This window comes from Pseudophryne corroboree, chromosome 4 (assembly GCF_028390025.1).
Source record: "Pseudophryne corroboree isolate aPseCor3 chromosome 4, aPseCor3.hap2, whole genome shotgun sequence".
NCBI lineage: Eukaryota > Metazoa > Chordata > Amphibia > Anura > Myobatrachidae > Pseudophryne > Pseudophryne corroboree.
The window spans coordinates 931317850-931462028 of NC_086447.1; the positions used below are offsets into that span (position 1 = coordinate 931317850).

The 144179-nt window shown below is 47.9% G+C and overlaps 1 long non-coding RNA gene across 1 annotated transcript; it reads right to left on the reverse strand.

Annotated features, from left to right (window-relative positions):
• Positions 1-31672: 31672 nt before the first annotated feature.
• Positions 31673-114619, reverse strand: LOC134911909 (uncharacterized). Its single transcript, XR_010176958.1, has 3 exons — positions 114128-114619; positions 112349-112502; positions 31673-31867 (listed from the first exon to the last, which is right to left on the reverse strand). It is a non-coding gene; the product is annotated as an uncharacterized LOC134911909 (long non-coding RNA).
• Between the last annotated feature and the right edge of the window lie 29560 nt (positions 114620-144179).

Consider the following 144179-nt stretch of genomic DNA (forward strand, 5'->3'; position numbering starts at 1 on the left):
AGACATTCTTACCTCTCAAGTTCCTGTCCAAGCTGTCGCTGCGCTCCAGGTCCGGTTGCTATCAGCGTTGTCTGCGTCCACTGCGCAGTGTGACAGACCTGCTTCCGTTCCTGAGGTCACCCGGAGCCGCTGTCCCCGCAGCTATACAGCATCATCAGCCCATCATCTCTGACTCGCAGTCTCAGCTACCCACGGCTTCCATGCCACCGCCATTGCTTCTAGGCCGCAGCCACATGTGATACAAACACAGTTTCCCTCTTAAAATAAACATGGGTGCTGCCATGTTTGGTCTGGTCACCTGATCCTTCTGAGCCTGTCCTGAGCATCCTGCTGTCCAGCTGATTGCCCCAGCCAATCCCTGCACACTGGCTGCTATAAGAATGCTGGCAAAGAACTGCTTAATCACCAGTGCTATGATTGTCATACCCTGTATGGTTGTTTGCTCTCAGCTGCATCCAGGTTACCTTGCTCCAGGAGATTCCATTCTGCCCTGAGACCTGAGTTCCATCCAGCTTGCAGCTCTGCCTGGCTCCATCGATACTCATCTCCATCGGTGTTCCGAGATCAATACTCATCTCCATTGGTGTTCCGCCATCGATCTCTAGCTCCATCGGTGTTCCGTCATCGATCTCCTGCTCCATCGGTGTTCCGCCATCGATCTCTAGCTACATTGGTGCTCCGCCACCAAAATCCAGTTTCGTTGGCGATCCACCATCGATGCTCCACATCATCAGTATCCTTCCTATCTCCAGCGGCCAGTAACCTTGTGCTAGTTTCCACCTGAGTCTGCTGTTGTGTGCTCACCTATATTGGGACTTCATCAGTGGTTCACACTGCATCTGTTATTACATCTTGCCATCGATGTTACACCTGCTACAGCGTTGCCTCTGACTCTAAGCATATGTTACTACATTTTCTGTGATACCAATTACTAAGTCTATTACCAACTGCCGCCATTTCTACCATCACCTGCGTGTTGAATAAAAGACTTACTTTATTATACCTTCTTCTCCATTCTGGTCACGCTTTTGGGCCTATGCTCAAGTGATACCACATCCTGGTATATGTCTAAGAACTTTATTAAAGCTCCCAGGTTTACATTCCAGTCAGCCCCTACACCGAAGACCTCCACTGGTCAGAGTCAGATCTCAGGCGTGACACTAACTGAGAAAGTAAACCAAGATGTAGAGAATTTTTTACTGCTTTATGTCTCTCTTCCTCACAGGATGAATGGCCTAAGCTCTTGCCCTGGGCAGAATTCATTCAAAATAATTGTTACTATACCACTACAAATTCTACGTCTTTCGTAACAGTTTATAGACTTCATCCTCTAGTCCAGGCATTCCCAACCACGGTCCTCAAGGCACACTAACAGTGCAGGTTTTAGGGATATCCAGGCTTCAGCACAGGTGACTTAGGCCCTCATTCCGAGTTGATCACTAGCTGCTTTTGTTCGCAGCGCGGCGATTAGGTGAAAAAGCCGCACTTCTGTGCATGCGTATGGTGCGCAGTGCGCACGCGCGACGTACTTTCACAAAAACCGATGCAGTTTCACACAAGGTCTAGCGATGCATTTCAGTCGCACTGCTGACCACTGAATGATTGACAGGAAGTGGGTGTTTCTGGGTGGTAACTGACCGTTTTCGGGGAGTGTTTGAAAAAACGCAGGCGTGTCGGATAAAAACGCAGGAGTGGCTGGGGAAACGTAGGCGTGGCTGACCGAACCCAGGGCGTGTTTGTAACGTCAAAACAGGAACTAAACTGTCTGAAGTGATCGCAAGCTAGGAGTAGGTCTGGAGCTACTCAGAAACTGCTTGAAAATATTTTACAGCAGAACTGCGAACCTTTCGATCGCACTTCTGCTAAGCTAAGATACACTCCCAGAGGGCGGCGGCTTAGCGTTTGCACTGCTGCTAAAAGCAGCTAGCGAGCGATCAACTAGGAATGAGGGCCTTAATTAGTAGCTCAGTTATTTTGATTTAACCATCTGTGCTGAAGCCTGGATATCACTAAAACCTGCAATGTTGGTGTGCCTTGAGGACCGTGGTTGGGAATGCCTGCTCTAGTCCCTGAATGTCAACTTTTGCCTGCATATGATTTTCCTTCAGCTACAGTAAGTCTCCGCTTCAACATTTTGCCAAGATTTGGAAAGAAGTCCATTCCTCTTTGGTAAAGTCTTCTGCAAGATATGAAGTCTCCGTAGATCATAGACAACAGGCAGTTTCAAAACTGGGAATCAAGTGTGGTTGTCAACCTGTAACCTAAGTGAGTTCCTTCTATGAAGTTCGCACCTCGCTTCTGTTATGATTCTGTTGGTGCATGTATTTCCTCTGTTCAGAAAACACCTGGTGTCAGCTGACTAACTATTCAGTATGCACCTGGTGTCAGCTGACATTAACAATCCATCAGTGTCTTCCTGTGTTTTCTGTTCCTTAAGCTCTCTGTGTACATGCAGCTCTGCAGGTGCACAGAGTTTGTAATTAGAGTTTACACCCCCAGCCTGGCTTTTTTCATTGGTTAGTGTGGCTGTTATAAACCAGCCAGCTTAGTTCTCCAACGCCGGTTACATTATTGTTATTGTAACGACACAGCCGACGCTTTGTGTCGCACAGTGGTAAAAGACACGCAATTACTTCCCTAGCCCTGGTCCAATCCCATGGACTACACTCATTGCCAATCTGTATTTGGCTATATACTAGGCAATATTGTATTATATTGTATGATATTATTGTTACAGTGTACAGTTATGTGTATCTGCTATATTTGGAAAATGTAGGTTATTTAGTTATACTGTGTGCAATGTAACTGTTAACAGGATAAATGGAGGCCAGAGTTGTTTAATATAGTTAAGTCAGTCCATTGTAATTTAAGTCCCCTAGCTGCACAATCAGATGGGTGTAAAATGAGCAGGTTAAACAGTAAACAGGTTATGTATGGGCCTGCAGATAATCTGATCATGTACACCCCATTGTGTACAGGAACCCAGACACCTCGTCTCCACTCCTCTGTGACACCCTAACTGACCTGCTTGTGTGAGGATAGATGGGGGGTGGGAAGTGACCTCGACTGAGGGACAGAGAGACTGTGAGCTGGGGTAAGGGTAGAATGTTGCAGGTGACTGGCTAAGAAGTAATGTTCTGTCAGGAGTTCCAAGAGGGAATCATCGTGTAGAATTGGATTACAGAAGTGTGCTGAACTGTGTTATAACCGATTCTGTCAATAAACCACGGTTGGTTTTTCATCTACCACCAAGCTTGAGTGATTTGGAACCCGATGTCTTCACAATTATTATTATTATTTTCCTGCCAGAACTATCTGAATTACCTGGTGTGTTTAGTCCAAGCTCCTGTTCATGCTGAAAGCCTGGTCTGCCGGTTCATGTCATCCAGCAACTCCTGCCTTTGCCAGTTTGTGTTTCCAGGACTACCTTAGCTAAGTATTACGGACTGTCACTAACACTCCCAGCCTGGCTTTTTGCCTGCATGCATTTCGGATTAATTGTGCAAATCCTGCAATCTGAGTTCTGTGGATTATAACTCTGGATTCTTGTTCAACTATTTCATTACTTTGCTGCAAATCTCATATTGGATAACCATTTACACTCTGCTCATGTTGAACCTTGGATTGTTACTGTGATTCCTCTGCTATACATTATCACACCACTGCTTCAATAAAGTACTTAGTATTCTCTCACATCTGTGGACATTCATTACCTGCAACAGTGATTGTGATACATTCTGGTCCTGTATTCAAGCCCTGGCTCATAGCTGTGTAACTACTCATCTGCTGTTTATCATCAGTGTTAAAGTATGGTGCTACACATTCTAGTCTTAAGGTAGAGTCCACAGTCTGCTAAACATTACATCCTCCCGGTGGCGCAACTGTGGGAGGCAATGGAGTCGGCTTCCGCCGGGCTCCTTACCTGCAGGGGGCACTTCTCCTCCATTGCCTCCCACTGCCCAACAATCCATCGCCGCATCTGACTGGATGGAGGAGCTGTGCCAGTGTCGTGACACGGCAGCAGCAGCTGCCTACTCGTATCCACAGAGACGAGCTGGCAGCTGGCTGCAGCTAGGGGAGCTCCGGCCCACAGCTGCTCACAGGCACTTCCAATAGAGCTGGCCGGCTGAAGGACTCTCTTCCTCCGTCCTGCTGATAGCAACAGGTAGGCACTAGCACCACCTGCCTCAAGTTGCTGCACTGTGTGTGTGTGTGTGTGTGTGTGTGTGTGTGTGTGTGTGTGTGGGGGTAAGTGTGTGTGTGTAAGTGAAAGGCATGTGAGTGTGTAAGTGAAAGAGGTGTGTATGTGTGTAAGTGAAAGAGGCATGTGTAAGTGAAAGGCATGTGAGTGTGAAAGTGGCATGTGTGTATAAGTGAAAGAGGCATGTGAGTGTGTAAGTGGAAGAGAGTGTGTGTAAGTGAAAGAGGCATGTGTGTGTGTGTGTGTGTGTGTGTGTGTGTGTGTGTGTGAGTGAAAGGCATGTGAGTGTGTAAGTGAAAGAGGTGTCTCTGTGTGTTTGTGTAAGTGAGAGGCATGTGTGTGTAAGTGAAACAAGCGTTTGTGTGTGTAAGTGAAAGAGGCATGTGTGTATGTGTCTAAGTGAAAGAGGTGTGTGTGTTTTGAGTGAAAGAGGCATGTGAGTGTGCAAGGAAAAAAGGCGTGTGTGTAAGTGGAAGAGGTGTGTGTGTGTGTGTATATCTATACTACTATTGTGAAAGACACCTAAGTACGCTGCTACTGTTCACCCTGAGTACCAGATATCTACATATAGCGTATATATATATATATATATATAAATATCCAGGATAATCCTGCACTCTCATCACATCAGAAACAGCTTGGTGGGTGCTTCCAATAGACCATCGTCTGGTTCACTAGTATAACGAAAGTTCCACTCGGTGGAGGGTGCACTCTCACTAATAAAAGTACAGCCCAGGGGAGAAGGATGGCTCCAGGTGATCTAACCCTATGTTCTGCTTGATTGCCCTGGCTGCTGTATCATATTACAAGCACTAGGATGAGCAGGCATTGGCCACTTGCTATATTTATCTGAGTCCACGGATGATTATCCGGAAAGACCTGGATTGCGCTCGCAGGCAGCCCCTTCTTCTTCTTCTTTTGACAATGAGGACTGTCTATAATGATGACAAATTTATTATGTATTCACGAATCATATGAGCCAATTTACCTGATGCATTGCCGGTCTTGAAAAAGGTTCGTTATCGAACCGAAACGTCGCCTACAAGGCTACTGATGACAACAATAAATAATTTATATTAAGCTATTAAGCTCTGTGGACCGACTTTCATTAGTGAGAGTGCACTCTCCACCGAGTGGAACTTTCGTTTTACATATACATAAATTAGAGATGTGCACCGGAAATTTTTCGGGTTTTGTGTTTTGGTTTTGGATTCGGTTCCGCCGCCGTGTTTTGGATTCGGACGCGTTTTGGCAAAACCTCCCTGAAATTTTTTTTGGCAGATTCGGGTGTGTTTTGGATTCGGGTGTTTATTTACAAAAAGCCCTCAAAAACAGCTTAAATCATAGAATTTGGGGGTCATTCCCATAGTATTATTAACCTCAATAACCATAATTTCCACTCATTTACAGTCTATCCTAACACCTCACAATATTATTTTTAGTCCTAAAATTTGCACCGAAGTCGCTGGATGGCTAAGCTAAGCGACCCAAGTGGCCGACACAAACACCTGGCCCATCTAGGAGTGGCACTGCAGTGTCAGACAGGATGGCAGATTTAAAAAATAGTCACCAAACAGCACATGATGCAAAGAAAAAAAGAGGTGCACCAAGGTCGCTGTGTGACTAAGCTAAGCGACCCAAGTGGCCGACACAAACACCTGGCCCATATAGGAGTGGCACTGCAGTGTCAGACAGGATGGCAGATTAAAAAAAAATAGTCCCCAAATAGCACATGATGCAAAGAAAAAAAGAGGTGCACCAAGGTAGCTGTGTGACTAAGCTAAGCGACCCAAGTGGCCGACACAAACACCTGGCCCATCTAGGAGTGGCACTGCAGTGTCAGACAGGATGGAACTTCAAAAAATAGTCCCCAAACAGCACATGATGCAAAGAAAAAAAGAGGTGCAATGAGGTAGCTGTGTGACTAAGCTAAGCGACCCAAGTGGCCGACACAAACACCTGGCCCATCTAGGAGTGGCACTGCAGTGTCAGACAGGATGGCAGATTTAAAAAAATAGTCCCCATACAGCACATGATGCAAAGAAAAAAAGAGGTGCACCAAGGTCGCTGTGTGACTAAGCTAAGCGACCCAAGTGGCCGACACAAACACCTGGCCCATCTAGGAGTGTCACTGCAGTGTCAGACAGGATGGCAGATTTAAAAAAAAGTTCCCAAACAGCACATGATGCAAAGAAAAAAAGAGGTGCACCAAGGTCGCTGTGTGACTAAGCTAAGCAACCCAAGTGGCGGACGCAAACACCTTGCCCATCTAGCAGTGTCACTGCAGTGTCAGACAGGATGCCAGATTAAAAAAAATAGTCCCCAAACAGCACATGATGCAAAGAAAAAAAGAGGTGCACCAAGGTCGCTGTGTGACTAAGCTAAGCGACCCAAGTGGCGGACACAAACACCTGGCCCATCTAGGAGTGTCACTGCAGTGTCAGACAGGATGGCAGATTTAAAAAAAATAGTCCCCAAACAGCACATGATGCAAAGAAAAAAAGAGGTGCACCAAGGTCGCTGTGTGACTAAGCTAAGCGACCCAAGTGGCCGACACAAACATCTGGCCCATCTAGGAGTGGCACTGCAGTGTCAGACAGGATGGCAGATTTAAAAAATAGTCCCCAAACAGCACATGATGCAAAGAAAAAAAGAGGTGCAATGAGGTAGCTGTGTGACTAAGTTAAGCGACCCAAGTGGCCGACACAAACACCTGGCCCATCTAGGAGTGGCACTGTAGTTTCAGACAGGATGGCAGATTTAAAAAAAATAGTCCCCAAACAGCACATGATGCAAAGAAAAAAAGAGGTGCAATGAGGTAGCTGTGTGACTAAGCTAAGCGAACCACGTGGCCGACAAAAACAACTGGCCCATCTAGGAGTGTCACTGCAGTGTCAGACAGGATGGCACATCAAAAAATAGTCCCCAAACAGTACATGATGCAAAGAAAAAAAGAGGTGCAATGAGGTAGCTGTGTGACTAAGCTAAGTGACCCAAGTGGCCGACACAAACACCTGGCCCATCTAGGAGTGGCACTGCAGTGTCAGACAGGATGGCAGATTTAAAAAAATAATCCCCAAACAGCACATGATGCAAAGAAAAAAAGAGGTGCAATGAGGCAGCTGTGTGACTAAGCACTGCATAGTACTGCGCACTACTAAAATGCACCAGAGGTATGGATGGATAGTATACTTGATGACACAGAGGTAGAGCAGCGGACTACTGTACAGTACTGCTAGATAAATACTAGTGGTCAGCAAAATTATGCACTGTCCTCCTACTATATATACTGCGCACAACTAAAATGCACCACAGATATGGATGGATAGTATACTTGACGACACAGAGGTAGGTAGAGCAGTGGCCTACTGTACCGTACTGCTATATATTATATACTGGTGGTCAGCAAAAGTATGCACTGTCCTCCTACTATATATACTGTGCACAACTCAAATGCACCACAGGTATGGATGGATAGTATACTTGACGACACAGAGGTAGGTAGAGCAGTGGCCTACTGTACCGTACTGCTATATATTATATACTGGTGGTCAGCAAAATTCTGCACTGTCCTCCTACTATATATACTGCGCACAACTAAAATGCACCACAGGTATGGATGGATAGTATACTTGACGACACAGAGGTAGGTAGAGCAGTGGCCTTCTGTACCGTACTGCTATATATTATATACTGGTGGTCAGCAAAATTCTGCACTGTCCTCCTACTATATATACTGCGCACAACTAAAATGCACCACAGGTATGGATGGATAGCATACTTGACGACATAGAGGTAGGTAGAGCAGTGGACTACTGTACCGTACTGATACAATACTGGTGGTCACTGGTCAGCAAAATTCTGCACTGTCCTCCTACTATATACTACAATGCAGCACAGATATGGAGCGTTTTTCAGGCAGAGAACGTATAATACTGGTGGTCACTGGTCAGCAAAATGCTGCACTGTCCACCTACTATATAATACTGGTGGTCACTGGTCAGCAAAATTCTGCACTGTCCTCCTACTATATACTACAATGCAGCACAGATATGGAGCATTTTTCTGGCAGAGAACGTAGATATTTTCAGCATACTGAGCACAGATATTTGCAAGCACACTGAGCACAGATATTTGCAGCACACTGAGCACAGATATTTGCAGCACACTGAGCACAGATATTTGCAGCACACTGAACACAACTGAGAGAACGCTGCACTTCCTCTCCCTATCATCTCTAATGCACGAGTGAAAATGGCGGCGACGCGCGGCTCCTTATTTAGAATACGAATCTCGCGTGAATACGACAGCGGGATGATGACGTTCGGGCGCGCTCGGGTTAACCGAGCAAGGCGGGAAGATCCGAGGCTGCCTCGGACCCGTGTAAAATGGGTGAAGTTCAGGGGGGTTCGGATTCCGAGGAACCGAACCCGCTCATCTCTAATATAAATATATATATATATATATATATATATACACTATATATATATATATATATATATATATATATATATATATATATATATATATATATATAGATTGCTGTATGCCCGGCACTCACTCTTAACGGTTATAGGTGCTACGGTGCCCTCCTGGAGGCAAATACCTCTGGATACTGGTAAGGAAAAAAGGCGGCACTCAAGCAGGCGTCTTAAACAGGTAACCTCGTGGTCAGTTTATTCCGACATGTTTCGGGGTAATCACCCCGTTCTCAGTATATAGTGTGCTGCAAATATCTGTGCTCAGTGTGCTTGCAAATATCTGTGCTCAGTGTGCTGAAAATATCTACGTTCTCTGCCTGAAAAACGCTCCATATCTGTGCTCAGTGTGCTGCAAATATCTGTGCTCAGTGTGCTTTATTGTGGGGACTGGGGACCACCAGTATTATATAGTAGGAGGACAGTGCAGAGTTTTGCTGACCTGTGACCACCAGTATTATACGTTCTCTGCCTGAAAAACGCTCCATATCTGTGCTGCATTGCAGTATATAGTAGAGATGTGCACCGGAAATTTTTCGGGTTTTGGTTTTGGGTTCGGTTCCGTGGCCGTGTTTTGGGTTCGAACGCGTTTTGGCAAAACCTCACCGAATTTTTTTTGTCGGATTCGAGTGTGTTTTGGATTCGGGTGTTTTTTTCAAAAAACCCTAAAAAACAGCTTAAATCATAGAATTTGGGGGTCATTTTGATCCCAAAGTATTATTAACCTCAATAACCATAATTTCCACTCACTTTCAGTCTATTCTGAACACCTCACACCTCACAATATTATTTTTAGTCCTAAAATTTGCACCGAGGTCGCTGGGTGACTAAGCTCAGCGACCCAAGTGGCCGACACAAACACCTGGCCCATCTAGGAGTGGCACTGTAGTGTCACGCAGGATGGCCCTTCCAAAAAACACTCCCCAAACAGCACATGACGCAAAGAAAAAAAGAGGCGCAATGAGGTAGCTGTGTGACTAAGCTCAGCGACCAAGGTGGCCGACACAAACACCTGGCCCATCTAGGAGTGGCACTGCAGTGTCACGCAGGATGGCCCTTCCAAAAAACACTCCCCAAACAGCACATGACGCAAAGAAAAAAAGAGGCGCAATGAGGTAGCTGTGTGAGTAAGCTAAGCGACCCTAGTGGCCGACACAAACACCTGGCCCATCTAGGAGTGGCACTGCAGTGTCAGGCCGGATGGCCCTTCCAAAAAATACTCCCCAAACAGCACATGACGCAAAGAAGAAAAAAAAGAGGCGCAATGAGGTAGCTGTGTGACTAAGATAAGTGACCCTAGTGGCCGACACAAACACCTGGCCCATCTAGGAGTGGCACTGCAGTATCACGCAGGATGGCCCTTCCAAAAAACACTCCCCAAACAGCACATGACGCAAAGAAAAATGAAAGAAAAAAGAGGTGCAAGATGGAATTGTCCTTGGGCCCTCCCACCCACCCTTATGTTGTATAAACAGGACATGCACACTTTAACCAACCCATCATTTCAGTGACAGGGTCTGCCACACGACTGTGACTGAAATGACGGGTTGGTTTGGACCCCCACCAAAAAAGAAGCAATTAATCTCTCCTTGCACAAACTGGCTCTACAGAGGCAAGATGTCCACCTCATCATCATCCTCCGATTCATCACCGTGTACATCCCCCTCCTCACAGATTATCAATTCGTCCCCACTGGAATCCACCATCACAGCTCCCTGTGTACTTTGTGGAGGCAATTGCTGCTGGTGAATGTCTCCATGGAGGAATTGATTATAATTCATTTTAATGAACATCATCTTCTCCACATTTTCTGGAAGTAACCTCGTACGCCGATTGCTGACAAGGTGAGCGGCACTAAACACTCTTTCGGAGTACACACTTGTGGGAGGGCAACTTAGGTAGAATAAAGCCAGTTTGTGCAAGGGCCTCCAAATTGCCTCTTTTTCCTGCCAGTATACGTACGGACTGTCTGACGTGCCTACTTGGATGCGGTCACTCATATAATCCTCCACCATTCTTTCAATGGTGAGAGAATCATATGCAGTGACAGTAGACGACATGTCTGTAATCGTTGTCAGGTCCTTCAGTCCGGATCAGATGTCAGCATCAGCAGTCGCTCCAGACTGCCCTGCATCACCGCCACCGGGTGGGCTCGGAATTCTGAGCCTTTTCCTCGCACCCCCAGTTGCGGGAGAATGTGAAGGAGGAGATGTTGACAGGTCGCGTTCCGCTTGACTTGACAATTTTCTCACCAGCAGTTCTTTGAACCCCTGCAGACTTGTGTCTGCCGGAAAGAGAGATACAACGTAGGTTTTAAATCTAGGATCGAGCACGGTGGCCAAAATTTAGTGCTCTGATTTCAACAGATTGACCACCCGTGAATCCTTGTTAAGCGAATTAAGGGCTCCATCCACAAGTCCCACATGCCTAGCGGAATCGCTCAGTGTTAGCTCCTCCTTCAATGTCTCCAGCTTCTTCTGCAAAAGCCTGATGAGGGGAATGACCTGACTCAGGCTGGCAGTGTCTGAACTGACTTCACGTGTGGCAAGTTCAAAAGGTTGCAGAACCTTGCACAACGTTGAAATCATTCTCCACTGCGCTTGAGACAGGTGCATTCCACCTCCTATATCGTGGTCAGTTGTATAGGCTTGAATGGCCTTTTGCTGCTCCTCCAACCTCTGAAGCATATAGAGGGTTGAATTCCACCTCGTTACCACTTCTTGCTTCAGATGATGGCAGGGCAAGTTCAGGCGTTTTTGGTGTTGCTCCAGTCTTCTGTAGGTGGTGCCTGTACGCCGAAAGTGTCCCGCAATTCTTCTGGCCACCGACAGCATCTCTTGCACGCCCCTCTCGTTTTTTAAATAATTCTGCACCACCAAATTCAAGGTATGTGCAAAACATGGGACGTGCTGGAATTTGCCCATATTTAATGCACACACAATATTGCTGGCGTTGTCCGATGCCACAAATCCACAGGAGAGTCCAATTGGGGTAAGCCATTCTGCGATGATCTTCCTCAGTTGCCGTAAGAGGTTTTCAGCTGTGTGCGTATTCTGGAAAGCGGTGATACAAAGCGTAGCCTGCCTAGGAAAGAGTTGGCGTTTGCGAGATGCTGCTACTAGTGCCGCCGCTGCTGTTCTTGCGGCGGGAGTCAATACATCTACCCAGTGGGCTGTCACAGTCATATAGTCCTGAGTCTGCCCTGCTCCACTTGTCCACATGTCCGTGGTTAAGTGGACATTGGGTACAACTGCATTTTTTAGGACACTGGTGAGTCTTTTTCTGAGGTCTGTGTACATTTTCGGTATCGCCTGCCTAGAGAAATGGAACCTAGATGGTATTTGGTACCGGGGACACAGTACCTCAAACAAGTCTATAGTTGGCTCTGCAGTAATGATGGATACCGGAACCACGTTTCTCACCGCCCAGGATGCCAAGGCCTCAGTTATCCGCTTTGCAGCAGGATGACTGCTGTGATATTTCATCTTCCTCGCAAAGGACTGTTGGACAGTCATTTGCTTGGTGGAAGTAGTAAAAGTGGTCTTACGACTTCCCCTCTGGGATGACCATCAACTCCCAGCAGCAACAACAGAAGCGCCAGCAGCAGTAGGCGTTACACTCAAGGATGCATCGGAGGAATCCCAGGCAGGAGAGGACTCGTCAGAATTGCCAGTGACATGGCCTGCAGGACTATTGGCATTCCTGGGGAAGGAGGAAATTGACACTGAGGGAGTTGGTGGGGTGGTTTGCGTGAGCTTGGTTACAAGAGGAAGGGATTTACTGGTCAGTGGACTGCTTCCGCTGTCGCCCAAAGTTTTTGAACTTGTCACTGACTTATGATGAATGCGCTGCAGGTGACGTATAAGGGAGGATGTTCCGAGGTGGTTAACGTCCTTACCCCTACTTATTACAGCTTGACAAAGGCAACACACGGCTTGACACCTGTTGTCCGCATTTCTGTTGAAATACTTCCACACCGAAGAGCTGATTTTTTTGGTATTTTCACTAGGCATGTCAATGGCCATATTCCTCCCACGGACAACAGGTGTCTCCCCGGGTGCCTGACTTAAACAAACCACCTCACCATCAGAATCCTCCTTGTCAATTTCCTCCCCAGCGCCAGCAACACCCATATCCTCCTCATCCTGGTGTACTTCAACACTGACATCTTCAATCTGACTATCAGGAACTGGACTGCGGGTGCTCCTTCCAGCACTTGCAGGGGGCGTGCAAATGGTGGAAGGCGCATGCTCTTCACGTCCAGTGTTGGGAAGGTCAGGCATCGCAACCGACACAATTGGACACTCCTTGTGGATTTGTGATTTCGAAGAACGCACAGTTCTTTGCTGTGCTTTTGCCAGCTTAAGTCTTTTCATTTTTCTAGCGAGAGGCTGAGTGCTTCCATCCTCATGTGAAGCTGAATCACTAGCCATGAACATAGGCCAGGGCCTCAGCCGTTCCTTGCCACTCCGTGTGGTAAATGGCATATTGGCAAGTTTACGCTTCTCCTCCGACAATTTTATTTTAGATTTTTGAGTCCTTTTTTTACTGATATTTTGTGTTTTGGATTTTACATGCTCTGTACTATGACATTGGGCATCGGCCTTGGCAGACGACGTTGATGGAATTTCATCGTCTCGGCCATGACTAGTGGCAGCAGCTTCAGCACGAGGTGGAAGTGGATCTTGATCTTTCCCTATTTTTGGAACCTCAACATTTTTGTTCTCCATATTTTAATAGGCACAACTAAAAGGCACCTCAGGTAAACAATGGAGATGGATGGATACTAGTATACTTATGGATGACGAGTGACTGACGACACAGAGGTAGCTACAGCCGTGGACTACCGTACTGCGTCTGCTAGTATAGAGATGATAATGATATAAAAAATATATATATATCACTACTGCAGGTATATATAATATAATGACGGACCTGCTGGACACTATCAGCAGACTCCTAAACTACTAGTATGAAGAAGATAGAAAAAAAAACCCCACCACAGGTAGGTATACAATTATGGACGAGCACTGACGACACAGAGGTAGCTACAGCCGTGGACTACCGTACTGCGTCTGCTAGTATAGAGATGATAATGATATAAAAAATATATATATATCACTACTGCAGGTATATATAATATAATGACGGACCTGCTGGACACTATCAGCAGACTCCTAAACTACTAGTATGAAGAAGATAGAAAAAAAAACCCCACCACAGGTAGGTATACAATTATGGACGAGCACTGACGACACAGAGGTAGCTACAGCCGTGGACTACCGTACTGCGTCTGCTAGTATAGAGATGATAATGATATAAAAAATATATATATATCACTACTGCAGGTATATATAATATAATGACGGACCTGCTGGACACTGTCAGCAGACTCCTAAACTACTAGTATGAAGAAGATAGAAAAAAAAAACCCACCACAGGTAGGTATACAATTATGGACGAGCACTGACGACACAGAGGTAGCCACAGCCGTGGACTACCGTACTGCGTCTGCTAATATAGAGATGATAAAGATGATAGAGATGAACAAAAAAAATATAACACTACTGCAGGTTAATATTTATATAATATAATGAATGACGGACCTGCTGGACACTGTCAGCAGAATGCATTTATAGAATAAAAAAAAAAACACCACAGGAGTGTTTAACTTTTTCAGGCAGACAATATACTGGTGGTCACTGGTCAGTCACACTGGCAGCAAAAGTGTGCACTGTACTCCTGCTATAACTGCACCCCAGTCTCCCCCACAATTCAGCTGTGTGAGCAGTGAGCACTCAGCACAGTCAGATATACATATAGATGATATTATCATGCAGCACACTGAGGCTGAGCACAGATATGGTATGTGACTGTGTATCGTTTTTTTTCAGGCAGAGAACGGATTATATTAAATAATAAATAAAATTGGTGGTGGTCAGTCACTAGTAACTATCAGCAAAACTCTGCACTCTGAGTACTCCTAATGCTCCCCAAAATTACTAAGTAATCAACTCAAGTGTCTCTATCTATTCTAACGGAGAGGACGCCAGCCACGTCCTCTCCCTATCAATCTCAATGCACGTGTGCAAATGGCGGCTCCTTATATAGAATCCGAGTCTCGCGATAGAATACGAGCCTCGCGAGAATCCGACAGCGGGATGATGACGTTCGGGCGCGCTCGGGTTAGCCGAGCAAGGCGGGAAGATCCGAGTCTGCCTCGGACCCGTGTAAAAAGGCTGAAGTTCGGGGGGGGTTCGGATTCCGAGGAACCGAACCCGCTCATCTCTAGTATATAGTAGGAGGACAGTGCAGAATTTTGCTGACCAGTGACCACCAGTATTATATCAGTACGGTACAGTAGTCCACTGCTCTACCTACCTCTGTGTCGTCAAGTATACTATCCATCCATACCTGTGGTGCATTTTAGTTGTGCGCAGTATATATAGTAGGAGGACAGTGCATAATTTTGCTGACCACCAGTATATAATATATAGCAGTACGGTACAGTAGGCCACTGCTCTACCTACCTCTCTGTAAGGATGTGCCCTGTGGGCACATCTGTGTTGTCCCTAGTTGGGGACAGCGCTGGGGCAGCTTGTCTGTCCCCAGCGCTGGGTGCGTGGCGGCGGCGGCGGCGGCGGGTGTCCGGTGCAGGGATTACCCTTTTCCCTGCACCGGACCCCAGGCTGGAGGGTTTGAATGTTGGCGCCCTCCGGGAGCCAATCGCGGCTCCCGGAGCGGCGGCCAATCAGGAAAAGACGCGGCGAGCCAATCAGCGCTCGCCGCGTCATAGGCCCCGCCCCCGGCGTCTGACGTCAGACGCCGGGCGGGAGCCGTTCGGACAGGAGGCCGCGCCGAAGAGCGGCGAAGAGGAGGAGCCCGCGCGCAGGAGGAAGAAGAAGAGGATCGCGTGGCTGAAGGGAAGACACGGCCGGGAGCAGCGGAGGAGGTCGTCGGCGCGCCGGAGCGCAGAAGAGGATCCGGCGCCGAGGAGAAGACGACGACCGCGGGGAGAGGAGGTCCTGAGGCCGCGGAAGAGGCCAGAAGACGTCGGCCTGCAGAAAGAAGATGTCCAGCGGCGGCTGGACGCAGGGAAGAGACGGAGGCGCCGCTGGCCAGGACGGGTCAGCGGCAGAAGACGGTGGAGGCCCCCAGGTTAGGTAAGGCCTCAGTGAGGCTATCCTCCCCCTCCCCTTTTCCTCCCTCGACCACCAGGGACGGGCATTAGGCCCGAGGACACAATTCAGGCGCTAGGCCTGGGCGCAGTTAGGAGTTTGGGCCCCCAATATTTGATGAGGTGGTTTGGGCATTAGGCCCAAGCCACCCCACTCATGCGGCACCAGTTAGGCGGGCACTAGGCCCGGGGAACAATCTAGGCACTAGGCCTGTGGCTAATAGAGGGCGTTAGGCCCTAGGGTATTTGTGGCCAAATCAGGGATACGATAAGGTGACCCTGGGCACAAGGCCCAGGTCACCCAACGGGCGGCAAGTAGGCGGGCGCTAGGCCCGTGGGCAAAGTCAGGCCTCCGGCCTGTGGGCAGTTAGGGGGCGCTAGGCCCAGCGAAGCAGTGTTTCCCTGAGGTGAGTAAAGGTGGTACTGGGCGCTAGGCTCAGGCCACCCTGAGAGTACGGTAGGTGGGTGAGCTGTGCGGTCCCCACTACTGGGTGTTCTGGGTCGGGTAGATAAAGGGACAGCACCGTTTTATGTTGTAACTCCGATAGTGTGTTATATGTTGTTACCGTGCAGGGCAAAGTGTATGTGTTGTGTAAGTTGTGCATAGTTGTGTTGCACCACACCCACAGAGCTAGTTTGAGGGCTCCGCTGTTGTAGATAGTATAGGGTGTGACACTAGGTCAGAGTTAGGCCCTGCACGGCTGTTTCTCTTTGCCTCCTTACAGGGACCTGTAAGTGGAGAAGATCGGAGTGCAAGACTTGTGACGGTGAGTAGCATCCGTGTACGTCTGTCCCTTGTTTGTCCCCGAGCGCCGGAGTTAGGATTGCTCACGGACGTGAGAATCCCTTTCATCACACTACGTGCGAAAGCGCGAGTGTGTGAAAGCTGGGTAGCTGAGGCTTTGTGCCGGTGATGACCATTCACCCAGCCGGTGAAGGTCGCAGCCACCCCTGGGGTATCCCCTGTTCCAGCGGAAGAAGGGTCGATACACCCTTTAATGTAAACCCTTCTCTCCTCAGCTAGGTCGTCGGTCAGCTCCGAGAGGGAATCGCCGTGTCCGGATCCGACTGAAGAATTCCAGGTCCGTTGAAGGTTCCGGTACCTGAAGGTGAGAGAGAGCGGCGCCTGGTGAGTACCGCGTCTACACCTGCACGGCAGCAGGCACCACCACATGCACTCGCAGGCCCCGCACCGCACCTCTCACATCTCTGTCGTCAAGTATACTATCCATCCATACCTGTGGTGCATTTTAGTTGTGTGCAGTATATATAGTAGGAGGACAGTGCATAATTTTGCTGACCACCAGTATATATCTAGCAGTACGGTACAGTAGTCCGCTGCTCTACCTCTGTGTCGTCAAGTATACTATCCATCCATACCTGTGGTGCATTTTAGTTGTGCGCAGTACTATACAGTGTTTAGTCACACAGCTACCTCATTGCACCTCTTTTTTTCTTTGCATCATGTGCTATTTGGGGACTATTTTTTTAAATCTGCCATCCTGTCTGACACTGCAGTGCCACTCCTAGATGGGCCAGGTGTTTGTGTCGGCCCCTTGGGTCGCTTAGCTTAGTCACACAGCTACCTCATTGCACCTCTTTTTTTCTTGCATCATGTGCTGTTTGGGGACTATTTTTTTTAAATCTGCCATCCTGTCTGACACTGCAGTGACACTCCTAGATGGGCCAGGTGTTTGTGTCGGCCACTTGGGTCGCTTAGCTAAGTCACACAGCGACCTTGGTGCACCTCTTTTTTTCTTTGCATCATGTGCTGTTTGGGGACAATTTTTTTGAAGTGCCATCCTGTCTGACACTGCAGTGACACTCACAGATGGGCCAGGTGTTTGTGACGGCCACTTGGGTCGCTTAGCTTAGTCACACAGCTACCTCAATGCACCTCTTTTTTTCTTTGCATCATGTGCTGTTTGGGGACTATTTTTTAAAATCTGCCATCCTGTGTGACACTGCAGTGCCACTCCTAGATGGGCCAGGTGTTTGTGTCGGCCACTTGGGTCGCATAGCTTAGCCATCCAGCGACCTCGGTGCAAATTGTAGGACTAAAAATAATATTGTGAGGTGTGAGGTGTTCAGAATAGACTGTAAATGAGTGCAAATTATGGTTATTGAGGTTAGTAATACTATGGGATCAAAATGACCCCCAAATTCTATGATTTAAGCTGTTTTTGAGGGTTTTTGTAAAAAAACACCCGAATCCAAAACACACCCGAATCCGACAAAAAATTTTCAGGGAGGTTTTGCCAAAACGCGTCCGAATCCAAAACACGGCCGCGGAACCGAATCCAAAACCAAAACACAAAACACAAAAAATTTCCGGTGCACAGCTCTAATTTATATACACTGTATACACCTGAGCCACAGGTGGGGAAGGATATGCTTATATATATATATATATATATATACAGGGGTGGGGGTGGGGGGGAACCAACATTTATTCATGCCTCCGGGCGACTGGGGCGAACTTACGCAACTACATCCTGCTACACCTCGCTCAAGACACTTCAGTATTCCACAGTCAAGTCTGGTTAGCCATTTCTGTGCCACTCTGCATCTGCTTGCACCTCCAGCATTTATCCTCTTCTCGTAATTAACCTGCCAAACATTCATAGGATCCTTTCCGGTGAAACCAATTATCAATCCCATGATATATAAACAAAAGTTGCCTCCCTTCCTACGTATTCCAAACTCTTTTCACATATCCCTTCTGATACCAATGATTCTGAATCAGTTCCAATCAACCCTTCCAAAAACTCCTAAAGTTCAGACCCAATGAACCATGGAATTTGAAATAGAAAAAATCCTGGATTTTCGCAGTCATTATGGTGTCTCCAGCACCTTATTGATTGGACCATAACAAAGATCATGGATCAACTTCACTGATGTTCATGCTCCTCATCTGATTCAAGCATTTCATTCCAAGTACCTTCACAAAGCAAAGAAGTGTCCTGAGGCCACTTCTAGAAGGGGGGTACTGTTACAGCACCCCCTTGAAAAACCCCAGCCACAGATCCCATTACTTACCATTCACTTACCATTAGAGATGAGCGGGTTCGGTTTCTCTGAATCCGAACCCGCCAGAACTTCATGTTTTTTTTCACGGGTCCGAGCGACTCGGATCTTCCCGCCTTGCTCGGTTAACCCGAGCGCGCCCGAACGTCATCATGACGCTGTCGGATTCTCGCGAGGCTCGGATTCTATCGCGAGACTCGGATTCTATATAAGGAGCCGCGCGTCGCCGCCATTTTCACACGTGCATTGAGATTGATAGGGAGAGGACGTGGCTGGCGTCCTCTCCATTTAGATTAGAAGAGACTGAGAGAGATTTACTGGAGCTGACTAGGAGGAGTACTGTTACTGTAGAAGTGTAGAGACTGAGTGGAGAGAGTTTACTAGTGAGGACAGTGCAGTTTACTTTATAATCCGTTCTCTGCCTGAAAAAAGCGATACACAGCACACAGTGACTCAGTCACATACCATATCTGTGTGCACTGCTCAGGCTCAGGCCAGTGTGCTGCATCATCTATTATCTATATATAATATTATATATATCTGTCTGACTGCTCAGCTCACACAGCTTATAATTGTGGGGGAGACTGGGGAGCACTACTGCAGTGCCAGTTATAGGTTATAGCAGGAGCCAGGAGTACATAATATATTATATAGTGAGTGACCACCAGACACACAGTGCAGTTTATTTAATATATCCGTTCTCTGCCTGAAAAAAGCGATACACACAGTGACTCAGTCAGTCACATACCATATCTGTGTGCACTGCTCAGGCTCAGGCCAGTGTGCTGCATCATCTATATATATTATATATCTGTCTGACTGCTCAGCTCACACAGCTTATAATTGTGGGGGAGACTGGGGAGCACTACTGCAGTGCCAGTTATAGGTTATAGCAGGAGCCAGGAGTACATATTATATTAAAATTAAACAGTGCACACTTTTGCTGCAGGAGTGCCACTGCCAGTGTGACTGACCAGTGACCTGACCACACTGACCACCAGTATAGTTAGTAGTATACTTATATTGTGATTGCCTGAAAAAGTTAAACACTCGTCGTGTGACTTCACTTGTGTGTTTTTTTTTTTTTATTCTATAAAAATAAAACTCATTCTGCTGACAGACAGTGTCCAGCAGGTCCGTCATTATATAATATATAATATATACCTGTCCGGCTGCAGTAGTGATATATATATATTTTTTATATCATTTATCATCCAGTCGCAGCAGACACAGTACGGTAGTTCACGGCTGTGGCTACCTCTGTGTCTCTGCACTCGGCAGGCAGTCCGTCCATAATTGTAATACCACCTAACCGTGGATTTTTTTCATTCTTCTTTATACATACATAGTTACATAGACATCTTCTCTTTATCAACCAGTCTATATTAGCTTCAGACACAGTACAGTACGGTAGTTCACGGCTGTGGCTACCTCTGTGTCTGCACTCGGCAGGCAGTCCGTCCATAATTGTATACCACCTAACCGTGGTTTTTTTTCATTCTTCTTTATACATACATAGTTACATAGACATCTTCTCTTTATCAACCAGTCTATATTAGCTGCAGACACAGTACAGTACGGTAGTTCACGGCTGTGGCTACCTCTGTGTCTGCACTCGGCAGGCAGTCCGTCCATAATTGTATACCACCTAACCGTGGTTTTTTTTCATTCTTCTTTATACATACATAGTTACATAGACATCTTCTCTTTATCAACCAGTCTATATTAGCTGCAGACACAGTACAGTACGGTAGTTCACGGCTGTGGCTACCTCTGTGTCTGCACTCGGCAGGCAGTCCGTCCATAATTGTATACCACCTAACCGTGGATTTTTTTCAGTCTTCTTTATACATACATAGTTACATAGACATCTTCTCTTTATCAACCAGTCTATATTAGCTGCAGACACAGTACAGTACGGTAGTTCACGGCTGTGGCTACCTCTGTGTCTGCAGTCGGCAGGCAGTCCATAATTGTATACTAGTATCCATCTCCATTGTTTACCTGAGGTGCCTTTTAGTTGTGCCTATTAAAATATGGAGAACAAAAATGTTGAGGTTCCAAAATTAGGGAAAGATCAAGATCCACTTCCACCTCGTGCTGAAGCTGCTGCCACTAGTCATGGCCGAGACGATGAAATGCCAGCAACGTCGTCTGCCAAGGCCGATGCCCAATGTCATAGTACAGAGCATGTCAAATCCAAAACACCAAATATCAGAAAAAAAAGGACTCCAAAACCTAAAATAAAATTGTCGGAGGAGAAGCGTAAACTTGCCAATATGCCATTTACCACACGGAGTGGCAAGGAACGGCTGAGGCCCTGGCCTATGTTCATGGCTAGTGGTTCAGCTTCACATGAGGATGGAAGCACTCAGCCTCTCGCTAGAAAAATGAAAAGACTCAAGCTGGCAAAAGCAGCACAGCAAAGAACTGTGCATTCTTCGAAATCCCAAATCCACAAGGAGAGTCCAATTGTGTCGGTTGCGATGCCTGACCTTCCCAACACTGGACGTGAAGAGCATGCGCCTTCCACCATTTGCACGCCCCCTGCAAGTGCTGGAAGGAGCACCCGCAGTCCAGTTCCTGATAGTCAGATTGAAGATGTCAGTGTTGAAGTACACCAGGATGAGGAGGATATGGGTGTTGCTGGCGCTGGGGAGGAAATTGACCAGGAGGATTCTGATGGTGAGGTGGTTTGTTTAAGTCAGGCACCCGGGGAGACACCTGTTGTCCGTGGGAGGAATATGGCCGTTGACATGCCAGGTGAAAATACCAAAAAAATCAGCTCTTCGGTGTGGAGGTATTTCACCAGAAATGCGGACAACAGGTGTCAAGCCGTGTGTTCCCTTTGTCAAGCTGTAATAAGTAGGGGTAAGGACGTTAACCACCTCGGAACATCCTCCCTTATACGTCACCTGCAGCGCATTCATAATAAGTCAGTGACAAGTTCAAAAACTTTGGGTGACAGCGGAAGCAGTCCACTGACCAGTAAATCCCTTCCTCTTGTAACCAAGCTCACGCAAACCACCCCACCAACTCCCTCAGTGTCAATTTCCTCCTTCCCCAGGAATGCCAATAGTCCTGCAGGCCATGTCACTGGCAATTCTGACGAGTCATCTCCTGCCTGGGATTCCTCCGATGCATCCTTGCGTGTAACGCCTACTGCTGCTGGCGCTGCTGTTGTTGCCGCTGGGAGTCGATGGTCATCCCAGAGGGGAAGTCGTAAGCCCACTTGTACTACTTCCAGTAAGCAATTGACTGTTCAACAGTCCTTTGCGAGGAAGATGAAATATCACAGCAGTCATCCTACTGCAAAGCGGATAACTGAGGCCTTGACAACTATGTTGGTGTTAGACGTGCGTCCGGTATCCGCCGTTAGTTCACAGGGAACTAGACAATTTATTGAGGCAGTGTGCCCCCGTTACCAAATACCATCTAGGTTCCACTTCTCTAGGCAGGCGATACCGAGAATGTACACGGACGTCAGAAAAAGACTCACCAGTGTCCTAAAAAATGCAGTTGTACCCAATGTCCACTTAACCACGGACATGTGGACAAGTGGAGCAGGGCAGGGTCAGGACTATATGACTGTGACAGCCCACTGGGTAGATGTATGGACTCCCGCCGCAAGAACAGCAGCGGCGGCACCAGTAGCAGCATCTCGCAAACGCCAACTCTTTCCTAGGCAGGCTACGCTTTGTATCACCGCTTTCCAGAATACGCACACAGCTGAAAACCTCTTACGGTAACTGAGGAAGATCATCGCGGAATGGCTTACCCCAATTGGACTCTCCTGTGGATTTGTGGCATCGGACAACGCCAGCAATATTGTGTGTGCATTAAATATGGGCAAATTCCAGCACGTCCCATGTTTTGCACATACCTTGAATTTGATGGTGCAGAATTTTTAAAAAAACGACAGGGGTGTGCAAGAGATGCTGTCGGTGGCCAGAAGAATTGCGGGACACTTTCGGCGTACAGGCACCACGTACAGAAGACTGGAGCACCACCAAAAACTACTGAACCTGCCCTGCCATCATCTGAAGCAAGAAGTGGTAACGAGGTGGAATTCAACCCTCTATATGCTTCAGAGGTTGGAGGAGCAGCAAAAGGCCATTCAAGCCTATACAATTGAGCACGATATAGGAGGTGGAATGCACCTGTCTCAAGTGCAGTGGAGAATGATTTCAACGTTGTGCAAGGTTCTGATGCCCTTTGAACTTGCCACACGTGAAGTCAGTTCAGACACTGCCAGCCTGAGTCAGGTCATTCCCCTCATCAGGCTTTTGCAGAAGAAGCTGGAGGCATTGAAGAAGGAGCTAAAAGGGAGCGATTCCGCTAGGCATGTGGGACTTGTGGATGCAGCCCTTAATTCGCTTAACAAGGATTCACGGGTGGTCAATCTGTTGAAATCAGAGCACTACATTTTGGCCACCGTGCTCGATCCTAGATTTAAAGCCTACCTTGGATCTCTCTTTCCGGCAGACACAAGTCTGCTGGGGTTGAAAGACCTGCTGGTGACAAAATTGTCAAGTCAAGCGGAACGCGACCTGTCAACATCTCCTCCTTCACATTCTCCCGCAACTGGGGGTGCGAGGAAAAGGCTCAGAATTCCGAGCCCACCCGCTGGCGGTGATGCAGGGCAGTCTGGAGCGACTGCTGATGCTGACATCTGGTCCGGACTGAAGGACCTGACAACGATTACGGACATGTCGTCTACTGTCACTGCATATGATTCTCTCAACATTGATAGAATGGTGGAGGATTATATGAGTGACCGCATCCAAGTAGGCACGTCACACAGTCCGTACTTATACTGGCAGGAAAAAGAGGCAATTTGGAGGCCCTTGCACAAACTGGCTTTATTCTACCTAAGTTGCCCTCCCACAAGTGTGTACTCCGAAAGAGTGTTTAGTGCCGCCGCTCACCTTGTCAGCAATCGGCGTACGAGGTTACATCCAGAAAATGTGGAGAAGATGATGTTCATTAAAATGAATTATAATCAATTCCTCCGCGGAGACATTGACCAGCAGCAATTGCCTCCACAAAGTACACAGGGAGCTGAGATGGTGGATTCCAGTGGGGACGAATTGATAATCTGTGAGGAGGGGGATGTACACGGTGATATATCGGAGGGTGAAGATGAGGTGGACATCTTGCCTCTGTAGAGCCAGTTTGTGCAAGGAGAGATTAATTGCTTCTTTTTTGGGGGGGGTCCAAACCAACCCGTCATATCAGTCACAGTCGTGTGGCAGACCCTGTCACTGAAATGATGGGTTGGTTAAAGTGTGCATGTCCTGTTTTGTTTATACAACATAAGGGTGGGTGGGAGGGCCCAAGGACAATTCCATCTTGCACCTCTTTTTTCTTTTCTTTTTCTTTGCATCATGTGCTGATTGGGGAGGGTTTTTTGGAAGGGACATCCTGCGTGACACTGCAGTGCCACTCCTAGATGGGCCCGGTGTTTGTGTCGGCCACTAGGGTCGCTAATCTTACTCACACAGTCAGCTACCTCATTGCGCCTCTTTTTTTCTTTGCGTCATGTGCTGTTTGGGGAGGGTTTTTTGGAAGGGACATCCTGCGTGACACTGCAGTGCCACTCCTAGATGGGCCCGGTGTTTGTGTCGGCCACTAGAGTCGCTAATCTTACTCACACAGCTACCTCATTGCGCCTCTTTTTTTCTTTGCGTCATGTGCTGTTTGGGGAGGGTTTTTTGGAAGGGACATCCTGCGTGACACTGCAGTGCCACTCCTAGATGGGCCCGGTGTTTGTGTCGGCCACTAGGGTCGCTAATCTTACTCACACAGCTACCTCATTGCGCCTCTTTTTTTCTTTGCGTCATGTGCTGTTTGGGGAGGGTTTTTTGGAAGGGACATCCTGCGTGACACTGCAGTGCCACTCCTAGATGGGCCCGGTGTTTGTGTCGGCCACTAGGGTCGCTTATCTTACTCACACAGCGACCTCGGTGCAAATTTTAGGACTAAAAATAATATTGTGAGGTGTGAGGTATTCAGAATAGACTGAAAATGAGTGTAAATTATGTTTTTTGAGGTTAATAATACTTTGGGATCAAAATGACCCCCAAATTCTATGATTTAAGCTGTTTTTTAGTGTTTTTTGAAAAAAACACCCGAATCCAAAACACACCCGAATCCGACAAAAAAAATTTGGTGAGGTTTTGCCAAAACGCGTTCGAACCCAAAACACGGCCGCGGAACCGAACCCAAAACCAAAACACAAAACCCGAAAAATTTCAGGCGCTCATCTCTACTTACCATTCTGGACACTGTCAGGACTTCATTGCAGAGTGCCTGGGGTCTGCTGCTCGCTGTCCACTGCTTGCTCTGTCTCCCTGCTGGTGCCTGCATTCTGGCATCTGCCACACTGAGGATCCCGCCAGCTCTTGAGAATGGGTGCAGCCATGTTTGCTTTGGTCAGTTTACTGCTCATCGTAGCTACATCTGACCAGGATGTGCACTCCTGGCACGGCTAGGTGTGACCCCCACCTAGCCGCTCCAGGCTGCATCTTTTGCCGCCCTATTCACTGTGAATGGGGTGCATGCACATCTAAGGCGCACGTGCCTTAGACGGTCATGCGGTGGCAGCAAACGAGGTGCGAATGTGCCTAGCTCTAGCCACAATGAGCATTTCTACATCTGTATATCTAAGTCTTGTATTCTATCCGTCTCAGTCCATCTCTAGAGTCAAGCCTTGCTGGTCCTAACCGGGTCCTACGTCAAGCTTCATCAGCCTTGCCCGGTTCAGTCACTCCAAGTTCCACAGACCTACAGCATCTTCAGTTATCTATTCCTCCTGCATTTCCTAGAGGTCCACCATACCGCCAGAGTTCCAGTCCATGTGCAGGAACTTCAATAAACCACCTAGCTTCCTGCACACCGCTTCTCCTCCCACTCTAACCCTAGACTCCAGTCCAGGTACACAAACCAGCCCATTGACACATGGGAGGGAGATACGGTGTTGCGATGGGGATCCGAGTGGATCACTCCACCACCTCAGCACTGTGTGCCCAGTGGTCATGTGTATCAGGTCAATCATGCGCAGAAGGCCGGCACCCACTTTCAGTGTTAGGGGATCGCGGGAACTGCTGCTTTTCAGAATTGCTCCAGTAATTAAGAATCCTTAGCCCCAACTCGTAATGAGTATGACACTTAATTATCAGGGGCTAGATGTCCCCCGATGATGTAAAGTGGTCACAGACAGATATGTAAATGAGTTGTCGTTATATATATACACACACACACACACACACACACACTAGTGCATACATTACATACAATAAGCAGACATCCAAAATTGTAAAGAAAAATTAAAATAAACTTACTCATGAAATATTGGAATGGGGCTTAAATCAAGATCCTGATGTTTTATGTCATGATTGTTGAAATTGTGTGTAGTGGTGGTTTGTAATGTACACACCAAGTGAATTTGTACTTAACCCAATCACAAGTCCAGTGGCTTAACCAGGTAGTTTGGTTTATTGAATAAGTGATGGTTCAAGACCCAGGCTCGAGTTCAAGACTATGCCCGTGCTGCACCCCCTCCAGTGGAACGCACTCCCCCACTCCATTAGACTCTCTCCGACCTTGCAAAGCTTCAAACGGGCACTAAAATCCCACCTATTCATCAAAGCGTACCCTCCTGATGCATAACCTAATCCTGAGGCTGCTCCTCCATCCCCCTGCCTCATGCCTTGAACATCTCAGCTTTGCTTACATCCTGCCATCAGGCTACCTCCTGCTTGCTTGCACCTCATGTCATCTGTCTGTCGACCCTTCCCACTAGATTGTTAGCTCTTCAGAGCAGGGCCCTCTTTCCTCTTGCTATCTAAGCCCTCTTCGCGACACATTTCACTCGCAGCTCTCCCCTACTCAGTGACCATCTTTACCCGCTTTTTCTCCTGCTGGTAAAGGCTCATCTCTATCTATGGCCGCCAGCCCCAAGTAGTACGATGATCACTCCCTCACTACTTACATCTTAGCTGTATTATGTATGAGAATTGTGCTGCTCTTTGTTACCTGTGCTCTATTTCTGTTATTTATTTACTGTAATGCTAAGTTTTGTCTCCCTGTACTGTCCTTTGTACTGCAAAACACTTGTGGCGCCTTATAAATAAAGTGTAATAATAATAATAATAATGGTTCCGCCATACTCACTGTTACATAGGTTGAGGGCATGAAGAGGAGCTTGTAGCGGAGCGGGGCTCTGACAGCTGACCAGCCAGTTTATGTCTCCTGGATGCGGGTAGTGGTGCAGGGTACTGCAACAGCAGCATGGAGGGTATAAGGTCACATGTCTCATAGGGCTAAGGGGAAGACATCCATCTCCCACTATATCACTCATACACAGTAACAAGATGGCGCTGTGTATGCACAGTAGTAATACCAGCAGTCATCTTGGTGAGGGAATAAATCATCATTCCCGGAGACGCCATGTTGGAGGCTACATAGTAGCACTCTAGTATTCTAACCCCCCATTTCTACACGCTTCTCAATGTTGTACAAACTCACAGTTCAAGCCTTCACGTAGCAACCTGAAAAAAAGGTGAAGTTAGACACACAAAAAAAACATTAACATATTAGACAACTTTGGTTTGGCCTTCTTGACATCAGCAAGACTTCTCTCACTGACAGCATGAGCTTTGGCAACCGTCTCTGGAATCACAATCTTTTCACAGCTGTTACTGTCACAATTCTTGATACCTTTTGTACTCAACTCCTACATCTTACAAAGTCTTTTTTCCTACTGTGGACTTTCACTCACACCAATCAGATTTTGAATTTTGCTCCGGAATATCATGAGGTACACTGAATGCAATGTTTGCAAATTCCACATCATATCTTTTGGTTGGCTTGCTGATATTGGATCTAGCAGATAATCTTTTCTGTGGTTGAACTTCCACGCTAGTAGTCTCTGGTTCAGATGTATCTACTGGCATGTCCAGTGACACATATTGTACTTGTTCTGTGTATCAAAGTTCAGCTTTTCTGTAATTTGTACTGTCTCTTTAAATACAAAGAGATATCCCTTAATTTTAAAAATTTTCTTATAATTAGATTCCACAATCTGTAGACTTTACTTTCATGGCATTGGCAAAGCATGATTCACTTTACTGATTTTGAATCTTGCTTGCGTCTTCTCTTTTTTCGTATATGGAATAAGCAGTATTTCCAAATGATCTTAGTAGTTTCATACAGGACAACTGTTGGAGAAAGGTAAACTGCTGTGGACTCAGTTTCCACCCAAGACTGCCTCTCTAGGCCTGTATCATTTAGCATACATTTTGTTTCTCCACTAGTATATGGTTTGCTTTTTTCACTAACGCTGCTGTGTTCAGGAGCATAGGCAATGGTCAATTGATGCAATATTCCATATTTTCTCAAGAATTGTTCCACCTCTTGAGATATTCTCCACCATTATCAGGTCTCAGAATCTTGAGTCTGATGCATGTTTGATTCTTTTCAAGTCTCTTTTCTCAATTTTCTTTTTTCCTTTGGATCTCTCTTTTATGTAGTACACGTGTGGCATTCTTTTTAAGTCATCTATAAATTAAACAGACCATACTTCCATTGGACCACACACACATCCGAATGTACTATTTCAAGTGGTGCTGTAGTTCTGCTGTATTTGTTGACTTTGGAAATGGCTGATGACTCAAATATGCAGCTCTCACATACCTGTTTTTTCTGTGTTAGTTACTGACATTCCTGTGACCATCCCATTCTGTAACTTTTGAACATTGTTATATTAAAGAGGTCCAAATCTTCTATGCCAGAATTCCAATGATTGTGATTCATTTGTCATCATTGCCTAGCAGTGCTGTATATCAAGGACATATACTTATTGCTGATGTCTTATGCCTGTAATGATAATTGTCCCACTTATATTTCTCACAATGCACTTGATTTGTTCCCATCTCTTGTACACAAAATACATTTTGGATTGTCATCATTTGATTGCCAAATCCTTTGATTACAAAAGGGCCACACTCAGTTGGTGAACCATCCCTCATTGCAGCTGAAATGCCTTGTGCCTGAAGCAATATTCCAGCAATTCCTTTTGTGGCTATCTATACCACTCAGGGCCAACTGATCTTTACCATCACATTTTTGGCTCTGCACAGGATTCACTTTTCTCTGCTTGCAATTAATAGCTTTGTGCCCTATCTTGTGACTGTTACAAGCCGCTAGTGGTGCGTCTGTGTTACTACACTCCAGCAGCTAGATTCCTGCATGTATCCTGTGTTCAGTCTCAGCTTCTCTATAATTAGTAGTTTGCCTCTGTGTGTCTAGCTGTCCAGCTGCATTGTATCTCCTCATCAGGAGGCTAACTTTTTCTGGCTGTTCTAATTGGGAGTGTCTCCCTTTATATTGACTTCCAGTTCACTCCCAAATCGCTGGTTATAGTTCCTGCTATGTGTGAGAACCTGTCAGCTCAGTGTGTTCCTGAAATCAGTTACCTAATCTTGATCGTGTTCCTGATCAGGTCCAGTCCACCTAGAAATTAGGTTTTGTGTGGACCTTCCACACGGATTATTACCTTTTGCTCTTTTATTGTTTACCATCTTGTGCATTGTTGCATTTATATACAGTTATACTTATTCGCTTATTCCACCCTGTGCATTGTTGCATTTATATGCAGTTATCCTCAGTCGCTTATTCCACCCTGTGCATTGTTGCATTTATATACAGTTATCCTCAATCGCTTATTCCACCCTGTGCATTGTTGCATTTATATACAGTTATCCTCAGTCGCTTATTCCACCCTGTGCATTGTTGCATTCACTTACAGTTAATGTTTAGTCGCTGATTCCATCCTGTGCATTGTTGCACTCACATACACTCTGTTATAAATATCAGTTTGAGAATTGGGCAGGAAGTCTAGGTGGCATCCGGTGAGCATCTCTTCGCACTATGGGGGTCATTCCGACCCAATTGCTCGCTGCAGCGATTGGGTCGGAACTGTGCATGCGCCGGCGCCGCAGTGCACCGGCGCATGGCAGCTTTCATTACCTAGCGATCGCCTCTGAGACAGAGGCAGTTGCTAGGCAGGAGGGGGCTGAATGGCGGTGTTAAGCCGCCATTTAGGGAGAGCGGTCCGGCCAACGCAGGCGTGGCCAGACTGTTGGGGGGGCGGGCCGCGGCAGCTGCATGACGTGTCACGCAGCCGCGGCGGCCAGCGGGAGCGACGAGCAACTCCCGGCCAGCCGCAGGAGCTGCGCTGGCCGGGAGTTACTCCTTAAATACAAAGGCATCGCCTCTGTGCGATGCTTTTGTATTTGTGCGGGGGGCCGGCACTGATATGCGGGGCGGACTAGCCCTGTGCTGGGCGTCTCCCCGCATGTCTGAGTTAACAATCGTAGCTGTGCTAAATTTAGCACAGCTACGATCAACTCAGAATGACCCCCTATACCTTACTCTTGCCCAGCCTCCAATAGCTGCCTTGTCCATCCATAAGACCTGGGGGCATCTTAGTACAGGGTGGATCTAATTCACCCTGGAAAGGCGGCTGCTAAAGGTGAAGCCTAGCTTAGCAGGAGGCTAAAGGACTGCTGGGCATAATTGTATGAGCGCCACCTGGTAGCCCTCGAAACAGTGTAGTCATTGTAACAGTGACAATTACTGTATAATACTTGAACTTTAAGTTTTCTGAATTTTTGACTCATGTCTACCTTTTCCTGTGTCGACCATTGCCATGTTGACCTTTTGACAACAACAATGTTTTGTCCATGTTGACCTATCATCTGGATACCGTGGGTGTTAGGGTTAGGCTGCAAGAAGGGATGGTTAGGGTTAGGCTGCGGGAATGGAAGGTTAGGGTTAGGGGGAGGGTTAGGGTAATTTTGACCAATTTTTGTTCCTACAATATTATTAACCTCAATAACATCAATTTATAGTCATTTCCAGTCAATTTTTATCATGTGCGAAATGCCACCTGCAATCACGAGGAAGGGACTTGCAAACAATTCAAACCCTTTGAACCATTTCGAAGCTCCGATTTGGGACTCTGTTCTACTCGGATGCCCTACATTCGGGTGAGTTTGGATTTCTACACAATCGAATCGTACATATTTTTGCAGATTTGCAAATGGTCCTCTGACCGCAAATCTTATGTGCATGGTCACCCCATGCGCTTGGAGTATATAGATGTTAATGGGATGCAGTTATGTGACTGGCGGTTGGGAGACCGTCAGTCCCTATACCGGTGCCGGGATCCCAGACCGTTGAACAACCCGCCGGTCGTCATGCCAACAGGGACTATTCCCACTCATGGGTGTCCACTCATGAGCCTGTTACGCGGCGAGTGCCGCGAGCCCGCAAGTCACACGAACCCAATGTGTATGTCATTTTCAAACAATGTGTAATGTCACTTTCGCTGGTCACACGAACCCAACCCATATTAATATGTGGGCACATTTCATGCTATACTAGTACACTCATATGTATGTGAAGCAACACATGTTACAATTTGCCTTTTGCAATGCACTTAGTACTGTGATAAAATGCTATAAAGTATCACTTCACTGAATTCCCAAGTGTGGGAGATTACATAAAATATTACGATTTAAGATGGGAATCTAAAAGTAATTAGAAGACAATCGGCTTACAAATTGCCGACGTCAGCTGTTGCTTTCTGTGTCTCTCCACTGTGATATATATCAAAACTTCTCACCATTGTCCCGGATCTTCTTTATCATCCCTTTCATCTTCTGTCTTGTTATATGCAAGAGAATAATATTATGTACTGCTTTCATACAGCCCCTGTGTCACGTAGAGATGCTTCCAATTACACTGGGGCAGGAGACTCTTTAAAGAATGGCTTTTTTATTTTTTATTCTTTTACAGAAGAAAAATTAGACCCTTTTATCTGGCTGCTAACGGTTTCCTTGTTCCTTCTTTCACGTATTTCCTCTCCCCCAGGGATTACGCGCTTTTACACAAATCCACAGGTAAATCTTGTCGTATCTGAGGATAATCAAGAAAAGAAATGATTTATTTCTTTTTTTTTTTTCCATCTAAAGACATTGTTGAGAGTCTGTGTTCACATAAATTAGAGGGGCAGTGCCAGCTGAGACCTGAGTCATTAAGTCGGGGGCTAAAATACCTCCGCTCGGATTCTGCAATTATTAACGTTGCTTGAAAATGACATGCACATACTGTATGGGTCAAGGAGCTTCTTAGAGGGGGTATTTATCAAAGCTTGGCGATCGGAAGAGATAAAGTACCAGCCAATCAGCTCCTAACTGTAACGTTACAGGCTGTGTTTGAAAAATGACAGTTAGTAAATAATTGGTTGATTAAACAGTGCATTATGTGTGTGGTTATAGAAATCACAGTGCTTCTCATTAGGGGTGTACCATTTGTCGGGTTTTGTGTTTTAGTTTTGTATTTTTTATTTTTTTTTAAATCATAAAAACAGCTAAAATCACAGAATTTGGGGGTGTTTTTGTTCCTACGGTATTATTAACCTCAATAACATTCATTTCCACTCATTTCCAGTCTATTCTGAACATCTCACAATATTGTTTTCATCCAGGTAGAGGTAGATGGATGACTAAGCTAAGCGACACAAGTGTGCGGCACAAACACCTGGCACATCTAGGAGCGGCACTGCTGTGGCCGACAGGATGTCCGTTTTATAAACTATGCTCAAAAAATGCTCCAAAGAGCACATAATGCAAAAAAAAAGAGGTGCAAGATGAAATTGTCCTTGGGCCCTCCCACCGACCCTTATGCTGTATATTAAACAGGAAATTTAAAGTTTAACATACCAATCATTTCAACAACAGGGACCGTCACTTGTGGCTGAAATGATTGTTTTGTTTGGACCCCCACAAAACAAGCTGGCAATGGGCCGTGCACAGGAACAATGTTGTTATCTGCATCCGTGTAGCAGAGGTAGTCCCAATATTTAAAAAGGGAATTAAAACTCACCCAGGTAACTATAGACCGGTAAGTTTGACATCTATAGTTGGGAAAATACTGAAAGGTATATTAAAGGACAGCATACTAGAGTACTTGGATACCTCCAAGGTTATTAACAAGAATCAGCATGGTTTTGTGAAGGACAGGTCATGTCAAACTAACTTAATAAGCTTCTACAAGAAAGTGAGCGATAATATTGATCAGGGTAAAGCAGTGGATGTGGTCTTTTGGACTTTTCTAAGGCCTTTGACAAAATCCCACATAAGAGACTAATTTTTTAATTAAGAGAGCTTGGGGTAGGAAACACTATTTGTACTTGGGTGAGTAATTGGCTGTACAACAGGGAACAGTGAGTGGGGATTAATGGGATGTTCTCTGAATGGGCCTCAGTTCTCAGTGGAATACTGTAGGGTTCAGTACTCAGGCCATTGTTGTTTATATTGATTAAAGACCTCAGAGTGGGCCTAGAAAGCACTGTGTCAATTTTCGCAGACGATACTAAACTATGTATAGTAATTAATTCAGGCAAGGTTGTTGAGTCTCTACGGAATGATTTATCTAGACTGGAGGTCTGGGCAGACAAATGGAGAATGAGGTTCAATATAGACAAATGTAAAGTTATGCACTTTGGGACTAAGAACAATCAAGCAGCCTATAAACGAAATGGGGAAAATGTAGGGATAACGGTAGTTGAAAAGGATTTGGGTGTGCTCATTGATAATAGACTTAGTAGCAGTACACAATGTAAAAATGCAGCAACAAAAGCAAATAAGGTGTTAGCATGCATAAAACGGGGAATGGAGACAAGGGATGAGAGTGTAATCCTGCCGCTGTATAAATCATTGGTGTGGCCACACCTGGAATATTGTGTACAGTTCTGGGCACCGCACTATAAAAAATATATCTTGGAACTCGAAAGGGTTCAGAGGCAAGCCACCAAACCGGTTAAGGGGTTATAGGCACTGAATTATAAGGAAAGACTTACAAGGTTAGATATGTTTACACTGGAAAAGAGGCGGCTGAGAGGGGACAATATTAATATTTATAAATACATAAAGGGACAATACAAGGATTTATCAGACAATCTGTTTATCAAACACTACACAGGACACAAGGACACCACCTGAGGTTGGAAGAGAAATTTTTTTATACACAACGGAGGAAAGGGTTCTTCACAGTAAGAGCAGTAAGGATTTGGAATTCTCTGCCAAAGCAGGCAGTAATGGTGGACTTAGTCAATAACTTTACAATTGGATTAGATAAATTCCTAACTGAAAGAAAGATCCAAGGATATAGCATTTAAATTATATAACATTTTATAATACAGGTTGAACTCAATGGACATTTGTCTTTTTTCAACCTCATCAACTATGTAACTATGTAACTATCCGATTCCTCACCCCCATCAGTGTGTACATCCTCCTCCTCACAGAGTATTAATTCATCCCCACTGGAATCCACCATCACAGGTCCCTGTGTACTTTCTGGAGGCAATTGCTGGTAAAGGTCTTCCCGGAGGAATTTATAATTCATTTTGATGAACATCATCTTCTCCACATTTTGTGGAAGTAACCTCGTACGCTGATCGCTGACAAGGTGAGCGGCTGCACTAAACGCTCTTTCTGAGTACACACTGGAGGGGGGGCAACTTAAGTAAAACAAAGCCAGTTTATTGAAGGGCCTCCAAATTGCCTCTTTTTCCTGCCAGTATTGAAACGGACTGTCTGACATGCCTATTAGGATCCTATCACTGAAATAGTCATCAACCATTCTTTCATTGGTGACAGCATCATATGCAGTAACAGTAGACATGATGTCAAAACTTGTTCCTGACTGATCACCGCCAGCGGTTCTCTTTGAAAAATTTAGTTTTTTCCTTGCAGCCTCAGTTGCCGGAGAAAATGAAGAGGTGGATTTTTTTTGTCTTTTGCCCAGGCATGACACTGGGCTCATTCATACCATGGGCAACAACTGTTTCCACTGGAGTCTTAATTAAACAAACCACATCCCCTTCATCAAAATCTTCATCATCAACATTCTCATTAGCGCCAGCTACACCAATATCCTCCTCATCCTGGTGTACTTCTACAGTGACATCCTCAATCTCAATATCAGTAAGTTGATTGGCGCTGCTCCTCCAGAGGGCATGCAAATGGTGGAAGGAGCACTCCTCTTCCCATACAGTATTGGAAAGGTCAGGCTTTTACAACACAACTTCGGACATACATAGACTCTCCTTGGGGATTGGTTCCTGTGCCTTAAGAAGTTTCATTTTTTTTTAACTCTTCTACAGGGAGGAGGACTTACATGATCATTATGAGACACAGAACCACCAGTCATAAACACAGCCTTTCCTTGCCATAAAATATTGCTTCTTTGATTTTACACGACTTCTACGCCATTTGGCATCGGCATTATCAAATGACGATGACGACTTGCATTGTCAATGTCATGACTAGTGGCAGCAGCTTCAGCACTAGCAGTAGGAAGTCTCACCATCCTACTGTCAGTAGGATGCTGGGCGGATAGTGTCAGTAGGATGGTGAGAGGATAGTGTCAGTAGGATGGTGAGAGGATAGTGTGAGCAGGATGGTGAGCGGATAGTGTCAGTAGGATGGTGAGCGGATAGTGTCAGTAGGATGGTGAGAGGATAGTGTCAGTAGGATGGTGAAAGGATAGTGTCAGTAGGATGGTGAGAGAACAGTGTCAGTAGGATGGTGAGTGGATAGTGTCAATAGGTGAGCATATAGTGTCAGTAGGATGGGGAGAGGACAGTGTCAGTAGGATGGTGAGAGGATAGTGTCAGTAGGATGGTGAGCGGATAGTGTCAGTAGGCGAACGGATAGTGTCAGCAGGATGGTGAGCGGACAGTGGCCCTCATTCCGAGTTGATCGCTCGCTAGCTGCTTTTGGCAGCAATGCACACGCTAGGCAGCCGCCCTCTGGGAGTGTATCTTAGCTTAGCAGAATTGCTAACGAAAGGTTAGCAGTTCTGCTATTAAATATTTCCCTGCAGTTTCTGAGGAGCTCCAGACCTACTCCTAGATTGCGATCACTGCAGACTGTCTGGTTCCTGGTGTGACGTCACATACACGCCCTGCGTTCGGCCAGCCACTCCCCCGTTTCCCCAGGCACGCCTGCGTTTTTACCTGACACGCCTGCGATTTTTAGCACACTCCTGGAAAACGCTCAGTTACCACCCAGAAGCACCCACTTCCTGTCAATCATTCAACGATCATCAGAGCGATAGAAAGACGTCGCTCTGACCTGTGTAAAATTGCATAGTCCCATACGGATGCGCAGAACTGCCGGTTTGTAGCCTGATCGCTATTCTGCTAAAAACGGCAGTGAGCTAACAACTCGGAATGACCCCCAGTGTCAGTAGGATGGTCTGCGGATAGTGTCAGTAGGATGGTGAGCGTACAGTGTCAGTAGGATGGTGAGAGTACAGTGTCAGTAGGTGAGCAGATAGTGTCAGTAGGATGGTGAGCGAACTTTGTCAGTAGGATGGTGAGAGGACAGTGTCAGTGGGATGCTGAGAGGACAGTGTCAGTAGGATGGGGAGAGGATAGCGTCAGTAGGATGAGGAGAGGATAGTGTCAGTAGGATAGTGAGAGGACAGTATCAGTAGGATGGTGAGAGGACAGTGTCAGTAGGATGTGAGAGGATAGTGTCAGTAGGATGGTGAGAGGATAGTGTAAATAGGATGGGGAGAGGATAGTGTCAGTAGGATGGTGAGAGGACAGTGTCAGTAGGATGCTGAGAGGACAGTGTCAGTAGGATGGGGAGAGGATAGCGTCAGTAGGATGAGGAGAGGATAGTGTCAGTAGGATGGTGAGACGACAGTGTCAGTAGGATGGTGAGAGGACAGTGTCAGTAGGATGTGAGAGGATAGTGTCAGTAGGATGGTGAGAGGATAGTGTCAGTAGGATGGTGAGAGGATAGTGTCAGTAGGATGGGGAGAGGATATTGTCAGTAGGATGGTGAGAGGACAGTGTCAGTAGGATGCTGAGAGGACAGTGTCAGTAGGATGGGGAGAGGATAATGCCAGTAGGATGGGGAGAGGATAATGTCAGTAGGATGGGGAGAGGATAATGTCAGTAGGATGGGGACAGGGTAGTGTCAGTAGGATGGTGAGAGAACAGTGTCAGTAGGATGGGGTGAAGATAGTGTCAGTAGGATGGGGAGAGGATAGTGTCAGTAGGATGGGGAGAGGACAGTGTCAGTAGGATGGTGAGTGGACAGTGTCAGTAGGATGGTGAGAGGACAGTGTCAGTAGGATGGTGAGTGGTTAGTGTCAGTAGGATGGTGAGCGGTTAGTGTCAGTAGGATGGGGAGAGGATAGTGTCAGTAGGATGGGGAGAGGATAGTGTCAGTAGGATAGTGAGAGGACAGTATCAGTAGGATGGTGAGAGGACAGTGTCAGTAGGATGGGGAGAGGAGAGCGTCAGTAGGATGGTGAGAGGATAGTGTCAGGATAGTGAGAGGACAGCATCAGTAGGATGGTGAGAGGACAGTGTCAGTAGGATGTGAGAGGACAGTGTCAGTAGGATGGGGAGAGGACAGTGTCAGTAGGATGGTGAGAGGACAGTGTCAGTAGGATGGTGAGAGAATAGTGTCAGTAGGATGGGGTGAGGACAGTGTCAGTAGGATGAGGAGAGGACAGTGTCAGTAGGATGGGGAGAGGACAGTGCCAGTAGGATGGGGAGAGGACAGTGTCAGTAGGATGGTGAGAGGATAGTGTCAGTAGGATGGGGAGAGGATAGTGTCAGTAGGATGGGGAGAGGACAGTGTCAGTAGGATAGGGAGAGGACAGTGTCAGTAGGATGGGGAGAGGACAGTGTCAGTAGGATGGGGAGAGGACAGTGTCAGTAGGATGGTGAGAGGATAGTGTAAGTAGGATGGGGAGAGGATAGTGTCAGTAGGATGGTGAGAGGACAGTGTCAGTAGGATGTGAGAGGACAGTGTCAGTAGGATGGGGAGAGGATAGTGTCAGTAGGATGGGGCGAGGACAGTGTCAGTAGGATGAGGAGAGGACAGTGTCAGTAGGATGGTGAGAGAATAGTGTCAGTAGGATGGGGAGAGGACAGTGTCAGTAGGATGGTGAGAGGATAGTGTCGGTAGGATGGTGAGAGGACAGTGTCAGTAGGATGGTGAGAGGATAGTGTCAGTAGGATGGTGAGAGGACAGTGTCAGTAGGATGTGAGAGGATAGTGTCAGTAGGATGGGGAGAGGATAGTGTCAGTAGGATGAGAGAGGACAGTGTCAGTAGGATGGTGAGAGGATAGTGTCAGTAGGATGGGGAGAGGATAATGTCAGTAGGATGGGGAGAGGACAGTGTCAGTAGGATGCTGAGAGGACAGTGTCAGTAGGATGGGGAGAGGATAATGCCAGTAGGATGGGGAGAGAATAATGTCAGTAGGATGGGGAGAGGATAATGTCAGTAGGATGGTGAGAGGACAGTGTCAGTAGGATGGTGAGAGAACAGTGTCAGTCGGATAGGGTGAGGACAGTGTCAGTAAGATGGGGTGAAGATAGTGTCAGTAGGATGGGGAGAGGACAGTGTCAGTAGGATGGTGAGAGGATAGTGTCAGCAGGATGGTGAGAGGATAGTGTCAGTAGGATGGTGAGAGGATAGTGTCAGCAGGATGGTGAGAGGATAGTGTCAGTAGGATGGTGAGAGCACAGTGTCAGTAGGATGGTGAAAGGATAGTGTCAGTAGGATGGTGAGAGGACAGTGTCAGTAGGATGGTGAGAGCACAGTGTCAGTAGGATGGTGAAAGGACAGTGTCAGTAGGATGGTGAGAGGACAGTGTCAGTAGGATGGTGAGAGGATAGTGTCAGCAGGATGGTGAGAGGACAGTGTCAGTAGGATGGGGAGAGGACAGTGTCAGTAGGATGGTGAGAGGATAGTGTCAGTAGGATGGTGAGAGGACAGTGTCAGTAGGATGGGGTGAGGACAGTGTCAGTAGGATGGGGAGAGGACAGTGTCAGTAGGATGGGGAGAGGATAGTGTCAGTAGGATGGTGAGAGGATAGTGTCAGTAAGATGGTGAGAGGATAGTGTCAGCAGGATGGTGAGAGGACAGTGTCAGTAGGATGGGGAGAGGATAGCGTCAGTAGGATGAGGAGAGGATAGTGTCAGTAGGATGGTGAGAGGACAGTGTCAGTAGGATGGTGAGAGGACAGTGTCAGTAGGATGTGGAGAGGACAGTGTCAGTAGGATGAGGAGAGGACAGTGTCAGAGGGATGGTGAGTGTATAGTGTCAGTAGGATGGTGAGATGACAGTGTCAGTAGGATGGTGAGAGGACAGTGTCAGTAGGATGGGGAGAGGATAGTGTCAGTAGGATGGTGAGAGGACAGTGTCAGTAGGATGGGGAGAGGATAGTGTCAGTAGGATGGGGAGAGGATAGTGTCAGTAGGATGGTGAGAGGACAGTGTCAGTAAGATGGTGAGAGGACAGTGTCAGTAGGATGGTGAGAGGACAGTGTCAGTAGGATGTTGTGAGGACAGTGTCAGTAGGATGGTGAGAGGACAGTGTCAGTAGGATGATGAGAGGACAGTGTCAGTAGGATGGGGAGAGGACAGTGTCAGTAGGATGAGGAGAGGACAGTGTCAGTAGGATGGTGAGAGGACAGTATTAGTAGGATGGGGAGAGGACAGTGCCAGTAGGATGGTGAGCGGACAGTGTCAGTAGGATGGTGAGAGGATAGTGTCAGTAGGATGGTGAGCAGATAGTGTAAGTAGGATGGTGAGAGGACAGTGCCAGTAGGATGGTGAGCGGACAGTGTCAGTAGGATGGTGAGAGGACAGTGTCAGTAGGATGGTGAGAGGACAGTGTCAGTAGGATGGTGAGAGCACAGTGTCAGTAGGATGGGGAGTGGATAGTGTCAGTAGGATGGGTAGAGGATAGTGTCAGTAGGATGGGGAGAGGACAGTGCCAGTAGGATGGTGAGCGTATAGTGTCAGTAGGATGGTGAGAGGACAGTGTCAGTAGGTTGGTGAGAGGACAGTGTCAGTAGGATGGGGAGAGGATAGTGTCGGTAGGATGGGGAAAGGACAGTGTCGATAGTATGAGGAGAGGACAGTGTCGATAGGATGGTGAGAGGATAGTGTCGGTAAGATGGTGAGAGGATAGTGTCAGTAGGATGGTGAGAGGATAGTGTCAGTAGGATGGTGAGAGGATAGTGTCAGTAGGATGTGAGAGGACAGTGTCAGTAGGATGGTGAGAGGACAGTGTCAGTAGGATGGGGAGAGGACAGTGTCAGTTGGATGGGGAGAGGATAGTGTCAGTAGGATGAGGAGAGGATAGTGTCAGTAGGATGGGGAGAGGATAGTGTCAGTAGGATGGTGAGAGGACAGTGTCAGTATGATTAGGAGAGGACAGTGTCAGTAGGATGTGAGAGGATAGTGTCAGTAGGATGGTGAGAGGATAGTGTCAGTAGGATGGTGAGAGGACAGTGTCAGTAGGATGCTGAGAGGACAGTGTCAGTAGGATGGGGAGAGGATAGCGTCAGTAGGATGAGGAGAGGATAGTGTCAGTAGGATGGTGAGAGGACAGTGTCAGTAGGATGGTGAGAGAACAGTGTCAGTAGGATGTGAGAGGATAGTGTCAGTAGGATGGTGAGAGGACAGTGTCAGTAGGATGGTGAGAGGATAGTGTCAGTAGGATGGGGAGAGGATATTGTCAGAAGGATGGTGAGAGGACAGTGTCAGTAGGATGCTGAGAGGACAGTGTCAGTAGGATGCTGAGAGGACAGTGTCAGTAGGATGGGGAGAAGATAATGCCAGTAGGATGGGGAGAGGATAATGTCAGTAGGATGGGGAGAGGATAATGTCAGTAGGATGGGGACAGGGTAGTGTCAGTAGGATGGTGAGAGAACAGTGTCAGTAGGATGGGGTGAGTACAGTGTCAGTAAGATGGGGTGAAGATAGTGTCAGTAGGATGGGGAGAGGATAGTGTCAGTAGGATGGGGAGAGGACAGTGTCAGTAGGATGGTGAGTGGACAGTGTCAGTAGGATGGTGAGAGGACAGTGTCAGTAGGATGGTGAGAGGACAGTGTCAGTAGGATGGGGAGAGGATAGTGTCAGTAGGATGGGGAGAGGATAGTGTCAGTAGGATAGTGAGAGGACAGTATCAGTAGGATGGTGAGAGGACAGTGTCAGTAGGATGGGGAGAGGATAGCGTCAGTAGGATGGTGAGAGGATAATGTCAGTAGGATAGTGAGAGGACAGTATCAGTAGGATGGTGAGAGGACAGTGTCAGTAGGATGTGAGAGGACAGTGTCAGTAGGATGGGGAGAGGACAGTGTCAGTAGGATGGGGAGAGGACAGTGTCAGTAGGATGGTGAGAGGATAGTGTAAGTAGGATGGGGAGAGGATAGTGTCAGTAGGATGGTGAGAGGACAGTGTCAGTAGGATGTGAGAGGACAGTGTCAGTAGGATGGGGAGAGGATAGTGTCAGTAGGATGGTGAGAGGACAGTGTCAGTAGGATGGTGAGAGAACAGTGTCAGTAGGATGTGAGAGGATAGTGTCAGTAGGATGGTGAGAGGACAGTGTCAGTAGGATGGTGAGAGGATAGTGTCAGTAGGATGGGGAGAGGATATTGTCAGTAGGATGGTGAGAGGACAGTGTCAGTAGGATGCTGAGAGGACAGTGTCAGTAGGATGCTGAGAGGACAGTGTCAGTAGGATGGGGAGAAGATAATGCCAGTAGGATGGGGAGAAGATAATGCCAGTAGGATGGGGAGAGGATAATGTCAGTAGGATGGGGAGAGGATAATGTCAGTAGGATGGGGACAGGGTAGTGTCAGTAGGATGGTGAGAGAACAGTGTCAGTAGGATGGGGTGAGTACAGTGTCAGTAAGATGGGGTGAAGATAGTGTCAGTAGGATGGGGAGAGGATAGTGTCAGTAGGATGGGGAGAGGACAGTGTCAGTAGGATGGTGAGTGGACAGTGTCAGTAGGATGGTGAGAGGACAGTGTCAGTAGGATGGTGAGAGGACAGTGTCAGTAGGATGGGGAGAGGATAGTGTCAGTAGGATGGGGAGAGGATAGTGTCAGTAGGATAGTGAGAGGACAGTATCAGTAGGATGGTGAGAGGACAGTGTCAGTAGGATGGGGAGAGGATAGCGTCAGTAGGATGGTGAGAGGATAATGTCAGTAGGATAGTGAGAGGACAGTATCAGTAGGATGGTGAGAGGACAGTGTCAGTAGGATGTGAGAGGACAGTGTCAGTAGGATGGGGAGAGGACAGTGTCAGTAGGATGGGGAGAGGACAGTGTCAGTAGGATGGTGAGAGGATAGTGTAAGTAGGATGGGGAGAGGATAGTGTCAGTAGGATGGTGAGAGGACAGTGTCAGTAGGATGTGAGAGGACAGTGTCAGTAGGATGGGGAGAGGATAGTGTCAGTAGAATGGTGAGAGGACAGTGTCAGTAGGATGTGAGAGGATAGTGTAAGTAGGATGGGGAGAGGATAGTGTCAGTAGGATGGTGAGAGGACAGTGTCAGTAGGATGTGAGAGGACAGTGTCAGTAGGATGGGGAGAAGACAGTGTCAGTAGGATGGGGAGAGGACAGTGTCAGTAGGATGGTGAGAGGATAGTGTAAGTAGGATGAGGAAAGGATAGTGTCAGTAGGATGGTGAGAGAATAGTGTCAGTAGTATGGTGAGAGGATAGTGTAAGTAGGATGGTGAGTGGACAGTGTCAGTAGGATGGTGAGAGGATAGTGTCAGTAGGATGGTGAGAGGACAGTGTCAGTAGGATGGTGAGAGGATAGTGTCAGTAGTATGGTGAGAGGATAGTGTAAGTAGGATGGTGAGTGGACAGTGTCAGTAGGATGGTGAGAGGATAGTGTCAGTAGGATGGTGAGAGGACAGTGTCAGTAGGATGGTGAGAGGATAGTGTAAGTAGGATGGGGAGAGGATAGTATCAGTAGGATGGTGAGAGGACAGTATCAGTAGGATGGGGAGAGGATAGCGTCAGTAGGATGAGGAGAGGACAGTGTCAGTAGGATGGGGAGAGGATAGTGTCAGTAGGATTCTGAGAGGACAGTGTCAGTAGGATGGGGAGAGGATAGTGTCAGTAGGATGGTGAGAGGACAGTGTCAGTAGGATGGTGAGAGGACAGTGTCAGTAGGATGTGAGAGGATAGTGTCAGTAGGATGGTGAGAGGACAGTGTCAGTAGGATGGTGAGAGGATAGTGTAAGTAGGATGGGGAGAGGATATTGTCTGTAGGATGGTGAGAGGACAGTGTCAGTAAGATGCTGAGAGGACAGTGTCAGTAGGATGGGGAGAGGATAATGCCAGTAGGATGGGGAGAGGATAATGTCAGTAGGATGGGGAGAGGGTAGTGTCAGTAGGATGGTGAGAGAACAGTGTCAGTAGGATGGGGTGAGTACAGTGTCAGTAAGATCGGGTGAAGATAGTGTCAGTAGGATGGGGAGAGGACAGTGTCAGTAGGATGGTGAGAGGATAGTGTCAGCAGGATGGTGAGAGGATAGTGTCAGCAGGATGGTGAGAGGATAGTGTCAGTAGGATGGTGAGAGGATAGTGTCAGCAGGATGGTGAGAGGATAGTGTCAGTAGGATGGTGAAAGGACAGTGTCAGTAGGATGGTGAGAGGACAGTGTCAGTAGGATGGTGAGAGGACAGTGTCAGCAGGATGGTGAGAGGACAGTGTTAGTAGGATGGTGAGAGTATAGTGTCAGCAGGATGGTGAGAGGATAGTGTCAGTAGGATGGTGAGAGGACAGTGTCAGTAGGATGGGGTGAGGACAGTGTCAGTAGGATGGGGAGAGGACAGTGTCAGTAGGATGGGGAGAGGATAGTGTCAGTAGGATGGTGAGAGGATAGTGTCAGTAAGATGGTGAGAGGATTGTGTCAGCAGGATGGTGAGAGGACAGTGTCAGTAGGATGGTGAGCAGATAGTGTCAGTAAGATGGGGAGAGGATAGTGTCAGTAAGATGGTGAGAGGATAGTGTCAGTAGGATGGTGAGAGGATAGTGTCAGTAGGATGTGGAGAGGACAGTGTCAGTAGGATGAGGAGAGGACAGTGTCAGTAGGATGGTGAGTGTATAGTGTCAGTAGGATAGTGAGATGACAGTGTCAGTAGGATGGTGAGATGACAGTGTCAGTAGGATGGTGAGAGGACAGTGTCAGTAGGATGGGGAGAGGATAGTGTCAGTAGGATGGTGAGAGGACAGTGTCAGTAGGATGGGGAGAGGATAGTGTCAGTAGGATGGGGAGAGGATAGTGTCAGTAGGATGGTGAGAGGACAGTGTCAGTAAGATGGTGAGAGGACAGTGTCAGTAGGATGTTGTGAGGACAGTGTCAGTAGGATGGTGAGAGGACAGTGTCAGTAGGATGATGAGAGGACAGTGTCAGTAGGATGGGGAGAGGACAGTGTCAGTAGGATGAGGAGAGGACAGTGTCAGTAGGATGATGAGAGGACAGTATCAGTAGGATGGGGAGAGGACAGTGCCAGTAGGATGGTGAGCGGACAGTGTCAGTAGGATGGTGAGAGGATAGTGTCAGTAGGATGGTGAGCAGATAGTGTCAGTAGGATGGTGAGAGGACAGTGCCAGTAGGATGGTGAGCGGACAGTGTCATTAGGATGGTGAGAGGACAGTGTCAGTAGGATGGTGAGAGCACAGTGTCAGTAGGATGGGGAGTGGATAGTGTCAGTAGGATGGGTAGAGGATAGTGTCAGTAGGATGGGGAGAGGACAGTGCCAGTAGGATGGTGAGCGTATATTGTCAGTAGGATGGTGAGAGGACAGTGTCAGTAGGTTGGTGAGAGGACAGTGTCAGTAGGATGGGGAGAGGATAGTGTCGGTAGGATGGGGAAAGGACAGTGTCGATAGTATGAGGAGAGGACAGTGTCGATAGGATGGTGAGAGGATAGTGTCGGTAAGATGGTGAGAGGATAGTGTCAGTAGGATGGTGAGAGGACAGTATCAGTAGGATGGTGAGAGGATAGTGTCAGTAGGATGTGAGAGGACAGTGTCAGTAGGATGGTGAGAGGACAGTGTCAGTAGGATGGGGAGAGGACAGTGTCAGTTGGATGGGGAGAGGATAGTGTCAGTAGTATGGTGAGAGGATAGTGTCAGTAGGATGGTGAGAGGACAGTGTCAGTAGGATGGTGAGAGGACAGTGTCAGTAGGATGTGAGAGGATAGTGTCAGTAGGATGGTGAGAGGACAGTATCAGTAGGATGGTGAGAGGATAGTGTCAGTAGGATGGGGAGAGGATATTGTCAGTAGGATGGTGAGAGGACAGTGTCAGTTGGATGGTGAGATGACAGTGTCAGTAGGATGGGGAGAGGATAGTGTCAGTAGGATGGGGAGAGGACAGTGCCAGTAGGATGGTGAGCGTATAGTGTCAGTAGGATGGTGAGAGGACAGTGTCAGTAGGTTGGTGAGAGGACAGTGTAAGTCGGATGATGAGAGGACAGTGTCAGTAGGATGGGGAGAGGACAGTGTCAGTAGGATGATGAGAGGACAGTGTCAGTAGGATGGGGAGAGGACAGTGTCAGTAGGATGAGGAGAGGACAGTGTCAGTAGGATGAGGAGAGGACAGTGTCAGTAGGATGGTGAGAGGACAGTATCAGTAGGATGGGGAGAGGACAGTGCCAGTAGGATGGTGAGCGGACAGTGTCAGTAGGATGGTGAGAGGATAGTGTCAGTAGGATGGTGAGCAGATAGTGTCAGTAGGATGGTGAGCGGACAGTGCCAGTAGGATGGTGAGCGGACAGTGTCAGTAGGATGGTGAGAGGACAGTGTCAGTAGGATGGTGAGAGCACAGTGTCAGTAGGATGGGGAGTGGATAGTGTCAGTAGGATGGGTAGAGGATAGTGTCAGTAGGATGGGGAGAGGACAGTGCCAGTAGGATGGTGAGCGTATAGTGTCAGTAGGATGGTGAGAGGACAGTGTCAGTAGGTTGGTGAGAGGACAGTGTCAGTAGGATGGGGAGAGGATAGTGTCGGTAGGATGGGGAAAGGACAGTGTCGATAGTATGAGGAGAGGACAGTGTCGATAGGATGGTGAGAGGATAGTGTCGGTAAGATGGTGAGAGGATAGTGTCAGTAGGATGGTAAGAGGATAGTTTCAGTAGGATGGGGTGAGGACAGTGTCAGTAGGATGGTGAGAGGATAGTGTAAGTAGGATGGGGAGAGGATAGTGTCAGTAGGATGGTGAGAGGACAGTGTCAGTAGGATGGGGAGTGGATAGTGTCAGTAGGATGGGTAGAGGATAGTGTCAGTAGGATGGGGAGAGGACAGTGCCAGTAGGATGGTGAGCGTATAGTGTCAGTAGGATGGTGAGAGGACAGTGTCAGTAGGTTGGTGAGAGGACAGTGTCAGTAGGATGGGGAGAGGAAAGTGTCGGTAGGATGGGGAAAGGACAGTGTCGATAGTATGAGGAGAGGACAGTGTCGATAGGATGGTGAGAGGATAGTGTCGGTAAGATGGTGAGAGGATAGTGTCAGTAGGATGGTGAGAGGACAGTGTCAGTAGGATGGTGAGAGGATAGAGTCAGTAGGATGTGAGAGGACAGTGTCAGTAGGATGGTGAGAGGACAGTGTCAGTAGGATGGGGAGAGGACAGTGTCAGTTGGATGGGGAGAGGATAGTGTCAGTAGGATGGGGAGAGGATAGTGTCAGTAGGATGGGGAGAGGATAGTGTCAGTAGGATGGTGAGAGGACAGTGTCAGTAGGATGGTGAGAGGACAGTGTCAGTAGGATGTGAGAGGATAGTGTCAGTAGGATGGTGAGAGGACAGTGTCAGTAGGATGGTGAGAGGATAGTGTCAGTAGGATGTGGAGAGGATATTGTCAGTAGGATGGTGAGAGGACAGTGTCAGTAGGATGGTGAGATGACAGTGTCAGTAGGATGGGGAGAGCATAGTGTCAGTAGGATGGGGAGAGGACAGTGTCAGTAGGATGGTGAGTGGACAGTGTCAGTAGGATGGGGAGAGGACAGTGTCAGTAGGATGGTGAGTGGTTAGTGTCAGAAGGATGGTGAGCGGATAGTGTCAGTAGGATGGTGAGAGGATAGTGTCAGTAGGATGGGGAGAGGATAGTGTCAGTAGGATGGTGAGAGGACAGTGTCAGTAGGATGGGGAGAGGACAGTGTCAGTAGGATGGTGAGTGGTTAGTGTCAGTAGGATGAGGAGAGGATAGTGTCAGTAGGATAGTGAGAGGACAGTATCAGTAGGATGGTGAGAGGACAGTGTCAGTAGGATGTGAGAGGACAGTGTCAGTAGGATGGGGAGAGGACAGTGTCAGTAGGATGGGGAGAGGACAGTGTCAGTAGGATGGTGAGAGGACAGTTTCGGTAGGATGGTGAGAGAATAGTGTCAGTAGTATGGTTTGAGGACAGTGTCAGTAGGATGGTGAGAGGATAGTGTCAGTAGGATGGGGTGAGGACAGTGTCAGTAGGATGGTGAGCGGATAGTGTCAGTAGGATGGTGAGAGGATAGTGTCAGTAGGATGGTGAAAGGATAGTGTCAGTAGGATGGTGAGAGAACAGTGTCAGTAGGATGGTGAGTGGATAGTGTCAATAGGTGAGCATATAGTGTCAGTAGGATGGGGAGAGGACAGTGTCAGTAGGATGGTGAGAGGATAGTGTCAGTAGGATGGTGAGCGGATAGTGTCAGTAGGCGAACGGATAGTGTCAGCAGGATGGTGAGCGGACAGTGGCCCTCATTCCGAGTTGATCGCTCGCTAGCTGCTTTTGGCAGCAATGCACACGCTAGGCAGCCGCCCTCTGGGAGTGTATCTTAGCTTAGCAGAATTGCTAACGAAAGGTTAGCAGTTCTGCTATTAAATATTTCCCTGCAGTTTCTGAGGAGCTCCAGACCTACTCCTAGATTGCGATCACTGCAGACTGTCTGGTTCCTGGTGTGACGTCACATACACGCCCTGCGTTCGGCCAGCCACTCCCCCGTTTCCCCAGGCACGCCTGCGTTTTTACCTGACACGCCTGCGATTTTTAGCACACTCCTGGAAAACGCTCAGTTACCACCCAGAAGCACCCACTTCCTGTCAATCATTCAACGATCATCAGAGCGATAGAAAGACGTCGCTCTGACCTGTGTAAAATTGCATAGTCCCATACGGATGCGCAGAACTGCCGGTTTGTAGCCTGATCGCTATTCTGCTAAAAACGGCAGTGAGCTAACAACTCGGAATGACCCCCAGTGTCAGTAGGATGGTCTGCGGATAGTGTCAGTAGGATGGTGAGCGTACAGTGTCAGTAGGATGGTGAGAGTACAGTGTCAGTAGGTGAGCAGATAGTGTCAGTAGGATGGTGAGCGAACTTTGTCAGTAGGATGGTGAGAGGACAGTGTCAGTGGGATGCTGAGAGGACAGTGTCAGTAGGATGGGGAGAGGATAGCGTCAGTAGGATGAGGAGAGGATAGTGTCAGTAGGATAGTGAGAGGACAGTATCAGTAGGATGGTGAGAGGACAGTGTCAGTAGGATGTGAGAGGATAGTGTCAGTAGGATGGTGAGAGGATAGTGTAAATAGGATGGGGAGAGGATAGTGTCAGTAGGATGGTGAGAGGACAGTGTCAGTAGGATGCTGAGAGGACAGTGTCAGTAGGATGGGGAGAGGATAGCGTCAGTAGGATGAGGAGAGGATAGTGTCAGTAGGATGGTGAGACGACAGTGTCAGTAGGATGGTGAGAGGACAGTGTCAGTAGGATGTGAGAGGATAGTGTCAGTAGGATGGTGAGAGGACAGTGTCAGTAGGATGGTGAGAGGATAGTGTCAGTAGGATGGGGAGAGGATATTGTCAGTAGGATGGTGAGAGGACAGTGTCAGTAGGATGCTGAGAGGACAGTGTCAGTAGGATGGGGAGAGGATAATGCCAGTAGGATGGGGAGAGGATAATGTCAGTAGGATGGGGAGAGGATAATGTCAGTAGGATGGGGACAGGGTAGTGTCAGTAGGATGGTGAGAGAACAGTGTCAGTAGGATGGGGTGAAGATAGTGTCAGTAGGATGGGGAGAGGATAGTGTCAGTAGGATGGGGAGAGGACAGTGTCAGTAGGATGGTGAGTGGACAGTGTCAGTAGGATGGTGAGAGGACAGTGTCAGTAGGATGGTGAGTGGTTAGTGTCAGTAGGATGGTGAGCGGTTAGTGTCAGTAGGATGGGGAGAGGATAGTGTCAGTAGGATGGGGAGAGGATAGTGTCAGTAGGATAGTGAGAGGACAGTATCAGTAGGATGGTGAGAGGACAGTGTCAGTAGGATGGGGAGAGGAGAGCGTCAGTAGGATGGTGAGAGGATAGTGTCAGTAGGATAGTGAGAGGACAGCATCAGTAGGATGGTGAGAGGACAGTGTCAGTAGGATGTGAGAGGACAGTGTCAGTAGGATGGGGAGAGGACAGTGTCAGTAGGATGGTGAGAGGACAGTGTCAGTAGGATGGTGAGAGAATAGTGTCAGTAGGATGGGGTGAGGACAGTGTCAGTAGGATGAGGAGAGGACAGTGTCAGTAGGATGGGGAGAGGACAGTGCCAGTAGGATGGGGAGAGGACAGTGTCAGTAGGATGTGAGAGGATAGTGTCAGTAGGATGGGGAGAGGATAGTGTCAGTAGGATGAGAGAGGACAGTGTCAGTAGGATGGTGAGAGGATAGTGTCAGTAGGATGGGGAGAGGATAATGTCAGTAGGATGGGGAGAGGACAGTGTCAGTAGGATGCTGAGAGGACAGTGTCAGTAGGATGGGGAGAGGATAATGCCAGTAGGATGGGGAGAGGATAATGTCAGTAGGATGGGGAGAGGATAATGTCAGTAGGATGGTGAGAGGACAGTGTCAGTAGGATGGTGAGAGAACAGTGTCAGTCGGATAGGGTGAGGACAGTGTCAGTAAGATGGGGTGAAGATAGTGTCAGTAGGATGGGGAGAGGACAGTGTCAGTAGGATGGTGAGAGGATAGTGTCAGCAGGATGGTGAGAGGATAGTGTCAGTAGGATGGTGAGAGGATAGTGTCAGCAGGATGGTGAGAGGATAGTGTCAGTAGGATGGTGAGAGCACAGTGTCAGTAGGATGGTGAAAGGATAGTGTCAGTACGATGGTGAGAGGACAGTGTCAGTAGGATGGTGAGAGCACAGTGTCAGTAGGATGGTGAAAGGACAGTGTCAGTAGGATGGTGAGAGGACAGTGTCAGTAGGATGGTGAGAGGATAGTGTCAGCAGGATGGTGAGAGGACAGTGTCAGTAGGATGGGGAGAGGACAGTGTCAGTAGGATGGTGAGAGGATAGTGTCAGTAGGATGGTGAGAGGACAGTGTCAGTAGGATGGGGTGAGGACAGTGTCAGTAGGATGGGGAGAGGACAGTGTCAGTAGGATGGGGAGAGGATAGTGTCAGTAGGATGGTGAGAGGATAGTGTCAGTAAGATGGTGAGAGGATAGTGTCAGCAGGATGGTGAGAGGACAGTGTCAGTAGGATGGGGAGAGGATAGCGTCAGTAGGATGAGGAGAGGATAGTGTCAGTAGGATGGTGAGAGGACAGTGTCAGTAGGATGGTGAGAGGACAGTGTCAGTAGGATGTGGAGAGGACAGTGTCAGTAGGATGAGGAGAGGACAGTGTCAGAGGGATGGTGAGTGTATAGTGTCAGTAGGATGGTGAGATGACAGTGTCAGTAGGATGGTGAGATGACAGTGTCAGTAGGATGGTGAGAGGACAGTGTCAGTAGGATGGGGAGAGGATAGTGTCAGTAGGATGGTGAGAGGACAGTGTCAGTAGGATGGGGAGAGGATAGTATCAGTAGGATGGGGAGAGGATAGTGTCAGTAGGATGGTGAGAGGACAGTGTCAGTAAGATGGTGAGAGGACAGTGTCAGTAGGATGGTGAGAGGACAGTGTCAGTAGGATGTTGTGAGGACAGTGTCAGTAGGATGGTGAGAGGACAGTGTCAGTAGGATGATGAGAGGACAGTGTCAGTAGGATGGGGAGAGGACAGTGTCAGTAGGATGAGGAGAGGACAGTGTCAGTAGGATGGTGAGAGGACAGTATTAGTAGGATGGGGAGAGGACAGTGCCAGTAGGATGGTGAGCGGACAGTGTCAGTAGGATGGTGAGAGGATAGTGTCAGTAGGATGGTGAGCAGATAGTGTAAGTAGGATGGTGAGAGGACAGTGCCAGTAGGATGGTGAGCGGACAGTGTCAGTAGGATGGTGAGAGGACAGTGTCAGTAGGATGGTGAGAGGACAGTGTCAGTAGGATGGTGAGAGCACAGTGTCAGTAGGATGGGGAGTGGATAGTGTCAGTAGGATGGGTAGAGGATAGTGTCAGTAGGATGGGGAGAGGACAGTGCCAGTAGGATGGTGAGCGTATAGTGTCAGTAGGATGGTGAGAGGACAGTGTCAGTAGGTTGGTGAGAGGACAGTGTCAGTAGGATGGGGAGAGGATAGTGTCGGTAGGATGGGGAAAGGACAGTGTCGATAGTTTGAGGAGAGGACAGTGTCGATAGGATGGTGAGAGGATAGTGTCGGTAAGATGGTGAGAGGATAGTGTCAGTAGGATGGTGAGAGGATAGTGTCAGTAGGATGGTGAGAGGATAGTGTCAGTAGGATGTGAGAGGACAGTGTCAGTAGGATGGTGAGAGGACAGTGTCAGTAGGATGGGGAGAGGACAGTGTCAGTTGGATGGGGAGAGGATAGTGTCAGTAGGATGAGGAGAGGATAGTGTCAGTAGGATGGGGAGAGGATAGTGTCAGTAGGATGGTGAGAGGACAGTGTCAGTATGATTAGGAGAGGACAGTGTCAGTAGGATGTGAGAGGATAGTGTCAGTAGGATGGTGAGAGGATAGTGTCAGTAGGATGGTGAGAGGACAGTGTCAGTAGGATGCTGAGAGGACAGTGTCAGTAGGATTGGGAGAGGATAGCGTCAGTAGGATGAGGAGAGGATAGTGTCAGTAGGATGGTGAGAGGACAGTGTCAGTAGGATGGTGAGAGAACAGTGTCAGTAGGATGTGAGAGGATAGTGTCAGTAGGATGGTGAGAGGACAGTGTCAGTAGGATGGTGAGAGGATAGTGTCAGTAGGATGGGGAGAGGATATTGTCAGAAGGATGGTGAGAGGACAGTGTCAGTAGGATGCTGAGAGGACAGTGTCAGTAGGATGCTGAGAGGACAGTGTCAGTAGGATGGGGAGAAGATAATGCCAGTAGGATGGGGAGAGGATAATGTCAGTAGGATGGGGAGAGGATAATGTCAGTAGGATGGGGACAGGGTAGTGTCAGTAGGATGGTGAGAGAACAGTGTCAGTAGGATGGGGTGAGTACAGTGTCAGTAAGATGGGGTGAAGATAGTGTCAGTAGGATGGGGAGAGGATAGTGTCAGTAGGATGGGGAGAGGACAGTGTCAGTAGGATGGTGAGTGGACAGTGTCAGTAGGATGGTGAGAGGACAGTGTCAGTAGGATGGTGAGAGGACAGTGTCAGTAGGATGGGGAGAGGATAGTGTCAGTAGGATGGGGAGAGGATAGTGTCAGTAGGATAGTGAGAGGACAGTATCAGTAGGATGGTGAGAGGACAGTGTCAGTAGGATGGGGAGAGGATAGCGTCAGTAGGATGGTGAGAGGATAATGTCAGTAGGATAGTGAGAGGACAGTATCAGTAGGATGGTGAGAGGACAGTGTCAGTAGGATGTGAGAGGACAGTGTCAGTAGGATGGGGAGAGGACAGTGTCAGTAGGATGGGGAGAGGACAGTGTCAGTAGGATGGTGAGAGGATAGTGTAAGTAGGATGGGGAGAGGATAGTGTCAGTAGGATGGTGAGAGGACAGTGTCAGTAGGATGTGAGAGGACAGTGTCAGTAGGATGGGGAGAGGATAGTGTCAGTAGGATGGTGAGAGGACAGTGTCAGTAGGATGGTGAGAGAACAGTGTCAGTAGGATGTGAGAGGATAGTGTCAGTAGGATGGTGAGAGGACAGTGTCAGTAGGATGGTGAGAGGATAGTGTCAGTAGGATGGGGAGAGGATATTGTCAGTAGGATGGTGAGAGGACAGTGTCAGTAGGATGCTGAGAGGACAGTGTCAGTAGGATGCTGAGAGGACAGTGTCAGTAGGATGGGGAGAAGATAATGCCAGTAGGATGGGGAGAAGATAATGCCAGTAGGATGGGGAGAGGATAATGTCAGTAGGATGGGGAGAGGATAATGTCAGTAGGATGGGGACAGGGTAGTGTCAGTAGGATGGTGAGAGAACAGTGTCAGTAGGATGGGGTGAGTACAGTGTCAGTAAGATGGGGTGAAGATAGTGTCAGTAGGATGGGGAGAGGATAGTGTCAGTAGGATGGGGAGAGGACAGTGTCAGTAGGATGGTGAGTGGACAGTGTCAGTAGGATGGTGAGAGGACAGTGTCAGTAGGATGGTGAGAGGACAGTGTCAGTAGGATGGGGAGAGGATAGTGTCAGTAGGATGGGGAGAGGATAGTGTCAGTAGGATAGTGAGAGGACAGTATCAGTAGGATGGTGAGAGGACAGTGTCAGTAGGATGGGGAGAGGATAGCGTCAGTAGGATGGTGAGAGGATAATGTCAGTAGGATAGTGAGAGGACAGTATCAGTAGGATGGTGAGAGGACAGTGTCAGTAGGATGTGAGAGGACAGTGTCAGTAGGATGGGGAGAGGACAGTGTCAGTAGGATGGGGAGAGGACAGTGTCAGTAGGATGGTGAGAGGATAGTGTAAGTAGGATGGGGAGAGGATAGTGTCAGTAGGATGGTGAGAGGACAGTGTCAGTAGGATGTGAGAGGACAGTGTCAGTAGGATGGGGAGAGGATAGTGTCAGTAGAATGGTGAGAGGACAGTGTCAGTAGGATGTGAGAGGATAGTGTAAGTAGGATGGGGAGAGGATAGTGTCAGTAGGATGGTGAGAGGACAGTGTCAGTAGGATGTGAGAGGACAGTGTCAGTAGGATGGGGAGAAGACAGTGTCAGTAGGATGGGGAGAGGACAGTGTCAGTAGGATGGTGAGAGGATAGTGTAAGTAGGATGAGGAAAGGATAGTGTCAGTAGGATGGTGAGAGAATAGTGTCAGTAGTATGGTGAGAGGATAGTGTAAGTAGGATGGTGAGTGGACAGTGTCAGTAGGATGGTGAGAGGATAGTGTCAGTAGGATGGTGAGAGGACAGTGTCAGTAGGATGGTGAGAGGATAGTGTCAGTAGTATGGTGAGAGGATAGTGTAAGTAGGATGGTGAGTGGACAGTGTCAGTAGGATGGTGAGAGGATAGTGTCAGTAGGATGGTGAGAGGACAGTGTCAGTAGGATGGTGAGAGGATAGTGTAAGTAGGATGGGGAGAGGATAGTATCAGTAGGATGGTGAGAGGACAGTATCAGTAGGATGGGGAGAGGATAGCGTCAGTAGGATGAGGAGAGGACAGTGTCAGTAGGATGGGGAGAGGATAGTGTCAGTAGGATGCTGAGAGGACAGTGTCAGTAGGATGGGGAGAGGATAGTGTCAGTAGGATGGTGAGAGGACAGTGTCAGTAGGATGGTGAGAGGACAGTGTCAGTAGGATGTGAGAGGATAGTGTCAGTAGGATGGTGAGAGGACAGTGTCAGTAGGATGGTGAGAGGATAGTGTAAGTAGGATGGGGAGAGGATATTGTCTGTAGGATGGTGAGAGGACAGTGTCAGTAAGATGCTGAGAGGACAGTGTCAGTAGGATGGGGAGAGGATAATGCCAGTAGGATGGGGAGAGGATAATGTCAGTAGGATGGGGAGAGGGTAGTGTCAGTAGGATGGTGAGAGAACAGTGTCAGTAGGATGGGGTGAGTACAGTGTCAGTAAGATCGGGTGAAGATAGTGTCAGTAGGATGGGGAGAGGACAGTGTCAGTAGGATGGTGAGAGGATAGTGTCAGCAGGATGGTGAGAGGATAGTGTCAGCAGGATGGTGAGAGGATAGTGTCAGTAGGATGGTGAGAGGATAGTGTCAGCAGGATGGTGAGAGGATAGTGTCAGTAGGATGGTGAAAGGACAGTGTCAGTAGGATGGTGAGAGGACAGTGTCAGTAGGATGGTGAGAGGATAGTGTCAGCAGGATGGTGAGAGGACAGTGTTAGTAGGATGGTGAGAGGATAGTGTCAGCAGGATGGTGAGAGGATAGTGTCAGTAGGATGGTGAGAGGACAGTGTCAGTAGGATGGGGTGAGGACAGTGTCAGTAGGATGGGGAGAGGATAGTGTCAGTAGGATGGGGAGAGGATAGTGTCAGTAGGATGGTGAGAGGATAGTGTCAGTAAGATGGTGAGAGGATTGTGTCAGCAGGATGGTGAGAGGACAGTGTCAGTAGGATGGTGAGCAGATAGTGTCAGTAAGATGGGGAGAGGATAGTGTCAGTAAGATGGTGAGAGGATAGTGTCAGTAGGATGGTGAGAGGATAGTGTCAGTAGGCTGTGGAGAGGACAGTGTCAGTAGGATGAGGAGAGGACAGTGTCAGTAGGATGGTGAGTGTATAGTGTCAGTAGGATAGTGAGATGACAGTGTCAGTAGGATGGTGAGATGACAGTGTCAGTAGGATGGTGAGAGGACAGTGTCAGTAGGATGGGGAGAGGATAGTGTCAGTAGGATGGTGAGAGGACAGTGTCAGTAGGATGGGGAGAGGATAGTGTCAGTAGGATGGGGAGAGGATAGTGTCAGTAGGATGGTGAGAGGACAGTGTCAGTAAGATGGTGAGAGGACAGTGTCAGTAGGATGTTGTGAGGACAGTGTCAGTAGGATGGTGAGAGGACAGTGTCAGTAGGATGATGAGAGGACAGTGTCAGTAGGATGGGGAGAGGACAGTGTCAGTAGGATGAGGAGAGGACAGTGTCAGTAGGATGATGAGAGGACAGTGTCAGTAGGATGGGGAGAGGACAGTGCCAGTAGGATGGTGAGCGGACAGTGTCAGTAGGATGGTGAGAGGATAGTGTCAGTAGGATGGTGAGCAGATAGTGTCAGTAGGATGGTGAGAGGACAGTGCCAGTAGGATGGTGAGCGGACAGTGCCAGTAGGATGGTGAGCGGACAGTGTCAGTAGGATGGTGAGAGCACAGTGTCAGTAGGATGGTGAGAGCACAGTGTCAGTAGGATGGGGAGTGGATAGTGTCAGTAGGATGGGTAGAGGATAGTGTCAGTAGGATGGGGAGAGGACAGTGCCAGTAGGATGGTGAGCGTATAGTGTCAGTAGGATGGTGAGAGGACAGTGTCAGTAGGTTGGTGAGAGGACAGTGTCAGTAGGATGGGGAGAGGATAGTGTCGGTAGGATGGGGAAAGGACAGTGTCGATAGTATGAGGAGAGGACAGTGTCGATAGGATGGTGAGAGGATAGTGTCGGTAAGATGGTGAGAGGATAGTGTCAGTAGGATGGTGAGAGGACAGTATCAGTAGGATGGTGAGAGGATAGTGTCAGTAGGATGTGAGAGGACAGTGTCAGTAGGATGGTGAGAGGACAGTGTCAGTAGGATGGGGAGAGGACAGTGTCAGTTGGATGGGGAGAGGATAGTGTCAGTAGTATGGTGAGAGGATAGTGTCAGTAGGATGGTGAGAGGACAGTGTCAGTAGGATGGTGAGAGGACAGTGTCAGTAGGATGTGAGAGGATAGTGTCAGTAGGATGGTGAGAGGACAGTATCAGTAGGATGGTGAGAGGATAGTGTCAGTAGGATGGGGAGAGGATATTGTCAGTAGGATGGTGAGAGGACAGTGTCAGTTGGATGGTGAGATGACAGTGTCAGTAGGATGGGGAGAGGATAGTGTCAGTAGGATGGGGAGAGGACAGTGCCAGTAGGATGGTGAGCGTATAGTGTCAGTAGGATGGTGAGAGGACAGTGTCAGTAGGTTGGTGAGAGGACAGTGTAAGTCGGATGATGAGAGGACAGTGTCAGTAGGATGGGGAGAGGACAGTGTCAGTAGGATGATGAGAGGACAGTGTCAGTAGGATGGGGAGAGGACAGTGTCAGTAGGATGAGGAGAGGACAGTGTCAGTAGGATGAGGAGAGGACAGTGTCAGTAGGATGGTGAGAGGACAGTATCAGTAGGATGGGGAGAGGACAGTGCCAGTAGGATGGTGAGCGGACAGTGTCAGTAGGATGGTGAGAGGATAGTGTCAGGATGGTGAGCAGATAGTGTCAGTAGGATGGTGAGAGGACAGTGCCAGTAGGATGGTGAGCGGACAGTGTCAGTAGGATGGTGAGAGGACAGTGTCAGTAGGATGGTGAGAGCACAGTGTCAGTAGGATGGGGAGTGGATAGTGTCAGTAGGATGGGTAGAGGATAGTGTCAGTAGGATGGGGAGAGGACAGTGCCAGTAGGATGGTGAGCGTATAGTGTCAGTAGGATGGTGAGAGGACAGTGTCAGTAGGATGGGGAGAGGATAGTGTCGGTAGGATGGGGAAAGGACAGTGTCGATAGTATGAGGAGAGGACAGTGTCGATAGGATGGTGAGAGGATAGTGTCGGTAAGATGGTGAGAGGATAGTGTCAGTAGGATGGTAAGAGGATAGTTTCAGTAGGATGGGGTGAGGACAGTGTCAGTAGGATGGTGAGAGGATAGTGTAAGTAGGATGGGGAGAGGATAGTGTCAGTAGGATGGTGAGAGGACAGTGTCAGTAGGATGGGGAGTGGATAGTGTCAGTAGGATGTGAGAGGACAGTGTCAGTAGGATGGTGAGAGGACAGTGTCAGTAGGATGGGGAGAGGACAGTGTCAGTTGGATGGGGAGAGGATAGTGTCAGTAGGATGGGGAGAGGATAGTGTCAGTAGGATGGGGAGAGGATAGTGTCAGTAGGATGGTGAGAGGACAGTGTCAGTAGGATGGTGAGAGGACAGTGTCAGTAGGATGTGAGAGGATAGTGTCAGTAGGATGGTGAGAGGACAGTGTCAGTAGGATGGTGAGAGGATAGTGTCAGTAGGATGTGGAGAGGATATTGTCAGTAGGATGGTGAGAGGACAGTGTCAGTAGGATGGTGAGATGACAGTGTCAGTAGGATGGGGAGAGGATAGTGTCAGTAGGATGGGGAGAGGACAGTGTCAGTAGGATGGTGAGTGGACAGTGTCAGTAGGATGGGGAGAGGACAGTGTCAGTAGGATGGTGAGTGGTTAGTGTCAGAAGGATGGTGAGCGGATAGTGTCAGTAGGATGGTGAGAGGATAGTGTCAGTAGGATGGGGAGAGGATAGTGTCAGTAGGATGGTGAGAGGACAGTGTCAGTAGGATGGGGAGAGGACAGTGTCAGTAGGATGGTGAGTGGTTAGTGTCAGTAGGATGAGGAGAGGATAGTGTCAGTAGGATAGTGAGAGGACAGTATCAGTAGGATGGTGAGAGGACAGTGTCAGTAGGATGTGAGAGGACAGTGTCAGTAGGATGGGGAGAGGACAGTGTCAGTAGGATGGGGAGAGGACAGTGTCAGTAGGATGGTGAGAGGACAGTTTCGGTAGGATGGTGAGAGAATAGTGTCAGTAGTATGGTTTGAGGACAGTGTCAGTAGGATGGTGAGAGGATAGTGTCAGTAGGATGGGGTGAGGACAGTGTCAGTAGGATGGTGAGAGGATAGTGTAAGTAGGATGGGGAGAGGATAGTGTCAGTAGGATGGTGAGAGGACAGTGTCAGAAGGATGCTGAGAGGACAGTGTCAGTAGGATGGGGAGAGGATAGCGTCAGTAGGATGAGGAGAGGATAGTGTCAGTAGGATGGTGAGAGGACAATGTCAGTAGGATGGTGAGAGGACAGTGTCAGTAGGATGTGAGAGGATAGTGTCAGTAGGATGGTGAGAGGACAGTGTCAGTAGGATGGTGAGAGGACAGTGTAAGTAGGATGGGGAGAGGATATTGTCAGTAGGATGGTGAGAGGACAGTGTCAGTAGGATGCTGAGAGGACAGTGTCAGTAGGATGGGGAGAGGATAATGCCAGTAGGATGGGGAGAGGATAATGTCAGTAGGATGGGGAGAGGATAATGTCAGTAGGATGGGGAGAGGGTAGTGTCAGTAGGATGGTGAGAGAACAGTGTCAGTAGGATGGGGTGAGTACAGTGTCAGTAAGATGGGGTGAAGATAGTGTCAGTAGGATGGGGAGAGGACAGTGTCAGTAGGATGGTGAGAGGATAGTGTCAGCAGGATGGTGAGAGGATAGTGTCAGCAGGATGGTGAGAGGATAGTGTCAGTAGGATGGTGAGAGGATAGTGTCAGCAGGATGGTGAGAGGATAGTGTCAGTAGGATGGTGAAAGGACAGTGTCAGTAGGATGGTGAGAGGATAGTGTCAGTAGGATGGTGAGAGGATAGTGTCAGCAGGATGGTGAGAGGACAGTGTTAGTAGGATGGTGAGAGGATAGTGTCAGCAGGATGGTGAGAGGACAGTGTCAGTAGGATGGTGAGAGGATAGTGTCAGCAGGATGGTAGAGAGGATAGTGTCAGTAGGATGGTGAGAGGACAGTGTCAGTAGGATGGGGTGAGGACAGTGTCAGTAGGATGGGGAGAGGACAGTGTCAGTAGGATGGGGAGAGGATAGTGTCAGTAGGATGGTGAGAGGATAGTGTCAGTAAGATGGTGAGAGGATAGTGTCAGCAGGATGGTGAGAGGACAGTGTCAGTAGGATGGTGAGCAGATAGTGTCAGTAGGATGGGGAGAGGATAGTGTCAGTAAGATGGTGAGAGGATAGTGTCAGTAGGATGGTGAGAGGATAGTGTCAGTAGGCTGTGGAGAGGACAGTGTCAGTAGGATGAGGAGAGGACAGTGTCAGTAGGATGGTGAGTGTATAGTGTCAGTAGGATGTTGTGAGGACAGTGTCAGTAGGATGGTGAGAGGACAGTGTCAGTAGGATGATGAGAGGACAGTGTCAGTAGGATGGGGAGAGGACAGTGTCAGTAGGATGAGGAGAGGACAGTGTCAGTAGGATGGTGAGAGGACAGTATCAGTAGGATGGGGAGAGGACAGTGCCAGTAGGATGGTGAGCGGACAGTGTCAGTAGGATGGTGAGAGGATAGTGTCAGTAGGATGGTGAGCAGATAGTGTCAGTAGGATGGTGAGAGGACAGTGCCAGTAGGATGGTGAGCGGACAGTGTCAGTAGGATGGTGAGAGGACAGTGTCAGTAGGATGGTGAGAGCACAGTGTCAGTAGGATGGGGAGTGGATAGTGTCAGTAGGATGGGTAGAGGATAGTGTCAGTAGGATGGGGAGAGGACAGTGCCAGTAGGATGGTGAGCGTATAGTGTCAGTAGGATGGTGAGAGGACAGTGTCAGTAGGTTGGTGAGAGGACAGTGTCAGTAGGATGGGGAGAGGATAGTGTCGGTAGGATGGGGAAAGGACAGTGTCGATAGTATGAGGAGAGGACAGTGTCGATAGGATGGTGAGAGGATAGTGTCGGTAAGATGGTGAGAGGATAGTGTCAGTAGGATGGTGAGAGGACAGTGTCAGTAGGATGGTGAGAGGATAGTGTCAGTAGGATGTGAGAGGACAGTGTCAGTAGGATGGTGAGAGGACAGTGTCAGTAGGATGGGGAGAGGACAGTGTCAGTTGGATGGGGAGAGGATAGTGTCAGTAGGATGGGGAGAGGATAGTGTCAGTAGGATGGGGAGAGGATAGTGTCAGTAGGATGGGGAGAGGATAGTGTCAGTAGGATGGTGAGAGGACAGTGTCAGTAGGATGGTGAGAGGACAGTGTCAGTAGGATGTGAGAGGATAGTGTCAGTAGGATGGTGAGAGGACAGTGTCAGTAGGATGGTGAGAGGATAGTGTCAGTAGGATGGGGAGAGGATATTGTCAGTAGGATGGTGAGAGGACAGTGTCAGTAGGATGGTGAGATGACAGTGTCAGTAGGATGGGGAGAGGATAGTGTCAGTAGGATGGGGAGAGGACAGTGCCATTAGGATGGTGAGCGTATAGTGTCAGTAGGATGGTGAGAGGACAGTGTCAGTAGGTTGGTGAGAGGACAGTGTCAGTAGGATGATGAGAGGACAGTGTCAGTAGGATGGGGAGAGGACAGTGTCAGTAGGATGATGAGAGGACAGTGTCAGTAGGATGGGGAGAGGACAGTGTCAGTAGGATGAGGAGAGGACAGTGTCAGTAGGATGGTGAGAGGACAGTATCAGTAGGATGGGGAGAGGACAGTGCCAGTAGGATGGTGAGCGGACAGTGTCAGTAGGATGGTGAGAGGATAGTGTCAGTAGGATGGTGAGCAGATAGTGTCAGTAGGATGGTGAGAGGACAGTGCCAGTAGGATGGTGAGCGGACAGTGTCAGTAGGATGGTGAGAAGACAGTGTCAGTAGGATGGTGAGAGCACAGTGTCAGTAGGATGGGGAGTGGATAGTGTCAGTAGGATGGGTAGAGGATAGTGTCAGTAGGATGGGGAGAGGACAGTGCCAGTAGGATGGTGAGCGTATAGTGTCAGTAGGATGGTGAGAGGACAGTGTCAGTAGGTTGGTGAGAGGACAGTGTCAGTAGGATGGGGAGAGGATAGTGTCGGTAGGATGGGGAAAGGACAGTGTCGATAGTATGAGGAGAGGAGAGTGTCGATAGGATGGTGAGAGGATAGTGTCGGTAAGATGGTGAGAGGATAGTGTCAGTAGGATGGTGAGAGGACAGTGTCAGTAGGATGCTGAGAGGATAGTGTCAGTAGGATGGGGAGAGGATAGCGTCAGTAGGATGAGGAGAGGATAGTGTCAGTAGGATGGTGAGAGGACAGTGTCAGTAGGATGGTGAGAGAACAGTGTCAGTAGGATGTGAGAGGATAGTGTCAGTAGGATGGTGAGAGGACAGTGTCAGTAGGATGGTGAGAGGATAGTGTCAGTAGGATGGGGAGAGGATATTGTCAGTAGGATGGTGAGAGGACAGTGTCAGTAGGATGCTGAGAGGACAGTGTCAGTAGGATGGGGAGAAGATAATGCCAGTAGGATGGGGAGAGGATAATGTCAGTAGGATGGGGAGAGGATAATGTCAGTAGGATGGGGACAGGGTAGTGTCAGTAGGATGGTTAGAGAACAGTGTCAGTAGGATGGGGTGAGTACAGTGTCAGTAAGATGGGGTGAAGATAGTGTCAGTAGGATGGGGAGAGGATAGTGTCAGTAGGATGGGGAGAGGACAGTGTCAGTAGGATGGTGAGTGGACAGTGTCAGTAGGATGGTGAGAGGACAGTGTCAGTAGGATGGTGAGAGGACAGTGTCAGTAGGATGGTGAGTGGTTAGTGTCAGTAGGATGGTGAGCGGTTAGTGTCAGTAGGATGGGGAGAGGATAGTGTCAGTAGGATGGGGAGAGGATAGTGTCAGTAGGATAGTGAGAGGACAGTATCAGTAGGATGGTGAGAGGACAGTGTCAGTAGGATGGGGAGAGGATAGCGTCAGTAGGATGGTGAGAGGATAATGTCAGTAGGATAGTGAGAGGACAGTATCAGTAGGATGGTGAGAGGACAGTGTCAGTAGGATGTGAGAGGACAGTGTCAGTAGGATGGGGAGAGGACAGTGTCAGTAGGATGGGGAGAGGACAGTGTCAGTAGGATGGTGAGAGGATAGTGTAAGTAGGATGGGGAGAGGATAGTGTCAGTAGGATGGTGAGAGGACAGTGTCAGTAGGATGTGAGAGGACAGTGTCAGTAGGATGGGGAGAGGATAGTGTCAGTAGAATGGTGAGAGGACAGTGTCAGTAGGATGTGAGAGGATAGTGTAAGTAGGATGGGGAGAGGATAGTGTCAGTAGGATGGTGAGAGGACAGTGTCAGTAGGATGTGAGAGGACAGTGTCAGTAGGATGGGGAGAAGACAGTGTCAGTAGGATGGGGAGAGGACAGTGTCAGTAGGATGGTGAGAGGATAGTGTAAGTAGGATGAGGAAAGGATAGTGTCAGTAGGATGGTGAGAGAATAGTGTCAGTAGTATGGTGAGAGGATAGTGTCAGTAGGATGGTGAGAGGACAGTGTCAGTAGGATGGTGAGAGGATAGTGTCAGTAGTATGGTGAGAGGATAGTGTAAGTAGGATGGTGAGTGGACAGTGTCAGTAGGATGGTTAGAGGATAGTGTCAGTAGGATGGTGAGAGGACAGTGTCAGTAGGATGGTGAGAGGATAGTGTAAGTAGGATGGGGAGAGGATAGTGTCAGTAGGAGAGGACAGTGTCAGTAGGATGCTGAGAGGACAGTGTCAGTAGGATGGGGAGAGGATAGCGTCAGTAGGATGAGGAGAGGACAGTGTCAGTAGGATGGGGAGAGGATAGTGTCAGTAGGATGCTGAGAGGACAGTGTCAGTAGGATGGGGAGAGGATAGTGTCAGTAGGATGGTGAGAGGACAGTGTCAGTAGGATGGTGAGAGGACAGTGTCAGTAGGATGTGAGAGGATAGTGTCAGTAGGATGGTGAGAGGACAGTGTCAGTAGGATGGTGAGAGGATAGTGTAAGTAGGATGGGGAGAGGATATTGTCAGTAGGATGGTGAGAGGACAGTGTCAGTAGGATGCTGAGAGGACAGTGTCAGTAGGATGGGGAGAGGATAATGCCAGTAGGATGGGGAGAGGATAATGTCAGTAGGATGGGGAGAGGGTAGTGTCAGTAGGATGGTGAGAGAACAGTGTCAGTAGGATGGGGTGAGTACAGTGTCAGTAAGATCGGGTGAAGATAGTGTCATTAGGACGGGGAGAGGACAGTGTCAGTAGGATGGTGAGAGGATAGTGTCAGCAGGATGGTGAGAGGATAGTGTCAGCAGGATGGTGAGAGGATAGTGTCAGTAGGATGGTGAGAGGATAGTGTCAGCAGGATGGTGAGAGGATAGTGTCAGTAGGATGGTGAAAGGACAGTGTCAGTAGGATGATGAGAGGACAGTGTCAGTAGGATGGTGAGAGGATAGTTTCAGCAGGATGGTGAGAGGACAGTGTTAGTAGGATGGTGAGAGGATAGTGTCAGCAGGATGGTGAGAGGATAGTGTCAGTAGGATGGTGAGAGGACAGTGTCAGTAGGATGGGGTGAGGACAGTGTCAGGATGGGGAGAGGACAGTGTCAGTAGGATGGGGAGAGGATAGTGTCAGTAGGATGGTGAGAGGATAGTGTCAGTAAGATGGTGAGAGGATAGTGTCAGCAGGATGGTGAGAGGACAGTGTCAGTAGGATGGTGAGCAGATAGTGTCAGTAGGATGGGGAGAGGATAGTGTCAGTAAGATGGTGAGAGGATAGTGTCAGTAGGATGGTGAGAGGATAGTGTCAGTAGGATGTGGAGAGGACAGTGTCAGTAGGATGAGGAGAGGACAGTGTCAGTAGGATGGTGAGTGTATAGTGTCAGTAGGATAGTGAGATGACAGTGTCAGTAGGATGGTGAGATGACAGTGTCAGTAGGATGGTGAGAGGACAGTGTCAGTAGGATGGGGAGAGTATAGTGTCAGTAGGATGGTGAGAGGACAGTGTCAGTAGGATGGGGAGAGGATAGTGTCAGTAGGATGGGGAGAGGATAGTGTCAGTAGGATGGTGAGAGGACAGTGTCAGTAAGATGGTGAGAGGACAGTGTCAGTAGGATGTTGTGAGGACAGTGTCAGTAGGATGGTGAGAGGACAGTGTCAGTAGGATGATGAGAGGACAGTGTCAGTAGGATGGGGAGAGGACAGTGTCAGTAGGATGAGGAGAGGACAGTGTCAGTAGGATGATGAGAGGACAGTATCAGTAGGATGGGGAGAGGACAGTGCCAGTAGGATGGTGAGCGGACAGTGTCAGTAGGATGGTGAGAGGATAGTGTCAGTAGGATGGTGAGCAGATAGTGTCAGTAGGATGGTGAGAGGACAGTGCCAGTAGGATGGTGAGCGGACAGTGTCAGTAGGATGGTGAGAGGACAGTGTCAGTAGGATGGTGAGAGCACAGTGTCAGTAGTATGGGGAGTGGATAGTGTCAGTAGGATGGGTAGAGGATAGTGTCAGTAGGATGGGGAGAGGACAGTGCCAGTAGGATGGTGAGCGTATAGTGTCAGTAGGATGGTGAGAGGACAGTGTCAGTAGGTTGGTGAGAGGACAGTGTCAGTAGGATGGGGAGAGGGTAGTGTCGGTAGGATGGGGAAAGGACAGTGTCGATAGTATGAGGAGAGGACAGTGTCGATAGGATGGTGAGAGGATAGTGTCGGTAAGATGGTGAGAGGATAGTGTCAGTAGGATGGTGAGAGGACAGTGTCAGTAGGATGGTGAGAGGATAGTGTCAGTAGGATGTGAGAGGACAGTGTCAGTAGGATGGTGAGAGGACAGTGTCAGTAGGATGGGGAGAGGACAGTGTCAGTTGGATGGGGAGAGGATAGTGTCAGTAGGATGGGGAGAGGATAGTGTCAGTAGGATGGGGAGAGGATAGTGTCAGTAGGATGGTGAGAGGACAGTGTCAGTAGGATGGTGAGAGGACAGTGTCAGTAGGATGTGAGATGATAGTGTCAGTAGGATGGTGAGAGGACAGTGTCAGTAGGATGGTGAGAGGATAGTGTCAGTAGGATGGGGAGAGGATATTGGCCCTCATTCCGAGTTGTTCGCTCGTTCTTTTTCATCGCATCGCAGTGAAAATCCGCTTAGTACGCATGCGCAAAGTTCGCACTGCGACTGCGCCAAGTAACTTTACTATGAAGAAAGTATTTTTACTCACGGCTTTTTCTTCGCTCCGGCGATCGTAATGTGATTGACAGGAAATGGGTGTTACTGGGCGGAAACACGGCGTTTCAGGGGCGTGTGGCTGAAAACGCTACCGTTTCCGGAAAAAACGCAGGAGTGGCCGGAGAAACGGTGGGAGTGCCTGGGCGAACGCTGGGTGTGTTTGTGACGTCAACCAGGAACGACAAGCACTGAACTGATCGCACAGGCAGAGTAAGTCTGGAGCTACTCTGAAACTGCTAAGTAGTTAGTAATCGCAATATTGCGAAAACATCGGTCGCAATTTTAAGAAGCTAAGATTCACTCCCAGTAGGCGGCGGCTTAGCGTGTGTAACTCTGCTAAATTCGCCTTGCGACCGATCAACTCGGAATGAGGGCCATTGTCAGTAGGATGGTGAGAGGACAGTGTCAGTAGGATGGTGAGATGACAGTGTCAGTAGGATGGGGAGAGGATAGTGTCAGTAGGATGGGGAGAGGACAGTGCCAGTAGGATGGTGAGCGTATAGTGTCAGTAGGATGGTGAGAGGACAGTGTCAGTAGGTTGGTGAGAGGACAGTGTAAGTAGGATGATGAGAGGACAGTGTCAGTGGGATGGGGAGAGGACAGTGTCAGTAGGATGATGAGAGGACAGTGTCAGTAGGATGGGGAGAGGACCGTGTCAGTAGGATGAGGAGAGGACAGTGTCAGTAGGATGAGGAGAGGACAGTGTCAGTAGGATGGTGAGAGGACAGTATCAGTAGGATGGGGAGAGGACAGTGCCAGTAGGATGGTGAGCGGACAGTGTCAGTAGGATGGTGAGAGGATAGTGTCAGTAGGATGGTGAGCAGATAGTGCCAGTAGGATGGTGAGCGGACAGTGCCAGTAGGATGGTGAGCGGACAGTGTCAGTAGGATGGTGAGAGGACAGTGTCAGTAGGATGGTGAGAGCACAGTGTCAGTAGGATGGGGAGTGGATAGTGTCAGTAGGATGGGTAGAGGATAGTGTCAGTAGGATGGGGAGAGGACAGTGCCAGTAGGATGGTGAGCGTATAGTGTCAGTAGGATGGTGAGAGGACAGTGTCAGTAGGTTGGTGAGAGGACAGTGTCAGTAGGATGGGGAGAGGATAGTGTCGGTAGGATGGGGAAAGGACAGTGTCGATATTATGAGGAGAGGACACTGTCGATAGGATGGTGAGAGGATAGTGTCGGTAAGATGGTGAGAGGATAGTGTCAGTAGGATGGTAAGAGGATAGTTTCAGTAGGATGGGGTGAGGACAGTGTCAGTAGGATGGTGAGAGGATAGTGTAAGTAGGATGGGGAGAGGATAGTGTCAGTAGGATGGTGAGAGGACAGTGTCAGTAGGATGGGGAGTGGATAGTGTCAGTAGGATGGGTAGAGGATAGTGTCAGTAGGATGGGGAGAGGACAGTGCCAGTAGGATGGTGAGCGTATAGTGTCAGTAGGATGGTGAGAGGACAGTGTCAGTAGGTTGGTGAGAGGACAGTGTCAGTAGGATGGGGAGAGGATAGTGTCGGTAGGATGGGGAAAGGACAGTGTCGATAGTATGAGGAGAGGACAGTGTCGATAGGAAGGTGAGAGGATAGTGTCGGTAAGATGGTGAGAGGATAGTGTCAGTAGGATGGTGAGAGGACAGTGTCAGTAGGATGGTGAGAGGATAGTGTCAGTAGGATGTGAGAGGACAGTGTCAGTAGGATGGTGAGAGGACAGTGTCAGTAGGATGGGGAGAGGACAGTGTCAGTTGGATGGGGAGAGGATAGTGTCAGTAGGATGGGGAGAGGATAGTGTCAGTAGGATGGGGAGAGGATAGTGTCAGTAGGATGGTGAGAGGACAGTGTCAGTAGGATGGTGAGAGGACAGTGTCAGTAGGATGTGAGAGGATAGTGTCAGTAGGATGGTGAGAGGACAGTGTCAGTAGGATGGTGAGAGGATAGTGTCAGTAGGATGGGGAGAGGATATTGTCAGTAGGATGGTGAGAGGACAGTGTCAGTAGGATGGTGAGATGACAGTGTCAGTAGGATGGGGAGAGGATAGTGTCAGTAGGATGGGGAGAGGACAGTGTCAGTAGGATGGTGAGTGGACAGTGTCAGTAGGATGGGGAGAGGACAGTGTCAGTAGGATGGTGAGTGGTTAGTGTCAGAAGGATGGTGAGCGGATAGTGTCAGTAGGATGGTGAGAGGATAGTGTCAGTAGGATGGGGAGAGGATAGTGTCAGTAGGATGGTGAGAGGACAGTGTCAGTAGGATGGGGAGAGGACAGTGTCAGTAGGATGGTGAGTGGTTAGTGTCAGTAGGATGAGGAGAGGATAGTGTCAGTAGGATAGTGAGAGGACAGTATCAGTAGGATGGTGAGAGGACAATGTCAGTAGGATGTGAGAGGACAGTGTCAGTAGGATGGGGAGAGGACAGTGTCAGTAGGATGGGGAGAGGACAGTGTCAGTAGGATGGTGAGAGGACAGTGTCAGTAGGATGGTGAGAGAATAGTGTCAGTAGTATGGTGAGAGGACAGTGTCAGTAGGATGGTGAGAGGATAGTGTCAGTAGGATGGGGTGAGGACAGTGTCAGTAGGATGGTGAGAGGATAGTGTAAGTAGGATGGGGAGAGGATAGTGTCAGTAGGATGGTGAGAGGACAGTGTCAGTAGGATGCTGAGAGGACAGTGTCAGTAGGATGGGGAGAGGATAGCGTCAGTAGGATGAGGAGAGGATAGTGTCAGTAGGATGGTGAGAGGACAATGTCAGTAGGATGGTGAGAGGACAGTGTCAGTAGGATGTGAGAGGATAGTGTCAGTAGGATGGTGAGAGGACAGTGTCTGTAGGATGGTGAGAGGACAGTGTAAGTAGGATGGGGAGAGGATATTGTCAGTAGGATGGTGAGAGGACAGTGTCAGTAGGATGCTGAGAGGACAGTGTCAGTAGGATGGGGAGAGGATAATGCCAGTAGGATGGGGAGAGGATAATGTCAGTAGGATGGGGAGAGGATAATGTCAGTAGGATGGGGAGAGGGTAGTGTCAGTAGGATGGTGAGAGAACAGTGTCAGTAGGATGGGGTGAGTACAGTGTCAGTAAGATGGGGTGAAGATAGTGTCAGTAGGATGGGGAGAGGACAGTGTCAGTAGGATGGTGAGAGGATAGTGTCAGCAGGATGGTGAGAGGATAGTGTCAGTAGGATGGTGAGAGGATAGTGTCAGCAGGATGGTGAGAGGATAGTGTCAGTAGGATGGTGAAAGGACAGTGTCAGTAGGATGGTGAGAGGATAGTGTCAGCAGGATGGTGAGAGGACAGTGTCAGTAGGATGGTGAGAGGATAGTGTCAGCAGGATGGTGAGAGGACAGTGTCAGTAGGATGGTGAGAGGATAGTGTCAGTAGGATGTGAGAGGACAGTGTCAGTAGGATGGTGAGAGGACAGTGTCAGTAGGATGGGGAGAGGACAGTGTCAGTTGGATGGGGAGAGGATAGTGTCAGTAGGATGGGGAGAGGATAGTGTCAGTAGGATGGGGAGAGGATAGTGTCAGTAGGATGGGGAGAGGATAGTGTCAGTAGGATGGTGAGAGGACAGTGTCAGTAGGATGGTGAGAGGATAGTGTCAGTAGGATGTGAGAGGATAGTGTCAGTAGGATGGTGAGAGGACAGTGTCAGTAGGATGGTGAGAGGATAGTGTCAGTAGGATGGGGAGAGGATATTGTCAGTAGGATGGTGAGAGGACAGTGTCAGTAGGATGGTGAGATGACAGTGTCAGTAGGATGGGGAGAGGATAGTGTCAGTAGGATGGGGAGAGGACAGTGCCAGTAGGATGGTGAGCGTATAGTGTCAGTAGGATGGTGAGAGGACAGTGTCAGTAGGTTGGTGAGAGGACAGTGTCAGTAGGATGATGAGAGGACAGTGTCAGTAGGATGGCGAGAGGACAGTGTCAGTAGGATGATGAGAGGACAGTGTCAGTAGGATGGGGAGAGGACAGTGTCAGTAGGATGAGGAGAGGACAGTGTCAGTAGGATGGTGAGAGGACAGTATCAGTAGGATGGGGAGAGGACAGTGCCAGTAGGACGGTGAGCGGACAGTGTCAGTAGGATGGTGAGAGGATAGTGTCAGTAGGATGGTGAGCAGATAGTGTCAGTAGGATGGTGAGAGGACAGTGCCAGTAGGATGGTGAGCGGACAGTGTCAGTAGGATGGTGAGAGGACAGTGTCAGTAGGATGGTGAGAGCACAGTGTCAGTAGGATGGGGAGTGGATAGTGTCAGTAGGATGGGTAGAGGATAGTGTCAGTAGGATGGGGAGAGAACAGTGCCAGTAGGATGGTGAGCGTATAGTGTCAGTAGGATGGTGAGAGGACAGTGTCAGTAGGTTGGTGAGAGGACAGTGTCAGTAGGATGGGGAGAGGATAGTGTCGGTAGGATGGGGAAAGGACAGTGTCGATAGTATGAGGAGAGGACAGTGTCGATAGGATGGTGAGAGGATAGTGTCGGTAAGATGGTGAGAGGATAGTGTCAGTAGGATGGTGAGAGAACAGTGTCAGTAGGATGGTGAGAGGATAGTATCAGTAGGATGTGAGAGGACAGTGTCAGTAGGATGGTGAGAGGACAGTGTCAGTAGGATGGGGAGAGGATAGTGTCAGTAGGATGGGGAGAGGATAGTGTCAGTAGGATGGGGAGAGGATAGTGTCAGTAGGATGGTGAGAGGACAGTGTCAGTAGGATGGTGAGAGGACAGTGTCAGTAGGATGTGAGAGGATAGTGTCAGTAGGATGGTGAGAGGACAGTGTCAGTAGGATGGTGAGAGGATAGTGTCAGTAGGATGGGGAGAGGATATTGTCAGTAGGATGGTGAGAGGACAGTGTCAGTAGGATGGTGAGATGACAGTGTCAGTAGGATGGGGAGAGGATAGTGTCAGTAGGATGGGGAGAGGACAGTGTCATTAGGATGGTGAGTGGACAGTGTCAGTAGGATGGGGAGAGGACAGTGTCAGTAGGATGGTGAGTGGTTAGTGTCAGAAGGATGGTGAGCGGATAGTGTCAGTAGGATGGGGAGAGGATAGTGTCAGTAGGATGGGGAGAGGATAGTGTCAGTAGGATGGTGAGAGGACAGTGTCAGTAGGATGGGGAGAGGACAGTGTCAGTAGGATGGTGAGTGGTTAGTGTCAGTAGGATGAGGAGAGGATAGTGTCAGTAGGATAGTGAGAGGACAGTATCAGTAGGATGGTGAGAGGACAGTGTCAGTAGGATGTGAGAGGACAGTGTCAGTAGGATGGGGAGAGGACAGTGTCAGTAGGATGGGGAGAGGACAGTGTCAGTAGGATGGTGAGAGGACAGTGTCGGTAGGATGGTGAGAGAATAGTGTCGGTAGTATGGTGAGAGGACAGTGTCAGTAGGATGGTGAGAGGATAGTGTCAGTAGGATGGGGTGAGGACAGTGTCAGTAGGATGGTGAGAGGATAGTGTAAGTGGGACGGGGAGAGGATAGTGTCAGTAGGATGGTGAGAGGACAGTGTCAGTAGGATGCTGAGAGGACAGTGTCAGTAGGATGGGGAGAGGATAGCGTCAGTAGGATGAGGAGAGGATAGTGTCAGTAGAATGGTGAGAGGACAGTGTCAGTAGGATGGTGAGAGGACAGTGTCAGTAGGATGTGAGAGGATAGTGTCAGTAGGATGGTGAGAGGACAGTGTCAGTAGGATGGTGAGAGGACAGTGTAAGTAGGATGGGGAGAGGATATTGTCAGTAGGATGGTGAGAGGACAGTGTCAGTAGGATGCTGAGAGGACAGTGTCAGTAGGATGGGGAGAGGATAATGCCAGTAGGATGGGGAGAGGATAATGTCAGTAGGATGGGGAGAGGATAATGTCAGTAGGATGGGGAGAGGGTAGTGTCAGTAGGATGGTGAGAGAACAGTGTCAGTAGGATGGGATGAGTACAGTGTCAGTAAGATGAGGTGAAGATAGTGTCAGTAGGATGGGGAGAGGACAGTGTCAGTAGGATGGTGAGAGGATAGTGTCAGCAGGATGATGAGAGGATAGTGTCAGCAGGATGGTGAGAGGATAGTGTCAGTAGGATGGTGAGAGGATAGTGTCAGCAAGATGGTGAGAGGATAGTGTCAGTAGGATGGTGAGAGGACAGTGTCAGTAGGATGGTGAGAGGATAGTGTCAGCAGGATGGTGAGAGGATAGTGTCAGCAGGATGGTGAGAGGACAGTGTCAGTAGGATGGTGAGCAGATAGTGTCAGTAGGATGGGGAGAGGATAGTGTCAGTAAGATGGTGAGAGGATAGTGTCAGTAGGATGGTGAGAGGATAGTGTCAGTAGGATGTGGAGAGGACAGTGTCAGTAGGATGAGGAGAGGACAGTGTCAGTAGGATGGTGAGTGTATAGTGTCAGTAGGATGGTGAGATGACAGTGTCAGTAGGATGGTGAGATGACAGTGTCAGTAGGATGGTGAGAGGACAGTGTCAGTAGGATGGGGAGAGGATAGTGTCGGTAGGATGGTGAGAGGACAGTGTCAGTAGGATGGGGAGAGGATAGTGTCAGTAGGATGGGGAGAGGATAGTGTCAGTAGGATGGTGAGAGGACAGTGTCAGTAAGATGGTGAGAGGACAGTGTCAGTAGGATGTTGTGAGGACAGTGTCAGTAGGATGGTGAGAGGACAGTGTCAGTAGGATGATGAGAGGACAGTGTCAGTAGGATGGGGAGAGGACAGTGTCAGTAGGATGAGGAGAGGACAGTGTCAGTAGGATGGTGAGAGGACAGTATCAGTAGGATGGGGAGAGGACAGTGCCAGTAGGATGGTGAGCGGACAGTGTCAGTAGGATGGTGAGAGGATAGTGTCAGTAGGATGGTGAGCAGATAGTGTAAGTAGGATGGTGAGAGGACAGTGCCAGTAGGATGGTGAGCGGACAGTGTCAGTAGGATGGTGAGAGGACAGTGTCAGTAGGATGGTGAGAGCACAGTGTCAGTAGGATGGGGAGTGGATAGTGTCAGTAGGATGGGTAGAGGATAGTGTCAGTAGGATGGGGAGAGGACAGTGCCAGTAGGATGGTGAGCGTATAGTGTCAGTAGGATGGTGAGAGGACAGTGTCAGTAGGTTGGTGAGAGGACAGTGTCAGTAGGATGGGGAGAGGATAGTGTCGGTAGGATGGGGAAAGGACAGTGTCGATAGTATGAGGAGAGGACAGTGTCGATAGGATGGGGAGAGGATAGTGTCGGTAAGATGGTGTGAGGATAGTGTCAGTAGGATGGTGAGAGGACAGTGTCAGTAGGATGGTGAGAGGATAGTGTCAGTAGGATGTGAGAGGACAGTGTCAGTAGGATGGTGAGAGGACAGTGTCAGTAGGATGGGGAGAGGACAGTGTCAGTTGGATGGGGAAAGGATAGTGTCAGTAGGATGGGGAGAGGATAGTGTCAGTAGGATGGGGAGAGGATAGTGTCAGTAGGATGGTGAGAGGACAGTGTCAGTAGGATTGGGAGAGGACACTGTCAGTAGGATGGTGAGATGACAGTGTCAGTAGGATGGGGAGAGGATAGTGTCAGTAGGATGGGGAGAGGACAGTGTCAGTAGGATTGGGAGAGGACAGTGTCAGTAGGATGGTGAGAGGATAGTGTCAGTAGGATGTGAGAGGACAGTGTCAGTAGGATGGTGAGAGGACAGTGTCAGTAGGATGGTGAAAGGACAGTATCAGTAGGATGGGGAGAGGATAGTGTCAGTAGGATGGGGAGAGGACAAGTGTCAGTAGGATGGTGAGCAGATAGTGTCAGTAGGATGGGGAGAGGATAGTGTCAGTAAGATGGTGAGAGGATAGTGTCAGTAGGATGGTGAGAGGATAGTGTCAGTAGGCTGTGGAGAGGACAGTGTCAGTGGGATGAGGAGAGGACAGTGTCAGTAGGATGGTGAGTGTATAGTGTCAGTAGGATGTTGTGAGGACAGTGTCAGTAGGATGGTGAGAGGACAGTGTCAGTAGGATGATGAGAGGACAGTGTCAGTGGGATGGGGAGAGGACAGTGTCAGTAGGATGAGGAGAGTACAGTGTCAGTAGGATGGTGAGAGGACAGTATCAGTAGGATGGGGAGAGGACAGTGCCAGTAGGATGGTGAGCGGACAGTGTCAGTAGGATGGTGAGAGGATAGTGTCAGTAGGATGGTGAGCAGATAGTGTCAGTAGGATGGTGAGAGGACAGTGCCAGTAGGATGGTGAGCGGACAGTGTCAGTAGGATGGTGAGAGGACAGTGTCAGTAGGATGGTGAGAGCACAGTGTCAGTAGGATGGGGAGTGGATAGTGTCAGTAGGATGGGTAGAGGATAGTGTCAGTAGGATGGGGAGAGGACAGTGCCAGTAGGATGGTGAGCGTATAGTGTCAGTAGGATGGTGAGAGGACAGTGTCAGTAGGTTGGTGAGAGGACAGTGTCAGTAGGATGGGGAGAGGATAGTGTCGGTAGGATAGGGAAAGGACAGTGTCGATAGTATGAGGAGAGGACAGTGTCGATAGGATGGTGAGAGGATAGTGTCGGTAAGATGGTGAGAGGATAGTGTCAGTAGGATGGTGAGAGGACAGTGTCAGTAGGATGGTGAGAGGATAGTGTCAGTAGGATGTGAGAGGACAGTGTCAGTAGGATGGTGAGAGGACAGTGTCAGTAGGATGGTGAGAGGACAGTGTCAGTAGGATGTGAGAGGATAGTGTCAGTAGGATGGTGAGAGGACAGTGTCAGTAGGATGGTGAGAGGATAGTGTCAGTAGGATGGGGAGAGGATATTGTCAGTAGGATGGGGAGAGGATAGTGTCAGTAAGATGGTGAGAGGATAGTGTCAGTAGGATGGTGAGAGGATAGTGTCAGTAGGATGTGGAGAGGACAGTGTCAGTAGGATGAGGAGAGGACAGTGTCAGTAGGATGGTGAGTGTATAGTGTCAGTAGGATGGTGAGATGACAGTGTCAGTAGGATGGTGAGATGACAGTGTCAGTAGGATGGTGAGAGGACAGTGTCAGTAGGATGGGGAGAGGATAGTGTCAGTAGGATGGTGAGAGGACAGTGTCAGTAGGATGGGGAGAGGATAGTGTCAGTAGGATGGGGAGAGGATAGTGTCAGTAGGATGGTGAGAGGACAGTGTCAGTAAGATGGTGAGAGGACAGTGTCAGTAGGATGTTGTGAGGACAGTGTCAGTAGGATGGTGAGAGGACAGTGTCAGTAGGATGATGAGAGGACAGTGTCAGTAGGATGGGGAGAGGACAGTGTCAGTAGGATGAGGAGAGGACAGTGTCAGTAGGATGGTGAGAGGACAGTATCAGTAGGATGGGGAGAGGACAGTGCCAGTAGGATGGTGAGCGGACAGTGTCAGTAGGATGGTGAGAGGATAGTGTCAGTAGGATGGTGAGCAGATAGTGTAAGTAGGATGGTGAGAGGACAGTGCCAGTAGGATGGTGAGCGGACAGTGTCAGTAGGATGGTGAGAGGACAGTGTCAGTAGGATGGTGAGAGCACAGTGTCAGTAGGATGGGGAGTGGATAGTGTCAGTAGGATGGGTAGAGGATAGTGTCAGTAGGATGGGGAGAGGACAGTGCCAGTAGGATGGTGAGCGTATAGTGTCAGTAGGATGGTGAGAGGACAGTGTCAGTAGGTTGGTGAGAGGACAGTGTCAGTAGGATGATGAGAGGACAGTGTCAGTAGGATGGGGAGAGGACAGTGTCAGTAGGATGATGAGAGGACAGTGTCAGTAGGATGGTGAGAGGACAGTATCAGTAGGATGGGGAGAGGACAGTATCAGTAGGATGGGGAGAGGACAGTGCCAGTAGGATGGTGAGCGGACAGTGTCAGTAGGATGGTGAGAGGATAGTGTCATTAGGATGGTGAGCAGATAGTGTCAGTAGGATGGTGAGAGGACAGTGCCAGTAGGATGGTGAGCGGACAGTGTCAGTAGGATGGAGAGAGGACAGTGTCAGTAGGATGGTGAGAGGATAGTGTCAGTAGGATGGTGAGAGGACAGTGTCAGTAGGATGGGGAGAGGATAGTGTCAGTAGGATGGGGAGAGGATAGTGTCAGTAGGATGGGGAGAGGATAGTGTCAGTAGGATGGTGAGAGGACAGTGTCAGTAGGATGGTGAGAGGACAGTGTCAGTAGGATGTGAGAGGATAGTGTCAGTAGGATGTGAGAGGATAGTGTCAGTAGGATGGGGAGAGGATAGTGTCAGTAGGATGGGGAGAGGATAGTGTCAGTAGGATGGGGAGAGGACAGTGTCAGTAGGATGGTGAGTGGACAGTGTCAGTAGGATGGGGAGAGGACAGTGTCAGTAGGATGGTGAGTGGACAGTGTCAGTAGGATGGGGAGAGGACAGTGTCAGTAGGATGGTGAGAGGACAGTGTCGGTAGGATGGTGAGAGAATAGTGTCGGTAGTATGGTGAGAGTACAGTGTCAGTAGGATGGTGAGAGGATAGTGTCAGTAGGATGGGGTGAGGACAGTGTCAGTAGGATGGTGAGAGGACAGTGTAAGTAGGATGGGGAGAGGATAGTGTCAGTAGGATGGTGAGAGGACAGTGTCAGTAGGATGGTGAGAGGACAGTGTCAGTAGGATGTGAGAGGATAGTGTCAGTAGGATGGTGAGAGGACAGTGTCAGTAGGATGGTGAGAGGACAGTGTAAGTAGGATGGGGAGAGGATATTGTCAGTAGGATGGTGAGAGGACAGTGTCAGTAGGATGCTGAGAGGACAGTGTCAGTAGGATGGGGAGAGGATAATGCCAGTAGGATGGGGAGAGGATAATGTCAGTAGGATGGGGAGAGGATAATGTCAGTAGGATGGGGAGAGGGTAGTGTCAGCAGGATGGTGAGAGAACAGTGTCAGTAGGATGGGGTGAGTACAGTGTCAGTAAGATGAGGTGAAGATAGTGTCAGTAGGATGGGGAGAGGACAGTGTCAGTAGGATGGTGAGAGGATAGTGTCAGTAGGATGGTGAGAGGATAGTGTCAGCAGGATGGTGAGAGGATAGTGTCAGTAGGATGGTGAGAGGATAGTGTCAGCAGGATGGTGAGAGGATAGTGTCAGTAGGATGGTGAGAGGACAGTGTCAGTAGGATGGTGAGAGGATAGTGTCAGCAGGATGGTGAGAGGATTGTGTCAGCAGGATGGTGAGAGGACAGTGTCAGTAGGATGGTGAGCAGATAGTGTCAGTAGGATGGGGAGAGGATAGTGTCAGTAAGATGGTGAGAGGATAGTGTCAGTAGGATGGTGAGAGGATAGTGTCAGTAGGATGTGGAGAGGACAGTGTCAGTAGGATGAGGAGAGGACAGTGTCAGTAGGATGGTGAGTGTATAGTGTCAGTAGGATGGTGAGATGACAGTGTCAGTAGGATGGTGAGATGACAGTGTCAGTAGGATGGTGAGAGGACAGTGTCAGTAGGATGGGGAGAGGATAGTGTCAGTAGGATGGTGAGAGGACAGTGTCAGTAGGATGGGGAGAGGATAGTGTCAGTAGGATGGGGAGAGGATAGTGTCAGTAGGATGGTGAGAGGACAGTGTCAGTAAGATGGTGAGAGGACAGTGTCAGTAGGATGTTGTGAGGACAGTGTCAGTAGGATGGTGAGAGGACAGTGTCAGTAGGATGATGAGAGGACAGTGTCAGTAGGATGGGGAGAGGACAGTGTCAGTAGGATGAGGAGAGGACAGTGTCAGTAGGATGGTGAGAGGACAGTATCAGTAGGATGGGGAGAGGACAGTGCCAGTAGGATGGTGAGCGGACAGTGTCAGTAGGATGGTGAGAGGATAGTGTCAGTAGGATGGTGAGCAGATAGTGTAAGTAGGATGGTGAGAGGACAGTGCCAGTAGGATGGTGAGCGGACAGTGTCAGTAGGATGGTGAGAGGACAGTGTCAGTAGGATGGTGAGAGCACAGTGTCAGTAGGATGGGGAGTGGATAGTGTCAGTAGGATGGGTAGAGGATAGTGTCAGTAGGATGGGGAGAGGACAGTGCCAGTAGGATGGTGAGCGTATAGTGTCAGTAGGATGGTGAGAGGACAGTGTCAGTAGGTTGGTGAGAGGACAGTGTCAGTAGGATGGGGAGAGGATAGTGTCAGTAGGATGGGGAGAGGATAGTGTCAGTAGGATGGTGAGAGGACAGTGTCCGTAAGATGGTGAGAGGACAGTGTCAGTAGGATGTTGTGAGGACAGTGTCAGTAGGATGGTGAGAGGACAGTGTCAGTAGGATGATGAGAGGACAGTGTCAGTAGGATGGGGAGAGGACAGTGTCAGTAGGATGAGGAGAGGACAGTGTCAGTAGGATGGTGAGAGGACAGTATCAGTAGGATGGGGAGAGGACAGTGCCAGTAGGATGGTGAGCGGACAGTGTCAGTAGGATGGTGAGAGGATAGTGTCAGTAGGATGGTGAGCAGATAGTGTAAGTAGGATGGTGAGAGGACAGTGCCAGTAGGATGGTGAGCGGACAGTGTCAGTAGGATGGTGAGAGGACAGTGTCAGTAGGATGGTGAGAGCACAGTGTCAGTAGGATGGGGAGTGGATAGTGTCAGTAGGATGGGTAGAGGATAGTGTCAGTAGGATGGGGAGAGGACAGTGCCAGTAGGATGGTGAGCGTATAGTGTCAGTAGGATGGTGAGAGGACAGTGTCAGTAGGTTGGTGAGAGGACAGTGTCAGTAGGATGATGAGAGGACAGTGTCAGTAGGATGGGGAGAGGACAGTGTCAGTAGGATGATGAGAGGACAGTGTCGATAGGATGGGGAGAGGACGGTGTCAGTAGGATGAGGAGAGGACAGTGTCAGTAGGATGGTGAGAGGACAGTATCAGTAGGATGGGGAGAGGACAGTATCAGTAGGATGGGGAGAGGACAGTGCCAGTAGGATGGTGAGCGGACAGTGTCAGTAGGATGGTGAGAGGATAGTGTCATTAGGATGGTGAGCAGATAGTGTCAGTAGGATGGTGAGAGGACAGTGCCAGTAGGATGGTGAGCGGACAGTGTCAGTAGGATGGAGAGAGGACAGTGTCAGTAGGATGGTGAGAGGATAGTGTCAGTAGGATGTGAGAGGACAGTGTCAGTAGGATGGTGAGAGGACAGTGTCAGTAGGATGGGGAGAGGATAGTGTCAGTAGGATGGGGAGAGGATAGTGTCAGTAGGATGGGGAGAGGATAGTGTCAGTAGGATGGTGAGAGGACAGTGTCAGTAGGATGGTGAGAGGACAGTGTCAGTAGGATGTGAGAGGATAGTGTCAGTAGGATGTGAGAGGATAGTGTCAGTAGGATGGGGAGAGGATAGTGTCAGTAGGATGGGGAGAGGATAGTGTCAGTAGGATGGGGAGAGGACAGTGTCAGTAGGATGGTGAGTGGACAGTGTCAGTAGGATGGGGAGAGGACAGTGTCAGTAGGATGGTGAGTGGACAGTGTCAGTAGGATGGGGAGAGGACAGTGTCAGTAGGATGGTGAGAGGACAGTGTCGGTAGGATGGTGAGAGAATAGTGTCGGTAGTATGGTGAGAGGACAGTGTCAGTAGGATGGTGAGAGGATAGTGTCAGTAGGATGGGGTGAGGACAGTGTCAGTAGGATGGTGAGAGGATAGTGTAAGTAGGATGGGGAGAGGATAGTGTCAGTAGGATGGTGAGAGGACAGTGTCAGTAGGATGCTGAGAGGACAGTGTCAGTAGGATGGGGAGAGGATAGCGTCAGTAGGATGAGGAGAGGATAGTGTCAGTAGGATGGTGAGAGGACAGTGTCAGTAGGATGGTGAGAGGACAGTGTCAGTAGGATGTGAGAGGATAGTGTCAGTAGGATGGTGAGAGGACAGTGTCAGTAGGATGGTGAGAGGACAGTGTAAGTAGGATGGGGAGAGGATATTGTCAGTAGGATGGTGAGAGGACAGTGTCAGTAGGATGCTGAGAGGACAGTGTCAGTAGGATGGGGAGAGGATAATGCCAGTAGGATGGGGAGAGGATAATGTCAGTAGGATGGGGAGAGGATAATGTCAGTAGGATGGGGAGAGGGTAGTGTCAGCAGGATGGTGAGAGAACAGTGTCAGTAGGATGGGGTGAGTACAGTGTCAGTAAGATGAGGTGAAGATAGTGTCAGTAGGATGGGGAGAGGACAGTGTCAGTAGGATGGTGAGAGGATAGTGTCAGTAGGATGGTGAGAGGATAGTGTCAGCAGGATGGTGAGAGGATAGTGTCAGTAGGATGGTGAGAGGATAGTGTCAGCAGGATGGTGAGAGGATAGTGTCAGTAGGATGGTGAGAGGACAGTGTCAGTAGGATGGTGAGAGGATAGTGTCAGCAGGATGGTGAGAGGATTGTGTCAGCAGGATGGTGAGAGGACAGTGTCAGTAGGATGGTGAGCAGATAGTGTCAGTAGGATGGGGAGAGGATAGTGTCAGTAAGATGGTGAGAGGATAGTGTCAGTAGGATGGTGAGAGGATAGTGTCAGTAGGATGTGGAGAGGACAGTGTCAGTAGGATGAGGAGAGGACAGTGTCAGTAGGATGGTGAGTGTATAGTGTCAGTAGGATGGTGAGATGATAGTGTCAGTAGGATGGTGAGATGACAGTGTCAGTAGGATGGTGAGAGGACAGTGTCAGTAGGATGGTGAGAGGACAGTGTCAGTAGGATGGGGAGAGGATAGTGTCAGTAGGATGGGGAGAGGATAGTGTCAGTAGGATGGTGAGAGGACAGTGTCAGTAAGATGGTGAGAGGACAGTGTCAGTAGGATGTTGTGAGGACAGTGTCAGTAGGATGGTGAGAGGACAGTGTCAGTAGGATGATGAGAGGACAGTGTCAGTAGGATGGGGAGAGGACAGTGTCAGTAGGATGAGGAGAGGACAGTGTCAGTAGGATGGTGAGAGGACAGTATCAGTAGGATGGGGAGAGGACAGTGCCAGTAGGATGGTGAGCGGACAGTGTCAGTAGGATGGTGAGAGGATAGTGTCAGTAGGATGGTGAGCAGATAGTGTAAGTAGGATGGTGAGAGGACAGTGCCAGTAGGATGGTGAGCGGACAGTGTCAGTAGGATGGTGAGAGGACAGTGTCAGTAGGATGGTGAGAGCACAGTGTCAGTAGGATGGGGAGTGGATAGTGTCAGTAGGATGGGTAGAGGATAGTGTCAGTAGGATGGGGAGAGGACAGTGCCAGTAGGATGGTGAGCGTATAGTGTCAGGATGGTGAGAGGACAGTGTCAGTAGGTTGGTGAGAGGACAGTGTCAGTAGGATGATGAGAGGACAGTGTCAGTAGGATGGGGAGAGGACAGTGTCAGTAGGATGATGAGAGGACAGTGTCGATAGGATGGGGAGAGGACAGTGTCAGTAGGATGAGGAGAGGACAGTGTCAGTAGGATGGTGAGAGGACAGTATCAGTAGGATGGGGAGAGGACAGTATCAGTAGGATGGGGAGAGGACAGTGCCAGTAGGATGGTGAGCGGACAGTGTCAGTAGGATGGTGAGAGGATAGTGTCATTAGGATGGTGAGCAGATAGTGTCAGTAGGATGGTGAGAGGACAGTGCCAGTAGGATGGTGAGCGGACAGTGTCAGTAGGATGGAGAGAGGACAGTGTCAGTAGGATGGTGAGAGGATAGTGTCAGTAGGATGTGAGAGGACAGTGTCAGTAGGATGGTGAGAGGACAGTGTCAGTAGGATGGGGAGAGGATAGTGTCAGTAGGATGGGGAGAGGATAGTGTCAGTAGGATGGGGAGAGGATAGTGTCAGTAGGATGGTGAGAGGACAGTGTCAGTAGGATGGTGAGAGGACAGTGTCAGTAGGATGTGAGAGGATAGTGTCAGTAGGATGTGAGAGGATAGTGTCAGTAGGATGGGGAGAGGATAGTGTCAGTAGGATGGGGAGAGGATAGTGTCAGTAGGATGGGGAGAGGACAGTGTCAGTAGGATGGTGAGTGGACAGTGTCAGTAGGATGGGGAGAGGACAGTGTCAGTAGGATGGTGAGTGGACAGTGTCAGTAGGATGGGGAGAGGACAGTGTCAGTAGGATGGTGAGAGGACAGTGTCGGTAGGATGGTGAGAGAATAGTGTCGGTAGTATGGTGAGAGGACAGTGTCAGTAGGATGGTGAGAGGATAGTGTCAGTAGGATGGGGTGAGGACAGTGTCAGTAGGATGGTGAGAGGATAGTGTAAGTAGGATGGGGAGAGGATAGTGTCAGTAGGATGGTGAGAGGACAGTGTCAGTAGGATGCTGAGAGGACAGTGTCAGTAGGATGGGGAGAGGATAGCGTCAGTAGGATGAGGAGAGGATAGTGTCAGTAGGATGGTGAGAGGACAGTGTCAGTAGGATGGTGAGAGGACAGTGTCAGTAGGATGTGAGAGGATAGTGTCAGTAGGATGGTGAGAGGACAGTGTCAGTAGGATGGTGAGAGGACAGTGTAAGTAGGATGGGGAGAGGATATTGTCAGTAGGATGGTGAGAGGACAGTGTCAGTAGGATGCTGAGAGGACAGTGTCAGTAGGATGGGGAGAGGATAATGCCAGTAGGATGGGGAGAGGATAATGTCAGTAGGATGGGGAGAGGATAATGTCAGTAGGATGGGGAGAGGGTAGTGTCAGCAGGATGGTGAGAGAACAGTGTCAGTAGGATGGGGTGAGTACAGTGTCAGTAAGATGAGGTGAAGATAGTGTCAGTAGGATGGGGAGAGGACAGTGTCAGTAGGATGGTGAGAGGATAGTGTCAGTAGGATGGTGAGAGGATAGTGTCAGCAGGATGGTGAGAGGATAGTGTCAGTAGGATGGTGAGAGGATAGTGTCAGCAGGATGGTGAGAGGATAGTGTCAGTAGGATGGTGAGAGGACAGTGTCAGTAGGATGGTGAGAGGATAGTGTCAGCAGGATGGTGAGAGGATTGTGTCAGCAGGATGGTGAGAGGACAGTGTCAGTAGGATGGTGAGCAGATAGTGTCAGTAGGATGGGGAGAGGATAGTGTCAGTAAGATGGTGAGAGGATAGTGTCAGTAGGATGGTGAGAGGATAGTGTCAGTAGGATGTGGAGAGGATAGTGTCAGTAGGATGAGGAGAGGACAGTGTCAGTAGGATGGTGAGTGTATAGTGTCAGTAGGATGGTGAGATGACAGTGTCAGTAGGATGGTGAGAGGACAGTGTCAGTAGGATGGGGAGAGGATAGTGTCAGTAGGATGGTGAGAGGACAGTGTCAGTAGGATGGGGAGAGGATAGTGTCAGTAGGATGGGGAGAGGATAGTGTCAGTAGGATGGTGAGAGGACAGTGTCAGTAAGATGGTGAGAGGACAGTGTCAGTAGGATGTTGTGAGGACAGTGTCAGTAGGATGGTGAGAGGACAGTGTCAGTAGGATGATGAGAGGACAGTGTCAGTAGGATGGGGAGAGGACAGTGTCAGTAGGATGAGGAGAGGACAGTGTCAGTAGGATGGTGAGAGGACAGTATCAGTAGGATGGGGAGAGGACAGTGCCAGTAGGATGGTGAGCGGACAGTGTCAGTAGGATGGTGAGAGGATAGTGTCAGTAGGATGGTGAGCAGATAGTGTAAGTAGGATGGTGAGAGGACAGTGCCAGTAGGATGGTGAGCGGACAGTGTCAGTAGGATGGTGAGAGGACAGTGTCAGTAGGATGGTGAGAGCACAGTGTCAGTAGGATGGGGAGTGTATAGTGTCAGTAGGATGGGTAGAGGATAGTGTCAGTAGGATGGGGAGAGGACAGTGCCAGTAGGATGGTGAGCGTATAGTGTCAGTAGGATGGTGAGAGGACAGTGTCAGTAGGTTGGTGAGAGGACAGTGTCAGTAGGATGGGGAGAGGATAGTGTCGGTAGGATGGGGAAAGGACAGTGTCGATAGTATGAGGAGAGGACAGTGTCGATAGGATGGGGAGAGGATAGTGTCGGTAAGATGGTGAGAGGATAGTGTCAGTAGGATGGTGAGAGGACAGTGTCAGTAGGATGGTGAGAGGATAGTGTCAGTAGGATGTGAGAGGACAGTGTCAGTAGGATGGTGAGAGGACAGTGTCAGTAGGATGGGGAGAGGACAGTGTCAGTTGGATGGGGAGAGGATAGTGTCAGTAGGATGGGGAGAGGATAGTGTCAGTAGGATGGGGAGAGGATAGTGTCAGTAGGATGGTGAGAGGACAGTGTCAGTAGGATTGGGAGAGGACAGTGTCAGTAGGATGGTGAGATGACAGTGTCAGTAGGATGGGGAGAGGATAGTGTCAGTAGGATGGGGAGAGGACAGTGTCAGTAGGATTGGGAGAGGACAGTGTCAGTAGGATGGTGAAAGGACAGTATCAGTAGGATGGGGAGAGGATAGTGTCAGTAGGATGGGGAGAGGACAGTGTCAGTAGGATAGTGAGTGGACAGTGTCAGTAGGATGGGGAGAGGACAGTGTCAGTAGGATGGTGAGTGGTTAGTGTCAGTAGGATGGTGAGCGGTTAGTGTCAGTAGGATGGTGAGACGATAGTGTCAGTAGGATGGTGAGAGGATAGTGTCAGTAGGATGGTGAGAGGACAGTGTCAGTAGGATGGGGAGAGGATAGTGTCAGTAAGATGGTGAAATAACAGTGTCAGTAGGATGGGGTGAGGATAGTGTCAGTAGGATGAGGAGAGGATAGTGTCAGTAGGATGGGGAGAGGATAGTGTCAGTAGGATGGTGAGACGATAGTGTCAGTAGGATGGTGAGAGGATAGTGTCAGTAGGATGGTGAGAGGACAGTGTCAGTAGGATGGGGAGAGGATAGTGTGAGTAGGATGGTGAGATAACAGTGTCAGTAGGATGGGGTGAGGACAGTGTCAGTAGGATGGGGTGAGGATAGTGTCAGTAGGATGAGGAGAGGATAGTGTCAGTAGGATGGGGAGAGGATAGTGTCAGTAGGATGGTGAGAGGATAGTGTCAGTAGGATGGGGTGAGGACAGTATCAGTAGGATGGGGTGAGGATAGTGTCAGTAGGATGGGTAGAGGATAGTGTCAGTAGGATGGGGAGAGGATAGTGTCAGTAAGATGGTGAGAGGATAGTGTCAGTAGGATGGTGAGAGGATAGTGTCAGCAGGATGGTGAGAGGATAGTGTCAGTAGGATGGTGAGAGGACAGTGTCAGTAGGATGGTGAGAGCACAGTGTCAGTAGGATGGGGTGAGGACAGTGTTAGTAGGATGGTGAGCGGATAGTGTCAGTAGGATGGGGAGAGGATAGTGTCAGTAAGATGGGGAGAGGATAGTGTCAGTAAGAAGGTGAGAGGATAGTGTCAGTAGGATGTGGAGAGGACAGTGTCAGTAGGATGAGGAGAGGACAGTGTCAGTAGGATGGTGAGTGTATAGTGTCAATAGGATGGGGAGAGGACAGTGTCAGTAGAATGGGGAGAGGACAGTGTCAGTAGGATGGTGAGATGACAGTGTCAGTAGGATGGCGAGAGGACAGTGTCAGTAGGATAGGGAGAGGACAGTGTCAGTAGGATGAGGAGAGGACAGTGTCAGTAGGATGGTGAGTGGATAGTTTCAGTAGGATGGTGAGAGAATAGTGTCAGTAGGATGGGGAGAGGATAGTGTCAGTAGGATGGTGAATGGACAGTGTCAGTAGGATGGTGAGAGCACAGTCTCAGTAGGATGTTGAGAGGACAGTGTCAGTAGGATGGTGAGAGGACAGTGTCAGTAGGATGATGAGAGGACAGTGTCAGTATGATGGGGAGAGGACAGTGTCAGTAGAATGGGGAGAGGATAGTGTCAGTAGGATGGTGAGTTTGATTTTATTTCCATCATTTACACTTTCAAAAGAACAGAAAACAAAAAATGGTGTCTGCAAAAGTTTGGGCACCCTGCAGAGTTAATAACTTGTACTGCCCCCTTTGGACAGCTGAGACCTGGCAGTGTCATGGATTGTTCTCAATCATCGTCTGGAAAGACCAGGTGATGTCAATCTCAAAGGTTTTAAAAGCCCAGACTCATCTGACCTTGCTCCAACAATCAGCACCATGGGTTCCTCTAAGCAGTTGTGTAGAACACTGAAACTGAGAATAGTTGACGCTCACAATGCAGGAGAAGGCTATAAGAAGATAGCAAAGCGTTATCAGATGCCCATATCCTCTGTTCGGAATGTAATTAAGAAATGGCAGCCATCAGGAACAGTGGAAGTTAAAGCAAGATCTGGAAGACCAAGAAAAAATATCAGAAAGAACAGCTTGCAGGATTGTGAGAAAAGAAAGTCAAAATCCACGTTTGACTGCACGATCCCTCCAGGAAGATCTGGCAGACACTGGAGTTGTGGTACACTATTCCACTATAATGAGATACTTGTACAAATATGGTCTTCATGGAAGAGTCATCAGAAGAAAACCTCTTCTACATCCTCACCACAAAAATCAGCGTTTGACGTTTGCAAATGAACATATAGACAAGCCTGATGCATTTTGGAATAAAGTTCTGTGGACCGATGAGGTTAAAATCGAACTTTTTGGCCGGAATGAGCAAAGGTACGTTTGGAGAAGGAAGGGCACAGAATTTAATGAAAAGAACCTCTGTCCAACTGTTAAGCATGGGGGTGTATCAATCATGCTTTGGGGTTGTATTGCAGCCAGTGGCACAGGGAACATTTCACGAGTAGAAGGAAAAATGGATTCAATAAGATTCCAGCAAATTTTGGACGCTAACTTGATGCCATCTGCTAAAAAGCTGAAGTTAAAGAGAGGCTGGCTTCTACAAATGGATAATGATCCTAAACACACCTCAAAATCCACGTAACACAAAACTTAGTAGATTTACACAAGCTCGAGCGACGTTTTTTCCTCGCTCGAGTGATCGTAGTGTGATTGACAGGAAGTGGGTGTTTCTGGGCGGCAACTTGGCGTTTTCAGGGAGTGTGCTAAAAACCGCAGGCGTGCCAGGAAAAAACGCAGGAGTGGCTGGAGAAACGGGGGAGTGGCTGGCCGAACGCAGGGCGTGTTTGTGACGTCAAACCAGGAACTAAACAGACCGAGGTGATCGCAATCTAGAAGTAGGTCTGGAGCTACTCAGAAACTGCAAGCAATTATTTAGTAGCAGTTCTGCTAATCTTTCGTTCGCTATTCTGCTAAGATACACTCCCAGAGGGTGGCGGCCTAGCGTTTGCAATGCTGCTAAAAGCAGCTAGCGAGCTAACAACTCGAAATGAGGGCCAGTGTCAGGATGTTGAGAGAATAGTGTCAGTAGGTGAGCGGGTAGTGTCAGGTGAGTGGATAGAGTCAGTAGGTAGGTGAGCAGATAGTGTCAGTAGGCAAGTGGATAGTGTCAGTAGGTAAGTGGATAGTGTCAGTAAGTGAGCGGATTGTGTCAGTAGGTGAGCGGATAGAGTCAGTAGGGAGGTGAGCGGTTAGTGTCAGTAGATGAGCGGATAGAGTCAGAAGGTGAGTGGATAGTGTCAGTAGGTAGGTGAGCGGAAAGTGTCCGTAGGTGAGCGGGTAGTGTCAGTAGCTGAGCAGGTAGTGTCAGTAGATGAGCTAATAGTGTCAGTAGGTAGGTGAGCGGATAGTGTCAGTAGGTGAGCGGATAGTGTCAGTAGTTAAGTGGATAGCATCAGTAGGTGAGCGGGTAGTGTCAGTAGGAGAGCGAATAGTGTCAGAAGGTGAGTGGGTTCTGTCAGTAGGTGAGTGGGTAGTGTCAGTAGGATGGTGAGCGGATAGAGTCAGTAGGCAGGTGAGCGGACTCTGTCAGTAGGTGAGTGGGTAGCGTCAGTAGGTAAGTGGATAATGTCAGTAGGTGAGCGGATTGTGTCAGTAGGTGAGCGGATAGAGTCAGTAGGTAGGTGAGCAGGTAGTGTCAGTAGGTGAGCGGTTAGTGTCAGTAGGATGGTGAGCGGGCACTTTCAGTAGGTGAGAGGATAGTGTCAGTAGGTGAGCGGATAGAGTCAGTAGGTAGGTGAGCAGACACTGTCAGTAGGTGAGCATGTAGTGTCAGTAGGTGAGCGGGTAGTGTCAGTAGGTGAGCGGGTAGTGTCAGTAGATGAGCGGATAGTGTCAGGAGGTAAGAGCATAGAGTCAGTAGGTAGGTGAACGGACACTGTCAGTAGGTGAACGGACACTGTCAGTAGGTGAGTGGGTTCTGTCAGTAGGTGAGTGGGTAGTGTCAGTAGGATGGTGAATGGATAGTGTCAGTAGCTGAACAGGTAATGTCAGTAGGTGAGTGGGTGGCGTCAGTAGGTGAGAGGGTAGTGTCAGTAGGTGAGCGGATAGTGTCAGGAGGTGAGAGCATAGAGTCAGTAGGTAGGTGAGCGGACACTGTCAGTAGGTGAGCATGTAGTGTCAGTAGGTGATCGGGTAGTGTCAGTAGGTGAGCGGATAGTATCAGTAGGATGGTGAGCGGGTAGTGTCAGTAGGTGAACAAATAGCGTCAGTAGGTAGGTGAGCGGACACTGTCAGTAGGGGAGCGGCTAGTGTCAGGAGCTGAGCACATAGAGTCAGTAGGTAGGTGAGCCGACACTGTCAGTAGGTGAGTGGGCTCTGTCAGTAGGTGAGTGGGTAGTATCAGTAGGATGGTGAGCGGATAGAGTCAGTAGGTAGGTGAGTGGGTTGTGACAGTAGGTGAGCGGATAGTGTCAGTAGGTAGGTGAGCAGATAGTGTCAGTAGGTAGGTGAGCGGATAGTGTCAGTAGGTAAGTGGATAGTGTCAGTAGGTGAGCGGGTAGTGTCAGGTGAGCAGATAGAGTCAGTAGGTAGGTGAGCAGATAGTGTCAGAAGGCAAGTGGATAGTGTCAGTAGGTAAGTGGATAGTGTCAGTAGGTGTGCGGGTAGTGTCAGTAGGTGAGCGGATAGAGTCAGTAGGTAGGTGAGCGGGTAGTGTCAGTAGATGAGTGAATAGGGTCAGTAGGTGAGCGGATAGTGTCAGTAGGTAGGTGAGCGGGTAGTGTCAGTAGCTGAGCGGGTAGTGTCAGTAGATGAGCTAATAGTGTCAGTAGGTAGGTGAGCGGATAGTGTCAGTAGGTGAGCGGATAGTGTCAGTAGGTAAGTGGATAGCATCAGTAGGTGAGCGGGTAGTGTCAGTAGGTGAGCGAATATTGTCAGTAGGATGGTGAGCGGATACAGTCAGTAGGCAGCTGAGCGGACACTGTCATTAGGTGAGTGGACTCTGTCAGTGAGTGGGTAGCATCAGTAGGTAAGTTGATAGTGTCAGTAGGTGAGCGTATAGTGTCAGTAGGTGAGTGGCTAGTGTCAGCAGGTGAGTGGATAGTGTCAGCAGGTAAGTGGCTAGTGTCAGTAGGTGAGCGGATTGTGTCAGTAGGTGAGCGGATAGAGTCAGTAGGTAGGTGAGTGGGTAGTGTCAGTAGGTGAGCGGATTGTGTCAGTAGGTGAGCGGATAGAGTCAGTAGGTAGGTAAGTGGGTAGTGTCAGTAGGTGAGCAGATAGAGTCAATAGGTGAGCGGATAGTGTCAGTAGGTAGGTAAGTGGGTAGTGTCAGTAGGTGAGTGGGTAGTGTCAGTAGGTGAGTGGATAGAGTCAGTAGGTAGGTGAGCGGGTAGTGTGAATAGGTGAGTGGATAGAGTCAATAGGTAGGTGAACAGGAAGTGTCAGTAGGTAGGTGAGTGGGTAGTGTCAGTAGGTGAGCGGGTAGTGTCAGTAGGTGATCGAGCAGTGTCAGTAGGTGAGCGGATATAGTCGGTAGGTAGGTGAGTTGAATAGTGTCAGTAGGTGAGTGGATTGTGTCAGTAGGTAAGTGGATGGTGTCAGTAGGTAGGTGAGCGGGTAGTGTCAGTAGGTGAGTGGGTAGTGTCAGTAGGTAAGTGGATAGTGTCAGTAGGTAGGTGAGCGGGTAGTGTCAGTAGGTGAGCGGGTAGTGTCAGTATGTGAGCAGCTAGTGTCAGTAGGTAAGCGGATAATGTCAGTAGGTAGGTGAGCGGATAGTGTCAGTAGGTAGGTGAGCGGATAGTGTCAGTAGGTAAGTGGATAGTGTCAGTAGGTAAGTCGATAGTGTCAGTAGGTGAGCGGGTAGTGTCAGGTGAGCAGATAGAGTCAGTAGGTAGGTGAGCAGATAGTGTCAGTAGGCAAGTGGATAGTGTCAGTAGGCAAGAGGATAGTGTCAGTAGGTAAGTGGATAGTGTCAGTAGGTGTGCGGGTAGTGTCAGTAGGTGAGCGGATAGAGTCAGTAGGTAGGTGAGCGGATAGTGTCAGCATATGAGTGAATAGAGTCAGTAGGTGAGCGGATAGTGTCAGTAGGTGAGCGGATAGAGTCAGTAGGTAGGTGAGCAGATAGTGTCAGTAGATGAGTGAATAGAGTCAGTAGGTGAGCGGGTAGTGTCAGTAGATGAGCTAATAGTGTCAGTAGGTAGGTGAGCGGATAGTGTTAGTAGGTGAGCGGATAGTGTCAGTAGGTGAGCGGATAGTGTCAGTAGGTAAGTGGATAGCATCAGTAGGTGAGCGGGTAGTGTCAGTAGGTGAGCGAATAGTGTCAGTAGGATGGTGAGCGGATAGAGTCAGTAGGCAGATGAGCGGACACTGTCATTAGGTGAGCGTACTCTGTCAGTAGGTGAGTGGGTAGCATCAGTAGGTAAGTGGATAGTGTCAGTAGGTGAGCGTATAGTGTCAGTAGGTGAGCTGCTAGTGTCAGTAGGTAAGTGGATAGTGTCAGTAGGTAAGTGGCTAGTGTCAGTAGGTGAGCGGCTAGTGTCAGTAGGTGAGCGGCTAGTGTCAGTAGGTAGGTGAGTGGGTAGTGTCAGTAGGTGAGCGGATTGTGTCAGTAGGTGAGCGGATAGAGTCAGTAGGTAGGTGAGCAGATAGAGTCAATAGGTGAGAGGATAGATTCAGTAGGTGAGTGGATAGAGTCAGTAGGTAGGTGAGCGGGTAGTGTGAATAGGTGAGTGGATAGAGTCAATAGGTAGGTGAGCAGGAAGTGTCAGTAGGTAGGTGAGTGGGTAGTGTCAGTAGGTGAGCGGATAGAGTCAGTAGGTAGTGATAAAGCTAATTATTTATCTTATAACATTCACTATATATTGGTAAGAGACTCAGTACGCAATGGGCGTACGGGGTACCGTAATGGTATGCACTTAGCGTAGCAGACGCTAGGCCGTGATCGAGACGCACGAGCGGCACGTTCGCTCACGGCTTACGCTGGGTATCGAGCACGCTATAGGCGGTCCGAGTACAGTAATGCTACGCTACTAGCGTAGCGGACGCTGTACCCACAAGAGGAACACGAGCGGCGCAGACGCTCACAGGATGGCACACAGTAAATGTATGCGACACACTGAAAGGCTTAGCTTATACTGTAAACCTTGGTCTTGTAATGTTAACACAATGTAACGCTGATTAACCTCTATTACATAAAAGCTGCTTGAGCGATTGAGACGCTCAGAATCCCTCTATACTAGCTAGAGAAACACAGACACCTTGCTGAGGTTCCAACACCTTTACTAACGAGATTTAGCTATGTAAAAAGGGGAAAACAGTTAACAGCTTATACACTACAGCACTAACATAAAACACCTAAACAGAATAACAGAAAATATACAATATACAACAGCGTCTTAATCTTATATAATAACAGTGAGAGAGAGAGTATGGCAAATACAAACAGAGAATAAGTTGGTTACAGAGAAAAACTTACACACTGTAGAATGATCGCTGCGCAGTCCTGGAACCAGCTCTCTAGTTAGTCAATGATGAAAACCGTTGTGGAGAGTAGACTGAGCTGGCCCTGGCTGGCTGTTCTTATATACACTACATACAGTACACTACAAAGGGCCCTACAATCTCATTGCTCATTGGACACAGGAATCTGTCTTCACATTATAACAAAAGGTCATAGGTTGATTCGAACAGGTGGGCTGTGACTATTTCATACTGCTCAGGTGGGAGGGAATCTCAACGATTCCCGCCGCATGGATAATGAACTGCAAATACAGTAAATGTCCATAAACTTCTTATAAACATAACTATTCGCAGGAGCGATTAATCTCTTTCAAACCAACACCGGAATGTTACTAACAATATACTCTACCGTTGCATACTAAACACCACTGCTCAAAACCTGTCTGACCCTTCGTATAATAAAAAGAGGGATCTCTCTGTCCATGAACCAGTTACACTAAACAAACTTACTGATATTATTAAGGGGACCATAACCTATAAAATACACTATTTAGATTAACTATGTAACGATCGAGTCGCCCGCCAGACGCACACAAACTCTACCGTAAATGCGCATACCACGCGCCTGAGTGCACGACCGTGGAGGCGCCGTCACGCAACTGCGAATATGCGCACGCACGGGAGAGAATGTGCACGTGCAGCGGGCAAGCGCATGGGGTTAGTACAAGGCATCATAGGTCGCTATATTTTTCGACTTTGACAGTCCACCCTTTGGCAGTCACCAATAACTGCCACTTCCTAAACAGTTCAAACAGAAAAATATATGTCATTATGTAAATACCTTTTTATGATTGGGTAAAGGGAGGAGAGGAGAAGGTGGGAAAAGTATGACCTAGTGAGACAGTAAAAGCATGTGTGTATGAGATCCATGTTTGAGGGGTCATGTATCATCGTGCCATATATGTTCTAAAATAAGCTTCGAGGTATTGCGAAGTATACATTTGAATCCTTCTTATCCCGTATCAAGGGTCTGTGGATGGGCTGTCAAACTCTACCGAGCTCTTTTCGGCTTTTAGTTGCAACAAATAGGGGAGCACATTTAGTTGATGATACATGAAGGGGGGGAACATGTGAATGCTAATATGTGAGAATCACCTGTCGACTATGTGGGATACTACCTGGAAGTTGTAGAGGTGAAGATAAGAAACAATCGTTTATAAATGCAGTCGTAAACTATGTGAGTTTAAATAAACAGTCGCCGATTGAGGTCTTGTCTGATGTCTTGTCTGATGTACATGTTGTCTGATGTCTCTCGGTGCTTTTGCTGTAAATAGCGAGCAAAAGCTGTTCCAGTGTCCATAAAATTACAGTCTCTAAAGTATTGGGCTTTCGTAAAAAGTTAAAGTCACTAGGGATATTGGGGGTCTGTGACATATTTCATCAATGGTCTGTATAAAAGAGGTTGTCAAATTCTTCTTCCAAGCGGATGTCTTTGTACCTTGGAGGAAAACAAAGGAGAAACGGGTGAAAGAAACGGACCGTGGAATCACATTTTCATCACAACATTGTCTCTATCGTTGGGTCATAAATCAAATTAGTTGTTGTTATTACAGTGTCCTCGCTCCTCAGACTCATCACTCTGGTACTACCTTTACACTTCGTTAAAGTCCGAACGCATTTAAATATCAGACCAACCAATATGACGACTCCCAGAATACACAAGAGAAATTTCCCTACGTCCATTATAATACCTTGGGCCCATTCTCCTAAACCAGAGAACCAATTTCGTGGGTTCAACCATGACACCCAACTGGTCAGCTCATTACCCACAGCAGCGAGTGTGAGATTGTGTTTCCTTCGAAACTCCCACTTCAATTGCAAAATGTCATCCATCTTTTGGTCTATGACCTCGGCCGGGTCCTCAGTGCTGTTTGTAATATACGTGCAGCACTTTACTCCATATTGAGTTGCTAGGGTAACACAATACCCGCCTGTCACTGCTGTGAGGTAATTGAGAATCATCCTATGCTGAACCAGTTCTGTTTTGTAGGCTTGTAACTCTCTCCCAGTGTACCTGAAAGTGTCGTCATACATTTCGGTGATATTGTCTAACAAGTTTGCTAGCGCAGATATATATCTATAATTTATCACTCCTCTGGCGGTACGAGTGATATCTAACGCGAGTAGGAATTGAATCCCGGTGGATTCATGGATCAGATCAGAGGCCGGATGCTCTGTCCTCTCTATCAGGTGCCGTTTAACGACGTGCTCGTAATGAGTGTGAGTATAAGGAGCTTGGGCACCGCGGTGAATGTCTTTCATTTTGATATGGGATACAGTCATTACTTCAGGCAGTACTTTTCCAATGTAACACAATCCCTCTGAGTTTGGGGCAAGCCACTTATACGCCTTTCTCCCGCATATGAAATATGCATCATCGGGGAGAACATATGGGACGGAGTATGACATTACCATGTTACAAATTTTCCATGTGAAATCTCCTAACCCTAACTCTCCCATCTGTCTAGTACACGTATCAGGTTGTACGATATGTGCACAGTATCCTGGTGATACTTCTCCAACTCGCATGGTCCTACTTCCTAGAGTGTACCTATACCGGAAATATTTTCCACTGTTGGCTATCTGGCGTATAAGCTCTGTGTCTATGGGCATTCTATCGGCTCTATATGAAAATGTCATGGTTTGATTACTCCATGACACTTCCCAATTTCCCGGCTTTCGGGGATTGGAAATGTTAAAGCATACTAAGGACTTATCCACATGATATTGGTGGAGCTTCAAACTAGGAGGACTAGAGATATTAAACCTCTTGTACACCGGCCTCCCACCACTTAACTCAAGTACCTCTCCTACAGTTAAAGGGAATGGTACTAGTCCTGATTTGCTATGACCTTGAGGTACTTGAGAGCATACCCAACAGTCTGTCTGGTTTAACACTTTACCCACTAAGGAGTGATAGTCACTCATTGGATGCCGGTCCATGTGGACATTAAAACTGGACTGACATTTCTTGATGCACCCATCCTCAACTATATTGTCACAATGCCTACAGATGCAGTTCTCTTCAGCTAACAATCCTTCACAATTCCTACTATTGTCAATGCTACTAGATCGTTTTCTGATACTCGCCTTTACTTGGTGATTATGTTGCTCTTGGAAAACTACGCCTCCATCCTGGTCATCAGAACCCATTCCAGATCCTTTCTCGACCTCCATGGTACTCTCACCGAAACAGACTGCTCTGGTCAACATCATGGTCAACAGGAAAATCCGGATCACAGTCTCTTGGGGCAAGTCCATCTTACAGGAGGAGAAAGAGAAAATTAAGAAGGGGGGAGGAGAATAGGAGGGAGATGGGAACTGGAGAAAATAACAAAAGGGAAAAAGAATACTGGCTCGACAAACGCCTCCGGTCTTATTATTCTCAGCGCTCAGGTGTCGTCTCAACCTTCCCGGAACAGACACTCTAGTGATACAACCTCTACCGTCTGTTCTTTATCACGGGACCTCTCTGGGTCAGCAACCTTTTTACAATGAGACGAATGGACCCAAGTCTCTCTCTCGGCAACCTTCAATGCTGTCATGCTGGTCAATAAGACTTGATATGGTCCTTCCCATCTGTCAATAAGGCAACCAGAGCGTAGAAAATTCCGTATCCTTACATAATCCCCAGGTTCAATGTCATGACAATTACTGTCTGGCAAATCAGGAATCACCAACTTTAGATTATCATTCTGATTCCTCAATTGCTTACTCATCTTAACCAAATACTTTACAGTTACTTCATTGTTACATTTCAAATCATCCTGGGGGTTAATCATAACATGGGGTTGTCGACCAAACAGAATTTCAAAAGGAGACAGATTAAGAGGGGACCTGGGAGTGGTTCTGATGCTGTATAATGCGATTGGCAAAGCTTCGGGCCACAACAATCCTGTTTCAGCCATTACCTTGCTTAACTTGTTTTTAATAGTGCTGTTTACTCTTTCCACTTTCGCACTCGCCTGGGGGCGGTACGTAGTGTGCAGCTTACTATTAATTCCCATCAACTTACACATTGCTTGAAAAACTTCACCTGTAAAATGGGTACCCCTATCACTCTCAATGATTCTAGGGATACCGTACCTACACACAAATTCCTGCACAATTTTCTTTGCAGTAAACACAGCGGTATTTGTGGCCGCGGGAAATGCTTCAACCCAATTTGAGAACACGTCAATACAAACCAATACATACTTTAAATTTCTACAAGGTGGCAATTGTATGAAATCAATTTGTATTACCTGGAAAGGACCATCTGTAGGAGGGATATGGGATGGCTCTGTTGGTATTGCCTTTCTGATATTCTTCCTCAAGCAGGTGAGACATGTCATCGCTCTTTTACCCGCATGGGAAGAAAATCCTGGGGCGCACCAATAAGCTCTTACCAACTTACACATTCCTTCTTTGCCTAGATGAGTCAGCCCATGTGCCGCTTCCGCTAGACTTGGAAGGTATGCTCTGGGTGCCACTGGCTTACCCTGTCCATCTGTCCAGAGTCCTGAGGACTCCTGGCCATATCCTTTTGACCTCCAAACTGCCTTTTCTTGTGGTGAACACAAATTTTGTATTTCATATAATTTCTGTGTGTTGACAGTATTAAATACCATCAGTTGTGTGCTGTCTGTCTGTATGGGGGTACTGGCTGCTGATTTAGCAGCTTCGTCTGCTCGGCTGTTACCAAGTGATACCGGGTCTTGGCTATATGTGTGAGCTTTACACTTGATAACAGCCACTCTGTCGGGTTCCTGTATCGCTGTTAGAAGTCTTTTGATGTGGGCTGCATGTGCTACAGGTGTGCCAGCTGCCGTCATGAAATTTCTGAGGCGCCATAGGGCCCCGAAATCATGGACTACTCCGAAGGCGTACCTAGAATCTGTGTAGATATTGGCAGACTTGCCTTTAGCCAATTCGCATGCTCTGGTTAGGGCAACCAGTTCAGCAACTTGTGCTGAGTGTGGTGGGCCTAGGGGTTCCGCTTCTATGGTACCTTGGTCATCTACGGCTGCGTATCCAGTACACAAGTCTCCCGAGTCCGTCTGTCTGTGACAACTGCCGTCAGTGTAGAAAGTAAAATCTACATCTTCCAGTGGGTTGTCACTGATGTCAGGCCTTGCCGTGAAATTTTGGGTCAAATATTCCATACAATCATGTGTGTCATTTTCCTTACTAAATCCTCCTTCACCATCACTCTCATCCTCCACCCTTTGTGCCTGTCCAGGCACACCTGGGAGATATGTTGCAGGATTTAATGCGCTGCATCTCCTTATGGTGATGTTTACGGGGGCCATCAACGCCAATTCCCATCTTGTAAACCGCGCTGATGAGACGTGTCTGGTTTGGGCAGAATTCAGTAAAGCTGACACTGCATGTGGTGTATGGATTGTGAGGTTGTGTCCTAGCACTACATCTTTGCTTTTACTTACTAGCAATGCTATTGCTGCAACACTTCGCAAGCATGTGGGGAGGGATCGCGCTACCGTGTCTAGCTGAGCGCTATAGTAGGCTACCGGCCTGCTGGCATCACCATGCTTCTGGGTTAAGACACCTGCCGCGCACCCAGCGCTCTCTGTTCCGTACAGCTCAAAGGGTTTTCCATAATCTGGCATGCCTAATGCTGGTGCCTGCGTTAGGCACTGCTTGAGTCTCTCAAATGCCATCTCAGACTCGTCTGTATGCGAAATCCGATCAGGTTTGTTTGATGAGACCATCTCCTGCAAAGGCAGGGCCAGTATGGAAAAACCTGGGATCCAGTTACGGCAATACCCACACATTCCTAAAAACGTTCTAATCTGTTGCTGGGTTTGTGGCAGAGTCATGTCACGAATTGCTTGAATTCTATCAGCGGTGAGGTGTCTCAGTCCTTGTGTCAGACAGTGTCCCAAATACTTCACCCTGGTCTGGCATAATTGTAACTTATCTTTGGAAACCTTGTGTCCGGTGTCTGAAAGATGAAACAGGAGTTGTTTCGTATCTCTCAGGGACGATTCAAGCGAATCTGAACACAGCAGTAGGTCATCTACATACTGTATTAATATTGATCCACTCTCAGGTTGAAAAGACTGTAAACAATCATGCAAGGCCTGTGAGAAAATACTTGGACTGTCAATGAAACCTTGTGGTAAGCGAGTCCAGGTGTACTGAACTCCTCTGTATGTAAATGCGAATAAGTATTGACTGTCAGGGTGCAGAGGTACCGAGAAGAAGGCGGAGCAGAGGTCAATCACAGTGAAAAATTTGGCAGTGGGAGGGATTTGCATAAGGATGACAGCTGGATTTGGCACTACGGGGAATTGACTCTCAACTATTTTGTTGATCCCTCTTAGATCCTGCACTAATCTGTAACCCCTCCCCCCACTCTTTTTAACAGGGAAGATGGGACTATTGGCAGTACTGGACGTCCTTACCAGAATGCTCTGTTGTAGCAAGCGCTCTATTACAGGGTAAACTCCTAACTCAACCTCTGGCTTCAGAGGGTATTGTGGGATTTTTGGAGCTATCCTACCATCTTTTACTTGTACAACTACTGGGGCTACGTTTGCCATTAATCCAGTGTCTTGTCCATCCTTGGTCCAAAGTGATTCCGGTATCTGGGAAATCATTTCCTCTACTTTGGACGGACACCTATTTACAATAACAGTGTGTGACATTAATCTTGTTGGGGAGTCTAGCATATCCTGCACTTCCTGAGCGTGGTTTTCGGGTATGTCCAAGAACACACCTTCAGGAGTACAATATATGACGCATCCCATTTTGCACAGTAAATCTCTCCCTAGGAGATTAGTCGGAGCCGATGCAGCCAGCAGGAAAGAATGCTTGGTATGCAAAGGCCCTATCGTAATCTCTGCAGGTTTGCTTAAAGGGTGGTGTTGTACTACTCCTGTTACTCCCATGGCTGGAATTGTTTTACCAGTGGTTCTCATGCCCACGGTCGAATTTATCACTGACTTGGCCGCCCCTGTATCTACAAGGAAATTTAGATTTACCAGCTACATCAATTGTGACCTCTGGTTCACTCCCAAGGCTCGCAATTAATTTCACTGGCTGCAGACTACAGGTGTGGCCCCACCCCTATTGTATGTGGTGACCTCCCTGCATTGCGCTGGCAGCTATTACCTGTGAAGGGGGTAAATGGGAATTGTCAGAGACTTGCCAGTCTCTTCTTGGGGGATACCTCTTTGTTTCCCCTGTGTGTGGCTCATAACTCCGTCTCTGCGGTCCTTGATCCCAATTTCGTGTGTCATGTCGTTGTCTAGGGGGTTGATATGATTTTTGTGCATTTTTCAATCTACAGTCTCGTGCAAAATGTCCCTCTTTATGACAGTAATAAGTTACCACATTTGACTTACCCACAGGGGTCTGAGACTTATGCTGAGTTGGCCTTGTGGTAAGGGCCTGTATACTTACGGCCATCAGCTCATCACTCTGCGACTCCCTGTGTCTGGTGATGTTCCGATCATGATCAATAGCGGCCTCTCTCAAAGTAGCCACCGACAAACCTCGCCAACATGGTTGGGTGGTCTGTACCCTCGTCCTCAATACTTCCTTTAAACCATCCATTAACACAGATACTGCTACTTCTCTATGATTCACATTCGTCTTAATGTCTTCTATCCCTGTATACTTAGCCATTTCCTGTAGTGCCCGATGAAAATAATCAGCAGCTATTTCTCCCTCTTTTTGCTTGATGGAGAAAATTTTGTTCCATTTAGCAACAGCTGGGAAATATACTCCTAGCTGCAAATTAATTATTTTCACATTATCTTGATTGTACTCCTCAGTAAGGGGTACCTCTTCATCTAGTCTACAGTCAGCTATAAATCTCGCTGAGTCGACATTGGAGGGTAAACATGCCCTCAGCAATGTCCGCCAATCTTTGTTATTGGGCTCCACAGTATTTCCTAGCTCTCTAATGTACTTCTGGCTTGCAACTAGATCTTTCCTAGGATCAGGGAATTCAGACACCATTGATCTTAATTCCGTTCGGGAAAAGGGGCAGTGCATGGCGATGTTTCTGACAGGATTGACTCCTGAAGTGTCAGTTTTCCCATTTGGTACTGCAATTACCCTAACGGGATTAAGTTCAATAACATCATTCTGAGTAGATTCTACAACATGTGGTGTAATGGTTTCTGCATAGTGTACAGTGCCGTACTTACTAGTTGATACGACCTCACCTGTCCCTCCACTAGGGGCCTTTGATACTGCTCTTACTGGTTGGGCCGTGCCCACTGTTGTTTCTGCTATGGTGGCTGCTAGAGAGAGTGCCGATATTGTTGTGGGCTCATCCTCTTGGTCACAATCCTGGGGAAAGTTTAAAACAGGGTACAGCTTGCACGAGTTAGTATTAGCATCAACAATCTTAGTTACATTATTCTTAACATCTATACAGTTACTAAGTGCATGTTTATCATACACCAGTGTGCCATTCTCTGTAACCACTTTCTCTCCTGTTATGTATGGTGGTGGTGGTGCGGTGGCTATCAGTTTGCTGATAGGGTTAGATCCAGCCGCTTGAGCCAATCCTCTTTGTATTTCACCTTCCTGTTGCCATAATTGTAAATAATCATAATGTTTGATCCGTCTCTTTGCAGATTTAATGAGACATATCCTTCTCCTTAGATTTTGTAACACCTCGGGGCTAAAACTGCCTACCCGTGGGAACTTTTCCCCCGTCATGCACAGTCATTCTTTCCCATTCATCGCACAAAACCTCTGTGTGTGATACGTATTTTTCACACATGATATACCTTGCCGACCCTATTGGCCGGTTTATTAAATCAACCTGAACCAGGGTTGATCGTCCCTTACCTGAACAACTGGCCCCCATCTTTGCAGGTGTTGCTTTCACTACCTCTGACCTTCAAATCAGGGTCTTCAGCGAACCCTTACAAAAACCAAGTTGCCCGGGGTAAGCCGACGGTGAAAGTTTACCGAGTACCTTCACTCACTCGCCCACGTCGACCAATACGCCCACACACTGCCTTAGCGTTGGCGTACTCAACCTAGGGCCCCTGCAACCTGAACCTCTATTTACTGGAACGTGTGGGTGTGATCCGAAGAGCACTTAACCCTTCCCAGTAAATATCAGTTGCTGGAGAATTCCTGAGTGACCAGCGAACCTCCCTTAAAATAAAAAAAATTACACAAATCACGTTAGAATGTACAAATAGCGTTTATGACCCCTCTAGCGTACGCAAATGGTACTGGGTCAAGTTACAAACTAATGCACACAATTACATGCGGTACAATCGTACTGCACATAAGCAACTAATCTTATGTGCGGAACGACCAGCGGAATCGAAAATTGTGGCTGCGAATTCCTTCAGCCAGAGCTTAATGGCCTATATGGGTACCGCACCAACCCTCCTGGGGTTGTGCTTCTTGACTTTATCTTATAGCGGACTTCCTAGTCTGCTGCACCTAGACCTCCTGGTCTGTCTCTGGACCTCCTGGTCCGTGACCTCCTGGTCTGTGTCTACAGTAGACCTCCTAATCTGCTATACTCTAATGCTCTTATTTCAATATTTAACAAGGGATGCCTCCCAAGCCACCACGCGCCGTCACTTTCACGGATGTACCTCACGAGAACTCGATTTCCTGTGGTTCCACCCAAAAATGAGAAACTTATATATATATGCACACACTCTTTCACCTCATATACTCTTTACTTTCGTTTCTGTACAGAAATCCCTTTCATTCAGTATCGCAGTCTAGTCCCAAAGGAGTTACAACTAGAGAAGGATCTTTTACGCTAAAATTTAGGACACTGAGATTGACTTGCGCTATTATCGCGTTGCTTCCGTATCGCCTACTAAAACAATACTATCGTGTGATTTGTATTACGTGGGCGTACCCATACGCTCTGTTGCGTAATATACGCTACGTGTGTAAGCCCTTGCGTCGCGTACGCTTGTCCCGCCCTTTGTTAGGGACACGTGTACACAGGCCAGACACGTCCACAGTAACACAAGTAACACGTTTCTATAAATGCAAATGATATTTAACTGTAATCATTTACTGAACACCACACAGAACTTCCTTGTATCTTAGGCAAGCCGTGTGCGTGTTTTACAAATTACTCCCTTACGTATTAATTTTACTTTTAACTACCAATAGCAACAAATCTTTCTCAGCACGTTATCAATGATAAATGGTAAACAGGAAGGCGAGATGTGAAATTACACAAATGAAAAATGCAGGTGTGTGCGTGTGTTGCGTACGCAATGTGTATCAAACAGAAATAAAACAGTTTTAAAAGACAATAGCGTACTGTTCTTACCTTCCGGTTCCGGATTCCACCAGCACTCCTACAGCGTAGCGATGCAGACGCTTATCTAGTCAGCACTACCGTATCCCTCACCACCAACACGGATACGAAGGGATACTACCTTCCCGCCCTTTGCTGACAGATAAAGTCTGCTTGTGTTCGCTAGAGCGGATATGTGGAGGACGGACGAGCAGCCAATTGATAAAGCTAATTATTTATCTTATAACATTCACTATATATTGGTAAGAGACTCAGTACGCAATGGGCGTACGGGGTACCGTAATGGTACGCACTTAGCATAGCAGACGCTAGGCCGTGATCGAGACGCACGAGCGGCACGTTCGCTCACGGCTTACGCTGGGTATCGAGCACGCTATAGGCGGTCCGAGTACCGTAATGCTACGCTACTAGCGTAGCGGACGCTGTGCCCACAAGAGGAACACGAGCGGCGCAGACGCTCACAGGATGGCACACAGTAAACCTTGTATGCGACACACTGAAAGGCTAAGCTTATACTGTAAACCTTGGTCTTGTAATGTTAACACAATGTAACGCTGATTAACCTCTATTACATAAAAGCTGCTTGAGCGATTGAGATGCTCAGAATCCCTCTATACTAGCTAGAGAAACACAGACACCTTGCTGAGGTTCCAACACCTTTACTAACGAGATTTAGCTATGTAAAAAGGGGAAAACAGTTAACAGCTTATACACTACAGCACTAACATAAAACACCTAAACAGAATAACAGAAAATATACAATATACAACAGCGTCTTAATCTTATATAATAACAGTGAGAGAGAGAGAGAGTATGGCAAATACAAACAGAGAATAAGTTGGTTACAGAGAAAAACTTACACACTGGGGAATGATCGCTGCGCAGTCCTGGAACCAGCTCTCTAGTTAGTCAATGATGAAAACCGTTGTGGAGAGTAGACTGAGCTGGCCCTGGCTGGCTGTTCTTATATACACTACATACAGTACACTACAAAGGGCCCTACAATCTCATTGTTCATTGGACACAGGAATCTGTCTTCACATTATAACAAAAGATCATAGGTTGATTCGAACAGGTGGGCTGTGACTATTTCATACTGCTCAGGTGGGAGGGAATCTCAGGATTCCCGCCGCATGGATAATGAACTGCAAATACAGTAAATGTCCATAAACTTCTTATAAACATAACTATTCGCAGGAGCGATTAATCTCTTTCAAACCAACACCGGAATGTTACTAACAATATACTCTACCGTTGCATACTAAACACCACTGCTCAAAACCTGTCTGACCCTTCGTATAATAAAAAGAGGGATCTCTCTGTCCATGAACCAGTTACACTAAACAAACTTACTGATATTATTAAGGGGACCATAACCTATAAAATACACTATTTAGATTAACTATGTAACGATCGAGTCGCCCGCCAGACGCACACAAACTCTACCGTAAATGCGCATACCACGCGCCTGAGCGCACGACCGTGGAGGCGCCGTCACGCAACTGCGAATATGCGCACGCACGGGAGAGAATGTGCACGTGCAGCGGGCAAGCGCATGGGGTTAGTACAAGGCATCATAGGTCGCTATATTTTTCGACTTTGACAGTAGGTGAGTTGAATAGTGTCAGTAGGTGAGCGGATTGTGTCAGTAGGTGAGCGGATAGAGTCAGTAGGTAGGTGAGTTGAATAGTGTCAGTAGGTGAGCGGTTTGTGTCAGTAGGTAAGTGGATAGTGTCAGTAGGTAGGTGAGCGGGTAGTGTCAGTAGGTGAGCGTATAGTGTCAGTAGGTGAGCTGCTAGTGTCAGTAGGTGAGTGGATAGTGTCAGAAGGTGAGTGGATAGTGTCAGTAGGTAAGTGGCTAGTGTCAGTAGGTGAGCGGCTAGTGTCCGTAGGTGAGCGGCTAGTGTCAGTAGGTAGGTGAGTGGGTAGTGTCACTAGGTGAGCGGATTGTGTCAGTAGGTGAGCGGATAGAGTCAGTAGGTAGGTGAGCAGATAGAGTCAATAGGTGAGCGGATAGAGTCAGTAGGTGAGTGGATAGAGTCAGTAGGTAGGTGAGCGGGTAGTGTGAATAGGTGAGTGGATAGAGTCAATAGGTAGGTGAGCAGGAAGTGTCAGTAGGTAGGTGAGTGGGTAGTGTCAGTAGGTGAGCGGATAGAGTCAGTAGGTAGGTGAGTTGAATAATGTCTGTAGGTGAGCGGATTGTGTCAGTAGGTGAGCGGATAGAGTCAGTAGGTAGGTGAGTTGAATAGTGTCAGTAGGTGAGCGGATTGTGTCAGTAGGTAAGTGGATAGTGTCAATAGGTAGGTGAGCGGGTAGTGTCAATAGGTGAGTGGGTAGTGTCAGTAGGTAAGTGGATAGTTTCAGTAGGTGAGCGGATTGTGTCAGTAGGTAAGTGGATAGTGTCAATAGGTAGGTGAGCGGGTAGTGTCAGTAGGTGAGTGGGTAGTGTCAGTAGGTAAGTGGATAGTTTCAGTAGGTGAGCGGATTGTGTCAGTAGTTGAGCGGATAGTCAGTAGGTAGGTGAGCGGGCAGTGTCAGTAGGTGAGCGGATTCTACCTGTAGGTCTTTGAGCCAGTAAAAGCAATCTATCAGCAATGATGGGGTTATGTCTAATTGAAAGGAAATAAATCCCCCTGGGAGAAGCCCACAGGTCATTGCATAACTTACCGATGCTTTAAAGGGGCAATTATCTCCCGTGATTGCAATAATGACTGATCCTTCCCAGCCCCAGAAACAATCAGTCATTTGTAGGAGCAGACTGCGGCCTTTCCTTCTCATTAGTGACTGCTGCCTTGTCAGAACAGCGGAGCGTTAACGTGTGAGAATGACACGCTGCTACACGCTGCACAGCGTAATCTATGGTGTTCATTACAGACTTAACATGTGTCTGACGCTTGTTTAGAAGAATAAGCTGGAGGTAATCTTCATTTATGCCTGGTCCATTGGCCCTCACAGCTGGAATTTATGGCAGATCACTCCTGGACCTGAAAAGGTTAATTGACAACCCGCTGCGCCGCCGAATCTGAGAAAGAAGCCGACACATTTGATGTAAATTGTTATTGGACTAAATGAGGTTTTCTTTCTGTGGAAGCGCGCTCGGAACACGCTGAGAGGGCACCGGTTCACAGTCACTTTCTCTGAAATTACCAAATCTGCTCAGGAAGCCTTCATTAGGATATTAAACACGACTTAATAAGTGAAAGTGATTTGCATGACTGATAATCGGGCGCATTAATCAAGGCAGCTTCTGGCTCCTACCGCAATATGTTTCATGTTCCATTGTAAAGCCTCTTTATTTCTGTAGGGCTTCTTAAGAGGGAGACGTTACATTTAGAAAGCCATTTTTAAAATGATTTACTTAGCAAAGATCACTATAAATAACGTTCAACTCACTCCGCAGCTTTGTGCATCAATATAATTAATACTGTGGCTTGTGAGCAGATGTGTCTCCATTATCAGACTTACACTGCACTTACCCTAATATGAGCCTTTTATACCCAGTAAGTTTCCACAACCAAATGTCTGCATTTGTCGCATTATTTCCAAGTCAAGGTTTTAAGGCTGCAATCTTTTTTTATTTTTTTCCAGACAAAGTGCAGGACATGTGTTACTGGGGGGTTTATGAGTATACAAAATGGCAAATAACATTTCTAAATTAAAACAAAGGGCAAATAACTCAAGGCTGGAATAAACACGGGGGCGGGGGTGGGTCATAAGGCAGTGTAATGTGCGATGGGTGTGCAATGTATTGTGCAATTGTGTTAGAATAACTGACCATTATAACAATATAATGTGGGGATTAAAGCAAATAATATGTTTGCGGGGGGAAAAGTAAGAATGCTGCAAATTATATTATTATTGTTATTGGTTATTTATATGGCGCCACCAAAGCCCGTAGGTCTTTACAGTGAAATAGGGGGAAATCTAATAGGGTGTGAGAATCAGAAAGTGAGTGAGAGATTTTAGTAAAATTCTCCTGTTTACATGGCAAAATCAACCTGGTTGAACCCTATAAGGGGGAAGACTAAACAGTAAAAAATATTGTTTAAAAACTGCACATGTGCAGGCTGCATTCATCTTCTTAACTGTGTAAGACTGCCACAGTGCTAAAGTGAGACACCTAATACTTGCATATACCACTGCTGTGTTACTGCTGGTTAGTGCTATTAACCCCCTGCATTACCAGTGTTCCTTCATTACCCTTTAACCCCTAAACCAGCATCTGGGTTAAGTACTCTGTGTGGCCTTACAGTCACTTTCACATCCGCTGTACACCCTATTGTGACCAGCGTTCCAATAGGCTATATATTAACAGGGTATGGGCCCTGGCCACTGACATTACCTTAAGTGTGACGATACAGAGAGTTGCTGTGTTTGGATCAGCACAAACAGAAAGATACAAAGTGCAGCTGCAAGCATGTCTTTCTCCAGTCTGAGAGTCTCAGACAACTAGGCCACGTGGAAGATCGCTATGGAAATGCAGCTGAAGTGGTAAAAGCTTTGTAAAATCCCCAATAATTAGGGTTAGAATCCAAATTCTGATGAAGTGGTTAGAGTCATGGGAACCAAGGTGGTCATTCCGAGTTGTTCACTAGATGCTTTCGGTCGCTGTGCAGCATTGAGGCAAAAATCTGCACTTCTGCGCATGCGGCGCAATGCGCGCACGCGGCGTACTATTGCAACGAACAATGTAGTTTCACACAGGGATGCAGTCGCACTGGCTGCCGCAGAGTGATTGATGTGAAGGGGGCGTTTCTGGGTGTAAACTGACTGTTTTCAGCGAGTGTTCGGAAAAACGCAGGCGTACCAGGAAAAACGCAGGCGTGGCCTGGGCGAACGCAGGGCATGTTTGTGACGTCAAAACAGGAACTGAACAGTCTGAAGTGATCGCAAGTGCTGAGCAGGTTTTGAGCTACTCTGACACTGCACAAAAAAACTTTGTACCGCTCTGCGATCCTTTCATTCGCACTTCTGCTAAGCTAAAATACACTTCCAGTGGGAGGCGGCATAGCGTTTGCATGGCTGCTATAAACTTCTAGCAAGGGATCAACTCGGAATGACCACCCATGTGCTTAGCTGTAGACTAGAATGTGTACTCCATAATTCATGGGAATATGTCAGCACGTGACATGTGGAGAACCCTGCAAGCAGTGTATGAAAAAATTTTCTGATGAGGAGGATAATTCTGAGGCATAAACTGCACGGTACCAACCTGAGTGTATGCAGAAACATAAAAACATAGAAACATAGAATTTGACGGCAGATAAGAACCACTTGGCCCATCTAGTCTGCCCCTTTTTTACCAAACTTTTACCTCAAACCTTATTTGATCCTTATTTCTTCATAAGGATTTCTTTATGTCTATCCCATGCATGTTTAATTTGCTCTTCTGTCTTAGCTCCTACCACCTCTGATGGGAGGCTGTTCCACTTGTTATGAGCCACGGCTGTGGCTCATTCCTGTTTTGCATGTTGGTTAGGTATTTTATGTTATACTTCTGTTTATGTTCCCCGTGGGTGTCATGGGGTGCTTGGAGCTCTCCCTTAAGGAGAGGATACTGTTATGAACCACAGGTAGTGGTTCATTCCTATTTTATGTTTATAAGTTGTCTTGCAGGCCAGGATTTCCCGTTGCTCTGTTTAAGAATACTCTTGTTTGTTGCCGGTGGTGAGTCTGTGTAATTGCAGCTTGTTCCCATGTGTTCAGCCTCACCTGGCTGCTAATTGCATCTTGTCAGTTTGGAGTCATGCAACAGGGCAGCTGCATCACATAATTAATTAGACCTCTCTGTTATATGCTGGCTGAGTGCAATTCACAGACGCTGGTGATATTTCTAGGTTTCCAGTTTGCTTGAGTTCTGAGCTTGTTCCTGCCAGTTCCTGAGCTCCTGTGTAGCAGTGTCTGTGGAGCTGCTTCCTGTGTCGATTCCTGTGTCAGTCCCTGTGTCGATTCCTGTGTCTGATCCCGTGTCCTGCCGCGAAGCGTTCCTGTCCAGAAGTCCTGTGGCTTTGCCTATGCCTGGTCGAGTTTCTGGCTTCTTGGTGTCCACCGGTCTGTCGTTTGGGATTCTGCCTGTCCTCCAGTTCTGAGAGTCTGTGTCAGCAGCATTGGGGGTTCCTGTCCGTTTGCCAGTATTCGTACCGGTTCCGTGAGTAGCGGCTCTGCCTAGGCCGCTGTATTCCGTTATTATTTCTGTCACTGGTGTTTTGCAGAGGGTTCTGCTTATGCTGTCACCGCCGGTACACAAAAGTATTGTGTCGGCGTGTGGTCAGCATTTCCTTTGTTGTTCTTTTCCTTTGGCGGCAAGCCGCACATACTTTGGTTTTAGGTTTGTTAGTAGCCCCTGGCCTTGTTGTTTAGTTAGAGGGCCCCTTGTTATCACCCTGTCTCGGTTCACTCTTTGTCTCTCATTAAGACCTGAGGGGGCATCGAAGTTGGGCAGACGTAATCCGCCCTTCAAACGTGGCTGCCATGGGCTCAAGCAACCATAGTCTCGCAAGAGTGTACTGACAGCACGGGCGAGACAACGGAGATAGGGCTCCAGGGGCTATTCCCTTTCCATTCCCCTTTCCCAGCATTACGTCCTGGTGCTCTGGACTCACTTCATAACATCTCCCTTGTTCTGAGCACCAGGAACCTAATATTATCACCAGCCCTACCACAAAAAAGAAATAAAACCTTTTTCTTTTTTGGCCCAGTCCAGTGTCTAGTCTAGAATCCAGTATTGTCTAGAATTCAGTGTGCAGAATCCAGTCCGGTGTTTAGAATCCAGTCCGGTGTTTAGAATCCAGTCCGGTGTTTAAAAAAAAAAAACAGTCTTGTTTTGTCTAGTTTAAAAATTCAGTCTTGCCTTGTCTAGTCTTGCTTTGTCTTGCCTTGTCTAGTCTTGCCTTGTCTAGTCTTGCCTTGTCTTGTCTTGTCTAGTTTTAAATCCTCCTATGTATACTATGCAAGCCCTGCAGGCATCTCTCTCAGCCCTGAAATCTGCTTTCAGTGCTTTGAGACCAGAGCGACTAGAAGTTTTGCAGCAATCCTTAAAGCAACTGCAAAACCTTCTGACTAAAATCTTGCTCATCTTGCCAGAAGTCGTTGTGAGTACATCTATCTCTAAAGAGACTCTTGTTCACAGTATGGTGACAAGAGAATCCTCTGGTTTAATTGAAGAGAAAAGGTTTAAAAGTTTTCTGCGGCCCAGGCTCTCAAAAGAGGAGCGTCTGCGTCGCAGAAACTTAAACTTATGCCTATATTGTGGGGGTTTAGGCCACTATCTGCAGACCTGTGAGTTGCGCAAGCCAAAGTGTGGTGATGAGTCTTGCCCTCTGGCCAAGTTGAGTCAGGATACAAGACCTACTCCTGTCTCTACTGTGGCAGAGGTACTTGTCACACAACCCACACTAAAAAGCTCTCTGTCCTATAATTGGGGTCCTTGGGCAAGGGAGCCCCATTATAGATTCAGGAATCAAAAGAGAATGTTTCTCTCCTCTCTTGAGGTTCCTGTTGAAGCAGAGTTGCAAGCCCCTGGAGTGGTGCCCGATGTCCAGGTTCCTGGAGTGGTGCCCGATGTCCAGGTTCCTGGAGTGGTGCCCGTTGCCCAGGTTCCTGGAGTGGTGCCCGTTGCCCAGGTTCCTGGAGTGGTGCCCGTTGCCCAGGGTCCTGGAGTGGTGCCCGTTGCCCGGGGTCCTGGAGAGGTGCCCGATGCTCAGGATCTTGGTGTGGTACCCAATGCCCAGAGTGCTGGAGCGGTGCCCGATGCCCAGAGTGCTGGAGCGGTGCCCGATGCCCAGAGTGCTGGAGCGGTGCCCGATGCCCAGAGTGCTGGAACGGTACCCGATGCCCAGAGCGCTGGAGCGGTACCCGATGCTCTAGCTTATAGAGGGACATCAAATATTATAGCTCAGGTTTCCATACCAGAAGGGGTCTCAGAAGCTGTTACCCCAGGTAGGGACTTGAAGAGCGCAACCCCAGAAAGGGTATATAAAACCATAGTTCTAGAAGGGAACTCGAGAGACGCAGCCTCAAAGAAGGGTCTAGAGGTCGCTTCCCCAGGAAAGAACTTAAGAGGCATAGCATTTGTGGAGGTTCTGAAGGTTATAGCTTCAGCAGAAGTCCCGGAAGTCATAGTCCCGGGAGAAGTTTCGATAATTATCGACTCAGAGAGGGAGGCCAATGGCTCACTCCCAGTGAGGGAAGCGATGGCTCGGTCCCAGTGAGGGAGGCCGATGGCTCGGTCCCAGTGGGGGAGGCCGACGGCTCGGTCCCAGTAAAAGAATCCGAGGTGCTGACCCCAGCGGGGTTCCCGGAGGCCACTGCCCCAGCGGGGTTCCCGGAGGCCACTGCCCCAGCGGGGTTCCCGAAGGCCACTGCCCCGGGTGGGGTTCAGAAAGTCACTGCCCCGGGTGGGGTTCAGAAAGTCACTGCCCCAGGTGGGGTTCAGAAAGTCACTGCCCCGGGTGGGGTTCAGAAAGTCACTGCCCCGGGTGGGGTTCAGAAAGTCACTGCCCCGGGTGGGGTTCAGAGAGTCTCAGCCTCGAGTAAGGTCAATAGTGACCAGGTCCTAGCAAAGCACTCCAGTCAGTCAGATGGGAAGGAAATAGATCCTGACTCTGTTGATATCTCAACATCCATAATATTTGATGGGGACTTAGCCCAATTTCTGGCGCTTTACAAACACTATTACATTATTATGTTGTCTAGACCATTTCTGGGCATCACTTCAGAAAACCTTGTGCTCTATCTGATTTATTCTTTTAGAGGAGAGCCTTTTGAGTGGGCGACCAGCCTAATGAAAGCTGAAGATCCCATTCTTCAGGATCCCCCAGCATTCAGTGATGCAATTATTAAAAGATATGGTTCCAAAGAAATTGGTTCAGGTTCCTCTAAGTCACCCGTCTTGTCTGTTGAGAGTCCACCAAATACTGTAAACTCAGCACAAGAGTCTCAGCCCGTTGTTTTGACTGCAGGATGTGCTTTTCTGACTTCTTCTTCTAATAGGAGTACTTTGCCTGAAAGTTCAGCTCCCAAGGGTAAGAAACCTATCTCTGATTTGAACGCAGCCTTGCTGGGTGGTACCATCAGTTCAGACAATGTTTGGGGAATTACCTTGGTCAGACCTAAAGAGCTTTGTAAAAAGAAGAAGAAGAAAAAGAAATAATTTTTGACTCTTGCCTTGATAAAAAAAAAAAAAAAAGATTTTTTTTTCCTTGTCTTGTGTCCAGTGGCCACCGTCAAGGGGAGGGCACTGTTATAAGCTGTTGTTACAGCTTGTTTCTGTTTTCTTGTCTGTTAGACCAGTGTGTCAGGTTTTTTTTTTATCCCTTGCTTTGGATAGTCTGTATTTTGGGGTCCTTTGACCCCTCCTCAAGGGGGGGGGGGGTACTGTTATGAGCCACGGCTGTGGCTCATTCCTGTTTTGCATGTCGGTTAGGTATTTTATGTTATACTTCTGTTTATGTTCCCCGTGGGTGTCATGGGGTGCTTGGAGCTCCCCCTTAAGGAGAGGATACTGTTATGAACCACAGGTAGTGGTTCATTCCTATTTTATGTTTATAAGTTGTCTTGCAGGCCAGGATTTCCCGTTGCTCTGTTTAAGAATACTCTTGTTTGTTGCCGGTGGTGAGTCTGTGTAATTGCAGCTTGTTCCCATGTGTTCAGCCTCACCTGGCTGCTAATTGCATCTTGTCAGTTTGGAGTCATGCAACAGGGCAGCTGCATCACATAATTAATTAGGCCTCTCTGTTATATGCTGGCTGAGTGCAATTCACAGACGCTGGTGATATTTCTAGGTTTCCAGTCTGCTTGAGTTCTGAGCTTGTTCCTGCCAGTTCCTGAGCTCCTGTGTAGCAGTGTCTGTCGAGCTGCTTCCTGTGTCAGTCCCTGTGTCGATTCCTGTGTCTGATCCCGTGTCCTGCCGTGAAGCGTTCCTGTCCAGAAGTCCTGTGGCTTTGCCTATGCCTGGTCGAGTTTCTGGCTTCTTGGTGTCCACCGGTCTGTCGTTTGGGATTCTGCCTGTCCTCCAGTTCTGAGAGTCTGTGTCGGCAGCATTGGGGGTTCCTGTCCGTTTGCCAGTATTCGTACCGGTTCCGTGAGTAGCGGCTCTGCCGCGTCCGTCGGCCTAGGCCGCTGTATTCCGTTATTATTTCTGTCACTGGTGTTTTGCAGAGGGTTCTGCTTATGCTGTCACCGCCGGTACACAAAAGTATTGTGTCGGCGTGTGGTCAGCATTTCCTTTGTTGTTCTTTTCCTTTGGCGGCAAGCCGCACATACTTTGGTTTTAGGTTTGTTAGTAGCCCCTGGCCTTGTTGTTTAGTTAGAGGGCCCCTTGTTATCACCCTGTCTCGGTTCACTCTTTGTCTCTCATTAAGACCTGAGGGGGCATCGAAGTTGGGCAGACGTAATCCGCCCTTCAAACGCGGCTGCCATGGGCTCAAGCAACCATAGTCTCGCAAGAGTGTACTGACAGCACGGGCGAGACAATGGAGATAGGGCTCCAGGGGCTATTCCCTTTCCATTCCCCTTTCCCAGCATTACGTCCTGGTGCTCTGGACTCACTTCATAACATCTCCCTTGTTCTGAGCACCAGGAACCTAACACCACTTGTCCAATACCCTTTCTGTAACGTAATCTTTCCTCAAATTTTCCCTAACCCTTCCTCCCACCAGTGTCAGTGCATGTCCTCGTGTTTTAATATATCTGTAGTAGTCCACTACTAAGAAGCCAAATTCAGTTATTAAATTCTTCAGCATTGCCATCACTACCTCCTTGTCATACACCTGGTATGACAAGAAGGTAGTGATGGCAATGCTGCAGAACTTAATGACTGAATTTGGCTCCTTAGTAGTGGCTTTAGAATACAATATAGCTAAGCTATTAGCAGAACCCGTAAGGGCGATTGAAAGCAATGCTGATATTACTATATTATGCTCAAGCGACACTAGGGGTAAAATGTAACAGCCTCTGAGTTGCCATAAGTGCAGGACTTTTTGCGAATCTTCCATTTTTCTTTAAAGCAGCAATCATTTACAAGAGAAAATCAGGTCTTTTTTGCCTTGTAAATGACTCGCAAAAGAGTGTCACAGAACCACATACTGTTGGGGAAGTGTGAGCAGTTTTCTAGGTGATCATAACACTTACACATCAGCGGTAATTGTGTAGGCAGTGACCAGTCCAGTAGCTTAACCAGGCTCTGTGGTTTATTGTAGCACAAGTGAATGTGCGGCTGTACTCACTGTTACAATGGTTGGATCAGCAATGGTGTGGAGCCTGTAGCGGAGAAGGGGTGTAGGAAGCCCACCAACTGGTGACTGTCTTCTCCTAAGGTAGCGGTGCAGGGTTCTGGAAACAGCGGTTATAGTGGGGTGGAGTCCCGGGTCTCAGGAGTTACTGTAGGAGAAGGACGTCTGTCAGTCATGCAGTGGCAAGATGGCGCCGCATATGTGCAGATACACTATCGGCAGCCATATTGTTGAAGACTGCGCAGGAGTGCACTTCACTTCTAACTCATATACTTGCAGTGCTTATTCAAAAGTGAGGCACCTAATGATAAATTAAAATAAGTGTATTTGGCATCTGTAAAAAAGAAGCAGATATTGGATAAAGGGACGTGACAGTGTGATTCGCGTAATTACTAAATCATAAGTGTATTTACATGGAGTTCATGGGGCACAATCTCCCCTCTTGATTTTCTGTTCCATACAAAATATCCCAGGAAGAGTGTGCAACGCAACGTATACCAAATAAACAATAGGACAAAGGATTGTAAAGAGGAAATTGTTTATGTAACATAAGATAAAATGACAGCATTATTATATATTATGGTGTAATAGCATGGTGATGTTTTCATGTTTTGCATAGTATTGATAACAATACAGGAATGGTGACCCCATAGCGGCCTTCATCCTACCCTCACTTTCCGGAACTCTGCAAATATACACAGTGATATAAATTTACAAGGGGGTGACATACAACTGGCACGCAGATGTGGAATGTGTGCAGTGATATAACACTTTACGGATAATAATATAATTTGCAGGATAAAACAAGTTTGTTAAAGTTTATTTTTAATGTTTTTCTTGGTACAACTATTGCACCATTGTCAGTAATGAGTTGTCATTACACCTTGTCTAAACCTCACCACGCACATAGTGATTGCGTTGGGTAATCTGGCCAAGCACTGCAGGGTGTGATTGGCTCTCCCACTACAAAGAACTGCGCTACCTCATACCACTGTGCCGCAGGTCGTCAACTGACCAAAATGCCTAAGCAGCTTGCAGAGATGCCGTCCAGCTGTACCAATGAATGGCTGGATCTATGTAGTGTGTATAGATTGTAGGCTTGCGAGCAGGGCCCTCCTACCTCTTTGTCTGTCTGTTGTTTCTATTTGTAAAGTGCAATGATATTTGCTGTGCTATACAAGAAACTGTTAATAAATAATAATGTGGTTTTCTATATTTATGACCGGACTTGGTTGACAATAGTCTGGGTACCTTGTTGTCAACATTCTTAGGGGTTTATTCCATACTTGCCTACCCTCCCGGAATGGCCGGGAGGCTCCCGAAAAACGGGTGACCCTCCCGGCCCCCCGGAAGAGCAGGCAAGTCTCCCGATTTACAAGGGTCACCGCCTGCCCGCCGCCCACTTAACGAGTAAAGTGGGCGGTCCGGGCAGGCGATGACGCGATTCTTGTTGAATCGCGTCATCGTAACCACGCCCCCTGCTGTATAAAACCGGTAATCGCGGCATTACACAGTGGGGGGCGTGGCTTAAACGACGCGATCCAGAAGCCACGCCCCGTTCCGCCTCCGGTCCCCCCCCCCCCCCCGTTCCGCCTCCGGCCCGCCCCCCCTTGCGCGTCACCTGACTGCCAGCCCCCCCTGCTGAGCCGACAGGCTGCTCTCTCCCGGAGAGAGCAGCCCAGAAGTCGGTAAGTATGGTTTATTCACTAAGTGTTGGAGTCAAGAATCAGACTAGCAATGCTTATGACAAGCACAAAGTAATTCAGCATCTACCTTGCAACCTGTCCTGCAGGTCATATTTCCTGCTAGTCTTTGTTGTGAACAGATTCATGGATGTCCATGTTGGAGTACGTCAGTTGATTGTCTTCCTCCAGTCAGAGTGTTCCTTGTCTCAGCTGACAATGGCAACCAATCAGAGATCTGCATAACATTTGTAAGTATCCCCTGACCAGTAGTTCAGGGCCAGAGCAATTAGTCACATCCAGATCCCAAGGCTAATGTGTGCAGCAAGCCTCATTGCTTATCCTGGCTCCAGAGTATTATAGACTATAGTTCTCAGTTGCCCTCAGCTCCAGCATTGCTGGGCTTCCTTCTGTAAACCTTCCTTCCACAGATTCTAGAATTCATTCAGCTTGCTTCAGTTTCCAAGTTACAGCATACCTGTTTCCAGTGTCACAGCTTGCACAGATCTCTGCTACAGCTCAATGATTTCAGACCTCTCAAGTGCATATAAGCTTTCAGTCTGCAGTATCTTCAGCTTTGTGCTGTGTTTCCATTCCATCCACCTGAGTGTCATCTGTGTATCCAGTCTGCTGTTCCAAGTCGCGCTGTGCTAATCATAGACCTATTAACCAGTTGCTGGTTCAGTGCACTGTTCATCTGCTACAGAGATCCTGAATCCTGGTGTGCTAATAAGTCCTGAATCACCTGCAAGTAGCACATGATTCTGTGTGTACATTTACAAGTTCCTTGTCACAGTAGCAGCACCCCGTAGTAAAGGCTCTATCTCCCAGTGTCCAGATTTTACTTCAATGCTTTTCAAGCTCAGCTATATCTGGAGAACTACAGGTGTCAGCCAGCTCCCAGTGAAGCTTTCAAGCTAGTAGCCAGCAGTATTTTGTGTTTCTTGCTTTCAGTTCTATATTTCTGGAGAGCTACTAGTTCCAGCCAACTGCCAGCACTATTGTGCTGTTCCTACTACTCACAAAGTCCTATCCGGTGAACTACAGGTCCCAGCCTGCTGACAGTCCTGTGCCAAGTGAATCCAATTACCTGTTCCTGTTTACCTGAGCCTAACCCGGTCCCAGCACATCACCCTGAGCCATAGCTGGTTCCAGTCTGGTTCAGAGACATCGCCGGTTCCAGGATGTTCCAGAGATATTGTCATTTCCAGTCCAGTTCAGAGACATTGCTGGTTCCAGTCTGCACCAGAGACTTCGCCGGTTCCAGTCCAGTTCAAAGACATTGGCAGTTCCAGTCTGGTTCAGAGACATTGCCGGTTCCAGGACGGTCCAGAAAAATTGTAATTTCCAGTCCAGTTCAGAGACATTGCTGGTTCCAGTCCGCACCAGAGACTTCGCCGGTTCCAGTCCAGTTCAAAGACATTGGCAGTTCCAGTCTTGTTCAGAGACATCGCCGGTTCCAGGATGGTCCAGAGATATTGTCATTCCCAGTCCAGTTCAGAGACATTGCTGGTTCCAGTCCGCACCAGAGACTTCGCCGGTTCCAGTCCAGTTCAGAGACATTGGCAGTTCCAGTCTGGTTCAGAGACATTGGGGTCTGTTCATAAAGAAAACGAAAAACTAATTGTTACCCGGTCCGTTGCGATATATAGCTGTGGTAAGTAGCAATTCATGTATACTCACCCTTCCGGCAATGCACTGCGATGTCCTAGGCTCCTGCGACACTCTCTTCTCCAGCGGTGCTCCTCTGCGGTCTTGAAGTCAGCCGGCGGGTCCTTCTGCGCATGCGCCACCAGCTGACCTCCCGGAAGGCCGCAGTGGCTGACGGGAAGTCAGGAGGGCGAAGCCAACGCCAGGTGCAGACAGAGAGCAGGGAAGCATTAAGCTTCCCTGCAGTTACCGCACCGCAGTTCAGGTTACGCAACCTCAGTGTCGGACTGGGGCATGTAGGGCCCACCGGGGGAATGCAGTGGGTAGGGGCCCATGTTTAGGGGTGTGGCCAGTCTCTAGAGGGGGTGTGCCCAGCCACCACATTGTTTTGCCTAACCATTTTGCAAGAGTTGGTTCCCTAGATAAGTATATACAGTAAATACTGTAGTGCATGCAAGATAATGTACTAGATTAGTAACAGCACAGTCTGGAAACTGATCCCTAGAGGAGGGGCTGGGCCCCCAGGCAGTAGGGCCCACCGGTGGTTTCCCCTGTACCCCTGTGGGCCAGTCCAACCCTGCGCAACCTGATCTCAATGGAGAAGCGTAAAGCCGGGCTTTCTGCTCCTTCATGAATCGCACTTTTGTATGGTGACGCGATTCAGCTGTGGAGCAGGGGTAATAGCAGAAAGCAGAGAAAAGCCCTGCTTTATAAATAGACCCCTTGGTGAGTTCCAGTCTGGTCCAGAGACTTCGCTGGTTCCAGGACGATCCTGAAGCGACACCGGTTACAGCCCGGTAACAAGTGCCATACGCGTCGAGCCAATACCACAGAGTCTACTTCTGCAAACAGCCTCTTTAGTGTTCCCAGCTATCTTCACTTTAGTCTCATCTATTGCCCAGCGGTACCGGTGTCTGTGTTTACAAGACAAAATCTGACGGATCCAAACTGGACGGATGCTGACAGACGAGTTATAAAATTCTGTGCTTCTGATTGTGTTTATGCCCAAAATTTAAAAGGGCAATGATTTCACAAACAAAACACGGCTGGTAAAAGTATTGCTCTTTTAAATTTTGGGCATATACACAATCAGAAGCACAGAATTTTACAACTCGACTGTCAGCATACGTCCAGTTTGCACAGGGTTTTACAACCCCTAAACCTCCTGTTATTTCTATTTTGAGTGAGAATAGTGGAATCAGTAGCCAATCTGATCATGGGGAGCTTTACAGCAGCACAGAGTATTTACAGAAATAAGTTGCTTGTCTTGCATGAGGCAGAGGTCTGTTCTTTTGTGTTCTTGTGTGAGTGAGGGCAGGGCTGCATGTGACAGTGTTATAATATGAGGAAATGAAGGAGCAGCAACTTACACAGTGAAAGAGCAGGACCCTCCGACTGCACACTGACACCCTCTCTAGGAGAACACAGCCAAGTCCGCTCAGCAGGCGGGGACATGTCACTGGTAAGTGGGCAGAACAGTGGCTGTGATGACGCAATTGCATCATCATGGCCCCGCCCCCACTACACAATACCATTGTTGCCGACATTGTGAAGCAGAGGGCGGGCCGTGATGATGTAATTCAGCGTGAATCGCGTCATCTGCCGAAAGGAATGCCAACTTTCACCGCGTAAGTGGGCGACTGCAGGGGGATGGCAGCCGACTCGGGAGAATTACCCACTTTTCTGGGAGGCCGGGAGTGACACACGATTTTTGGGAGCATCCCGGACGTATCGGGAGAGTAGGAAAGTATGGTGTCACTTTCCAGCCACATTCACGTACGGAGATTGTGCTTGCTATAATGAGTAAATGGCATGCATGAAATGGCACAGTACAGTATGTGACCACATTGCTTAAATAAAAATCACAGAGGCTCTGTTTCGCCATAATAAACAATGGGGTTCTGGTTCATATATTGATTAATACATTTCAGCTTGCAGCCCCCATCAAGGGACCCCATTTTCCTGCAAGTTACCACAAGCACCCCAGATCTAGGAGGAATGGTTTTGTGTGGCACTGTATACCCTCAGTAAGCTGTATACTCTAAGATGACTCCATTCAGAGTAATACAGATGTGTATAAATTGTTCCATTCTCTCCATCACACGGCAGCGCTAAGTGTAACACACAGACAGGTTGCCATACTGAAACGTACATATGTTCCCCACTAATCTTTCCGTCCTTTCCAGGATTGGCAAGAAATTCCATGTGAAGAGAAGTGAGACAGATTCCACCTGATTTAATCTGCACAGCCACCTGCAATGCAAATGAAATGACATACTGTATATTTTCTGATCATTTAACCAGTTGTAGCACAGAAGTTTCATGGGGTGTGTGAGATTACATTCTACAAAATATATAATGCAAAATAAAAACCACATTAGACCACTTTGGAAATTAGTAGAAACCATGGGGTATATTTACAAAGATTCGTGTTTTGGACGTTTTGAAGGGTGTTTGACCTCGAATGCATTTTACTGCAACTTTTTGAATCCTGATACGGTCATTCGCTAAGCTGCCGACTTTTCCCAATTCGTATTTTCCGATGTCGATGTGATTCGTAATATCAGGCAGTGTTTTACGGGAGTGATGAGTAAAACACTGCCTGACAAAACACAAGGAATCCCGGCCGGATCTGTGAGATCCGTGCAGGGCTTCATTGTGTACCTTAAAAAGGTTTTTAAAGTCTTAAAAAATCTGGAAAAAATTGCGTGGGGTCCCCCCTCCTAAGCACAACCAGCCTCGGGCTCTTTGAGCCGGTCCTGGTTGACAAAATATGGGGGGGGGGAATGACAGGGGTTCCCCCATATTTCATCAACCAGCACCGGGCTCTGCGCCAAGTCCTGGTTCCAAAAATACGGGGGACAAAAAGCGTAGGGGTCCCCCGTATTTTTAAAACCAGCACCGGGCTCCACTAGCCAGGTACATAATGCCACAGCTGGGGGACACTTTTATAGTGGTCCCTGCGGCCCTGGCATTACATACCCAACTAGTCACCCCTGGCCGGGGTACCCTGGAGGAGTGGGAACCCCTTAAATCAAGGGGTCCCCCCCCTCCAGCCACCCAAGGGCCAGGGGTGAAGCCCGAGGCTGTCCCCCCCATCCAAGGGCGGCGGATGGCGGGCTGATAGCCTTGTTTACAAAAGGTGAATATTGTTTTTAGTAGCAGTACTACAAGTCCCAGCAAGCCTCCCCCGCAAGCTGGTACTTGGAGAACCACAAGTACCAGCACGCGGTGGCAAACCAGGGCCGCTGGTACCTGTAGTACTACTACTAAAAAAATACCCCCAAAAAAACAGGACACACACACCGTGAAAGTATAAGTTTATTACATACATGCACACCAACATACACACATACTTACCTATGTTCCCACGAGGCTCGGTCCTCTTCTCCATGTAGAATCCTCGGGGTACCTGTGAAAAAAATTATACTCACATAATCCAGTGTAGATTCTGTCCTTTGTATAATCCACGTACTTGGCAAAACAAAAAAACGGAAACCCGACCACGCACTGAAAGGGGTCCCATGTTTACACATGGGACCCCTTTCCCCAACTGCCAGGACCCCCCCTTGACTCCTGTCAAAGAGGGTCCCTTCAGCCAATCAGGGAGCGCCACGTCGTGGCACTCTCCTGATTGGCTGTGTGCTCCTCTAGTGTCTGTGAGGCTGCACACGGCAGAGATACAATGTAGCGCCTATGCGCTCCATTGTATCCAATGGTGGGAACTTTGCGGTCAGCGGTGAGGTTACTTTCGGTAAACTGCTGACCGCAAAGTTCCCACCATTGGATACAATGGAGCGCATAGGCGCTACATTGTATCTCTGCCGGAGCCCGGTGCTGGTTGATGAAATATGGGGGAACCCCTGTCATTTTTTTTCCCATATTTTGTCAACCAGGACCGGCTCAAAGAGCCCGAGGCTGGTTATGCTTAGGAGGGGGGACCCCACGCAATTTTTTTTTCTGTTTTTACACTAAACAGACCCTTTCCCATAGATAACCATGCACAGGTCTCACTGATCCGTGCATGGTTATCCAAACTCGACTGGAAAAAGCAGGTCTATTTTTTTGCTGCTTTTTTTAACGATTCGGAAAAAAATAGACCCGCACTTGAGCCCTCAGAGACTAACACCCAAATACGAATGAATAGTGAATTCCCGTATTCTATGAAATAACAGCCGCGTTTGACCGATGGTCTATTCATTCGTATTTCTGAACGTTGTCATTCAAACCATTCCGAATAGTCCACACACTGCCGAGATTTGTGCTTAGTGAATTCCCGGATTGGGACTTAGAAAAAACCCACAAATTGGCCAAACTCGGATTTTTAGTAAATACTGGCCTTTGTTGCAGCTGCGATCCGCATCGCAGACCGCCAATGGTGGTAACCGCCATCAACTCAAAGAACAGGATTATTGGCCCTAGGAACTTATTCAGCTTCAGTTGCAGTTTTAGCATTTTAGCAAAACTGCAACTGGCTGCGATCGCATGCTGGGGACCGCCCAGCAGAGGGCAAGACCACCCAGTACAGGGCAAGGCCGCCCGGCATGGAAATACCTGGAGGCCATGCAATCGCAATGTAATTGCGATGGCATCGCTGGTTAGTGGAAGCACCCCCTGCCTCCAGAGATTCTGGGCAGCCATTTTTTGTGTCGCAGCAGCTGCGTGTGATGTCACGTGACCGTCCCGTGTCCGCCCCCATTTCTGTCGACCCGCGAGCCCAACGCCGAGTCGGCGCCCCGCATAGCCTTGCAGAGGCATTTGCATATTGAGATGCGATTGCAGTTCCCCGGCCCATGCACGCACAGTACGAGTCCTGCGCGTGCGCAGTGCGGGACTTAGTAGGGAAATGCGTTCGCATATCCATAGCGACGGCTACTGAATAGGGGCCTTAGTCCACGTTAGGAGTAAATCATTCTGAGCAGCGAGGGTCAAAATGTGAAATGAGTGGACAGATGATTTAGAATTGTTCTGGTTCAACTCAAGTGGGCCACCGCTGGTACTGTGGGTCTTGCACACAGGTCCAATAGTTTCTTAAAATGCCCCTGGTGCCCTTTATATGTGGTATGAAGAAAGCAGGTAACTGAGGTCCTGATTGAGGCAGTGAGCATCCCGTCTTTGAACGCAGCAGCGATGCTCAAATATTCTGATGCAGCAGGAGGCACCTGTAGGAAAAAGACATCTCCTGCATGTTGCGCAGATCCAAGTGCGATGGTCGCAGCCTTCACCCATCTGAGTAAGTCTCCGCTTACTTACATTGGCCGCTGCTTGTGCCAGGAAGTCTGCGTCCAAACAAGCAGAGCATGACCTCGGCGCATGTGCAAAGAGCGCGCGACACACCCCGTTTTGTAGATTGGTCCTGATCGCCACCCCCGCTCCATGATGATTCCTCTGCATTGGGTTATTTAACTACTGAGGATAATATAATGAGGATAGTATAATGAACTCAGATTAGCGTGGGAAGATTGCACTGACTGTTGCACAGGTTTGCCCCTTCTGGTGCAGTAATGCAATCTGTATTACACCCATGCACAAATACCGTAAACTGATTTTATCAGATATTTAAACGCTGCTCAGGGAGTAAATGATCTGGGATGAAGTTTGGCATCTTGGTGGGAATTCCCGGATAAGCCGGCTGCGGTAGAGTCTACTTCCCTCGGCAAAACCAGTCTGTACGTGTCTTTAGATGTGTCGGTGACTGTGATTGGCCTATTCATTCAATAGAATGCTTATGCACCAATCAGGCGCAGTTACTACTGAAAAGATCATTGATAAGTAGAAGTATAACAATGGGAGATGTAATAACCAGACTGAGGACTTTAGGTGGATAAGCTCATTGGTTCTAGTCCTTCATTAAGACCCATGGGGCTCAGTGCCTTCGAAGCTTCCTGGGAGCCAGGTAGAGTGTGATCAGTGCGGTCAGGAAACATTCTCCACCTGGCTCCCAGCCTGCAGCCAGACAGTGAATGACTGTCATCTGATTGGTGGATGGCTGGAGCTATTCACCAATCAGAGTGCTGGCAGTCACTCACTGTCTGGGAGCATGCAGAGAGATGGTGCAAGAGGGGTAAGGTATTTTGAAAAATCCGTGCAATTTATCACTCTCCAAGGCTTGATAAATCTGGTCCTGAGTTTCCGGTTGTTCAGTAATTTCTGGTAGTAATTAATACGAGTACAGTACTGTGCAATGCATACCAAAACACCACTCCTCATTCTCATGAACATTTTTAATTAGGGGATAATATACCTTCATTGTGTGGATGACTGATGAAGAAAAATGCTTTCTCTATAAGAGCAGACCTGGGTGATCTGCAGGCGGCCCAGAACCGACGACTCGGTGAGCGACATCTATTATTAATTAAAAGGTAATCACATGTTTAATTCATATCGTTGATCGGCAAATAACTAGTCTTATAAGTCACCATAGTTACTGTCATATTCGTCACTTTTTTTTTCTTATTGCTAAATAAAGTTTTCTGACCTTTGGAGGAAATTCTTGCTTCTAGCTATGTGTTTAATACCCCGTCTTCCTCTGCTGCGCTAAGAATCTATTCTTATGAAGAAGGCGGCTCAGTGGTTTGTAACCATCATAAAAGCCGACAGATCCTTTTGAGGTTAAGCCACTCAGCTATTCAACTCTTGCCACAAAAACTTTGAATTTCAAAAAGGAAAAAATAATGTACGTTTTTGAAGGACATGCGCTGCTGTAGGTGATCCCTGTTAATTAAAGTGATTGCCTGCTAGGAAATGAGACTTTTTTTTTTTTTTTTGCAAAAAAAAAAAAAAGAAGTGATGAATTTATTAGAAGCCTGAAGGTGTCTCTCCGTATGGGTGAGTCTTTATACGCCGCTTATGCAATTTCTGTTTCTGATCTGCTCCAATCTAGAGGAACAATGGCCGGGGCACATACCGGCACTGCTAGCCGTTGCGTGTGTTTATATTAATTGCGCTGTGTGACAACACATACCAATGAAGTATATGGACAGCAAGTGTCTCAGCTGCTCTTCAGCAAATTGTCGCAGTTCTTACTTAGAACGTATAGCAAATATTATTCCACTGTTCTACAAATCAATTAAGACACCTCTATGATAATATATATAATATCTATGGAACAAATTTAACGAGTGATATTCTTGTTATTGCTTGTTGCATACGATAAATGGTGCTACAGCCAATCAGCACCTAACTGTCATGTGGAGATCCGATCTGAACTAAGGGCCTAATTCAGCACGGAACACTGCTCTGACAGCGGTCGCATGCTGAAGCCCTTTGCATTGTGTGCATGCACAGAAGCTGATCTGCGCATGTGCACACAGTGAGGTGCGACGGCATCTCACATGTGCGAACGCCTCTGGCTGATTGACAGGCGACACTTTGCTCTGGATCACACACAGATATATAGCAGTAGTGTACGGCAGTACTGGTAGTCATCACTGAGCGACGCACCAATAAAAATATAATTTTTGCTCTGGATCACACACAGAGGATATATAGCAGTAGAGTACGGCAGCCGCAGTACTAGTAGTCAGAGTGACGCACCAATAGAAATGTAATTTTTGCTCTGGATCACACACAGAGGACATATAGCAGTAGTGTACGGCAGCCGCAGTACTAGTAGTCAGAGTGGTGCACCAATAGATATAGAATTTTTGCTCTGGATCGCACACAGAGGATATATAGCAGTAGTGTACGTCAGTACTAGTAGTCAGAGTGACACACCAATAGAAATATATTTTTTGCTCTGGATCACACACAAAGGATATATAGCAGTAGTGTACGGCAGCCGCAGTACTAGTAGTCAGAGTGATGCACCAATAGAAATATATTTTTTGCTCTGGATCACACACAGAGGACATATAGCAGTAGTGTACGGCAGCCGCAGTACTAGTAGTCAGAGTGGTGCACCAATAGATATAGAATTTTTGCTCTGGATCGCACACAGAGGATATATAGCAGTAGTGTACGTCAGTACTAGTAGTCAGAGTGACACACCAATAGAAATATATTTTTTGCTCTGGATCACACACAAAGGATATATAGCAGTAGTGTACGGCAGCCGCAGTACTAGTAGTCAGAGTGATGCACCAATAGAAATATATTTTTTGCTCTGGATCACACACAAAGGATATATAGCAGTAGTGTACGGCAGCCGCAGTACTAGTAGTCAGAGTGATGCACCAATAGAAATATATTTTTTGCTCTGGATCACACACAGAGGACATATAGCAGTAGTGTACGGCAGCCGCAGTACTGGTAGGCAGAGTGGTGCACCAATAGATATACATTTTTTGCTCTGGATCACACACAGAGGATATATAGCAGTAGTGTACATCAGTACTAGCAGTCAGAGTGACACACCAATAGAAATATATTTTTTGCTCTGGATCACACACAGAGGATACATAGCAGTAGTGTACAGCAGCCGCAGTACTAGTAGTCAGAGTGACGCACCAATAGAAATGTAATTTTTGCTCTGGATCACACACAGAGGATATATAGCAGTAGTGTACGGCAGCCGCACTACTAGTAGTCAGAGTGGCGCACCAATAGATATATATTGTTTGCTTTGGATTACATACAGAGGATATATAGCAGTAGTGTACATCAGTACTAGCAGTCAGAGTGACACACAGAAATATATTTTTTGCTCTGGATCACACACAGAGGATATATAGCAGTAGTGTACAGCAGCCGCAGTACTAGTAGTCAGAGTGATGCACCAATAGAAATATATTTTTTGCTCTGGATCACACACAGAGGATATATAGCAGTAGTGTACAGCAGCCGCAGTACTAGTAGTCAGAGTGATGCACCAATAGAAATGTAATTTTTGCTCTGGATCACACACAGAGGATATATAGCAGTAGTGTACGGCAGCCGCACTACTAGTAGTCAGAGTGGCGCACCAATAGATATATATTGTTTGCTTTGGATTACATACAGAGGATATATAGCAGTAGTGTACGGCAGTACACCGCCCCTTATAGACAGAGAACACCTGGTCCTATACACAGCCACAGTATGCAGTGCACTGTCTACTATGCAGAGCCCTAACACAGTGACAGTCACAGCGCACCTACACAAGCAGCACCCCAGGTTAACTCTCCTGCTGCAACCCCTCTGCCCTCTCCTGCCCCCCTTCCCTAACCTGCCTATCCGATTACAGCACAGAATACAGCACAGAAGGAACACATCCAAGTCCGGAGTGAATATGACGCTGATCACCGGGACTATATATAGAATCCAAAACCCGCGAGATCCGTCAGCGGGATGATGACGTTTTGCCTCATTTTTCGGATCCGAGTTAGGTGCTTAAAACTGAGCCTGACTCGGATGCGGGCTCGGATCTCAAAGTTCTCTGAGAACCGTTCCCGCTCATCCCCACTGGTTTTTATCGATTTTTATCAGCAATTAGTGATTTTTTTAATCGTTTTTTAATCGCACCTAAAAACGAATCCGAACCGAAACACTTGAGGGTTTTTTTTCCAAAACAAAAAATCAATGTTGAATTAGAACCAAAACACGGGTGTCTGAGCACATCTCTACTATCATGACAGGAAAGGAGAACAGAGCATTGTGGGTACACCTTTGTGCCTGCGTCCGACACAGCAGTGAGGCGATGTTTTTCAAATGCGCATACAGCATGCGTCCTGCTATAGTTTGTACAGAGTTGCAGCACAAAGCCAGGCGCACAGTAGTAGAGATGCATGTGACATTCCTGGGCGGTGACTGGGAGGTAATAGGGGCGTGGCTAAGCAGATGCGCGGAGGTGTTGCGCCTCTGTAGATGCTGAAAGTGGGCGTCTCAGTCCTTGCACATTCACACTGCTCCTATTCTAGTTGTATCTGACAGCAGGGCGATTCATCGTCCTGAACCAGCCCCGCCCCAAAACACGTGACATCACAAGGGGGCGGGCCGCTGGGAAGCAGAAGTGGCTGACTGCCTGTAGCATCCGCAGCACACTGTAGGCTTTTCTGCCAGCATGTAGCTGCGCACTGGGCGGGGGCACCACTTGCCCACCCCTAGTTACAGCCCTGTACGTGAAAGGGAGTGAGTTATAAACTTGCATTGATAACTGGGTAGGTTGCAAAATGGCTGCACTGCATCCCATACACCGCTCTGTACAGACGGCGTATGGCGTACAGATACCCTCACAGGGACAGATGCAGGACTACATTGCTCCTAGGAAACGTGCCATGATGATATGTATATTCCCCTATATGCAGTGCTGTAGGCCTCTTGAGAACTGCCCCCCACTGTGTGTGTAACATGTGCGACTAGTTTGCTACTGGGCGTCATTTTTAGGGTCATATTACTAAAAAAATAGTTGCAATATATCCCTGAAAACACCCATTTTTAGGGTGTACCTGCAAATACAAGGGATCCCCTGAATGTATGTACAGGGGGACTGCAGCAGATATCGCCGATCCCCCATTTTTGTTCACAAAAGCAGCCTCCACGGGTCTCCAGAGGTTTCTAGGGGGGGCTGCTATAATGCTAACTTCACATTATGACCATCTCTGCCATGGGCTATGGATCACACATTTGCCAGGAAGGGTTTCTTAGAACGACTACAAAACAGGAAATCCCAGAGGAGCATGCTGGGAGATGTAGTCCTACTGGGTAGTAACTTCTAAAGAAACCGGAAACCACAATGGAGCATACTGGGAGATATAGTCAAACTAGACAGTAACTGCTGGGGATACCGAAAATCCCTGCACAATCTCTATCCAGAGAGACCACCCAGACCACCGGGCTCTGCTTTAGAACAATCAGGTTAGTAAACAAAAAGACCCCCTGCACACAGTCTAAACCCTCACATGGGGTACAGGGACAGTGGTATATAACGGTGTACATTAACAATGGTGTATAGTGACGGTGTACAGAGGTGTACAGTAACAATGGTGTATAGTGACGGTGTACAGAGGTGTACAGTAACAATGGTGTATAGTGACGGTGTACAGAGGTGTACAGTAACAATGGTGTATAGTGACACTTGTGTACGGTGACAGTGCTGTACATATTGGCAGATGCCTACAAACTGGTGGTGCAAAGCGGATGTGAGCAAGGTTAATCCACATGTTGACTTTAAACCAGAGTAGGTTTCATTAAATATAACAGGATATTGGTGATAGATAAATATAGCAGTCAATATGATAAAGTATAAATTTCTCCTGGGCTAAATTCTGTACAGCACTGTGACACTCCAATAACACAGTAACAGACTTGGGCATGTGCAGACCCTTTATAGAGAGAAGTAAACAACATGCACCTGCAGTCTAATCAGCATGACCTTTAAGTCTGGTGACTCAGATATGTGATGTTATAGTGGCTGATGGATCATGCACAATAATACTCAGTTAAGAGACAACTTGTAGCGTTTAACTATTTAACTACATGTCGACAGTACAGTGTTGTATAATGACAGTTGTGTACAAAGGTGTACAGTGACATTGGTGTATAGTGACAGTGGTGTACAGAGGTGTGACATAGGTGTACAGTGACATTGGTATACAGAGGTGTACAGTGACATAGGTGTACAGTGACATTGGTATATAGAGGTGTAGAGTGACAGGTGTGCACTGTGACATCTACAAAAGAGAACTGGATTCAGATGGCTTATTAATAAGACTTAAGTGACTTATCTGTGGTTACCAGGGATTATTACCGAGTATAACAATTGATTTTCCCCAGTTAAAGACAAGGAAGAAGAAACAGGAAGAAAGAGATTCTATAGCAGAAAAGGGGAAGAAGGTGACACTCAGACGACACTCTGACATACACACAGGAACACTAGCTTAGATGTGACCACAATGACTGCTTGTGTGAGGCCAATCAGTATACACACTGGCTCCATCAGGTGACAGATCTTTGTGATATGGCCCTCATTCCGAGTTGATCGCTCGCTAGCTACTTTTAGCAGCCGTGCAAACGCATAGTCGCCGCCCACGGGGGAGTGTATTTTCACTTTGCAGGAGTGCGATCGCATGTGCAGCCGAGAGGTACAAAAACATTTTGTACAAAATAAGACCAGCCCTGTAGTTACTTATTCTGTGCGATGATTGCTGCGACGAGTGACACGGTAATGACGTCAGATACCCGCCCATCAAATGCCCGGCCACGCCTGCGGTTTTCCAAACACTCCCAGAAAACGGTCAGTTGACACCTAGAAACTCCCACTTCCTGTCAATCTCCTTGCGATTGGCTGTGCGACTGAAAGCGTCGCCAGAACCTGTGCAAAACCACAATGCTCTTTGTACACGTAAGTCACGCATGCGCATTGCGGTGCATACACATGGCAGTTTTGCTATTTTTTTTAACTGATCGCTACGCAGCGAACAACGGCAGCTAGCGATCAACTCAGAATGAGGGCCATGGTCACTTATTTCTGTGGCACAAACGCTGAGGATATAGGCCCTCATTCCGAGTTGTTCGCTCGCTAGCTACTTTTAGCAGCAGTGCAAACACTAAGCCGCCGCCCTCTGGGAGTGTATCTTAGCTTTGCAGAAGTGCGAACGAAAGGATCGCAGCGCGGCAACAAAAAAAGATTGTGCAGTTTCAGAGAAGCTCCAGACCTACTCCTAGCTTGCGATCACTTCAGACTATTTAGTTCCTGTTTTGACGTCACACACACGCCCTGCGTTCGCCCAGCCACGCCTTCGTTTTTCCAGCCACTCCTGCGTTTTTATCTGGCACGCCTGCGTTTTTTCACACACGCCCCGAAAACGGTCAGTTACCACCCAGAAATACCCACTTCCTGTCAATCACTCTGCGGCCAGCAGTGCGACTGAAAAGCGTCGCTAGAGCTTGTGTGAAACTGCAATGGTTTTTGTGAAAGTACGACGCGCGTGCGCACTGCGCCCCATACGCATGCGCAGAATTGCAGGTTTTTTTACCTAATCGATGCGCTGCGTACGAAAGCAGCTAGCGATCAACTCGGAATGACCCCCATTGTGTACTTCAGTCTTAGCAACCAATGTAGACTTTAATATAAAAATAAAATAAGTACACTTAAATTGTGGCCACAGATGGGACGCGCAACAGATCCTTAGTATAAACTTTTGCTCCGAGTTTGTTTGCTTTTAAAAATAAGGTCTGCAGAGTTGGAAATGAATTAGGGCATGTATTGCTGGAAAGCACAGAAGCGTTTTGTAATCACGGTACATTGGCGTTTTTTGCAATATATGTAGAGCAGTAAGCATAATGAGATGCAGCCGTTTCTGCATTTGTAGCATAGCTACATCATCATCATCCTCTAATACATAAGGAAGCTGATGAGATCCCAGATTTATGGGGCAAAGGGGCTCATTCAGTCAGATGGCCGCGTCTGTCTCTTTTGCCGCATCTGCGTCTTTACACCAATGCCACAGACGATGACCTTCAAACAGGCAGCAGCACAAATCCGTCTTGTGCATCTTTAAACGTCTCATTGGCCGCACCATAAAAAACTATGGCAGGCGCAGTTTCTCTGTGTGCATATGGCATCCTGGGTCAGTGGTCCGGCACCTATAGACGCAGCCACTGTCAGCGACACGCCCACAATACGATACGCCCACATCTGGCTAGCCACCTCCCTGTTACCTTCCAGAAACGCCAACTTAAATTCTGTGTCCCTGCGTCCTAATTTGTTGTAAGTAGAGATGAGCGCCTGAAATTTTTCGGGTTTTGTGTTTTGGTTTTGGGTTCGGTTCCGCGGCCGTGTTTTGGGTTCGACCGCGTTTTGGCAAAACCTCACCGAATTTTTTTTGTCGGATTCGGGTGTGTTTTGGATTCGGGTGTTTTTTTTAAAAAACACTAAAAAACAGCTTAAATCATAGAATTTGGGGGTCATTTTGATCCCATATTATTATTAACCTCAAAAACCATAATTTCCACTCATTTTCAGTCTATTCTGAATACCTCACACCTCACAATATTATTTTTAGTCCTAAAATTTGCACCAAGGTCGCTGGATGACTAAGCTAAGCGACACTAGTGGCCGACACAAACACCTGGCCCATCTAGGAGTGGCACTGCAGTGTCACGCAGGATGTCCCTTCCAAAAAACCCTCCCCAATCAGCACATGACGCAAAGAAAAAAAGAGGCGCAATGAGGTAGCTGACTGTGTGAGTAAGATAAGCGACCCTAGTGGCCGACACAAACACCGGGCCCATTTAGGAGTGGCACTGCAGTGTCACGCAGGATGTCCCTTCCAAAAAACCCTCCCCAATCAGCACATGACGCAAAGAAAAAAAGAGGCGCAATGAGGTAGCTGACTGTGTGAGTAAGATTAGCGACCCTAGTGGCCGACACAAACACCGGGCCCATCTAGGAGTGGCACTGCAGTGTCACGCAGGATGTCCCTTCCAAAAAACCCTCCCCAATCAGCACATGACGCAAAGAAAAAAAGAGGCGCAATGAGGTAGCTGACTGTGTGAGTAAGATAAGCGACCCTAGTGGCCGACACAAACACCGGGCCCATTTAGGAGTGGCACTGCAGTGTCACGCAGGATGTCCCTTCCAAAAAACCCTCCCCAATCAGCACATGACGCAAAGAAAAAAAGAGGCGCAATGAGGTAGCTGACTGTGTGAGTAAGATTAGCGACCCTAGTGGCCGACACAAACACCGGGCCCATTTAGGAGTGGCACTGCAGTGTCACGCAGGATGTCCCTTCCAAAAAACCCTCCCCAAACAGCACATGACGCAAAGAAAAAGAAAAGAAAAAAGAGGTGCAAGATGGAATTGTCCTTGGGCCCTCCCACCCACCCTTATGTTGTATAAACAAAACAGGACATGCACACTTTAACCAACCCATCATTTCAGTGACAGGGTCTGCCACACGACTGTGACTGATATGACGGGTTGGTTTGGACCCCCCCCCAAAAAAGAAGCAATTAATCTCTCCTTGCACAAACTGGCTCTACAGAGGCAAGATGTCCACCTCATCATCACCCTCCGATATATCACCGTGTACATCCCCCTCCTCACAGATTATCAATTCGTCCCCACTGGAATCCACCATCTCAGCTACCTGTGTACTTTGTGGAGGCAATTGCTGCTGGTCAATGTCTCCGCGGAGGAATTGATTATAATTCATTTTAATGAACATCATCTTCTCCACATTTTCTGGATGTAACCTCGTACGCCGATTGCTGACAAGGTGAGCGGCGGCACTAAACACTCTTTCGGAGTACACACTTGTGGGAGGGCAACTTAGGTAGAATAAAGCCAGTTTGTGCAATGGCCTCCAAATTGCCTCTTTTTCCTGCCAGTATAAGTATGGACTGTGTGACGTGCCTACTTGGATGCGGTCACTCATATAATCCTCCACCATTCTTTCAATGGTGAGAGAATCATATGCAGTGACAGTAGACGACATGTCCGTAATCGTTGTCAGGTCCTTCAGTCCGGACCAGATGTCAGCATCAGCAGTCGCTCCAGACTGCCCTGCATCACCGCCAGCGGGTGGGCTCGGAATTCTGAGCCTTTTCCTCGCACCCCCAGTTGCGGGAGAATGTGAAGGAGGAGATGTTGACAGGTCGCGTTCCGCTTGACTTGACAATTTTCTCACCAGCAGGTCTTTCAACCCCAGCAGACTTGTGTCTGCCGGAAAGAGAGATCCAAGGTAGGCTTTAAATCTAGGATCGAGCACGGTGGCCAAAATGTAGTGCTCTGATTTCAACAGATTGACCACCCGTGAATCCTTGTTAAGCGAATTAAGGGCTCCATCCACAAGTCCCACATGCCTAGCGGAATCGCTCCGTGTTAGCTCCTCCTTCAATGTCTCCAGCTTCTTCTGCAAAAGCCTGATGAGGGGAATGACCTGACTCAGGCTGGCAGTGTCTGAACTGACTTCACGTGTGGCAAGTTCAAAGGGCATCAGAACCTTGCACAACGTTGAAATCATTCTCCACTGCGCTTGAGACAGGTGCATTCCACCTCCTATATCGTGCTCAATTGTATAGGCTTGAATGGCCTTTTGCTGCTCCTCCAACCTCTGAAGCATATAGAGGGTTGAATTCCACCTCGTTACCACTTCTTGCTTCAGATGATGGCAGGGCAGGTTCAGTAGTTTTTGGTGGTGCTCCAGTCTTCTGTACGTGGTGCCTGTACGCCGAAAGTGTCCCGCAATTTTTCTGGCCACCGACAGCATCTCTTGCACGCCCCTGTCGTTTTTTAAATAATTCTGCACCACCAAATTCAAGGTATGTGCAAAACATGGGACGTGCTGGAATTTGCCCATATTTAATGCACACACAATATTGCTGGCGTTGTCCGATGCCACAAATCCACAGGAGAGTCCAATTGGGGTAAGCCATTCCGCGATGATCTTCCTCAGTTGCCGTAAGAGGTTTTCAGCTGTGTGCGTATTCTGGAAACCGGTGATACAAAGCGTAGCCTGCCTAGGAAAGAGTTGGCGTTTGCGAGATGCTGCTACTGGTGCCGCCGCTGCTGTTCTTGCGGCGGGAGTCCATACATCTACCCAGTGGGCTGTCACAGTCATATAGTCCTGACCCTGCCCTGCTCCACTTGTCCACATGTCCGTGGTTAAGTGGACATTGGGTACAACTGCATTTTTTAGGACACTGGTGAGTCTTTTTCTGACGTCCGTGTACATTCTCGGTATCGCCTGCCTAGAGAAGTGGAACCTAGATGGTATTTGGTAACGGGGGCACACTGCCTCAATAAATTGTCTAGTTCCCTGTGAACTAACGGCGGATACCGGACGCACGTCTAACACCAACATAGTTGTCAAGGCCTCAGTTATCCGCTTTGCAGCAGGATGACTGCTGTGATATTTCATCTTCCTCGCAAAGGACTGTTGAACAGTCAATTGCTTACTGGAAGTAGTACAAGTGGGCTTACGACTTCCCCTCTGGGATGACCATCGACTCCCAGCAGCAACAACAGCAGCGCCAGCAGCAGTAGGCGTTACACGCAAGGATGCATCGGAGGAATCCCAGGCAGGAGAGGAATCGTCAGAATTGCCAGTGACATGGCCTGCAGGACTATTGGCATTCCTGGGGAAGGAGGAAATTGACACTGAGGGAGTTGGTGGGGTGGTTTGCGTGAGCTTGGTTACTAGAGGAAGGGATTTACTGGTCAGTGGACTGCTTCCGCTGTCACCCAAAGTTTTTGAACTTGTCACTGTCTTATTATGAATGCGCTGCAGGTGACGTATAAGGGAGGATGTTCCGAGGTGGTTAACGTCCTTACCCCTACTTATTACAGCTTGACAAAGGGAACACACGGCTTGACACCTGTTGTCCGCATTTCTGTTGAAATACCTCCACACCGAAGAGCTGATTTTTTTGGTATTTTCACCTGGCATGTCAACGGCCATATTCCTCCCACCGACAACAGGTGTCTCCCCGGGTGCCTGACTTAAACAAACCACCTCACCATCAGAATCCTCCTGGTCAATTTCCTCCCCAGCGCCAGCAACACCCATATCCTCCTCATCCTGGTGTACTTCAACACTGACATCTTCAATCTGACTATCAGGAACTGGACTGCGGGTGCTCCTTCCAGCACTTGCAGGGGGCGTGCAAATGGTGGAAGGCGCATGCTCTTCACGTCCAGTGTTGGGAAGGTCAGGCATCGCAACCGACACAATTGGACTCTCCTTGTGGATTTGGGATTTCGAAGAATGCACAGTTCTTTGCTGTGCTTTTGCCAGCTTGAGTCTTTTCATTTTTCTAGCGAGAGGCTGAGTGCTTCCATCCTCATGTGAAGCTGAACCACTAGCCATGAACATAGGCCAGGGCCTCAGCCGTTCCTTGCCACTCCGTGTGGTAAATGGCATATTGGCAAGTTTACGCTTCTCCTCCGACAATTTTATTTTAGGTTTTGGAGTCCTTTTTTTACTGATATTTGGTGTTTTGGATTTGACATGCTCTGTACTATGACATTGGGCATCGGCCTTGGCAGACGACGTTGCTGGCATTTCATCGTCTCGGCCATGACTAGTGGCAGCAGCTTCAGCACGAGGTGGAAGTGGATCTTGATCTTTCCCTAATTTTGGAACCTCAACATTTTTGTTCTCCATATTTTAATAGGCACAACTAAAAGGCACCTCAGGTAAACAATGGAGATGGATGGATACTAGTATACAATTATGGACGGACTGCCGAGTGCCGACACAGAGGTAGCCACAGCCGTGAACTACCGTACTGTACTGTGTCTGCTGCTAATATAGACTGGTTGATAAAGAGATGTCGTAGTATGTATGTATAAAGAAGAAAGAAAAAAAAACCACGGTTAGGTGGTATACAATTATGGACGGAATGCCGAGTGCCGACACAGAGGTAGCCACAGCCGTGAACTACCGTACTGTACTGTGTCTGCTGCTAATATAGACTGGTTGATAAAGAGATGTAGTAGTATGTATGTATAAAGAAGAAAGAAAGAAAAACCACGGGTAGGTGGTATACAATTATGGATGGACTGCCGAGTGCCGACACAGAGGTAGCTACAGCCGTGAACTACCGTACTGTGTCTGCTGCGACTGGATGATAAATAATGATATAAAAAATATATATATATCACTACTGCAGCCGGACAGGTATATATATTATATAATGACGGACCTGCTGGACACTGTCTGTCAGCAGAATGAGTTTTTTATAGAATAAAAAAAAAAACACCACACAAGTGAAGTCACACGACGAGTGTTTAACTTTTTCAGGCAATCACAATATAGTATACTACTAACTATACTGGTGGTCAGTGTGGTCAGGTCACTGGTCAGTCACACTGGCAGTGGCACTCCTGCAGCAAAAGTGTGCACTGTTTAATTTTAATATAATATGTACTCCTGGCTCCTGCTATAACCTATAACTGGCACTGCAGTGCTCCCCAGTCTCCCCCACAATTATAAGCTGTGTGAGCTGAGCACAGTCAGATATATAATATATACATAGATGATGCAGCACACTGGGCTGAGCAGTGCACACAGATATGGTATGTGACTGTCTTGTACTCCTGGCTCCTGCTATAACCTATAACTGGCACTGCAGTGCTCCCCAGTCTCCCCCACAATTATAAGCTGTGTGAGCTGAGCACAGTCAGATATATATATACATTGATGCAGCACACTGGGCTGAGCAGTGCACACAGATATGGTATGTGACTGAGTCACTGTGTGTACCGTTTTTTTCAGGCAGAGAACGGATATATTAAATAAAACAACTGCACTGCTGGTGGTCACTGTGGTCAGTTACTAAACTCTGCACTCTCTTCTACAGTATCAGCCTCAGGTCAATCTCTCTCTCTCTCTCCTAATCTAAATGGAGAGGACGCCAGCCACGTCCTCTCCCTATCAATCTCAATGCACGTGTGAAAATGGCGGCGACGCGCGGCTCGAGTCCTCATATAGAATCCGAGTCTCGCGAGAATCCGACAGCGTCATGATGACGTTCGGGCGCGCTCGGGTTAACCGAGCAAGGCGGGAAGATCCGAGTCGCTCGGACCCGTGAAAAAAAACATGAAGTTCGTGCGGGTTCGGATTCAGAGAAACCGAACCCGCTCATCTCTAGTTGTAAGGGGGTAATCCAGAGTTGATCGCAGCAGCAAATTTGTTAGCAGTTGGGCAAAACCATGGTGGTCATTCTGAGTTGTTCGCTCGTTGCCGATTTTCGTAACGGAGCGATAAAGGCAAAAATGCACATGCGCATGATACGCAGTGCGCATGCGCTTAATAATTTTACTAAGAATTTAGTAGATTTACTCACGGCAGAATGAAGATTTTTCATCGTTGAAGTGATCGGAGTGTGATTGACAGGAAGTGGGTGTTTCTGGGTGGAAACTGACCGTTTTCTGGGAGTGTGCGGAAAAACGCAGGCGTGTCAGGCAAAAATGCGGGAGTGTCTTGAGAAACGCGGGAGTGGCTGGAGAAACGGGGGAGTGGCTGGCCGGACGCTGGGCGTGTGTGTGAGACGTCAAACCAGGAACGAAACGGCCTGAACTGATCGCTATTTGTGAGTAAGTCTGGAGCTACTCAGAAACTGCTAAGAAATTTCTTTTCGCTATTTTGCAAATCTTTCGTTCGCTATTCTGCTAAGCTAAGATTCACTCCCAGAGGGTGGCGGCCTAGTATGTGCAATGCTGCTAAAAGCAGCTAGCGAGCGAACAACTCGGAATGAGGGCCCATGTGCACTGCAGGTGGGGCAGATGTAACATGTGCAGAGAGAGTTAGATTTGGGTGGGGTGTGTTCAAAGTGAAATCTAAACTGCAGTGTAAAAATAAAGCAGCCAGTATTTACCCTGTACAGTAACAAAATAACCCACCCACATCTAACTCTCTCTGCACATGTTACATCTGCCCCCCTGCACTGCACATGGTTTTGCCCAACTGCTAAAAAATTTGCTGCTGCGATCGGGTCTGAATTACCCCCTAAGTCTCTGAGTGCTAACCAATGGAATGCTTGCGCAGTGCATCTCGGGTACCTGCGCTGACATCAAACATTGGGGGTGATTACGATCTGTTCGCAGCAGCAAATTTGTTAGCTAATGGGCAAAACCATGGCCCTCATTCAGACCTGATCGTAGCCCTGCAAAATTTTGCAGGGCTACGATCAGGCACACTGACATGCGGGGGGACGCCCAGCACAGGGCTAGTACACCCCGATTGTCAGGTCCTCCCCCCCACCCCCGCAGAAGTACAAAAGCATCGCACAGCGGCGATGCTTTTGTACTTCAGGAGTAGCTCCCTACCAGCGCAGCTCCTGCATGCTGGCCGGGATCTACTTGTCGCTGCCTCAGTCACAGCGGCTGCGTCTGACGTCATGCAGCTGCAGCAGCCTGCCCCCCCCCCCCCCGCACAGTCCAGCCACGCCTACGTTGGCCGGACCGCGCCCATAAACCTTCGGCTATACATTGCCATGCCGCACCCTCCCGCCCAGCGAACTCCTCTGCCTGTCAATCAGGCAGAGGCGAATGCTGGGCTATGACAGCCGTCGGTTGTCTGGCATGCACCTGCGCACTGCGGCGCTAGCGCATGCGCACTTCTGACCTGATTGTTGCGCTGCGATGAACGGCAGTGAGCGATGAGGTCAGAATGACCCCCCATGTGCACTGAAGGGGAGGCAGATGTAACATGTGCAGAGAGAGTTAGATTTGGGTGGGTTATTTTGTTTCTGTGCAGGGTAAATACTGGCTGCTTTATTTCTACACTGCAAATTAGATTTCAGTTTTAACACCCCCACCCAAATCTAACTCTCTCTGCACATGTTACATCTGCCCCACCTGCAGTGCACATGGTTTTGCCCATTAGCTAACAAATTTGCTGCTGCAATCAGATCTGAATGAGGCCCACTGTCCGCTTTCGTGCGATGTCGCCACTTCCACCACCTATGAATCAGATCCAAAATGACTTTAAATGAAAGATGAATTTGTATCTGTCAGTGCTCCGGATGGGGAGTCCCTTATATATTTGGGAGTGTATTATATTTATTCTTTATGTAACACCCGGCAGAAGACTTACATTGGTGATGAATTATTCTGTTTCCTTGGTAATCCAGCAACAGCTTTGATTCTTCTTATGTAACATTATTCTATGTAGAATACATTTCTGTGACTCCCGTTGTTACATTTATCGTCTGTTTAGTCATTAGGGTTATACTTTCAGTTGAGCTTACTGATATTGCAGTTCCCGTTTGTAGTAGTGTGTTGTTACATTGCAATTCATAATTGTGATATACCGGTGGGTTAATTGGCTCCAAAATATATAAATAACTGGTAATAATAATAAATATTGTTAGGTGGTAGCTATATGTACTACAAACTGTAATTAACCCCAATGCACCAGCCTAGAGCCGTAACTAGACTTTTTGGTGCCCTATGCCAGAGAGAGAATTGGCGCCCATTTTTCCAATTGACATAAGGTGCATGCCTCGTGGGGAAGGGGCATGACAGAATTGATCCCAGAGACCTCTGCAAGAAAATGGATTTTGACACAAATCCTCTTTATACCACATTCATGCACTTACCTTGAGAGCTCATTGTTATTCAGTTACAATACTCTTTATTAAATAACATATTTCAATATACTGCCACACCCAGGATTCAAACCTATGACCTGTTACATTCTAGTCAAACACCCTACTCATTGAGCTATTTGATCCTGTATGTAAACTATGAACACTATATGAAGCTACTGGTACCTTGAAAAAATAATAATCAGCATTGCAATTGAGCAGATCTATGTAGTGTGCAGCCGCACATCCAATCTCTTGCAGCCGCACACTTCATAGATCTGCTCAGCCGCAATGCTGATCACCCCTTCACAAAGTACAAGGTAAGCTTCAAATAGTTAGAATTCTCTAGCTTATAATTATCTACCTTTCTATGCAAGGGCAGATAGCTCAATGAATAGACTGTCTGACTGCAATGTCACATGTGATGGGTTAGAATCCCGGGTATGTCAGCATCTAGAAATGTAATAAAGGACAGTGTGACTGAATAACAAAGAAATCACAGGTTAAGTTCATGGATGTTGTATAGTTATTAGCGACAGAAGGGGTCAGAGTAGGAGACAGGGGCGGTCAGTAGGCGACAGGGGCGGTCAGGAGATGCTGGCCTTCAAAAAGGGGGAAGCTGCAAGTGAAAGCACAGTAATTAAAACAGATAATTGACAAGTGCCGCCAACAGTGCCCCCTACCCTACAGCACTATGAACCTAATTCAGACCTGATCGCTCGCTAGGGGTTTTTTGCACTGCTGCGAACAGATAGTCGCCGAACATAGGGGAGTGTATTTTCGCTTTGCAAGTGTGTGATCACGTGTAGCAGAGCTGTACAAACAGATCTTGTGCAGTCTCTGCGCAGCCCAGGACTTACTCAGCCGCTGCGATCACTTCAGCCTGTCCAGGGCCGGAATTGATGTCAGACACCCGCCCTGCAAACGCTTGAACACGCCTGCGTTTTTCCCACTACTACCTGAAAATGGTCAGTTGCCACCCACAAACGCCTTCTTCCTGTCAATCTCCTTGCGAACGCCCGTGCAAATGGATTCTTCGCACAAACCCATCGCTGAGCGGTGATCCTCTTTGTACCTGTGCGACGCGCCTGCGCATTGCGGTGCATACGCATGCGCAGTTCTGACCTGATCGCAGCGCTGCAAAAAACACTAGTGAGCGATCAGGTCTGAAATACCCCCTAGGTGCGGTGCCCCCTCCGCACACACCTACTTACAGCCCTGCACCAGCCCTACAGGTATACGTCACCTGGCTAGCAAATAATGTTTATGTAACGTGTCCTATCGCACTGAGTAATCTGCCCATTATTACTAGGAAATGAAACACTGACGTGCTCACTGCACCAGCTGCCAGAGGTATAATAAATGGGCCTGTATGGGGTATAATTAGTAGGCTGGTCTGGGGTATAATAAGTGGGCTGTTCTGAGATATAATAAGTAGGCTGGTCTGAGGTATAATAAGTAGGCTGGTCTGGGGTATAATAAGTAGGCTGGTCTGGGGTATAATAAGTAGGCTGGTCTGGGGTATAATAAGTAGGCTGTTCTGAGATATAATAAGTAGGCTGGTCTGAGATTGCAGACAATTGCTAATATTCACTGCATATTCCTAGTCTGTCCCCTGTGGGGGCTCTGGCGCCCCCAATATTTGTGCTGCCTGCAGTGATGTCTGTTTTGGCAGAGTGTTGCGGTGTCAGATAGGGATGTTAGTCCACACGACGGCACTTAACCAGGATGATTGGTTTATTCATATAACAGAGATAACAGGTTGTAGCATATAGAAGATGTTCTGCAGCAGCAGGAACTCACAGTATACATGTGAAGCAGTACAGCGGTGACACAGCATCTCAGTACACACAGTATCCGGCTATATACACACAGGGTGCGGCTGCAGGGTAGAAAAGGTCACACACTCAGGGGAGCAGAAGCTGCACATTAGTGCAGTTGTCTCTCCCAGGAAGAACTCTCTCAGACTGTGCACTAAGCTCCTCCTCCTGCACTGAGCTGACACTAGGAGGGAAAACACTAGAGCAGGGAAGCTGCCTCTAGTGCTGGGAACTGAGACAGACCGCAGAGTGATCCACTGTCTAACACCCCCCCCCCCCCCTTGCTCAAGGCTGTCTCCGGTTGTATACATTTGCATACCACTTTATAAAAAACATTTCTCAATAATGTTTTCCTGTAATCGAAAACACATTAATAAAGCATGATAAGCAAACAGTAAAACAAATCAACATTTCTCAAAAGTATTCCAGTCCACATTTTGTCATGAACATATTCAGCATGTGTGATGACAGTCCCTTTGTCAACATATCAGCAGCATTGCTCTCGCTTGCTATATAATCCACATAGACAGACTTGTTTTCCACTAACTCACGGATACAGTGATATCTAATGGTAATGTGTTTGGACCGTCCATAATGCTTGGTGCTGGAAGACAAATCAATTTCTCCCTTGTTATCACACGCAATGTTGATAGTCTCACTGTAGTAAAGAAGGCTAATCTCACATAAAGTCTCCTTTATCCATAAAGCTTCTTTTGCAGTTTCTGTAAGTGCCATGTACTCCGCCTCAGTGGTGAATAGGGCAACAGTGGGTTGCTTTCTGCTCGGCCAGCTGACAGCTGCGCCTGCCAAAACGAACAAGTATCCCGTATAGGAACGACGGTCATCCTCATCTGATCCCTAATTGGCATCACAGAAAACTTCCAAAGTCGTACCTTTTGACTTTGTAAACATCAACTTTAATGAACTTGTACCCTTAAGGTACCTTAAGATTCTTTTGACTGCAATCCATTGTTGCCTCCCAGGGTTAATTGCAAACTGGCTTGCCCGACTCACTGCATGTGTGATGTCGGGGCGAGTCCCAATACTTGCATACATTAAGCTACCAACAGCATTTTGATAAGGAACCTCTCTCATTTCCTCTATGTCCTCCTGGCTGGTTGGTGACATGGCCTTTACCATCTTTATGCTTTTGTCAATAGGAGTGCTCACTGGTTTTGCATCAGACATTCCATACTTGTAAAGTATTGCTTCAATATATGTCTGTTGATCAATTGTAACAGTCCCATCTTTCAGGTTTTGTACAATCCTCATGCCTAACAAATGATTTGCAGGGCCTAAATCCTTTAGCTTGAATCTTTGCTTTAGCTGCTGTTTTACCTCAGTAATGTGCTCTTTTTGACCTGCTAGCAATAGATCATCCACATACACAACTATGATGAACCACTTTTCTTCTATAGTTTTGTGATATAATCAGTGATCAGTCTCTGACCTTACAAAGTTTATCTCTGGCAGCACAGCATCCAGCTTTACATACCAACAATGACCACTTTGCTTTAGGCCATACAAAGATTTCTTTAAGAGGCAAACTTTTCTCTCTTGGAACATATTCTCGTCACAATGTTCAGGTGGTTCCATATAAATCTCATCAATTAACTCTCCATTTAGGAATGCAGAATCAAAGTCTAACTGGTTTAACAATAAATCATGAAGTGAAGCAATCGCAATGACTAACCTCAAGGTGCTGTACCTTGCGACAGGCGAAAAGATCTCTCCATAGTCGATCCCGGATTTTTGTGTTTATCCTTTAGTAACAAGGCAGGCTTTATAACAAGCAATAGTGCCACCTGCATTCAGCTTTCTGCAAAAGACCCACTTGTTCTTGATTGACGACTACAGTCCATGTACTGTTATCATCTACAGCTGACAGCTCTGTATCTATCGCTGACTTCCATTCTTTCCAGTCGCTACTTGATTTTTCTTCCTGTATATTTTGGGATTCACAGTAAGCTATATTTGTATATTACTCACTGTATCTTTTGGATGGAACACCTTTATTGCTCCTCATAGAACTCATGTTTCCTGATTGGGTATTAGCAATAACACTTTCAGTTTCAGACACGCTTTCTGCTGCCTGTACATCCAGCGATACATATTGTTGCTATGATTCTTGTTCCAGTGATTGGTGCTGTCTCATGGAACACCACATCTCTAGACTTTAGAAGACGTTTGTTTGCAATGTCCCAAAGCCTGTATCCTTTGCTTTTTTCACAGTATCCTAGCATAATACATTCCACTGACTTTGGATCTAATTTCGTCTTTTCTCCTTAGGTATATGTGCATAAGTATTCCAGCCGAAGACATGGAGATGATTGACAGCTGGCTTTTTCTTGGACCACGCCTCCAGTGGCATTTTACCTTTTATGGCTACTGTGGGCGCACAGTTTTTAAGATATACTGCAGTAGACATGTGGTGCGAGTCTGCTTTCCTTTAATACAACTCTCACACACAGGTCTCTCAGTATAACTCACAGTGACTCCAGTTGCCATTCCATCGAGTAGTTTCTGGACGTTATCATATCCCAGATGACCTAGGCGCCTGTGCCACAGCTCCATCGACTGGTTTGAATCAGAGGCCGCCATTGCAGAACACTGCTCGGTGTCTAGGACATATAGTTGGTTGCACCGGGTTGCTGAAGCAATTACAGTCCCTTTTTCATTTTGCACCATACATCTGCCCTTTGCAAACTGGACTCTGTAACCTTTTTTCACCAGGACGCTTATAGTAATGGGATTGCTTCCCAATTCTGGCATGAACAAGACGGCTTGGATGTCCGTAATAACTGTTTCACCTTTAATTCTTAGACGCACTGTGATTGTCCCAAATTTTAAACCAGTAAGGACTTTGTCTCCAATCCCTTTTACTGTGATGGGGTCACATGCTGTCAGTGAATTGAACCATTCCTGATTACAACTGAAATGCCTGGTGGACCCCGAGTCCATGTACCAGCGATCCTTCTTGTGACTATCTGCTACATTCAATGCCGACTCATTTGGTTTGTCACGCTTCTTCTGCGTACCACTGCAATTTCTCAGTCTGCAATCTGAGGCCTTGTTCCCTACCTTGTGACATATAAAGCACTTGACCTTGAGCTTTCTGGACTTAGGTGGTCATTCCGAGTTGATCGCTAGCTGCATTCGTTCGCTGTGCAGCGATGAGGCAAAAAAACGGCACTTCTGCGCATGCGTATGCGGCACAATGCGCACGCGCGAAGTACTATTACAACGAGCGATGTAGTTTCACACAGGGTCTAGCGAAGCTTTTCAGTCACACTGCTGGCCGCAGAGTGATTGACATGAAGTGGGCGTTTCTGGGTGTCAACTGACCGTTTTCAGGGAGTGTTCGAGAAAACGCAGGCATGGCTGGGCGAACGCAGGGCGTGTTTGTGACGTCAAAACAGGAACTGAACAGTCTGAAGTCATCGCAAGCGCTGAGTAGGTATTGAGCTACTCTAAAACTGCACAAAAAAAATTTGGCGCCACTCTGCGATCCTTTCGTTCGCACTTCTGCGAAACTAAAATACACTCCCAGTGGGAGTTGGCATAGTGTTTGCACGGCTGCTAAAAACTGCTAGCGAGGGAACAACTCGGAATGACCACCTTAGTACCTTTTGTGTATAAGGCAGAACCCTCAGCATGTGTCTCGACAGGAATACACTCTTAGAACTGCAGCAGCTTGGCTCTTACAATTTCTGTTGTCAGCTTGGTATCGTTAGACTCCAAAACTACTACCAGGAAATCGAATTCTGGTGTTTTGTAACATCGCCATCGCCACTTCCTCGTCATCCACTTATGCCCCCACAGATGCCAACTGCTGAGCTATTGACAGTATTTTATCAATATAATCGTTCATGTCTTTACAGGCACTTAACTTTGTCCCATACAGCACACACCACAAGTTTATTCCTCTCATTAGACCTTTGTCCTCATACACCATTTGCAGAGCTGCCCACATGTCTTTGGCTAACACTTTCCCGCTGATAATGGAGTAGACGTGTTGTTCCACAGCAAAGCCTATCATCCCGATTGCTCTATCCACTTCAACTGGGCTTGGGTCTGCTCCTGGCTCAATTGTGACTTTCCACAACTTATCCCACTTGAGCTGCATCTCCATGGCGAATTTCCACATTGTGTAATTCTCTGAGCCTTTTAGCTTTGTAAAGTTCACGCTGTTCCCTGTACTGTACATTCTTCTCTATATTTAATAAAAGTACTCCTTCTTTAATCAGCTGCACTTTTATTTCTTATGCACCTCTGTTTTAGAATGCCTTTCCGACTTGGGGTACTGGGCCCATAACCTGTTGGCAGAGTGTTGCGGTGTTGGATAGGGATGTTAGGGGGGATCCAGACCTGATCGCACGCTAGGATTTTTTGCTGCGCTGCGATCAGGTCAGAACTGCGCATGCATATGCACCGCAATGCGCAGGTACGTCGTACGGGTACAAAGCGAATCGTTGCTGTGCGATGGATTGTACGAAGAATCCATTTGCACAGCCGATCGCAAGGAGATTGACAGGAAGAGGGCGTTTGTGGGTGGCAACTGACCGTTTTCTGGCAGTGTTTGGGAAAACACAAGCGTGTCCAAGCGTTTGCAGGGCGGGTGTCTGATGTCATTTCCGGGCCCGGACAGGCTAAAGTGATCGCAGCGGCTGAGTAAGTCCTGGGCAACTCACAAACTGCACAAAAATTTTTTGTACCGC